This window comes from Chelonia mydas, chromosome 5 (assembly GCF_015237465.2).
Source record: "Chelonia mydas isolate rCheMyd1 chromosome 5, rCheMyd1.pri.v2, whole genome shotgun sequence".
NCBI classification, from domain to species: Eukaryota; Metazoa; Chordata; order Testudines; family Cheloniidae; genus Chelonia; species Chelonia mydas.
The window spans coordinates 33,613,508-33,757,686 of NC_051245.2; the positions used below are offsets into that span (position 1 = coordinate 33,613,508).

Genomic DNA, 144,179 nt, shown 5'->3' on the forward strand with positions numbered 1-144,179 from the left:
GAGATGTGGAGGGACTGCCAGACCTGCCAGGCACCGGGAACACTGAGGAGCTTTTGGGGCTGCCACTAGCCGTTTACCCCAGCGAGATGAACAACAACCCTGGAACCCAGATACCCCCTGACTGGGAGTGTAGGAAGCTGAATAGGGTTTGGCTGTGTTATTGACTGCAAGCCAGCCAGCGTGTTGCAGCCAGATTTCCCTGCTGATCCAGTGGCAGACCACTCCCCCACTGTTAGGGCCCTGGGCTGGGATACAGTGGAATCAGTGGGCCTGCGTCCCCCTGCCACAACATCCCTGGGAGTGGCAGCCTCCCCACCTTTAGGCTAAGAGGCCTGCATTGGTCTGTCACCCGCCCGAGCTAGGACCCAGATGGTTTTGCTGTCCTTCCCGCCAGAGAGCTGGTCCCCCTGGACTGCTGTTTTGCTCTGCCTGACTGCAGGCCAGAGCCATTAATTGTTCACTGCCCCATGCTGATTGAGGGCCCTGGGCATATAGATGTGCTGCTGCTCTGCCTGACTACAGGCCAGAGCCATTAACCATCAGCTAATTTCCCGCTGAACTGAGTGGCTCCAGAAGCATTGTAGCGGGGGGGCGTGGTCTCCCTCCCTGACGGACGGGGAGAGATCTACGACCACCTTACAGAAATATGTTGATAATATTTTCAGTAATATTTTTGACAATTTAATTGTCAAACATACACCCACTTTTGGCAAAGAATGGGACATTTTGACAGCATTGACAATCTTTTGTGAAATTTTTCATTTTTGAAACAATGAAGCCATTTTTCAATTTAAGAAAATGTGTTATAAAAATTTCAGCTGGCTCTCATCTCTAATGACTCTACGTGGGGAGGCTATCTGATATGAAAGCTTCTTTCATTTAACAGACAAAAGCATAACAAAATCTGATGACTGGAAGTTGAAGGCTGACAAATTTAAAACTGGAAATAAGGTGCAAATTTTTAACTGCGAGGGTAATTAACTACTGGAACAATTTACCTGGGGATGTGGTGAATTTTACATCCGTTGACCTCTTTAAATCAAGGTGAGATATGACGTTGCTTGGCTCCAATTATTGGTGCAGAAATCACTGGGTAAAATGCAGAAGTCACTAGGTTTGGCATGCATCCGATGAAGTGAGCTGTAGCTCACGAAAGCTTATGCTCAAATAAATTTGTCAGTCTCTAAGGTGCCACAAGTACTCCTTTTCTTTTTGCAGATACAGACTAACACGGCTGCTACTCTGAAATATGTTAATGCAGTTGGTCAGAGTAGATGATCATAATGATCCTTCTAGCCTTAAAATATACCTCACATTACTCCAGACAAGCTCCAGGAGGCACTGTACCTTAGGTGCATGTGTATAGACTATGAGAAGAGGAAGAATGTGAACACCTAAAGAAGTGTAGAAGCTTACAGAGGGGAAAAATGTTGCCCAGGGTCTTGTTCTCAAAATAGGTGGTGCAAAAAGTCCTCAGCGCACATGAAACCTTACAGTCTACATATAGAGCTTCAGTAAAATCAGAGAAATGAAATGACATGTCAAATTAAATTCTCTCCATCAGTTTCCTCACTATGAAGTGGAAATAAAAATTATAATTTCCCAGCTCATAAGGTATTGCATTAATTAGTCCCAATCCTGCAACTGATTTCACATGGGCAGACCTGTTGCAGGACAGGGCCTTAATGTTTGCAAAGTGTTTAGAAGAGGAGCAGTGCCAACTACAAACAGTTGGATTTCCTAACCTAACTGCCTAATACTTTAAGTAGCAATAATTGTTTACCATATGTCTTCTCCACAAGAAAAATTTAACAGATGCTAAGCTCATAAAGATGTAACAATGATCATAGATAGGAAAGACCTGTGGGTTAATGTGCAATATGTCAGCCAGATTTGCTTCCGGAATACTGTCTTCTTTATATGGCCTGGCCTTTTACGGTTACCTACATCTGGTTAGTTGGGTAATTCAATTAGAAGACCCACTTTGACAGCAGACCTCATTTATCTATATGAGATGGGGCAATAAATCACTGTTTTCTAAGCAACAGTACAAGACAAGTGCCCAATCCTCCTTGCTGATTGATCAATCCTACACTGGGCTGCTTGTGTATGGTCTAAGTGCTGTGTTGTTCCTTGTATCTGCGGCAGTCTGACGCCAGAAGTGCACAGCACAGCCAAACAGATGAAGAACTGGAAACCACCCTGAGCTTAAAAGAAAATTGCCATCATTTTGCTTAACATAGCAATTGGAAAAATACTTGTGGAGAGAAGCATTTCTCGCCACGTGTAGTCTGCAATAATATTTTACAGTAATTACAATTCTTTTATCTGAGTCTTACTTCTGGCTGCAGTTTTCCTGCTAATATTAGAGCTCAGTTTTAAAGGATTATGGAACAAGTTTCCATCACTATTAATACTAGCTTAACAATTCAGAACTTAGTAATGTAAGTGTATAGATTCATAGATCTTAAGGCCAGAAAGGACTGTTGTGATCATCTAGTCCGACTTCCTGTATAACACAGGCCAGACAACTTCCCAGAATAATTCCCAGAGCAGATCATTTAGAAAAACATCCAATCTTGATTTAAAAATTGTCAGCAATGGAGAATCCAACACAACCCTTGGTAAGTTGTTTCAATGGTTAATTACTCTCACCATTAAAAATGTACACCTTATTTCCAATCTGAATTTGTCTAGCTTCCCTTCAACTTTAAGCCATTGGCTTGTGTTATACTTTTCTCTGGTAGCCTGAATCCTTTGGGTCTAGATTTACACACAAAGCAGCACAGCTAGGTATGGTTTGTAAACCCCCACACCTTTGGGGCAGCTGCACTTGAGGGGGTTCCACAAGAGGAGGGCAGCTTTAATTTATGGTGTAGACCAGGGGTTCGCAATCTTCAGCACATGGCCCATCAGGGTAATCCATTGGTGGGCCTTGAGACATTTTGTTTACGTTGACCGTCCCAGGCATGCCCCCCCCCCGCAGCTCCCAGTGGCTGCGGTTTGCTGTTCCTGGCCAATGGGCACTGTGGGAAGCGGCACAGGCCACAGGAATGTGCTGGCCGCCACTTCCTGCAGCTCCTATTGGCCGAATGGCGAACCGCCGCCACTGGGAGCTGTGGGGGGCAGTACCTGCGGATGGTCAACATAAACAAAATGTCTCACGGCCCACCAGTGGATTACCCGGGTGGGCCGTGTGCCAAAGGTTGCCAATCCCTGGTGTAGACTAACTGGGGAACTTTTTGAGTAACTGTATGGCCAAACTCTCACCATGGATAGTGTTACCTGCTTCTGGGTTTCAGGATAGTGCACAACTTGGCCCAATGTGTCTTACAAAGCAGAGCTGACACAGACTCATTTATTGCTATGCCTCTGCTTTTCTGGAATTACCTCTTCTTTGGATGTGTACATCAAAGTGCCCCTTGTATATCTCAAAATGACTCCTAATGGCTCAGATTTATCATGGGCCAAAATCAATTTTTGTAAAACATAGCCTCAAACAAATCATATTGGCATGGCTCTAAGGTTCCCTTATGATTGTATTTGCTTAGAAAAACATTTCTAGAAGATGAAGTCCTCATGAATTTTAGATACAAATGTGTCTGCAACACATATTTATGTCTAAATGGTACTTCCTGCCTTGACAGTTTGTCTAATGCTTAGAAATTGGTATGTCACTCAATCTTGATAAAGGCTGAGTGCAGATAATGGGTTAATCAGCCTATCAGAACATAATGAAAATGGTCTGTCCCAGGAGAGCACAGATGCACAAAGAGAGAATGATCTGTGGGTTGGAATAGCCCATCAATAATTGAAAATACCTTGTTCTTTGATATGCACCTATTAATGCCAATGATGCAGTGTATGATTTACAGTTTGGTCCCACTTATACTCATTTGTATGGGTAAGTTATTATTTGAGGCACAAGGTAATTAAACAACCTTCCCCAGTGTTATGTAGTAGATGATTGGCTTAGCGGGCCTGAATTTAAACCACAGGTATGCTGTTGTAACCAAGGGTACGTCTACAGTACAGAATTATTTCAAAATTATTGTATTCGAATTTTTGGAAGCAATTTTATACATTCGGTCTTGTGTGTTCCCACTAAAGCACATGAATTCAGCGGAGTCCATCCACAGTACTAAGGCTAACATCTAACGTTGGAGCGGTGCACTGTGGGTAGCTATCCCACAGTTCCCGCAGTCCCCGCCGCCCATTGGAATTCTGGGTTAAGCTCCCAGTGCATGATGGGGCAAAAACATTCTCATGGGTGTTTCTCAGTGTGTGTCGTCAGTCGCTCCTCCCTCCGTGAAAGCGACAGCAGACAATCGTTTCTCGCCTTTTTGGCATGCAGACGCCATACTGCTCTCAGCAGACGGTGCAGTACGGTGCACCGCTTCGCTCCTGGTACTATGAATCCACCTCGCATTTCCTCTCATCTTTCTATGTAATCGCTATAAGTATCTACTCTTTCTCTTCCTCATCGACCGCTTCTGCTGCCAACTCTGCTCAGCCATCGTGAACCGAGCAGCACAGCTTCCACCGCCAACTCTGCTCTCCTGCTCTTGCTGTGCTACCGAACTTCTCCATGTTGTCTGTCCTGGGCTCCCGCCTCTGTGAAAGCTACAGAAGACAACCATTTCCCACCTTTTTTCAGCTATTGTGATCCAAACAGCACCTCTTCTGCTACCACTCTGCTCTCCTACATTTCGCGCCCTTTTTCCAGGATTACCCATGTAAGCGCCATAGCGCAGCAAGCATGGAGCCCGCTCAGATCTCCGCTGCAGTTTTGACCATTGTAAATACTTCACGCATTATCCAACAGTATGTGCGGTACCTGCAAAAACCGGGCGATGAAGCGACGACAGTGCGATTACTATACTGATGAGGACATGGATACAGCCATTCCTAGAAGCATGGCATATGACGATTGGGAGATCATGGTGGCATTGGTTCATGCCATGGAACGCTGATTCTGGGCCCAGGAAACAACCACAGACTGGTGGGACCGCATAGTGTTGCAGTCCCACCAGGGAGGAATAGCTCAGTGGTTTGAGCATTGGCCTGCTAAACCTAGGGTTGTGAGTTCAATCTTTGAGGGGGCCATTTATGGATCTGGGGCAAAAATTGGGGATTGGTCCTGCTTTGAGCAGGGTGTTGGACTAGATGACCTTCTGAGGTCCCTTCCAACCCTGATATTCTATGATTCTATGACACCAAAATGAGAGCAGCCCTCACAGTTGAGAAGTGAGTGGCCATAGCCCTGTGGAAGCTTGCAACGCCTGACATCTACCGGTTAGTCGGGAATCAGTTTGGAGTGGGCAAATCTACTGTGGGGGCTGCTGTGCTGCAAGTAGCCAACGCAATCATTGACCAGCTGCTATCAAGGGTAGTGACTTTGGGAAATGTGCAGACCATTGTGGATAGCTTTAATGCGCTGGGGTTCCCTAACTGTGGCGGGGCGATAGACGGAACGCATATCCCTATCTTGGCCCCGGAACACTGGGGTGACCAGCACATAAACCGCAAGAGGTACTTTTCCATGGTGCTGCAAGCACTGGTGGATCACAAGGGATGTTTCACCAACATCAACGTGGCATGGCCAGGAAAGGGGCATGACGCGCGCATCTTCAGGAACTCTGGTCTGTTTCAAAAGCTGCAGGAAGGGACTTTATTCCCAGACCAGAAAATAACCGTTGGGGATGTTGAAATGCCTATAGTTATCCTTGGAGACCCAGCCTACCCCTTAATGCCATGGCTCATGAAGCCATACACAGGCAGCCTGGACAGTAGTCAGGAGCTGTTCAACTATAGGCTGAGCAAGTGCAGAATGGTGGTACAATGTGCCTTTGGATGTTTAAAAGCATGGTGGCGCAGTTTACTGACTCAGCGAAACCAATATTCCTATTGTTATTACTGCTTGCTGTGTGCTCCACAATATCTGTGAGAGTAAGTGGGAGACTCTTATGGTGGGGTGGGAGGTTGAGGCAACTTGCCTAGGGCCAATTTCGCACAGCCAGACAACAGAGCGATTAGAAGAGTGCAGCAGGGCGCGCTGTGCATCAGAGAAGCTTTGAAAGCCAGTTTCATGACTGACAAGGGTACGGTGTGATAGTTGTGTTTGTTTCTCTTGAAGTTACCCGCCCCCTATATATATGAAAGGAAATAAAGTCATAATTGTTTAAAAACCATTCTTTATTTGTTGCACAACACATTGAGAGAAATCAGAAGGTAGACCAGGGTGGGGGGGTATTAGGTTAGGGGCGTGGAGGAGGAGGGAAGGACAAGTCCAGAAACCAAATCAAAATTTCGGATATACCAGCTTTCTGCTGCTTGTGCAATCTTCTGGGGTTGAGTGTGTGGGTCCCCATAGCCTCTTCCCCCTCACCCCCCATGTTCTTGGGCATCTGGGTGAGGAGGCTATGGACCTTGGGGAGGAGGGAGGGCGGTTATACAGGGGCTGCAGCAGCAGTCTGTGGTCTTGCTGCCTTTCCCGCGTTAGATCCACCATACAGTGGAGCATGTCAGTTTGCTCCCCCATGAGCTTGACCATAGCATCCTGCCTGCTCTCATCGCATGCGTCCTTCCTCTCTTCGTGTTCATTTAATGCTTTACGGGACTCCGCAATTGTTTGCCTCCACACATTCATCTGGGCCCTATCAGTGCAAGGGGACTGCATGAGCTCGGTGAACATGTTGTTCCAACTTCGTTTTTTCCGCCTTCTAATCTGGACCAGCCTCTGGGATGGAGTAAATAGGGGCTGCGCTGAAACATTTGCACCTGCAGGAGGAGAAAAAGGGAGGGTAGTATTTTAAAAGATACATTTTAGAGAACAAAGAGGACACTCTTTCTCAGTGAAACAGGCAATGCATAGTACACAGCACATGTTCTTTCTGTACAAGGTCGCATTTTGCCTCTTATACTGAAGTGCCTGCCACTTTGGTATGAGTAAGCCATCACGTGCGGCCGGGCAACAGAATTCAGCTTGCAGGCATCCATGGTAAGCCCTAGGGGCATGCAGGGTTCTGCTTCTTCCGCATTCATTTCAATGCTTTCAAACTGCTGGGCCCCCTTTCCCATAGCAAGCAATGCCTGGTGGGTTTGCCATATAAAAGGAGGGCCTGCAGGCTCTCTGGGATGATCACTTCATACAACAGCCCTCCTGCCCCCGCACCCACCACGTGGCTCCAATGAGGCTCTGAGCAGGGATGAGCCCTTTAAACTAAACGTGAATAGGCAGCACAGCTGGGTTTCCCCCCACCCCCAACCGTGTGGCTCCGATCAGGCGCTCACTCACCAGAAGTGCCTTCTCCAGGGTCATGGTCCGGGAGCCCACCTTGGGAGTGGGGGGAGGCTGTTGGGTCCAGCATTAAGACTAGTTTCTGAGTAGGGGAGAAAACGGATTCCCCACTTGCCGCCTGTGCACTGTCCGCCTCCTCCTCCTCTTCCTCTTCCTCCAATAACTCCTCCTCCTCACTCCATGCAACTCCCCCCTTGCAGGTGTCCATGGACAGTGGTGAGGTAGTGGTGGAGTCACCCTCCATAATTGCATGCAGCTCATAGTAGAAGTGGCAAATATGGGGCTGTGACCCAGAGCACCCATTCGCCTCCCTGGCTTTTTGGTACGCTTGCCTGAGCTCCTTGATTTTTGACGACACTGCTCTGTGTCCCTGGAGTAGCCTCTTTCCGTCATGGCCCTGTAGATTTTAGCGTACATATTTGCATTTCTTTTTTTGGAACATAGTTCTGCCATAACAGATTCGTCTCTCCAACATACGATGAGATCCAGTACCTCCCATTCGGACCATGCTGGACCTCGTCTGCGAATCCGGGACTGCACGGTCTCTTGTGATGGTGGACGGTGCATGGTTGCCTGTGATGGTGGACTGTGCTGATGGTCGCCTGTGCTGATAGTGACCAAACAGAAAATGAAATTCAAAAGTTCCCGGGGCTTTTACTGGCTACCTGGCTAGTGCATCGGAGTTGAGAGTGTTGTCCAGAGCGGTCACAAGGGAGCATTCTGGGATAGCTCCCAGAGGCCAATAATGTCGAATTGCGTCCACAGTACCTGTAACCTGGAACTGCGATCTTGATTTTAGTGCGACTCCACTTGCTGAGGTGGAGTACAGAAATCGGATTAAAGAGCCCTTTAAATCGAAAAACTGGTTTCGTCGCGTGGACGGAATCAGTTTTATTTCGAATTAACTCGGCTAATTCCAAAATAACCACGTACTGTAGACCAGGCCCAAGTCTCACACCTTCTTCCCCATCTGCCCAAATTAGACACAGCCCCCTGTATGTGAAATAGATATAATTGGCAGCAGTCACCACTTAAAAAAAAACACATTAACCAATACTAAAAAAATCAGTATATTTATTTTCTACTTTAAGTAGTGACAAGACTTGTGATATTTCAGTATCACTGTGGTAGCGTAGTAAATGCTGGTTCCTCCCCACCCCCCGCCTTAAGGGCAATCACTGTGCTTCATGAAATGACCAGAGACTGAGGAATTGAGTTGAATATATATACAGTACTAAAGTGCATGAAGAGAAATAGGAGGAGAAACTGTGGTTTCGTTAAACATCACTCAGCATAAGCAACTGCATAGGGATGAAGTGAGCTGTAGCTCACGAAAGCTTATGCTCAGATAAATTTGTTAGTCTCTAAGGTGCCACAAGTCCTCCTTTTCTTTTTGCATAGGGAAATTGAGTTTTCCCTGTTTTAGCTGTTTATGCATGAAGCAGCATGAACATTCATGACCTAAAGCCTGGAAAGGGAAAACTCATGCTTTTGCACTTCTTTCTTTCTTTCTGTTTAGGCGTCTTCGTTATTTTTGTCCACACCCTCTCATAAATCATAACAAACTGAACAAGGAAGGAAAATAAGTTCAGGCACCAGAAATAAAAGAAGAGAATGCTTTTGTACTCCTTTTGACAGGCAAAATATATGCAGAGCCAAATTCTGAGCCTTGTTCAAGTTTGGAGGTGGCTGAATAATAATAAAAAAAGAATTATGAATAATTTATTTGCCAAAAAAATTCCCACATTGGTCAGATGAATTATTCACATTGAATAATAATAATAATAATAATAATAATAATAATAATAATAATAAGCCAGCTCCATTAAAGTCTTTAAATAATTTCCAATTTATTGAATCCCCTGTGCGAGCCCACCCAGCCCACTTCTGAAATCCAGCAGTAAAAATAAAAGGACCATTTGCACTTGTAGTCATGATCTTTCAGTGGTACCTCTAAATCCTTACTCCTGTTTGAGGAGCAGAACAGTGATTTTATTATGGGAATGGGAGCTGGAACTCCTGAGTTTAGTGCTGAGATGGTTCTCTATTGGCTCGCCAAGTGATCTTACACATGTTATTTAAGCTCTCTGGGACAAATTCATCCCTGATGTAACTCCATTGGATCCCAAGATGTTATATCAGGGCAAATTTGGCCCTCTGTGTCTCAGTTTGCCCTTTTGTAAAATGAGGCTGATATATTTCAGTCACAGTGGTGCCTTCAAACACACCTGCAGTTACTAGTATGAATCTGGACTAGATGGGTAGCACGCAAACTTGATTACCATTTGACAGCTACTTAGTAGATTTAGTGAAATGTGTGGGCAGTCTCAAGCCATCTCCTAGTAGACTGTAGTGCCTGGCACATTGGACACTAACAGTCACCTTGCTGCCGTACTCAGGAGGGATGCCAAAGATGAACATGCATGGAAAATGGACGACCCACTCACCTCCATGTGTGGTGCATCCAAGCCAAATAAAAAGGTGAAACACATTCTCAAGGCACCATATGGAAGTTTCCACTGTCATTGCTCATGCTGCCCTGCTCTGTGGCTAGAGTGTCAAGCTGCAGGGTTGTCAATCTCTTGTACCTTTCACCAGAAAGGTCACTTTAAAAACTGAATGAACATATTTTTGATGATCTATTTTTTAACATTATCTAAGATTTATTTTAAAGTACAGAATCTCTCTCTTGGAACAATCTCCAGCTTCCTGTGTACCGCTCTTTGGCTATTCCATCAAATCTCTTCTTAAAATATTCTGGCCCTGAGTCTTCATTGCCCTGCACCTTGTGAAGTCATGTACACCAGTGCAAAGTGGGTGTAAAATGTATTATTCTGGTGAGGTATAATTTTACACCCACTTTTCACTCACTTTATACTTGTGTAGGGGAGTGTATATAGTGCAGGGCAACAAAGAATTGGGTTTGCTTTCTCCACAAAGCCTTGCAGCAATGACCTCTGCAAGATTGCTACACTGCCTTCAGCTGGTAACATGATTATACCACTCAGAATTGTGGCTGAGCTGTTTTGTTTGTATTTGACCAATACGGCAACTTCCTTCCTTATACCTCATGATAACAGACCGCCCATTACCTTCCCAGTGAGCCTCTGTTTCCTTTTCCTTTCCTGAATATTGAAGCTGCAGACCGTGACTGGCTAATTCTGATGCCGTTTTGCATAGCACTGCTGATCTAAACAAATGTCAACGAGTCCCCTATGTTAAATTTAACAGCAGTAGCTGCTTTCCTGAGATTTTGGTGGCGTGAGCCAGGGACCTCTTGATGCCAACTGACAGAGGGCACAGAGGAGATGCATGAGGTTTTACCCCTGGGTCTGGTACACGCATACTAATTCACCAAAGGGTGGCATCTAAGATGTGTACTGAGAACCACTAGCTTACTGGTCATCATAGTCACTGCAAAAGATATGTATGGATAATAGTTAAGAAGTTATGTATCTATACTGGAAATTATGTTCTTAAAACCTTGAAGTTAGAAGCAGGTCACCAGCAGGTGACAGGCCTTGGACAGATTCTGTTCTGGCAGGGAGTAGGAGGTACTTACCACTCTCTCTCTTGTCAGGTGTGTATTGTGCAGTGTATGTATCAAAATGAAGGCCTATTTGCATTACTGAGCCTGAGGCTAATAGAGAGATTGTGAATTCACATGAGAGAAGATCTGCAGGAAAAAACAGAAACAGCCGGTGCAGGTTTGGAGATGGGGGTACATCATCCTGTTTATGAGGAAAGACAATGGATTCGGGGGCAATAACTGGAGGTATTAAAATATACCCAAGACCCTTCACTGAGAAGACAAGCTGAGAATGTGGCTTGTTTCATGAGGAATGGATCACAGCTTGCCTGGCTGAAAAAAGAGGATGAGTAATACTGTAAGACATGACAGTAACTAGTTCAGTAAGACCAGCTTCTAGAATGCACGTTATGATTTTATTTTACATGTAATCGTTTGTTTCCAATATTGCTACTTGCTCTCATTTAATCTCTACTCTTTGTTAAATAAACTTTACTTGTTTTCACTATACCCGTATCTAAGTGCTGTGTGTTAAATGGAGAGGTGATCCTGAGGTGAAAATGGTAAGCTGGTGTGTACTGCTTCTTTGGGAGCAGTATATCTGTGAATTCTGTGAGTGGGCCTGGGGCTGAACACTCCAGGGGACACTCGAAGGGCTTGAGGGTTGGAGTATGCTTATCTCTAGCCTATAGAGAGACAGAAAGCTAGGTGCAGGCCTTGAGTGCTTGTGTTGCCCATGGCTGATGGGGTTGGAGAGCTCCCTCCAGGCAGCACAGGGGCTGAATTTTGGTTTTGCCGGTGGGTACCCAACACTGGCTTCACCCCCTCCCATGGGGGCCTCACCTCCACTCCATCTCTTCCTGTCCCCACTCTACCCCCTCCTCCAAACGCCTCCCGCCCTCCACTGGCTCCTTTCTGCCCCCTCCTGCCTTAAGGGCAGTGAGGGGGAGGGGGCAGAGAGGAGTGAGTGAGCGGGGGGCAGCCCTGCTCAACAGCTGATGGGTGGGGCAGCCACTGAACAGCTGATTGGTGGCCAGACCCAGGGATGCCAGAACAGCAACATTGGCCAGCCTATTTTTTCTCCATGGGTGCTTGAGCCCCTGAGGACCCACGGAGTCCGCGCCTGTGCCAGGCAAGCACAGATAACGTTTCCTCATGGCAAGGGCAAGAGGTAGCAAGGTGCCTCGCAACCCTAGGAAGCCTCACAGCTGGAGTCATTTTTTTCTCTTTCTGCAAACAGTGAAGCAGCTGAACTATTCTGCACTCATTGACATTCAGCAATCTTGGTGCCCAATTTAGAGACTACACGGTATTACATGGCAGAGATTCCAGCTGTTTAGCTACTTTTCTTAGCAAGTCCAGTCTGCAGTAGTTTGCAAAGTGTGTTTAACCCATTCAGAACACACATTTTATTAAAAAAAAGCTACAAGTTAGCTTTCCAAGCTGGTACCTTTGTCACATCTCTTGTAGCTAGTTTGAGATATTACAGAACAATGCAACATGCAAACGCAGTGGGGTGAGGCTAGCAGATTAAAAATCCCCTTCATTCAAGGTCTGAACATGCTCCATTTCCGTTATTTTAAACCTGAGCAAAACTGGGCCATTCCTAAGAGAAGAGCTGCGTCCTAGAGCAGACTGAAGCCCTTTTAGGAGATGCTGAGGAACCCTGAGTTCAATGGGCATCGAGGGCCCTCAGTACTTTCCACAATGTGTTTGGCAGGCTCAGGCCCTTATTTGTCAGTGTGCTAACTAGCTCTTCTGCAACACTCCAGGTGGAAAACAAACATTAAGAAATTTTATTTAGAGGATAAATCCAAGAAATGACATTAGATTAGTTGGAGTTCCTATTTGCTGGCACAGAAATACTTTAAAGCTTACTCAGCACTTTAAATCAGATGCTGATTGTCTGTGGTCACAATCTCAGCTTCCTGTTTATGTACTCCTAATATTCCTAGTGAGTCAGCATCTTTGCTGTAAAAATGTGTAGTTGTACAGGACACACTTTTCTTAGACATTGCACTTTTCATGAATGGCAGGGCATGAGTCATCTTTGTTCTTCAATTCATGGCTCTGTCTGATCATGTGTTTTTTCTCATGTTTCCTTCAGACTGGTTGCCTTTTAAAGCTTTCTCCCTTACCCAGGAGATCAGCATTGCTTCAGAAATATAGTGAGTGAAAACAAAACTGATCAGTTGTGAGATGCAAGAGCTTAATTTTTAGGACATTTTTGCCTTCAGAAACCTGTAGTTTAGCACCTTGTAAGGGGAGTTAGATGGTATAGTGGTGTTAGGGGGCTTATTCCTTCACCCACTTACTTCCTTGGTCCTTCTCGCATGAACAGGGAGCAACAATACCTGAAGTCCAAAGGTGCAAACAATTCAATGTTTTTTGGGGTGAACTTCCAGCAAGCATGATTCCAGTTTCCTTCCTTAGTGTCCCCCTTCCCAGCTCTGACACCACAGAGCCTTACACCTGTGTCCCTGTTCCCATTCCCCGCCCCTTAGCAAAACATGATTCCAATTTCCCTATCCCCATTCCCTGTTCCCATTCCCCCCCATTATTTCCCGATTAACTGCAGACTATACAGTAAAACTTGAGTTCTGCTTAGCTATACCTTAACCAATCATTTTCCTGAAATTTAACTAACCAATCCTAACATATTGTAACATGATTATTTAACCAATTCTATCCCAGCACCTTAATTAGTTTACACCCAGCAAACTTAATTATACAGCAGACAGAAACAATCACAGAACCAGACAGAGATTATACAGTCAAATATAGGGAAATGGGGACTACCGTGATAGAACAACACAGAAATGAGAATTTCACATCCCAGCTATTGATAAGTGAGTTCTTGCCAGACAGGATGCTAACAAACTAAGTTTCCTTTTACATCTTCTAGGCACTTCCCTTTCTCTGGAGGCGATAGGCATTATCAGGACAGGATTGTATTCCTAACAGCCCAATAGCAGCTTCTTTCAATGTGACTAGTTTGGAATGTGAGGAGGTGACCGGTCGCTTCCCAGCTTATGGCTGCCTCTGCTGCTTAGCCAAAAGCCTTAGCCTAAGCACAGGGCCTCAGATTGTCACAGTGAGAGAAGGACCTTACACTGGCAGACAGTGATTTTGATTCTTTCTTTTATACCTCTAAAACTAGCCAAGTGATAAGAATACACCTAAATTCTTAGCGTATAGGCCTTTACAGACAGGCCTGAATATCTATAGCCTAACAAATGGCATTACAGATTTTGGTAAAATGGTAGCTTGTATAACAAATTAAAGAAGTTACTTGTGGGTGGGAAGCCCAGGATACAATATATTTTTCTCTACCTCATGCAGATCAGCTCAAGACCTTTGTTGGTGTATATTTCAAACATGAATAAAGCTTTTTCCCTTTTTGGCCATAAACAGAATTCCAGCCTGACTTTGTATAAAGAAATATGGCTCAGGTTCTCAGACACCATCAAAAAGTGGGTGTATTGTTTATTAGGGCAGTAAAATAGCTTGTAGCCACACTGGCGTTCTAATGATGTAGTGCCTAAGTCCCATTTTCAAAAGGAATTTAGGGACTTGGAGTGAGCCACACTTTCCAGGGGACTTGAGTTCCTACGTGTCTAGTCACTTTTGAAAAGGGGAGTTAGGCTCCTCCGTCACTTAGGTACTTTTGAAAATATTACCTATAGGGTTTAATCTATGTTTCATCAGTTGAATGTGTTGAAGTCAGAATCCCCTTAAAGGTGGAGTTATTGTGAAAGCTTAGAAAAGAGCTCAAACCCAGAGTTCTGCATGACACTCTTCATATTCGTGATCTCTAGACTTTATTGTTACCACACCTTGTACCTTAAAATTGTTTCAACTGGTTCACAACCCAACAGGTTATCTGTTGAACAGTGCACGCTGCCTAGAACATATTACCTTGATGCTTTGCTGTCTTCACTGGCTGGCTCCCCATTGAATACTGAGGGTATGTCTATACTGAACCCATCCCACCTCAGCCCCCCCGAGGCAGTGAGTCTCATAGCCCAGGTCAGCTGACTTGGGATCACACTATGGTGCTAAAAATAGCAGTGCAGATGTTCCCACGGCACTCAGGCCGGAACCCAGGTTCTGAGACCCAACCTCCTTGCCTGGTTTCAGAATCAGATTTTAGCTCCATAGTGCTAGCCTGAGTCAGTTGAGCTATGCTCTGAGACTCACTGCTATGGGGTCTTGTTTTGCAAAGTAGATGTCATATTCAAGGTTTCAGTCCTCGATCGGCAAAGTTCTCCATAAAAGTGACTCAGGTTACTTGAGGAACCACCTCATTCCCTCTGATCATAACCTCTCATAGTAACTACTTTCCCCTGGAACAATGGAATTGTTAACTTTCCAGGAAACATCTTTCTTGGCAACTGACCCATGATTATGGAACTCAGTTCTGGAATAGATCGGAGTGACAACATGCTTTGGTGTCCTTGGAACAAACGTAAAATTCATTTCTGAGACTGCAGGATGGAGAGAGAACAAAGGATAAAATAGTCTACAAAGGCTTGATCCTGCTTTCATTGAAGGCAATCGGAGTTTTGTTTACTGATAGAAGCAGGAGCAGCATTTGATTGTATATAGCTGAATTTCATCACTTTTAATAAAAGTTGTTTTTTTACATTTTGCTACTCAGCTGTTTAAAAAGGGAGTGGAATTTAGGCATTATTTCTTTAGCAATTGCATCATTCATCTAAATTAACAGGTTTAGAAATAGAAATAGTTTAAAAAATCATTAAATAAGGATGAGTTGTCTGGTTCCTAATGTACTTGGGAAAGGCCTCATTATTATATATCTTAACCTCTTGTGCAAACTTCTGCTCATTTTCTATTCTTTTTCTTTGTTTTTCTAATTTGCTACTCCCTTCCCTTCATTCCCTTTTCACATGTATTTTCATCATACCATACAAAACAACAGTTAGAAGCCTCTGGAATAAAAGAAAGAAATTTTTAAAAATGGAGCATCGCCTCTGTAATTTATAGCAAGCTGTAATAGTTCCATACACACTGGAAGAGGTCAAATTGCACAATTGTGCATGTCTGACTGAAAGAGACATCCAGGACTATTGCAAACAGGAAATGTTTACACAGTTGAGTAGCTAATGAAGGACGCGTGAACATTAGTCACTCTGCATATAGCATGTATTACAGGACAGATTCTACGGACTTTACTCACTCCAACAATCTTCACTATGGGGTGTGTGTGTGTGTGTGTGTGTACAGAGTCTATAAGATCAGCCCGATATTTTTTTTCTAATGCACGACTTGATACAGTACTATGTATGCCATGACTTCAGTGAAAAGGGGCTTTTCAATTGTTAGTTCACTGTTAGCTTGTGAATCAGGATTGGGTTTATTGTAAGGAACAATGTATTATAGTAAATTGCCATGGGCAAGGATTCAATTACCTAACAGGTATTTTCTGTCTCTAATTTCTATAGTTATTACAATTCTAATAGAATGTAAAAAGATCATGAAGCAAGACTAAGGCGGAGGGGCTGGGGAAGGATGAGGAAATGGTTCACTACAAGAATTCTGTGTTCCAGGATTTTTTTTTACTTTTATTTTTATTTTTAAAAAATCCAAACAACAAATTTAACGTGTCGGAGGGGAGCTCTTGTGTTAATGGACCTTGTGGAAAGACATCACTTGAAGAAGGAGTTGCGGGGGCACAGCAGATTGGATCAGGGGATTGGGATTAGGGTATATGGAAAGGCTCAGAGGCAAGAACAGAGAATAGGAATGGGGCAGTTAGTTGTATTACTTGAGTACAACAATGAAGAGAATGAAAGGCGATAAGAGCAGAGAGGTAGATTTTGTAGAGATTCGGTGGTAGAAAATGAAGGGAAGCCATGACTTTGGGGAATAGTCCTCTTGATGCCAACTGAGTTATCTACATATTTAAAGTTAAGCAGGTACTTATGTGCTTCTCTGAATCAGAGCCAGAGTACTCGGCACGTACGAGGATCAAGCCCATGATGAGGGCTGGGTGTGGTCAGAGTGACCCTTAACCTAAGATATGCTGAAGTACAGATGTTTGTAGCCTATGCATCTACTTCCACTACTGTTGCCAGACCTCCCTTAGGGAGCTTTTTTTTTTTCAGGTTTCAGAGTAACAGCCGTGTTAGTCTGTATTCGTAAAAAGAAAAGGAGTACTTGTGGCACCTTAGAGACTAACCAGTTTATTTGAGCATGAGCTTTCGTGAGCTACAGCTCACTTCATCGGATGCATAGCATATCGTGAGCTGTAGCTCACGAAAGCTCATGCTCAAATAAACTGGTTAGTCTCTAAGGTGCCACAAGTACTCCTTTTTTTTTTTTTTCAGACAGTAGTTTTTATTTCCATCCATATGTCCCTCTGTTAATGGCAATTTATTTCCTATGGTCTCTCTCCTTCCCACCAAAATACATAATACTGTGTAAATTCCACTGCACTTTTCATCTAAAGATCTCAAAGGTCCTTTAAAAACATGAATAAATAAAACTTGGTTACAACAGAGGGAAAATATTATCTGTAGATGGGGAAGATGAGGCCAGAAAAGTAAAGTTTTCAAGTAACCACTGCTTTTTGGTGACTTAGTTTTTGTGACCCAACTTTGGCCTGATTTCAAGAAGTGCTGAGCCTCAAAACTCCAATTGAAGGCAAGGGAGTTGTAGGTCCAGCAAACCTGTGAAAAGTGGGCCCACCATATCTCAGTTTGGGCCACCTTTCATAAATCTAGCCTAAATAATTTACTCCAAGTTACAAAGTAAATCAGTTGCATCTGTGATTAGAACCTAGGACTGCTAACTTCCTGAGCCCTCTCTAATGTAACAGCTTCTTTCTAGGTGCCCCTTGGTTGTAGGCTCAGGGTCATACTGCTTAGTAGATTTGGGGTCAAGAAGGAATTTCCATTCCCCCTGTCAGATTGGCAAGGACCTTGTGGGGGCGGGAAGGGGGATTGCCTTCCTCAGCAGCTTGGGGCATGGATCACCTGTGTATATCTCACCTGATCAATTTTCTACTATTACAGGCACCTCCAGTACTGGTGGCTTGGCTGCTCCTGTTCTCTGCCTGTGGCATGCTGTCTAGTCTCCTGAGAACTGAAATTCATTGGTCTAACTAAAGTCTTTGGGCTCAGTATAGGGGTAACTGGGTGAAATGTAGTGGCTTCTGATATACAGGAGGTCAGGCTCGGTGAGCTAATGGCCTTAAACTCAATGAAAGGAACTACTTCACAGCATGCATTCATCCCTTATTAGAGTGAGTGTTTGCAGAAAAACTGTAGGTGTTAACTTTTTACATATGAACACTGTTGTTAAAAGAACACAATTTATGGATTTCATTTTGTATTGGCATGTTACAAAGATATGTGTACGCTACACCTGTGCCTTTCACCTTCAAAGCCTTCACACAGTTAAGCTGCTCTGAAAGAGCTGATGGCTTGAATCACAAACTCACGCTAGTGAACCTAGTAAATGATACATGCTTCCGTTCTCTTGTGACAGAGATAAATAACACTACCATCACAACAGTATATTCTGCTGAAGGAAATATTGAACTAGAGCTGATGTTTTCCTGTAAAAGCCACTGACCATCTGCTATGTCAGATTTCTGGTAATGACTGGTGTCAGTTTCACAACTGAGAGCCCTCACTGTCTTACAGAAAGAACCACAAGACCACCTTTATTTCTCTAGAAATTGCGGGGAAGAGCTCATCTGTCTTTGACATTTGTAAGTAAAGGTCAGATCAGAAGTGTTTTCCAGTTCACTAGTAAACTTAAACATTTTATATCTGCTAGAAAATCCAAGTATAGAATGTATACTGCTAAAAATATGTACATTAAAATACATAGTGCTTACATTAGTGATGTACATAAAATGTTTCCTTCAGGAGAAGTACTCAATATAGAATTGATTTTCTCTCTAAACTACAGACAGGTTTCTGGAGGGACTAGTGTGCCAACTAAAGTATCGAAGACGTGTAAAAATGCTGAATCTGCTTTAAATAACACTCAGACAGATGGAAAAACACTATAAATCTATTCTTGCTAAAATTAAGAGCTCACTGTTAATTTGGGGATTTATGATGCTGAAAAGATTTTTAAATAATGACTATTTATTTTTACTAATATTTTTGCTAAATTAGCATATATTTTTATTCTTAGTGAAGGATCAACCTCCTCAGCTTCATAAGCTTCATTTCTTTGTAACATATATCTTCATCATCAACATCACCGCTCCAACCTTTTAAGAAATTATCTGATTAAAAGTAGAAGGGTTGAAGGACAATTGGGGATAGTCTGTATATCTAATTTTTTTTTAAAAATGAGCTATTAAGACACAGTCTTAGTCATTACCTTGACTTCACTTGTATTTTGTCCTATTTTCCTTATGCTTTGCCATTTGGTTGACTTTCCACATTCTAATCTCTTCAGGGCAGGAATTGAGCCTTCATTCATGTTTTTACAGCAATTGACATTATGGACACAATCAGATATAAAATAAAATAAATAATATAATAAAGTAATAAATATAACAACATGATTTTCGGGACTCTTCTCAAGGTATTTTCTTGCCACTCTCCTCCATAATTAACCAGTCTTTAAAGACAATAAATGAGTCTGCCATCCCTGAACTCTGGTGGTTGTGGGAGGATATTTTAGTCTTCCTGATCCATTCAGGACCTGGCCTCTTTGCCAATTATTTTGATAATTTTTCATGATATGGACACATGTCCACCTGTCAGTTAGACCACCAAACTTACTTCATTTATGCCCCTACAGTGTAGTCAGATTGTAAATTTTCATCATTAATAGCCTGAGTGGAATTGAACCTGAAACTGAAAGGTAAAAGGATTGTCAATTCCTTGAGCCATCCAGTTTCCCCACTTTATTTCTTTTCTGGATTTTTTTCAACAGCATACATTGTATTTAAAGCCCCTTTGTTTTCAGATTTTACCAATTTTTACCTAAAATTTCCCAAGTTTTACAAAAACTATTTTTAAATGAATTTTCACCCAAATTTTGGACCACTCACATACATGAAAGTACTGATCAAGTTAAGAAAATGCAATACTTTACAATAGGGAGATGGGCTTATGTTAATCATAAATTAGTCTACGTGTAAATGCAAGGGTATCTGTTAAAGAAAGGCAGTGTAGTGGAAGATTCACAGGGTATGTCTACATTCAAACCAAAACCAAAAAACCCTGCCGCATCAAGTCTCTGAGCCCGGGTCAACTGACTCAGAGTCATGGGGCTTGCACTATGGGGCCAAGAATAGCAGCATAGACATTCCAGTTTGGGCTGGAGCCTGGAGTCTGAAACATGGCGAGGGGAGAGAGTTTGAGAGCCTGGTCTTCTGCCCAGCGGGGAATGTCTTCACTGCTATTTTTGACCCTGTAACAAAAGCTCGAGTCAGTTGAGCCAGGCTCTGAGACTTGCTGCTGTGGATTGGGTTTTTTTGCAGTGTGAATACATGCATCCATGCATTCATGAACATACTGTTAGTGATGAAACCACAGAATTAAACTGCTTTTAATTTCAATATGCTTAGTTGTCTCAATTTGTTGCTTTTTATCTGTTCTCCCATCCCCCAACATTAACCCCAAAAAACTGTTACGTTAATTTTTTTGCACCAATTTTTAATTTTTGTAAGGAACACTGATAAATTTCCAGGAATTTTTAAACAAAATAAAATCCAAAATTGAAGGGCATTGACTATATTACAGTATTAAAATGTAATACAAAATGTCTATCATATTTTTCTTTTTAAAGAAGATGTAATCATTTCACCCAATTAAAAAAAACAACAGTATCTGTTCCTTTTTAAAATGTAAACTAATCTCTTCTGTTTAGAATGGTAAATGTGACGAAATGGGACTGTTCTTAATGTTTCCTCTGAATACTGTAGGAGTGCCTCAGTTTCCCCTATGCATTTCTTTAGTCTCTAGGTGGTGGGATAAGGGGGTATAATTGTTGCAGAGCAAAGGGCTAGTGCACATAAATGGCCGACACTCTGTCTCCTGGCAACTGATGGCCTGGGCCCTCCCCCCCCGCAAGGTGATAGCTAAAGGTGTTGGAGAACAAAGGAATCAGGTGACCTCCTGTCCCGGGAAAGGGACAAAGCCCAGAGGAGGAGGGGGTGGAGAGTGAGTCCGTTTGGGCTAGCTCGGGACGTGGAGTGAAGTGCAGACGTGGTTGTCTGGCTCACTGCCCCCCAAAATGGACCCGGCTGAGGAGTCCTGTTCTCTGTACCTACAAGTTCTGTTTTAGACTGTGTTCCTGTCATTTAATAAACCTCTGTTTTACCGGCTGGCTAAGAGTCACATCTGACTGCGAAGTTGGGGTGCAGGACCCTCTGGCTTCCCCAGGAGCCTCGCCTGGGCAGACTCGCTGTGGGAAGCACATGGAGGGGCAGAGGATGCTGAATGCTCCAAGGTCAGACCCAGGAAGGTGGAAGCTGTGTGAGCTTCTTGCCCTGAAACAGTCTGCTCACAGAGAGGAGACTTCACCCGAGTCCTGACTGGCTTCATAGGGAGCAGTTCCAGAGCATCGCCCGGGGACTCTGTGACAGTAAATCCCCCTGAAGGTTCCATGTAGGGGTTTGAGAGAATGTCAGTTCTTTCAAAGCATTGCACTCTAATTGACTAGAATCCACCTGACTTAGGCAACAAAAGCCAACCAGAGATTTTATTTGGCTGTTTTAGATTAAAAGTTTCAGCTAACAAAGTCAAAACTAGTGTCAGACAAGGAGAGCGCTTCCAGAATCTGCTCATATCCCTGGCATAATTCCTTAGTGAACACCTTTTACCCGTATTAATCCCAGGTCAGAACCTTACGAAACTCTGAGGGAGAAACTCTGGGTTGCATGGGAACAAAGGAGCCTCTTCTAGGGCAAGATTTATAAATCTGGATTGCCTACATTTAGGCTACTATATCCATATTTAAACACATTAAGAGTGGCCTGATTTTTAAAGCTACTGAGCATACAGCAGCTCTATTGACATTTTCAGAGCGTAACTTTAGTGAACCTCACTCTCAATAAGGTAGAATCTGCCTCATTTTTTTAGGTCACAGATTCATAGATTTTAAGGCTTGAAGGAACTATTATGAACATCTAGGCCAGTGGTTTTCAAACTTTTTTCCTGGGGACCCAGTTGAAGGAAATTGTTGATGCCCGCGACGAAGTGGACCTGGGGATGAGGGGTTTGGGGTGTGGGAGGGGTTCAGGACTAGGGCAGAGGGTTGGGGTGTAGGGTGAGGGCTGTGGGGTGGGACCAGGAATGAGGGGTTCAGGGTGTGGGAGGGGGCTCTGGGCTGGGGCAGGGGGTTGGGATGTGGGAGGGGGTCAGGGTTCTGGGCTTGGGGTGCAGGCTCTGGGGTGGGCCAGGGGTGAGGAACTTGGGGTGCAGGAAGGGGTTCTGCATTGGGGGAAGGGCTCAGGGCTGGGGCTGAGGGGTTTGGGGTGCAGGAAGGGCTCTGGGTTTGGGGGAAGGGGCTCAGGGCTGGGGCAGAGGGTTGGGGTGCAGGAGGGGGCAGGGCTCTGGGCTGGGGGATTGGGGTGCAGAAGGAGCTCCAGGTTTGGAGAGAGCTCAGCGCTGGGGCAGGGGATTGGGTCATGGGCATAGACTTACCTCCAGCAGCTCAGCGGCACAGCTGGGGTGCACCGCGGACCGCACTGCACCCCAGAATTGGCCAGCAGCAGGTCTGGCTCCTAGGCGGAGGCGTGCAAGCTGCTCCACACAATTCTCGCCCACTGGTACCACCCCCACCAGTTCAGAGTGCGGAGCTGGTTCTCGGGCAGCGCATGGAGCCCCATGGCCCCCCTGCCTAGGAGCCGGACCGCTGCTGGCTGCTTCCAAGGCACAGTTGGAAAAGTTAGGCACTAGCCTGTCTTAGCTGGGCAGCACTGGTGACGGTACTTTTAATGGTGCTGACCAGAGCAAGGCGACCCAGCGCCTTACATGCCGCGACCCGATCCACGGATTGAAAAACACTGATCTAGACCAACCTCCTGCATAATAGGCCATAGACTCTGACTGAGTCAAGACCATAACTGCTGCTTGAGCTATAGCATACTTTTAGAAAGACATCCAGTCTTGAGTTAAAGATTTCAAGTGATAGAGAATCTATCATGTTCCAAGGTAAGTTGTCCCAATGGTTAAGTACCTTCACTCCTAAAAATGTGAACTCCTTTATTTTTAGTCTGAATTTGTCTAGCTTCAGCTTCCAGCTATTTGATCTTGTTATACCTTTGCCTGCTAGATTAAATCTATTCCCCCTGTAGGTACTTGTAGACAAGAGGTTCTCAAACTGGGGGTTGGGACCCCTCAGGGGGTCGCAAGGTTATTACATGGGGAATTGTGAGCTGTCAGCCTCCACCCCAAACCTGCTTTGCCTCCAGCATTTATAATGGTGTTAAATATCTAAACAAGTGTTTTTAATTTATAAGGGGGGTCGCACTCAGAGGCTTGCTATGTGAAAGGGGTCACCAGTACAATAGTTTGAGAACCACTGTTGTAGACCATGATCTTACCTTCTCTTCCATAAACTAAATATAACGAGTTTCTTACCTCTCAATATAACACATTTTCCTCCAATGTCTTACCATAAGGCAAGTCTCAGTCCCAATGTCTCACTAGAAGGCACGTTCTCCTCAATTATTTCCTTGAACATTTCACCTCTAATCATTCTTATAGCTCTTTTCAGAACCCTTTCCAGTCTTCCAACTTCCTTTTATAAGTGTTGACACCAGAACTGAACACAGTATTCTAGTAATGGTCTCATTTATGCCATATACAGAGCTACTGCCACTTCCTTAGTCCTACTTGATATTTATACATCTGTAGACTGTGTACACCTCCTACTACAGGATTACACTGGGAGCTCATGTTCCAGTGGTTATCTGCTGTTGCTCCGAGTCCTTTTCAGTTTGTCTGCATTCCAGGGTAAATTTCCCCATCTTGCACGTGTGACATACATTATTTTCTACTAGGTGTACCTGTGTCTAGTTGTGACCTTAACCAAAGGTTTTCCCAGCATTGTCTTTCACCTCCCTTAGTATGAGACAATGTTTTGTGTCATGAGGCCCTCTTCCAATAGTTAAATCAGCCGTAGTGATAGCATAACCTTACTTTAATACCTCTGCAGCAATTAGTTCTCAGCCATAGGCGCCTTCACTCTTATGAACACTTCCAAACCATAGGCTCAAAATGCCACAAAATGACAGCAAAGGAAAAGGGGACAAAAAAGAGAGATTTCAGAGAAAAGAGAATGATGAGAAAAAGTATGTGTTGGGTCAACAGGAAATGCCTTCAGTCCATCCTCTTAACTATGGCTGGCTCAGATGCATGGTAACAAAGTTTATCTGTGGCTTTCACCCAACATAACTTTAAAAATCTCCCTTTCTACTGGTGTATCTACAAAACATACTGTGCCTATTCAGCGCAATGTAGTTGTTATTTGAGTGGTATGTTCCATTGAAAACTCCTTTTGAAACATCGTTTTAATTTCTCTATTTTACTATTAACATTCTTTTTCAAATATGTTCGTCTACCTTTTCATGAAGCAGTGTCTACCAGGCTTTCAAAAAACAAGAAAAGAACCAAAGGTGACTATGGGTACATTGTCAGAGATTTTATCAAACCACCAATGGTTTTTAGTGAGATGTTATATAATCAGGAAAAACAGCACTGTGAGGAAATGAAGAAACCTGGAAAGCATCTCATTAAACTCAAACCAATGAAGAGGTGACAGCATCATATTAATATTCTTATTTGTACCATCTTTTTCCAATACACATTTTCTTCACTACCAGACAATGGTGCTAATGTAATGTGATGTAAGAGATGTGCTTAATGTATATGAAATGCTTGCCCTGACTGTAAAGATTCTTAGCTGTTCCTATTAAATGGCAAACTCGTTACGTAGTTGTACTTATTTGATCTGGGCTGTTATTTACTCTGCACTTAGTTAGACTGATCCTAATATTCGTCTCGTTCATATGCATACAGCGCTTGCATGTGCCATCTCAAGATTAGTATAGCATTTGCTTATAGAATTCTCGGACTTAAGGATAATAATGTCAAATCTGTAGTTGTTTTAAATGTTTCTAGTTTTAGGTTCGTAAAACCAGCATTTCTGATTATCTTGATAGGAAACTAACTGAAACACTGTTATGTAAAAGCTCAGTTCTGGATTTTTAAGCAGGAGCCCCCAGTACTTATAAGGTAGATTGGACTGGTAAAAAGTGCAAGGAGGGCGGTCTTGAATTCAGCCTACCCAATTCCAAAATGCTGAGGAATGAAGACTCTATGCACCAGTAAATTTGATTTTGTATTTTATATTGTACACCTCTGCATGAAAGCACAGTAGCTTCAACTCTGCAGCCAACCTAGCGGTATAAGAAAAACCCTTAAGTGAATCAGGAAAACAACTTGTTCAAGATCTGAGCAGATACAGCAGAGTGCAACTCATTAATGCTTGAAGTCAAAGCAAACACTGTCGCAGAAGCAATGGGATAACACCACTGTCCAGCAACTACAGGATTAGTGAAATATTTGACAATAATGTGTAGGCAACATTGCTTTGATCAATGTCGTAAAGGTGTGAGATTCCAGTGCTGATTATTGGCAAGAAGAGTATGTAAACAGCTATGATAAAGAATCCAGGCTATCCTTCTCTAAGTGTAGGATGCTTGAGGAAGGACATTCAGAAGGCTTTGGTCATTGAGAATCTGAGTTCTTACAACACATCAGACTGGGAGAAATGACTACAGGAAAAAACATTTATCTTTACAGCTTATTTCTCTTTACAAAAGTAATGCAACCTCATGCTCTAGATTTTATACTTCATGTTAAATCTTATTGCAAAGATGCATTCTCTCATCACTACACATCCTATGTGTACACAAAGCTCTTTGGTCTAAGTAGTAAAAACTGCCACAGGCAAGTCGGATCCAATCAAAGGATATAGCTGCCCTAACGAGTCATTTGAAGTTCTTCGTTATCTGTTCCCTCCCCCCAAAAGAGGGTGAAATGAAACCAGGCAATTTCCCGTGTGTCTAGTTTTTTTAGGGGACCTTCAAAAATAGCTTGTGGACACTGAGTCAGGCTCCTCTTTGTTCTTAATCATCTGTTCCTGTGGAAGATATTAGTCGCTTGCATCTCTCTCTTTCTGTAATGGCTTAGCAGTTAAGGTCAGTGACGTACTGTAAAGAATCTTTGTGAGATACTTTACCCATCTTTGGCACTTTGAAACATATGCTTTAACTTTATCTGACAATATGACTCTTACACTGTACCCAAAGCATGTTTTCAGACATAGCTGCCTGGCATTGTTAAGGAAAAGGACTCTTTCATGTTAGATAACAGAAGGCTGCCCTGCAGACAATACATGCAAAGGGCTTAATTCTTTTTCACACCCACTGACACAGGAGAGAAAAGATCATTAGGAAACTGATTTACGTATCATACAGTCAGAAGACTGTGAAGCAATATCACAGAAAAACAGAAATATATCTTGCTTATTATCTTTAACACATTAATTTGAATGGCTTTTACTAGAAACCAGACTACATGATGCAGGTTCAGCATAGTCAATAGTGAAGATCTTGCCAAAAAAGTAGATATCCTGTCTCATGTGATTTGTATAAGATCATTGGAACAATGATTACAGAAGTCTTCCCACAGTTCTAAATATTAAGATTTGTCCTGTTCAAAAAATCCGTGTAGTGGATTGCTAGGTAAATTAAATCTTCCAGTTAACACCATGAAATGGGTACTCATGATTTTGTTAATAATAAAACATGTAATAATCAGATAACAGAACTCTAACACAACTCCAGTAGATTCCAAATGGTTGAAATAATATCAAAGCCTTAATGGAGAAAATTTAACTTTACATGGGTGACAAAATGGGGAAAAATACACTATTGAGGTCATGATGTAATATGTCTTTCATGTACGATGGCATTACAAATATCAACATTTTATAGATGATGAACCAGATCCCCAAATGGTATAGATCAGTATGGTCCACTGACTTCAACAGAGGTACGCCAGTTTAAACCAGCTAAAGATCTAACCCAAATATGTAGTTTTTAATATATTGATGTCAGGATTTTGTGATCCTGTGATTAAAAAAAAAAAATTACAATAAAACCAGAAGTTAAAGTGGTTGCTGTGTATGTTTGCATATCTCCCCAAGGAGCTGGGATCTGGCCACAGCTGTCAATCTGAGAATTTCCCCACCATTTCTCAGATGGTGTGAACCTAGCAGAATCTCCGGCTCTGAGCAGATCAAAACACAGGTGAAAGTATGCCCCCCATTGTCTGACGCTGTACAGTGCTTCCTAATGCACTGAGGACCTGGCCCTTAATCTATAAAAGGGGCCTACCTGTATTAGGAAAAGACTAGCTGATAAATGATCAACTTCACCCAGACTACAGCAAGTTTAAAACTATGACCTGGCTTAAACTTGCAGCTGCGCTGTGCATCTAAAGGGAACAAACAGATTAGTTCCCGTACAGTAGCAACAACAAATTGTGTGTAATGAACCTTCTGATTAAAGAGTTTATAGAAGGTTTGGATATCTTGGGCTTTAGTAGTGAGCCAGAGATTTTCTATTTTCTATTGGATCTTTTGCATTCAGAGCAGTAGGTGGCTGCTTTGAATCCAGGTCAGTATTGACAAAATTATTACCATCTGTAAGATAAATTGGTGTTTAGTCCAGTTCCCGGGCACAAAATCCCACCACCACAATGGGTACCAATTGGCAAACTCAGCAGAGCCTCTGAGGAAGGAATAGGCACAGACACTAGTCTAAGCCTTACAGCTGATTTCCCTCTGGCCAGGAATGTAATGTTGTAGTAGGACAGTATTTGTCATATTGATGTTTGTATATGAATCAATAGGACCACCAACTCCAGGGCCATCAATCCAATGCATAGATAAGTATTAAATTGGTGCTATTTTAACAAATGAGATGTTTGACTTTACAGGTGACTTATGTGTTTCCAGGGAGTTAGGCCAGACCATAAATAAACTATTAAAAATTGCATGATTTTTATCTCTCTCCCCATCAGAGTATATATAATCAATTGGCATCCAGATTTGATCTTGGGATCTAGGCCCGAGCCCTGTAAAAGTCCATCTCCTAGAGACTCTTATAGAGGTGATACAGATAGCCCCTCAGTAAGTTTAAAAAGTATAGAGAATTTCATTTTTCTTATTTTTCATGGATTGTAGTCGTTGACAGGTGTGTGATGGGATGGAAGTTATTCACACAACTTACTCTCATGATTTCGTGTGTACACCTAAACTTTGTAGCACCACCACCTCTTCATTTACTTTTGTGAAGTGCTGCACAACTCACACAGACTGGCACCCTTTTTATCTTATGTACCAATTTCTAGTCGGACACCTTAAATATCCATACAGACACCAGTTTTTAGATACAGGAATAGAGCATGGCATTTTAGGGCAGATTCTGGTCCCTGCTCTGCTTTGGGTTGATTCAAAGGGGGAGTCACCTGGTCACGTCTGCACTCTGGCTCTCCTTAGTCTCTGGAACAGCCCTTTGGGGTTGTTGTGGGAAGCAAGGGGTAAATTAAAGCAGTCTTCAGGGATTGTACTACTCCCCATCCTATGCCACATTGAGTGAATGCAACTTAGAATTAGGGCCTCTGGAGCCAAATTATAAATGGCTTTTAATGTTTGCAGATAAACATGTATTTTAAAATATGAAAACCTTTCAAATTCTGTTTAGCAGAGGGAGTTAAAACTCCATGTGAATTTACATTAAACCTTTCCTTACTATACTACTGGAGACATTTACAAGATTTATTTTTAAAGCAATAATCTAACAATTTTTCATTTTTCATTCATCAGAGAATGTTGTTGCAACATCTGGATCACACTATATGATACTCAGCTGAGTCAGACTGGACACGTGTTAGTCTGAAAACGAATCATAATTCCTACCTATAAGTTAAGATTTCAGTGACTCACTCATCAAAGAGTTCCCTGAAATGGGGTTTGTGACAATGCTAGCTACTCATGTAAATGGAAAAAACATTAGAAATATTTGTGTTATAGCCAAATGAATCTTCCTTTTCAATCTCCTGCAACAGACATAGAGTTACATAGAGACATGCACCTTTTAACTACAGCATCTCACCAGCCACTCAATCAAGAAAAACTCCTTCCTTTCACCTTGATTCTTTTCTGCAACTCCATTTTCTGTGGCACATGGTCAATTCTCAAGGTCCAGTATATGTGGAATACTACTGCCTGCTTCTTGCACTGCACTGCTGCTTCACCTCTGCTATCCAAACTCTACCAGCTTGTCATGATTTCAGGATCCAGTTCAAAATTGCTCTCCTTGTTCTTAAAACCCTCTATGCACTTGGATCCAGCCAAGTCCAGCCTATCTCACAGAACTTGCCTCTCTCTTGCCCTCTGTATTCCCTCTGCTTGTCTACAACTGGCCTCTCTCTCTTCTACAGGACTTACTTGTTGATGTGAAACCTCTTCTGCATCTTTTGTTAGCTGGAAAAGTCTCTCTGCCCTCCTGACTCTCCATCTCATTCCAGTTATTAGCTGAAATATATCTCATCTTAATTTCTCTCTCCCCCTAGTTATTTTTAATGATCGCTGCTATTGTGTTATTTCACTCAGTGGAGTATTTTGTGGCACCATACATGAAAGATGCTATGCAAAATAAAGTACATTAAATGCAGTACATGGTCTTTATCCTCAATTGTATGCTATGCATTTAATGAAGATCTAGTCTTTTGTTTCCTGTCCAAACAGTTCTGAGATATTCAATACAGCACGATTTCAATATTTAATGTGCTCAGTCTCTACTTTTCCAGCCAGTCTATGAGATCTAATGCCTCTCTCACTGTGAGGTCAAGAAAATGTTACTCAGCTAAAACCACAGCCTGCAAACAAACAACTTAATCAGTGGGTAGTGGTGTCAGCAGCTGCATAGCAGTATCAAGAAACACAGAAGCAATTCTAGAAATGGGGGAAATGAGCATGTTGAAGAAAAGGCTTTGCAACAGAGCCTTTCTATGAACAGCTTTCAAGCCAGGGATTTCACAAATCACACTTTGTGCTGGGACTGAATTTCAGATATGCAGCTCTGGAAGGAATTGAACATTTAATTTTACTTTGAATCAATTTAAGATAAATTAATAGAGTTTCCATTGTATTTGCCAGAACAATTATTTTCAGCATGTTTAAACATATTCACTGACTACACTTCAAATAATAACAGGACAGATTTGAAAAGATGCTGGGTGTGGGGAGGCAGCTTCCATTTTAGGGCATTGCACCAGTCTCACCGTTGGGTTTGGCTGTAGCAAAAGAAGCTATACTGGCTTTAACTTGCTGCAGAAATGAGTGACTAGTTTCATGTTGCTTCTATTAATTTTACCAAGATGGAAGAAGCAAAAGCTTTATAAATACAGGGAGCAAAAGACATGAAGAAACACATTTTTAGCACAACATCCTTACATTCTAAGATGCTGAATGAAGAACAAGAGTATGTGCATGTGAAAATGCTGTTACTGATATTGATGTCCTGATTTGGGGCCCAGTACTGCAAGGTGCTGAGTAGAGCTGGGCAGGAAATAGTTTTCTTTCCCATTCAAATTTTTGAGACTTCAAAATTTTTCCCCCCCTGTACGGAACGAGGACAAAAAGTGGAAAACAACATATAGGGAGTTCTCGGACTTACGACGACCGACTTACGTCGGACGCCACTTATGACGCTTTTCAATTGACTGCCCGTTTCGCCCCTACACAGGACCGGCTCTAGGCACCAGCAAGGCAAGCATGTGCTTGGGGCGGCACAATTCCAGGGGGCAAATTTTTTGCTTGGGGCAGCAAAAACCTAGAGCCGGCACTGCCCCTACAACGCTTGTTTCGCCCTTATGACACTCGATTTGCATAAAGTTTGCTTGAAATCACTTCCTGGTTGCATTATAATGGTATGGAGCTGGAAGGGGTTGCTTCTGATCAGCTTCGAGGCAACGGGGTAGCTTGTTGCAGGTAGGGTTGCCGCTGATTTTTGATTGGCTCCCGGCCCCAGCCAATCAGAAAGCTTGAACAGTGATTGGTTGAGGCTCTGCATGTGAGCCATTCTCCCTGGCTTTCTGAGCCTGTGTTGCCCGCATTCTGAGCAGCATGTCAGTCTATATGTTTATTTGAATGTGGTTTACAAAATACAGTGTAAATACATTGATTTTGCAACATTAGTCATCTATAATTCATTTAGTACAAAAATCTGGGTTATTGTGGTGAAAACAGTGTATCAAGCCTGGGTTCAGGAACCAACCCTCCCTTCATACCATTGATTCCTATGAGAAAAGCGGTTTTGACTTACAATGCAATTCTGAGGAATGAATTGTGTCATAAGTCCGAGGACTCCCTGTATTGAAAAGTGAAAATCACGACCTGAAAATCTGGAAAAAAAAATCAGATCGGGTCAATCGAAACCTTTCATTTCAATAATTCTGGAACCTTTCTTGTCAAATTTGACCTTTTCATTTATTTATTCCCCACACACACACACACACATTTTTACTGGAAATTAACTTCCCAACAAAAAAACATTTTGTCTACAAATTCTTTGACCAGTTCTAGGGCTGGACACTTTCTACCCCTTGTGATTCCAGGGAGAACTGAAGGCACTCAGCACATCATATTTTTCCCAAATAAGCAGTTAGCCTCTAAGTTCTCCAAAGCAGGGACTGCAGACTACTTTGTGTTTATACAGTACCTAGCACAATGGGGCCCCAATTCTTGTTTTGTCTCTGGACACTGTCATAATACAAATATAAAAATACAGCTCAACAATGCAGCTCCGCAGTTTCAAATGGCTGAATGGTAGCTGGACAGAGGTTTATTGTACTTGCATTTCACAAAATAGCCTTTTCACTGTGGTGCTAGAATTGCCTCCTATTGCTTAATGTAACACATAGCTTGTCAGCATGTTGTCAAGTCACTAGTGTAAGACATCCCTAGCAAACTAAATGAAGTAACTTTTAGATATGTCTTCCAGGCTACTAAACACAAAATGATTTACACTTTAAAAGATCAGACATGATAGATCAAAGGATGTGGGACATATTTTCTAAACAACAAAATACATATAGAAAAAAATGCATTAAGAGTCAAGATCAAGAATTCCAAATATCTTCTTCCCAGTTTATGGAGCAACTGGATGTGGAAAAACTTGTTGAAATAAATCAAATGCAGTACTTTGTGAACTTGTGCAAACTACTATATTTAGCTCGATATTACATTGTTCTGAACGGCTAGGTACATGGCAGAATAAATTCCCATTTGTCTTGGTAGCATCAAGTTCCGACCACTTTTAGAAGCAGAATACCAGATATGATGCACCAGTGATCTGATTTTGTGTGGGAAAGCCTATTTATATTCCAATGAAATATATATAATTAATAACAAGAACACTAGGAAACTGGGAGACAAGATTTTATTTGTAGCAGGATAAAGTGATGTATTTCTGCTCTCTTAACTCAACTTTTTATAGCTTTTTAAAAAACAACACCACATGTTGCAATGTATAAAACTGAATTCTTTGTTGTTCTTACAAATCCTTTCATCACAGTCTTATGTTGCAATTTTGAAATCTATTTGGTAATGAAAGGTGTGACGGGTTCAGTCTCCACTGTTATGGGTTCGGTCACAGAACCCATAATATGCTTTATGCTTTTTTTGCATAAAGCATATTCTAGTTACATCGTATTCACACTCATAAGCATATTTCCATAACACATATGAAGTGCAACATCACACCCTCCTGAATTTACTGCCATGACACTGTCCATGGCGGAGGCAGTATATCTAAAATTCCTCTTTTCTGGACAGGGCATCTGCTCCCCAGTTCTCTTTTCTTCTCCTCCTGAGCATGCTGCTTCTCTCTTTCCTTCTCCTCCTGGGCAGCTTTCTGTGCTTCAATCTCTGTGTCTTTTAAGGCCAGTGCTTGCTGGTGTGCAGCCCCTTGTCTGGCTCCTTCTGCCTTCATGGCAGCCTTTTCCCGGGCAAATTGTGCATCAATTTCCATTTGTCTTCCCTTGAGACCATCACTTAATGAGCTGGGATACCACTGAGAACAACCCTCCTGCCAGAACAGGCGCCCCTCCACTCCTGTCTTGCTGAGTTAGACACTTCAGTCAGCTTCAGCACAGACCCAGAGGTTGGGCAACATCTCTCTGCAGTTCACTGAAACTGGGATGCACTCAGCTCAGGGTCTTCTTAGTTAACACAGACTTTCCTGGCGCCCAGTGTTCAGCCTTTTTGGGCAATCTGCAACATGTGCAGTTCTAGCTTCTTCTGAGCTTCACTCTTACTTAATTTGCTTACTTTTCTGTCCCTATTTCCCTTACCCAAAATAAGCAAACAGAAAATAACAAACCAGTAACCACTTTGTCTGTTGTTCAGCCACTACACTTAAAACTCACTTAAAATTACTACGAGTGTCTCAAAGCAATCAGCTGTGCACATATCCTGTTTGACTACGCCACTGTGATGGGTTCGGTCACAAAGATCTTTTGCATAAAGCATATTCCAATTACAATGTATTCACACTCATAAGCATATTTTCATAAAACATATGGAATGCAATGTCACAAAAGGATCCTTTAAAAAAATCCCACTTTTTACAAAACAAAAATACACTTATAGGATGAAGTAAAAACAATACATTGGACATTGACTGTAAAATGTTAGTTTCTGAAATCACAACAATAGTCCACCGGTGACCAGTATTTAATTCTGTAATTCTTATTCAGGATACACTCATATTATCCTTATGGACTCAGTGGAAGTTGTGCCTGTACAAGGACTGCAGGGTTGGGCCCTAAGTCCTCAAACACATTTTAATTTGGGAATACTTGACCTATGGATCAGATCATTAGCTGGTCTGAACTGACGTAGCTCCATTGACTTCACTAACTGAGGATCTGGCCCTGAGTGTTTATATACCCTTTCCAGTAGAAATGGACCCTCTGGAATCCCTGTACCATATGACATATCATAAAGCATCTTAATTACAGTTGTCCATGGCTGGGAGAGGAGAGGGATTAGGAAAGCTCCCTGTGCCTTTCCAATCCCCAGCACTCCTGTGCTTAAGCATCCATAATTTGGCCCTCAGGGCATAGTGGTAACCAAGGCCTTGGCTAGGCCCTCTGCTCTGGGATGAATTTCACCTAAATGGAATAAATAAATGGGGGAATACAGCTTATGGCTAAACAGTTCATTATGCTGTGAAGGAAATGGCAATGAGAACATTTATACAACTACAGTCCTGGATGTTAAAGTAAGAATGGTAGTATTTGGATGTCAAATTACAATGACATTTTAGTATGAACTCTGTAAAGCATTGTGGTGAATCCACACCAAGTACATGGATCATCACATAAAAGCTGGTTTAGAAGCTGGAAAATGGTCTTTCCAAATAAAATTTTTTAAATAGATCAGGCGATAAATAATGGGACCAGTTAAGATCTCAGCAATCTTTATATATATATATATATATATATATATAATAATTGTTTAGCAAGGACTTTCATACAAATAAAAATATTCCCTTTAAAGAGAAATTATTACACATTTTATCAACGGAGCTAAATTGGAGTAAGTAATTTTTTTCATAGTGTTTAAGGCACGAACGATCAAAGTTCCTTGTTAACAATAAGTTATGAAACTCTTCCACAGTATATTCATTTTCTCAACTTCACACAGATTTATTTTTCTCAGTAGTTTAGCAACAAATTCTATTTGTACAGCAGAGGACTAAATTCTGCTGTCACTTACATTGGCCTCACTGACTTCAAACACAGCAGAACTTGTGTTACTGAGGACAGAATTCAGCCCCTAGACAGCAGTACGACATTTGATATGTTTCTGCAGACAAAACCCAGAGCTTAAAGATAATGCCGTAGACAGGCTGGCTGACAGTTTTTTTGCCATGTGGATTAGAGGTCAGACATGCATTATGACATTCAGCAGACCTTTGAGGCTAGAGTTTAAAAATGAATGACAAAAAGAACAAACAAAAGCTCCAGAATCACGTATGTATTATCACTGCTGTAGTATCCTTGTGGAGAAGAATCCTAGGCTTCCAGCCCAGGGACCTTGATGAATACTTGTCAAAATAATCACAGCTTTGTAGCTTTAGCACTGGTCTTTGAACAGCATTCAGGTTTAACTGACGTTCCTGAGATTAGCACCTTGGCAATAATTTATGAAAACAGCTGCATTTTCTTTAAAGTAAGCTGGTTTAGACAAGATACAAATTATTTGTATCAAATTTGGTTCTTTAAAAAGTGATATTGTATAAAAATATACAGTAAATGACACAATGTTTATGCTGCCTTATCCCTTTCAAGGGAAATAAAATATATTGCAAATACTGAGTTAATTTAAAATACAGAAGGACAGAGAAGGCACTGAAGTCAGTGGGTATTTTGTCTACGTAACAACTAAGGGTCTGATCGAAAGCCCACTGAAGTCAATAGGAATCAGCGCATTGCCTTCACTGAGGTTTGGATCATGCTCAAAGTGAAGAGAGCAGAATTTGACCCATAATAAATAAGCATAATAAAGAATGATCAAATGTCAACATTATATATATTTTCTTAAAAATCTACATTAATCCACATGACCCAAAATGGCCACACTCTACACCCAATACTGATTGTGTTTCAAAGCTGGGTTTGTTTTTCGACAGTGCTGGAGCATTTCAGGATCAAGGTTTAACCAGCTGTTTTGCAGAGAATTTTTTTCAGCTGAAGCAACTGGTGTGGGAGGGAGCTGTTTACATCTGACGGCCACGAATGGAGTGGCTGTGCAGTTTGCAGCCCCTTTTGGAAGAGGCGTCACTGTGACCATGGGTATGGTCAGACTCCGTTCTGGACTGAGACCTGGAGTGCTGGGAACTGTTTGTGTTTGATTTTTGATGAGAGATTTTGCCTTTTCTGTCTTATGACACATTAGAAAAAAACACACAGAAATAACAGCGGCAATGAGTAAAAGAGCCACTGATGTAAGTGGGATAATGATGGACAAAGGGTTACTGTTTTCACGTGGCTTCACTTTGGGACTTTTGGCATTTGCTTTAACTGTGACCTCGGTTCTTGCAGATCTGTTCTCGACTGGTTCCCCATTAAGCAATGAATCTTCCTCATTTTGATTTCCCCAGCGATTTCGGTTTTGCCACCTGATCTGTACAGTCTTTCCCGGTGCTTCCATATGTCCCTCATCCTGTTGGGAAACCGGTGGCTCATCCTTGGAAGTAGTATGAATTTTTAAAGTATCCGTGTAGGTTAAGAAAGGCCCTTGACTTGTAAAACCCTGCACAAGTAAAGGATCATATGGCACTATGACATATTGAAAATAGCCTACAGCAGGCTGCACGTCATCAGCCCTGAGTATGAATGTGAACGAGTCATTTAACATATCAGTACCTGTCATATTAGCATCTATATCAACCAGCACAACACCTCTGTCAATGTCATTTTGTGTGAACAAATTAATTCCTACAAACGTAGCATCATTTATCGACCTTCTTCTTACAATTCTTCCATGAGCTGGGGGAACTATCACTTCAAATTTGGGATTGCTATTTGTCAAATTAGCTAATTCTGTAGCATCCAGGTCCTTGATCCTTAATTTATAAACCATCCTGCTTGGAATTTTCAGGTCAGATGCAGCTTTCACCAAAGGCCCTGCTGTGATATTGAGTACCTGTCCTGTAAGATTACTTTCTGAGGTGAACAACATAAACTCCAATATATCCCGGGATGCACTGAGATTTGTCATAAGATAAGATAGTCTTCCTGAGTGTAAGTCTGCCTGCTCAAACTTAGTAACCTGCTCACTTCCAATCAGTAAATGGCCATATTTGAAGGGCACTGTTATTTCATAACTAATGTCAGTACTTTTTCCATTTGTTGTAGCTGATAGCTGTACATTAGTAATAGTGACAGAGGTCTGACCCTGTGGAAGTACCACATCAGTAAGGTTCACTAGGGTGAGAGAGACTGGTGTGACTTCAAGGTTGAAAAGTTTGTATAATGGGCGATGTTTGCCATCAGTCACACTAAAGTAAAAAACCCCAGAGGATGAACTTCCATCTTGTACAAACCAAACTCTGCCACTATCAACATCAGCTTGTGTGAAATCTTGTATGGATGTACTGAGATTGTTCATCATTGATAAATAGCCATTGGTGGGATTGCTAATGACGGTGTATTTGATCTCCCCTGGACTGTTGTCTAAGTCTTCGACTTTCAAATTTTCTGGTCCTAACACAGACGTATCTCCTTGCAGAACTTTCAAACGCAGCCCTTTAGTCTTCAACTCTGGAACTTGGTCATTCACTGGAACAATGGTGATATTAAACATCTCTTCCAAAACATCGGTATCAGGCTTTGTTGCAGACTTACTCTTCAGGTTTAACCAAACAGCAAAAGTGAAATGATCAGCAAGTGATTCAGAGTTATCATGCATGTAAACGATTCCAAATTTGTTAAGTATGTACTGGGAGAAGTTAGGTTTTTCTTTGGTAATATTTCTTTCTCCAACCACAATTATGCCATGCTGAGGTAAAGATATAACTTGATACCAGACTTCATATATAGAACGTTGCATGTCGGGTAACTTAGCCAATAGATTTGAAGCATCTAAATTTGTTTTGTTGATTAGGACTTTACCTCCTTCCTGGACAATAGCACCTTGCAGAAAGAAAAAGAGCCATTTAAAAACTATTACTTGGTCATAGCAACATTTCAGAAATAAGATGCACATGTGCAGAAGCGATACTAACGGAGCTCAGGGAAGACCGATGTGGAGTCAATGTTTCAAATGCTCTCCTGGTGTATTGATATCACATGACCCTCTGTCCCAGCTGGAAATATATTACCACGTTTTTTTTAAAATGTAGAGATTTAAAAGTCAGAGGATAAATTCCTATATTGATGGATGGGTGCTAGATTAAAGATGTAGCAATACGTTACAGCTACAGAAGACACTATATTATTATCCCTAGAAATTACTACCACATCGTTATAGCAAAAAAGGAGAATTGCAACCACAACATTAAAGAGGAAAAAATAAATATACTGAATTTCTAAACTGCTTTAATATTTTAAGGTCTCTTTTAAAAAAAAAAAAAAGGTTTAGTGAACTTTAGTTTCCCAGGCTAGTCTTCTGGCCAGGCATCAGAAAGAGGCATATAAAAGAAATAATTCACAAAAACTCTTCTATTAATAATAAACTCAAAACCCTTTCTGTTTTTGCAAAACTTACATTTTGGACTTAAACTACATTTTGACCAGTGTCTCTTTAAATGTTTACTAAAACAATTGGAAATCATTTGCAAAATATTATCTACACTGCAATCTATGCTATAAATATTTTGAGGAAATTAATTATAAATTGTTATTGAGGAAAGGTTTGCCCTGCAGTTTTTCTAATTTGCTCATTGGATCCCACATGTGGTAATAAACATTAGGTGTCTCAAAGAGCACAGTAACCTCACCTGTATTTGCAAGCAAGCGACTACTCTGATCATGTCTGTTAATTTCATATGAAATGGCAACGTGAAACACCTGGAGATCCAGAGCTGCTGGTGGGGAGGAGACTGTAAATGTAAAAGAATCTTCTGCACTCCAGCCCACAGCCTCATTATGTGTGTGCTCATAGATGATCAAGCCTTCATCCACCTTTCCAAAATAGAGGGAGTCAGTCACTTGAATATACAGGTACAACTGGAGAATAATCATAGGCACAACAGTCTGAAGCAGAACAAAGTGTCCATGACAATGCTTAATGATTGTATACATAATGTATGTGGGGAAATTACCTTGTAGTTCTACTGCCTTGAATATATAATCTGTGCGACCTTCAAGTCACTAGTGCCAGACTGGCAGAACTCCCCAAGCTCTTAAATTTGCTTCCCTTTGAGGGTAGTAGAAGTGACATAGAAATAAGTGAGTAGGCCCTCAAAAGGGTAAGACAGTACAAAATAGCTAATAAGGCACTGCTGGGAGCTGGAGGAGCTGGTTCAATGACTGTTAAGTCATGCTTTCTTTAGGGCAGCTCCTTCATAGTCCATAAGGAGCTGACTGGAGTCCATGGTGGGCAGCTTGTATACTCAGCAGGGAATGGCACACAACAGCCAGAAAGGAACCTACCTCACACTCTATCCTGTTGTTGCTGCCTTTGAGAATCAACAAACTTAAGAGTTAATAGAGTTCTGCCAGTCTGATGAGAAGGAGTTAAGTCTCAGGAGTGAGAGTCCAGTAGGATATCTTCAGAGAAATAAACATATCTACATACAACACTTTGCCCACCACTTTTCACATCAACACCTTTTTTGTACAACTGATACAAAGTATACATATATACACAAACACACACACACCACTTGTCCCACCACTGAAGTGTATCTGTCCCTGGGAATGCATATCTATTCCCAGCAGCACACAGCAAGACCACTAAGCATCAGTCAGGGCAAGAAATGAAGAATATATTTTCAACTGAATTTCTGGTCTACAAAAAGCAATTACCTGCACTGGAATTTGGTCAGAATCTCAGGGTTAATACCCATAATCTTGTGAAAGTGCCCTGGTATCTCTAGTAAGCACAAGAGGTCAGGACTTTGTTTTCAAGTCTCATCCAACAGATTTATCCTCATGCTGAAACTGGTTCACTGACTCAGAGAGAAGAGTGTTACATACTGAATCCTTGGAGAACTCTCATTCAGCTAACTGATCTGGCTTAGCCTGTGTTAGTTTGTGATTACCAATGAGATCGCTGTTGTACCCATAAGTACTTCTTTACACAGCTTGCAGTCATCTCATGGACTTCTCTAGCACAGGTTTACATGACATATCTTTGAATGGACTGAATAATTCTATTTGATCATTTCTAGTGTTTCTAAAGCATGGAACTATGGAATCTAAGCTCCAGCTATGAATGGGACCAATCTGCTCCCACTGAAATCAATGGAAAAGTTTCCACTGACATTAATAGGAGAACTGAGCCCTGTGGGCTGAACTTCCAAAACAACGTCCAAAGTAACATGATGTGTGTTGCCCCAAAAATATAGTTATTGCTAAACTTTGCCCTTTGTGACTGGTGTTTGCCAGAATCCCCAAAATGATGCAAAAAGGTCATATATCCATGTAGATAGGGGGGCAGGATCACTCTCCTAAGCATAGCTCCAAGCTGGACAAAGTAAATTTACTATTTTTACTATTTCTTTAAAATCTATCTAGGGTATTTTTACTGCACACACATAGGAGTGTCTGGGCTAAGGAAAGGATCCCACTGGCATGGGTTTTTTTGGTCCATTTATGCAACTGTTTCAAATAGGATTAAAAATTAGAAGATAATTGAACGAGTTGTATTCAGTTTAATTAAATAAACATATTTGGATTTAGTCTGGGGAGGAAGCAAGCAGCTAGCTGACTGATAAAAAAGATTGTTGAGATATCATGAAAAGATTGCCAAGAAAACAATCAACTGATTCAAAATTAATCTAACAGGCTTGGAAAATAAGATGCACAAACTAGTTTTTTATGCTGTCTGCAAAACAGCTGGCCTTGGACAAGTTTAGTGGAAAGTGGGTGATAATTATGGCTTTATTGAGGCAGTGAAACACAGACATAAGGAAGGAGATTAGCTAACTTCTTCTTTAGTCAAGATAAATGAGTTTCACTTGAGGTGAGAAGTATATATTTCTGAACACTGACTATAAGGCCAAAGAAACGGAAAAAACTAAATTGAACCAAAATGCTTTCCAGTTCAAACCTGATTCACAAGACTTATTAACAAACAGAACCTGAATGTCTTATTCTTCATGGACTTCACTATTTTTTATCTCAAATTCCTATTCAGTAGTTGCACAATTCTACGCTCCAAATATACATCATCAACCATATTTGCTACCTTTCATTTCTGTTTAGCTTGCTCCTGTATGGCTAAAACACACTGAGCTAAGCCAGGTGAGAATTTTTCCCAACATTAAAATTTTCCTTCTCTTTCCCCATTTCCTTCATAAGGTTAGAGGAGAATGGTTAAAACACCTGAGCCTTATCTACAATACAGCTACCACTAATGGAGCTGCACTTGTTGGAGACTATGGGTCCCAAAACTCCCAAAGACAGGCAAGGCCTAAAATGGAGACAGACACACAACATTTGGCTGAGTGCTTTTTTAATTTGTAAAAAGGCGTTAGAATTTGTAAGATCTACGGTTATAGGAAGAAGCTGCATGACATTTTGAAGTATTATTTGATAAATAACATTTAAAGGCTGTATTATATCTAAAAGAGAACAGAGTAAAAGTTACATGTACAACCTAAGCTATGGCATTTCCTGATGTGAGCATATAACTGTGTAAACCTAATGTTCATAAATTCATAGATTTTAATACCAGAAGGGACCATTACGGCCACCTGAGCTGACTTCCTGCGTAACACAAACCATAGAATTTCACAGAATAATTCCTGCATCAAGCCAATAACTGTGGTTGAACTACAGCATATGTTTTAGAGAAACATCCAGTCTTGATCTAAAGATTTCAAGTGATGGAGAATCCACCACATTCCTTGGTAAGTTGTTGGTAAGTACTGTTAAAAATTTGCTCCTTATGTTGGATCATATTAAAGAAGTTCTGTATTAAAATCACAAATGAGTTTGATTCCCCATAGTTTAAATTCCAGGGTATTACTAATTAAGAGGTCTCTTGGTTTTTGGTACTGTTTCTCTCCCTCTCTGTGTGAAACTTGCAAGCTGCTAATTGTGTTAGTACATTCTAAGACAGAGTTTGTTCTCAAAGCAATTCTTTGTAACAACAACTACTCACACAGAGAGAGACTCAAAGCAATACTCTGTAACAACAGAAACAGCACCCAGAGACTCACCGCCCTTTTGTTGTATTCATCTCGCTTTGTTAACAATTGTGATTAAAATAGAGATAAAGGATGTATGTGGATGGATGCTTGGTGTGGATAATAACTGAATGATCAGGGAGGTGCCAGCCTAAGAATCCAGTGTCCATCTGCTGAAGAAGGTGTCAAGTGGAAATAACCAGCGGACCCCCGGAGGGCAGACTGGAATCCACCCAACAGCCTCAAGGATGGGAGAACCAAAGAACAAGATAACATCTGGCAGCACGGAGCCGTCAGGAATGTGCCATCTGCTGACTGATTCAGCAACAGCATGATGAAGCAATTCCCATAGACTGGCATAGGAAGAAATTCCTATAAAAATGGACTCTAGAAAGTGAGAACTTTGGGGTCTGATTCTGCAAACCAACTTCCAGGAGCATCAGATGTGCATCTGACAAGGCCCTGCTCCCTCCTCATGTCCAGGCCACCTGGCCAGTGGCTTGTTATGAGCAACTCTAAGGCTGGTAACTATGATAACAACCTTGCAGAACGTGTGTGTGTGTGTGTGTGTGTGTGTGTGTGTGTGTGTGTGTGTGTGTGTGTGTGAATAAATATGAAATTGAATGGAATGTTATAGCTATAACTAACTGCTTACTATGATTCTTTCTGTATTCACAATAAATGTGGCATTTTGCCTTTTCCCCTTTAATAAGATCCTGCTGGTTTTTATTTTATTGGTATAACACTTATTTCCAGTTTTATGTTGGTCAAGCTTCAACTTCCAGCCACAGGACCTTGTTATGATCTTGTTTGCAGATTAAGTAGCTGTCAACTATCAGATATCTCTTTTCTATGTAAGTACTTCTAGATCATGACCAAGTTACTTCTTAACTTTCTGTTCTATAAGCTACATAGATTGAGCTCCTTAAGTCTCACTGTGAGGCATGTTCTCTGAGACTAATTTGTTTTGTGGAACACACAGTTATATCCAGCTGCTTTACACAAAGGCTCAGCAATTCTCTTTTAGTAGCAGCCACACCTATAAGGTTCTTCATGGAAGGTAAATGAAGTTCCCTCTTTTTAACCCTTCAAATTCAAGGTCCTGCATCATGGTTAAGAGTCTTCTATCCAAGCATTTCCTTTGGAGGGATGCTCTTTAAGAGCCTAATCTAATGTTCACTGAAGTCAACAGAAAGACTCCTACTGACTTCAAGGGGACTGGGTCCAGCCTAAGTGATCATGAAATTTGCTGCTAAACACCCAAGGGACTTCTTGGATGACTTCTTCACCCAGGACCAATGACTTCGAACCTGTGCACTAGTGAGGAGTGAGAAATCAGGAAGGGAAACGGGATCAGCCGACTAGCACTGGACATTGGAAAAGTCCACCTTAGTTAAATAAATACCATTATAACCAAAACAAGAGAGTGCAAATTATTCAGACTTCACCAATTTCCAATAGGGAGAGCAGGGGCTTCTCATCTAGTGGTCATTGCAAATTGCCAGATATTGAATGACACAGCTAAATTGGGCAATGATTGTGATGGGACACATAGCTGGCACAAAAACCAGTGTAAAAGGACTGGGCAGAGATTGAATAACTAGGATGCACTTTACAATAACAGTCTGCCACTGGACCTTCTGTAATGTGAATGCTTACCATGGATTGGGTAAAAGTGGAAATATCCTGTGTGGTCTTGTCAGAGTCTGTTCTGATCAGTCTTCCAAGTTTTGGGGCTCTGACAATAGTAAATGTGATAGTTCTGTTTCCTATGTTGGCCACATCGTTGGTTACAGCTTTCAGATCATGAGCTGAAATAAGTTTTCTAGACCCTAAATAATAATTAAAAATAATACAAGTTTACAACAATGTAAATATTTTGCCACAGGAAAACTTTCATATATACTGCACAGCCCATAATCTAAGTATATTATCATTTATATAGTACTTTATAAAATTAGTTGTTTGACTAGCTTCCTAATTGTCATCTCTCAATACTCAAAGAATAAGGATGTCCCCCCACCAATGCAGATCTTTCTCATGAGGCAAGTTCACATACAGTAGCTTTTATTTATACTGTAGTGAGGTGGTGTGGCCTCCCTCCAAGCCAAAGGGGGAGGAACCACTCTCTCTGCCCAGGTGAGCGGAGTCAGGCTGGGCTCGGCCCTCCCACCAGAAGTTGAGGGGCGGGGCAGGAAGTACAAAAGATGGAGCCCTTAGCTCAGCTGGAACAGAGCCAGGGAAGGAGACAGATGTGTCCTTCTTGTTGCTGCCTGCTGACCCATCTGTGAAGCCAGGCAGCACCCTGGACCTGGAGAGGACCAAGTCCGGGGAGGAGCTGGTGGGACTGCCGGCGGCTGAGTACCTGACGAAACAGAGGAGCCTGAGACTACGGAGCCTGATCTGGAACTCTGGTAGGAAGTAGCCCAGGGAAACCAGACTTTAGTTTGGTGGTGTTGCAGCTTAACAGCTGGTCAGCGTGTTGCAGGAGCATCCACGCTGACTCAGTGGCAGGACACCCTCCACCTGGGATGCAGTGGAGTTGGGTGGGCCTGCATCTCCCTAGCCCTGCAATCCCACCTCTGGGGTGGCAGCCTCCCCACCATAAGCCACGAAGCCTGTGTTTGTCTGTTGCCTGCCAGAGCCAGCGCTCAAGACTGTTGGCCAGCGCTCCCCTGCCTGAGGGCTAGCACTCTAGACTGTTGGCCAGCACTCCCCTGCCTGAGGGCTAGCACTCTAGACTGTTGGCCAGCGCTCCCCTGCCAAGAATAAACAAAAATTCAGGGAAGCTGTGACCTGTCTGTGACTTTTGCTGCTGCGGCTCCATGGTTTCCCCCACCACCAGGGTTGCTGGGAGCTGTGGGGTTTCCCGTCCACCCACGGCAGCTGGGAGCTGCAGGGTGACCATATTTCCCAAAGAGAAAATGGGACACCCCAGCTGCTTGCCTAAGGCATTCTACTCCCCCCGCACAAGGCTGTCGCCTGTTGCTGGAACCCTGAGGAGGGGTCCCTCAGGACTCTGTCACCTGTTGCTGGAACCCTGCCAGGGCCCCACTGGCTGTCAGCTCCAGAGTCCTGCAGCCCCTGGGATGAAGGACAATGTCACAGAGATCTCTGGAAGTCATGGATTCCATGACTTCCGTGACATAAACATAGCCTTAGTCATAAAGCATGGGCAGAGTAGCTTATGCCCAACTTCGAAGACCAGACATATGCTCTACAATGTGTCCAGGCTTCACCTGCCCATAAAGCAAAATTCCTGAGGTTGCTTCAACACTGAGGCTTCCTTCAATCCCATACAATGTAACCAGACAGTGACTATTACATATTTGTGGGTGGGAGGCCAGTGAAAAAGAAGAAAAAACAGTACCAGTACCGTAGGCACAACCCCTTCAGGATAGTCAAAGTGCCGCAGTTCAGAAAAGCTGAATGAAACAAGTTTAATGTACATCGCTACACAGACAATCTCAATGTTTAGGAGCAAGCTTTTTCATTTTTATAGAGCAAGTGGCAAAAAAGAGAGAGAGGGAGAATGGAAAAACCCTGAAGAGTTAAGGTTAACCAAAGTGTGAAAAAACTTAGCACAATTTCTCTCTCTCCATATATATATTTACTAAGTCAAAGTAAAATAACAGCTCAGCAAAGACTGTAGACCAAGCTGAGCAGCGGTGAAGGAAATATATTTTCCTTGCTGGAAAGCTGTCAGAAAGTCTAGAGGCTCTTCCTACAAAAATGTGTCAGGAATATTTTTCTTATAATTATATTTGGCTTACAGTAGAAATTCCTGTAAACCCTGTGCCTGAGGCAACCTTACAAACCAAAAAACACCAGACAGGCATGGTACAGATTAATAAGGCTTGTAAGTAGATTTATTTTAATCACATTTATACTGACTGAATTACAAGACCATGCTGCAATAACCTGATTTTTTGTTTCCTTTAAGTGGTTTGTATTATGAGGCTTTACTTATGAGAATTCTGTTTGAAAAGGTAAACAAACTTAAATATTTCTCTCATGATAGCTTAACACAACATATATAGATGAAGAGCTGCAGTGCAAACTTCCCCAACACTTTTAATGACAGGTTTCAGAGTAGCAGCCATGTTAGTCTGTATCCGCAAAAAGAAAAGGAGTACTTGTGGCACCTTAGAGACGAACAAATTTATCTGAGCATAAGCTTTCGTGAGCTACAGCTCACTTCCGATGAAGTGAGCTGTAGCTCACGAAAGCTTATGCTCAGATAAATTTGTTCGTCTCTAAGGTGCCACAAGTACTCCTTTTCTTTTTCCCCAACACTGAATCCCTCCCTGTGTTGATGGACAACCTTCTCTGAAAGACAAAGGTAGTTCAGGCAACATACTATCCGTATGAAAGGTATAACGCAGAAGTGCTGGTAAGAGACAAATCTTTATTTCTTAGGCCCCAATAACAAGATGTGAGTTACAAGAGTTAAACCTGGGACCTTTCCAGAAGTTAGTGTCTCGTGTTATGCTACTGTCTCATCCAGGAATCACTTCTGGGCAGAACTGTGCTATAGCAGAGCTTGAAACTTGTCTACTTGCCAATGATGAGTACAAAACATCTCTGATGAGTGTGGCTCCTAATCCATCAGCTCCCTCAGGACTTAGGCTTTCATTTAAAAAGTTAAGATGTTGGCTCTTATGGTTGCAAGCATAAACTTTCACATGTGAACCAAAGCAATTCTGTCTTCCCCAGTCAACAAAAAGACAACTGTAGGTCTCTGCTGCTTTTCATAACATTCTCAAGGAGCAATTAAGTGAATCAGCCCACTGGTTAGTACCAATGTTGCGATTCAGAATCCTGAGGGCATTAAACTTTACTCTGTTCCTATAACTTATGAGCAATTGAGACAGGCTCAATATTCTAACACGTACTTTATGCCACTAGCTTCTATGAACCTAAAGAAGAATTTTGGAATTAATTTAGTTTAGTAATCTCCTGTGTTTAGAAGTAACAACACTACAGGTCATACTAATGTGCATATATATCAATACCCATATCAATAAGTTAAACACTTGACAAATTAATTCAACTGTGGTTTTAAAAATTACGAATTTGGATATGTGAGAAACAAATTGGGTGAGAGCAACAAGCTTTTGTGCTACACAGAGCTCTTTTTCGGGTCTCAGTGTAAGCTCAAAAGCTTGTCTCTCTCACCAACAGAAGTTGGTCCAATAAAAGATATTACTTTACCCACCATTTCTTTCTAATATCCTAGGACCAACATGACTACAACACTGCATACAACAAATTTAGATGTGTGTCTATCTACAGCTGTTTTATAGCCAGGCAGATATCTATCATATAATTGTACACATTATTTCCTATGCAATTATTTCAAATAAATTGATAATAATAATTTAATAGCCAAAGTCATACCTGGAAACACTCCCAGTCCTTTGTTAATTTCTAGGCTGATAACTAGTGTGCGAGCTGTGATACTAAAAATTTGCCGAGGTGCAAAGTTCAAACCATCTGTAACCTGAAAGTTGAAGCCTCCAGACATTGCTCCTAAAGAAAACAAAAATAATCACTTTCTTGTAAATTCAAATATTATTTTTAAAATCCCTTGTTATTTATTCAGAATATGGTGGGAATACACATTGGGACAAATTCTGTTCTCACTTACACCACAGTAAAACAAAAGTAATACCACTGAGGTCACTTCCAATTTGTACTTTTGCAACTGAACATCCAAGAGTTAAATTAAAGCATAATGCAGAGGCAATTAGAAACAATAAAAACTACTGAGTTCAATTTGCATTTTTAAGGCCAAATCCTCCACTGGGGTAAATCGTCAAAGTCCATTTGACTTCAATGGAGCTACGCCAATTTACATTAAAGGAATATCTGGAGCTTAACCTCTTTATTCTTCCCTTCTTTTTGTTTTAGCAGTGGCACCATCATTGAAGTAGCAATCTGGCCCAGATGCAGTTTTTGCAGGAAAACAACTATAATGGCATTACTTTGGAATACGTTTGTAGAGATAAATCGTCTCTGAGTTTAAGCTGTAGCAATTAAAAATATTCTGCAGCAATTAAAAATATTTCACTTCAAGATAGCTTCACTGAAGAGGACAAGCAGTCGCAGACTAAACTATTACACAGCCGGTGTGTGCTAGAAAGAAATACATTTCTTCTTAGAAGCTCCGAGCCTGGATTTACTCTGGCTTGACTGTCAAGCAAAACATGTCCCAATGACTGCTTGTGGACTGGAATATTGTAAAATTATACTGCCGTGCTCTACTAGTCCAAAGCTCACTGCACTGCCAGTAAACTGCTGAACAAGTGATGAGTAGGGGACGCTAAAATTATTTTTTAAGAAAAGGATCAATGAAAAATTTAAAATGTTAACTGTTGTCAATAGCTGTTAACATTTATAAGTAGCTGCCTGTTGTACTTAATTTAGCTCCTTTATATTGCTATATGAATGTATTTCCTGTAAGCAGAAGAGAGCATTACACCCTTTCATGTAACGATCAGCACTTTTTGACAAGTTATAAATTAACATATCAGAAGAATTAATGTTGGTTCTGAGACCACAGTTAATGACTTCCCCAAGGAGTACCCTCAAAACCAGCTAAACAGAATATAAGCTCTAGAAGCTCAAGCTGCATCATTTTTGTTTTTAAAGCTTTAACTTTTCCAATGTTTTTTCTTGATAAAAATGCACAGCCGGTTGCTGATTTAAAGGGCTGACAGGATGTGCCTCAGGTGAGGAGAAAAAGGCTTATTTAGGTTCACTTGCTTTCTGATTAATGTGGATCAAGTGCCTGATAGAAGTAAACAGAAGTTTACTATGGAAGCGGAAGTAGGCCATAAAGAGCTGACTGGATAGCCAGCTCCTATTCACTGACTAACATTATTATAGTATTGTGTTATTTCTATCATATATGATTTTAAAGGGGCCATTGAATAGTTTGATCAGAATGAAGAAAAGGTGAAGTGAAAAGAAAGGAGGCCAGAGAGAAGAAGGTTGTAATTGTTGCAGTAAGAGATGATGAGGCCCTGGGAAAGGGTAGGGCTGGGAGACAAGAAAGGAACAACCTGATTTCAGTGATACTACAGAGGAAAAAATGTGTCGATTTAGTGGCAGATTCTGTGGAGGGAAAGGAGGAAAGAAATGACACAGATTGCAAGCCTGGGTAGGCTGAATGGTGGAATGCTGATCATGACAGAGAAGAGGGGGCTAGGATGGATATGGAAAGAAGGAGAATTTCAGTTTTTACTATACTGAGTTTGAGCTGGTGACAGGACAATCAGGATGAGATGTGGAAGAGACAGATAATGATGCAACACTGAAGGGAGAGGGAAAAGGTGAGGATGAAGACGACCACTTATGACTCACAATGTAAGAGTTATTAATCAAAGTTGTGTGATACCAAAGTGAAAAAGCACAGAGTGCCGAGGGCATAGCCCTGGAGGACATCAAGAGAGCCAGAGGGAGGATAAACCACTGAAAGAGTGGTCAGAGAGACTAACCAAGAGCCAGAAAAACAAAGTCACTGGTGCCTAGGGATGCAAGAACTTCCAGGAGGATGGAATGATCAACAGTATAAAAAAATGGCATAATGGATGGAAGAGAGTAAGAAGGGGATTGTTGGCCAGGATAAGGTCATTGGTCACATTTGGTAAAAGAGGCTCCAGGGAATGGAGGGAGCAGAAGACAGATTGCAGGGGCTGGTTAGTGGAGAGGACGTCAAAGAAGCAGAGGTAGATGACTGGAGATGAGAAGTTGAGCAACACCTGGCAAGGCAAGCATGGCCAAAAAAGGGGCTCCGAAGACCGGGACAAGAATAGCATATCTCAAGGCAGAGGGAAGGAAACCAGATGAGGAAGATGAAAGTGGTGAGAGAGATATTGAGGGGAGGTCAAGATATTGAGGACAGGCTCCAGACTGTGAGGTTAGAGTTTGAAATAGAAGAAACACCTCTAAGTCATAGGCCAGGGTGAAGGAGAGAAGAATGCAGGTAGAAGGAGAACCAAAGTGGGAGAAAGCAGGAAGGGTGAAATATTTGCCAGATAGGTCTCCTTTTTCTCTTTGAGGTAATTGGTGTGATTCTAGGCTAAGAGGAAGACTCAAGAGGAGAGTTGTGCAGCATTATAGTTCAGACACAGAGTAGGTTCCACACTTCTGATCACTGGAAAATAAACTGTTACAGACTGAGTTTCACAGCCTAAATGAGTGCAAATATCTTTATCTATGTTAATTTCCTATGGCTGCAGATGTGCATTTGTCATTTCTCAGACCCAACTGATGAAGGATTCAGTGCCTCAAACCTAGGACATCACCCTTCTACCTCAATTGCAAGGATTTAACAAAAGGTCAAAATCTTCCCAGAGTCACTATCGTTAAAATCACTAACTCATTTTTGCTGCATCCTGGATAATCTCTAAGACAAAGTTTTTTATTCTGTATTCTTCCTAGTACCCCCTCCTTTCTGCTGCTGAGGTAATAAGGGAATGGAAGAGCATGAGAAGAGAGGTAGTAATAGCTTTATTAAAGCCCACCCTACTTTTATGGGTGAATTGGCTATGGGACATGTTCATTCCTGTAGCTTTCTCACCACTGCCACCTGGGGATCTGTGACTGACCCCTGCTCCTTTCTCACTGCACATGCATTCTCTTTGCAGTAGCAGGAATGAGCAAGCAGAGAAAATCACCCCGTCTCTGGCTTTATCCAGTATCAGGAACAAGCCGAGTGGTGAAGTGGTTGTCCTCCACTGCCTCATGGGAAGTCTGATATCACCCATGGGAAACATGGGGTAGAATATCATTGATCTGTTCTTCTCTAAGCTGCATTCCTGGAAATCTGCTTTTAAGATGGGGTTTGTGGTTAAGCAGCACACAAATTAGGAACTACGTATAGTGCCTTTCATCAGAGAAGAACCCACACACTTAACATACTGTGGTAACTAAGGCCCCAAAACTATGAGTTTTTTCTATTTAAGAATTGCCCAGGCATGAAGGACTGCTAGTAAAGTGAGAAGAGAGTGTTGAGAGAATAAAAAAGGCCTAACGGCTACATTTCTTCAATAGTTTGAGGAAACTCAGAGCTGTTGCAGCCTTTCACAGAAGTGTTCTGCGGTGTAGCTAAAGAGACTTCACCTTTTTCCCTGTCTATGAATGAATTAAAAATCATATTACATTAACATCAAACTGTGATGCAGACAGACTAGTTGCCAGCTCATGCCAAGGCCCCAGGGTCTCAACTGCCAACAAATGCATAGCTGGAACCAGTCTGGCTCACCTGTGTGTTGGTACTGTTAAAACAGGTATTAGATTTATAAGAATGTGTTTAGACTTTATGTCAGTTGCTGCATGTATTAATCTCACGTATAATATCTGTATCCCATGTTATAAGGTAATATTTAAGTGTTTGCTCTGTAACAGTAGATCACCAGACGGGAGAGAAGCATTAATGAGTGTGAAATGACTACTTTCCAAAAGGATGTGTTGTCTCCTGCCCAACAAAGAAGGCCCATCAACATCAGATGAACTATTGTGGAACATCAGGGGACAAAAGATTTTGTTGATTGCTACCCCAACTACCACCCCCACCCAATGAAAAAGAGACATGCAAGTGAATTCTTCCCAACAGTTGAACTGGCAATGTGAAGCAGAAGGGGAAGGAATAAAAAGCCCTTAAAAAGAGGAACTGTATCTTTTATGCAGCTTGGACTCTGGGGCACAAGGATTACTAAGCATAAGCAAAAGATCCACAGTGCCTGGACTGAGTTATTATAGAAGCTTCTATTACTTTTTGAAACTTAGGATTGGAACTCATTTGTGTGTGTGTGTGTGTGTGTGTGTATATATATATATATATATATATATATATATATATATATGTTTACCTGCTTTAACCTTCTAAATAATCCTCTTATTTCCTTTTCCTAGTTAATAAATCTTTAGATAGTTTATTACAGGATTGGCTACAAGTGTGGGTTTTGGTTTGTTAAGCTGCATTTGACCTGGGCTAAGTGACTGGTCCTTTGGGACTGGAAATACACTAAAAATCACAGCAATATTCAGGTTAAGAGATCATCTATCACAAAAGTAAGCTTACCTGGGTGGCAAGATAGATCTGAGTATCCAAGGGCACTGTCTATGACTCAATGGCAAGGCTGTTATAGTGTTTGAGGAGTTTACACTTGATAATTTGTTGGTGAAATCTAAGTATAGAACTCATAACCAATTTGGGGTTTGAGCCCTGGTTCTTAACAGTCTTCCCTGAAGTTGCTACTCCCACTTGAGCTTTACAGGACAGTTTGACACAAACATGGATATGATGTGATGTGCCAGATACACAAGCAAAATAGGAAACTTCCTGGAATCTATTATTATAAATAAAATGTGTACAAAAGAGAAGCCAACTATAAGTAATACAGCTTTGAGCAAAATATTATAAACTTTAGTGACAGAATTTATTTAATTGGCAATTCTGTTAGAAAAGAAAGCGGTTGCATTCATGTTGGTTTCTTTTAGTTTAAGTGATAAAGAGAAGTAAGGCTAATGTTTGCAATCAAACATGCTTATGCTATCCAGTTAGTGAAATACATCTGTGCTGAAAGAGGCAGTAAAAAAAAGGAACTGAAACCAAATACTGTGTTTATAAAGATACTTCACCACAGAGTAGAATAATCAGAAATGTAACTGTTTGAGTAATAATGCACAAATTCAGATTAGCCATACAGACTACCACTGTTGTTAAAAGAAGAACAGAAACGGAAGATTTATAAAGCTATTCTGATTGGCTGGAGAACAACAGTTCTTGAATTGACTTTGCATTGTATAATGGATTATTACATTTAAAGAGTATAAACAAATATGGAGAGACTTTGTACAAACTACATGAATTTTAAACTGGACATTTCAGCAGCTAGACAAGTGTTGATGGAGAAATTGCAACTTGACCAAGCATAACTGCAATGCTGACCCAGGGATGCACCAAAAAGGGCCCATGGAAAGCAACATGCTGAGGTAAGTTGCTGACTGGAACAAACTAGTCGGTGTTCAAGGAATGTCCCAAGATGATTGCAACAGTTATGGCCTAACTTTTCTTACACAAGCTGGTGCAATAAGGTGTGTTACACAAAGAGACTGCAAAATTCCAGTCCCAGTTACAAGAGCTCAAAAGCTAATGTCTTGTCCCTGACTGAGGAGATGATTCTCGTTTTGATTGGACAATTCAAATCTTTGGAAAGATATCTGTCACAATCTGATTGGTCAATGCCACCATTTCCAAGAAGAGAAATCAAGTTGGACCACACAGAAGATATAGAATAAAATGGCCTGTCTCCTTTAATGCATTGCTTCCCAAAAGGCAAAGACACCTGGAAAGGAGAAGACAGAGGTCCTGGACCAGCCACCTGGCAGTCTTCCTGGTGACAACAAGAACCTATCTCAGATAGGCATCTTTAACTGTCTTTTATTAATTTCGAGCAAGTTGGGTTGCCTGGTGGCGTATTAGGAAAAGACTACAGTCATGTGCATCCTTTGCTCCATCAGCGTTTGCAGTGTCAACTCCTGCTGTGAACAATAACTGAACTGAAAGCTGACAGCTGAGCATAGATTCGGTGAGAAGTACCATATAGAATTTCTCTTGGATAATGATTCAAATCAGTCAATTGACCACTTCCTGAAACTGAGTACCTAATTAATAAATAAGTGTACGTGCTTGTATGTGTTTTAAAGATTGTCAGTTATATTATCTCCGTTTGTTTTGGAACAGATTCCAATCAAAATTTTTGTAAAGTAGCTTTAAAACTGAGCAAGTTACAGTTAGCAACTAAGACTGTAGAACTGTACATGTGTCTATCATAGCTAATAGTTTCATACTGTCTTTCAAATTCTAGGTGTATACAGACATAAGATGAGACCAGGTGAGTAAGCTTTTTGTACAGCCCTCAGTCGAAATAATCTGTCATACATTTAGGAGTTTATTTTAGGTAGACAGGAGTGTTAGTCAGATCATTCATTGGGAAATAGGTTAAAAGGGTTGAGTACTATAGATCTATTGGGAAGGAGACCTTGGCGAATTGGCATGTATAATAATTGACCAAACAGTTTTGTGATTCAATTTTGGATTGTTTTCCCTCTGTCTTAGCAACACTGGAGTTGATAACCAATTGGCATAAGTCAGGCCCTATCTTGAAGGAATCAGTCAAAAATCTAAAAGTCTCCTTCACAATAGAGTAACTATGTGTAAGTATTATTTTGTGTTGGGGTTTTGTAATTTGATTTTGAAAACCTAAATATCAACCAATTTTCTAATTTATGTAGCCAAATCACAGTCCAATACCATTTTTGTCTTCTTATATCCTATACTATTAGCTACTGTTCTTAAGGATGTTTAGTAAACTCTTTAAAACTAATTGAATACTTTTTCTTTAGTGAAGCAGTCAAAATCAAAAGAACCCTAAGTCAGGTGATGCTGCAGGTAATCAGTTACTTAACACAGGTTTGTTTTATAATACACACTTATAATCTTTCTTATAATACACACTGAAATATGAACAATACAGAAAAATCATTTCACCCACTACAGAAATGCAGCCACCTCTGGGTGAAATGCAGCAACTGACAAACAGCACACAGCAACCATACACAAGAGTTTAGAAGAGGCATTAAGGAATACTATACACCTAAAGAATGCTATATCCAGTTGAAACTGCAGAAGAAATTAAGGTAGGTAAATATAGAAGTTGACATCTAGCTGAAACACTAGAGTTAAGAACACTTCCCTTATAAAAAGTCCCTTGAGATCCTTAACAACAAATGGTCAGAAACTCAGTTTTACATCTCATTTGAAAGATGGCATCTTCAGCATCACAGTGTTCCCTAACACAAAACGCAGGCATCAGTTCAGTACTGACACAGAAGGAAAAATACCGTATACTAAGATACAGCCTTTCCTATCCTCCACACAGCTAAAACTCTCATCAGGCGCCCATCTCACATCTCAATTACTGCAACATCCTTTTCTGTGGCCTTAACAAATGAAATCTTTTCCTGCTCATATCCATTCAGAATGCTGCTACTTAGATCATTTTCCTAGCCTGTCACTTTGACCGTATCACCCCTCTCCTTGCATTCCTTCACTGGCTCTTCTCTATCTCCATCAAACTAGACTTCACTTTCAAGGCCCTTCACAATCTATCTCCATCTGACATATCATCTCTCATTCAATACTGATATGTCGACTCCCACCTCCAATCAGCCCATGATGTCAGCCTCCATTGGTCACTTGTTAAATTTTCAAACAGGCATCTTCATGCTTTCACCCATGCCACCTTTCACATTTGGAAGAAGCTTCCCCTAACATCCTCAAAACTAGCTCATTATGTACCTTCAAACCTCTTCTTAAAACTCTCCCTTGCTGTGAGGCCTACAGAAAGCACAGCAGCAGCCAAGCTGCTCTCAAGCTGAGACCAATGCCTATCGTGCTGACCAATACTGTGTCACTGTTTCCTTGTATCCCTGACGGTCTGCCTGTATCCAGCTGTTGTCTCTTGTCTTATACTTAAATTTGTAAGCTCTTTGGAGACAGGACTGGGTTTTTTTCTGTGTTCGTACAGCATGTAGGACAATGGGGTCCTGATCCATGACTAAGGCTGCTAGGTGCTATTGTAATACAAATAAATCAATCAATAAATCTACTGAATTATCAATACTACTTCCTACAACACCTAGGTGTTTGCTGGAAGTTACCTACTCAGGTAACGACCTGAACCCTTCCCTGTTTGGCTTGTGAGATTGTACACCACTTAATTAGTGCTTCTAAAATTACATCATGTTACAAGAATATCTCCATGGGATTACATCTGTGAATATCCCCATAGGATTATATAACAGAATATTCCCACATGGTAGTTTTAGAACTACCTACCATTGTGTACAAACACCAGCTGTCCTTCCATTATATGAGCCTGGGTAAAATTAAGGATGCTTTTGTTTGGAGAAGACTTAAGAGCCAAGTGGCCATTGCTAGGTTGAGTAATAGAGTACACTAGCTCTGATGCTGAGGAGTCTTTATCTTCTGCACAGAGGTCATCAACTGTTATTTCCGTAACTGAGCCCACCCAAACCTTAAAAAACAAAAACAGAAGAAGAAAAAATTACATAGATTGGATTGATTCACTGTATCTCATGTTGCTAAAACAGGTAACCCTGTAATCCAGTATGGTTTCTTATCATTGACTGTAGTGTTTAACATTCTGAAATTATTTAAAACTTCAAGGTATCGAGCAACACCAGCAAACAACCTAACCAGTTTTAAAATGCAGCTTGATACGTTATATAATCTTGTTTATGAACAGGATTACATAACGTGGTTACCTGCGACAGCAGGGAACTGGACTTGATGACCCAGGAAGATCCCTCCAGACCTGTCCATCAACCAACTCCTGCATAAATCAGTATTTCAGAGGAAAGTGCAAATGTCTGACAGTGTCTGTATTCTGACAAATGCAGCAGTTTATTTCATGGAGTGTTAGAGCCATGTTCTTCCCCGTGGGCAAAACACTCAGCGCCCTCAACTTCCAGTGCAGTAAATGGCACTGGATATGTCACAAATTTGGGCCATAAGAAAGACAACAGATTAAAGTAAAATACAACTACTAATAAAAAGGCAACACTTTTTTTTAAACTAAATATTTTCTTTCAACTCCGACCTACTCACAGTATGCACCAAGGGCTCAGTCCTGTAAAGGACTGATAACTCTTGGAGGTACTGACTGCATGGGAGATGAAGGCACTCAACACTTCTGACAGTTGCTCAGCACTTTGAACCAAGGCCTAAACTGAGACAAAAAACTAGAGTTTATGAACACAGCATAAAACCCACTACTTTAATTCTAGCAATCCTAGTGCAAACATGACACGTGTCTCTGTGTCTTCAGGGCAATGATAAGGCCCTGGGTTTACTCAGGTTTGCAGGCAGACGAGCACTATAAGTACTGATGTCCCAGGAGGGGAGCATTGTGTGGGCTTCATTTAATTTGGGGCGGTTATTTTCTGGTTTGAAAGAAAAGAGCAACTGTTGGCTTTACTTTTGATCTGTTTGCATTTTTAATTATGGGTTAAGGTGCCTAGAGCCCAGGATAGGACATATCTATTATAAACTGAAATCAAGTCCATAGATATTCAACACATGCACACCAGCTCATCCCATGAAGAGTTGATTTATAGCAGGGATCGGCAACCTTTGGCCCGTGGCCCACCAGGGAAAGCCGCTGGCAGGCCGGGACGGTTTGTTTACCTGCTGCATCTGCAGGTTTGGCCGATTGCAGCTCCCACTGACTGCGGTTTGCCGCTCCAGGCCAATGGGGGCTGCAGGAAGCGGCATCCAACACATCCCTCAGCCCACGACGCTTCCCACAGCCCCCATTGGCCTGGAGCAGTGAACCGCGGCCAGTGGGAGCTGCGATCAGCCAAACCTGCGGACGCTGCAAGTAAACAAACCGGCCCAGCCTGCCAGCGGCTTTCCCTGGTGGCCACGGGCCAAAGGTTGCCAATCCCTGATTTATAATATAAAATCTTTGATAATCAACAGTTCTACTTAAGGTGCAGAACAGATACCATAATGTACCTCTCTGACTTTTAGTGTATTAATAATATCATATTGCATTTGATTCCATTGGCTTTTCTTGCCTCTGCCCAATTCCTGCTCTTTAATTCATTATCAATAGCTATTTGATGGCAAGGTTATGTTAGTAGTTTAATGAGGAAAAAAATATCCTTGACAAAAGTTATTTCACTTCTCCTAAAAACAAAGATAGGAGATTTCTTCCTGATCCCAACAACCAAGCATTTTTTCTTCAGAAAACGTGAGCTTTTGTAATTTTTTTTTTTGGGGGGGGGGGGGGGGGTAAATCTTTGAAAACAAAGATGTATCTTTAAAGACACATAACTGATGATAAATGCTAACTTTTTAATAATGCCCACTATGTAAAGGTTTTATTGCCACTTGTTTGATGATCTGTAACCACCCCAAACTCTTGCCAATAATACCTTCATATCACATCATCCTGTACATAGAAAAATATAATACATTGCATATAAATGGTAAAACACTAGGGAGAATATTTACAAAAGAGCAGGCAAATGTGTAGCCATGTGTAACTCCAATGCTAAACCTCCGCATGAATTTTCCTCATTCAAACTTAAGAAATAATAGGGCTTTTTAGCTATAAAGATATTGTTTATTCCATGCCTCCCCAGCACGCTTACACACAATGCCTTTTTGTGTGCACACTGTGTTAAGATTCTCCGTTTGCTGTATAATGTGATACATGAGGAATGAAAGGAGATCCATGAGCTGAAATGGAATGTAACGAGGCAAAACACTTGAAATACTGCAAATACTTTACAAGTGACTTATTTGCATCACATAGGGTGGAGATCAAGGTTTCCTTAAGAACAGAACAAAAAAAGTATGCAGAACTTCCGAAATGTCAGTTTTGCACTAATTCAGCATTTGCCTAACACATTCTACTACTACAGTAGCAGGAAGGTTCATGACCTTGCTTGCTGAGAAATGAAAAATACTCCATTGACCTAATCCAGCGTTCTGCTTACAGAGATACCCTGTTAAGCAGAATTAATTAACAAGAAGGATAATAACTGTTAGATTTTTTAAAGAAAAATTCCACATATATGAAAATATAGCCACCTTGTGGCTACATTGCAGTACAGCCACACCTTACTACTACTAAATCTTACTTAAATGCATAGATAAACGGGACCAGCAGAGTAAGGATTTTTATTTTCTCTAACCTGAATCCCCCTGATTTTTGCAAAAATGCTGCTTAAAACATGCTTAACTTTAAAAGTTTCTGTTTAAGACACAATGAAGTAAATGGGTTTCAAATGTGTGCTTAATGTTTACCATGTACTCAAGAGCTGTCATGAATAGGGACAAACTTAAGCCCATATTTGTGAGCTTTTCTGAATCAGAGCTCTCATCTGTTAGCTATTCTCTGACAGGGTTTCTCTTTCTGATTGTTCAACTGGACTAAAAGTCCTAGCAATTCCCTTGTAATTGTTTAGAATACTTATGGTTTTAAGTTACAGAGTGAAATTAAAGACTATCGTTTCTCGTATTAATAAAACTTTTCAAATCTGTTATGTTCATGCAAATATTGCAGAATGATACAGAAGTTCAAAAAAAGGAAAATCCAATAGCCCTCATCCCTTTAAAAACAAAACATCACCCACACACAAACACTAAGGGGGGGAAAAAAACCTGCTTTGTTCACCACCCTGATACCAATCATAAACACTGTGGTTTAAAGAGGGAATGTTGAGGAGGCCTCAGAAGTGAGGGAATTGGAGTAGAAGGAATCACTTTACATTTGAGTGAGTAAGTTTGACACTTTGTTGTGTTTGGCAAAAAGTCCCATTACAAGACTAAAATGTAACTTCAATATCCATCTGGAGACCACCAAGAGCATAATACTAACTTCCATAAGGGCCCTCTGTTGCTAATGGATGCCCATAAAGGGATCTGATACCTTTAACATTTTTGTTCTGCTTAGTTACTGATTTAGCTGTTCTTTTAAGAGCTTTGTTACACCCCAATCTTGCAAGCTTGCTCATGTGCTTAGCTTTATGCACTGTGAGGAATAAACAGTGTGTAAAGTTATAACATGAACTAGTGTTTGCAGGATCAGGACCTTATTCTGTAGTAGGCAACATGACCAAATCTATTGCTTGAAATGCAAAAGTTTCTTGCAAGAAAGGTTATCCTCTAAATAAGGTCTTGCAACAAGGTCAACAAAGTGGTTTTCAGGGAATTTTCATTCAAGTTTGTACATTTACTTCTTATCTCTAAAAAGGTATAAATTAAGCCAGGGCTATTGTATTTAAAAATACATAGATTACTACAAGCAGGTTAAAATTCAACAGCTAGCAATACAAGATTCCCAGATCAGCAAGCACAGCCTGGCTGGAACCTCGAATTTAGCAAGTTAAGCACTGCCTTGGAACTCCCAGCTGATGATAACAGTCAGCACTAAGCCAGGCTGTCAGTTCAAGAAAAATCTTTATAATCCACTTTTCCCCCATCTATTTTAGGCATTCATCTTGGTTTAAAGTGATTGGTTGGAATAAATCAGATTCTCCAACTTTGTATAGTGTGCACAGAACTATCAGAAATGCAGTAGTTTTATATTAAGAACAGGGTATGTAAGCACAGTAAAGGGTCAAGAGTGACGAGCGAAACCACAGTCATGAATACAAGAACCATGGGTTTGGTGTAGGCAGGCTGCCCAATTGAGTAGATAGCATCTTATCTATGTTCTGGATGACTGACCTATTTCAGGATTAGATTGAAAAGTTGTGTTATTTATTTATGTTTTAAAATAAAGGTACATTTTGGGTCTGCCAATCAACTTCATGTGTTCCTATGAAGCCTGGTCTTAACAATCATTTAAAAAAAAATCAGTGTGCTGTGCTGCTGGGTCTCAATTCTGTCAAAGGATAGTTCTTCAAAGCAATTATACACAAGGAAAGAGAAATCAAGAAGTAGTCTTGGTGGACACCTTTCCCCTGGGTGTATTACTAGATTACAGTTAATACCTGCTGTGTTGACGTCTGAAGAACCCCACCAGTGGGTAATTATCCTCCCCTGCGGGAGTTTACTGTGTAATACTTGATGCCTTCTTCGAGAAAATTGCCAAATTGTCAGGACTCAGCATGGTGTAAAAGCCTAATATCTATGGTGCACTGTAGTGTGGATGGATGCCCGCAGTGGGTAAATGCCATCACCGTGAAGCGCAACATTGCTAAAACTGATTAGTATAAATTATGATATTTTCTCTTTTTTTCTTCTGTGAAAAGGTTTATGGATGATGCTAAAATACGGTAATCTCTACAGTACTCAATCTGTCTACACAACACTCAAATACCATTCATACTCAGGATTAAATGCAAACATGTTTTAAATGTTATAATTTGTAAATTGCACTGTGCTATACTAGGGCTGATGCACTATGTAAATATCTAACATTATCCTCCTTCAAATCCCTCCTTTAAAAAACTCTTCTCTGGTGTGATGCCTACAATACACTTGCAGCTCATTTACTGTTAGATAGCTGATATGCCGTGACCACCATTTTTCAAGATGTTCAATATAATTTTATTATCTGTACTCCCACTCCCCACCCATGTATGTTTGTTTTAGTCACCAGTCATCTACTCTTCAGGGCAGGACTGTCTCCTATGTTTTTACAGTGTCTAGGACAAGGGGGCTCCGGCCTGCAGGCACAGTTGTAATATAGATAATAATCCTCTCACATTTATGTAAATCTGGAATTATACCACTGAAGCGAATCGAGCCACACCAATGTGAAATAGGGATGAGAAGAAACCATCCTTTATTCTTTACAAGATAGAATGGTTGGTTAAATGCTATCTATGGTTACTAGGAGAAAAAAATAGACCAATTCTACAATCTTCAATTCCACAAGTTCTTTGGGAACTATAGAAAGTAAGCAGGCTTTGGGTGTTTCAGAATATTATCTTTAATTCATAATTAACAGCCACACCCAACAAACCTACAGTAATAGACAGTAGTAGCTCCAGTCTCTCTAGTAATACTGTGAGGAGCTGGAAATAGCTCACCTTAAGTGATCACTCTCGTTACAGTGTGTATGGTAACATGCATTGTTTCATGTTCTCTATGTATATAAATCTCCCCACTGTATTTTCCACTGAATGCATCCAATGAAGTGAGCTGTAGCCCACAAAAGCTTATGCCCAAATAAATCTGTTAGTCTCTAAGGTGCCACAAGTACTCCTTTTCTTTTTGTGAATACAGACTAACATGGCTGCTACTCTGAAAACTGTGAGGAGTGGTTCTATTTTGGATCATTGTATAATACAATATTATTATTTTTATTAGGACTTTTAAAAAAATCTGCATACATTTTCTGAGGGAAATTCATATCTCCTATTAGAAATGTCAGATACTTAGTCAATTCCCTAAAGCATAGTAAGTGGGTGAAACTCTGTTCTCTTACACCTATGCTATCTCCACTTACTTCAGTGGGAGCTGCAGAGATACAACAAAGAGCAGAATTACTCTCAATGGGCCTGATCCTCAGGAATAGCTCAGAGGTGCTAGGCACAGAATCCGAGGGATGGTGCAAAAATAATCTGAAGCTGCTTTTATGGTCCCTCAATCCTGAAGCCTGCCAAAGGCCAGTGCCTCAAGACTGCTCTGACTTATGCTGCTTAGTAACTGCATCCAAGTTGCCATTACTCCTGCCAGGGAATGTTAAAACACAGCAGTGCTCCATCCATACACCCTTCACCACCATGTGTCCCATGTCAAGGCCAAGAGGAGGCAGTGGCACAGATCCAGCTATAAGGCCCTGCGCCACTCAGGGATTCCTCTTAGACAAAAGGAATCATCAGCCAGACTCTTAGGTGAGTTTAAGGTCTGCTTTGTACTACCAGGACAGCACAATGCAAACTTAGCAAGAGCCAGGATCTGATCCCATATGTATAAACAATTGTCACAGTATCCAATCTATCTTCAGAGCCTATCACCATGGTATCTAAGCATCACAACTGGCTTCTAGTACATAACATATATTTCCAGGTTTACACATATCTATCTCTAGTGTCTGTGTTATTATAGTCCTATAAAATAATGTCAAGTTAAAAATGAAGATTTTAAAATTATAAAGATGAAAGTATGCAGAACTTACCCTAAGTATTTTGTTTGTACTTATAACAGGAGCTTCATCATTTACCGACGTAACAGTCACAAATATAGTTTGGGGCAAACTTTGTTTCCACAGTTCTGTGTTATTTGCTATGACAGTAAAATTGTCAGTCAGCCCCTCACTATCATCATGAATATAGTAGATTAATTCTTGCTCTACCTGAAAAATAAATGGACTGAAAATTAAAGAAATTAAAACAAAAACTGTTTTGAAATTTTAAACAAAAAGCATTCAACCATTCCAGCTCTGCAATAATTCTCTTTCAGCCTTCACGATCCCATTCTTCTCCCTCTGATGCACACTCTTCTATCTCTAGTATATCAGATTGCATATGAGCATTTGGTTATTCTGAAACAACCTCAGATATAGAGAGGCACGTATGCAACTGTATCAGAAGGTCAGAGACAAACCAATAAATCCCAGAGAACTCATATAAAAATAGCTAAAGCACAGTTAAGAGGGTTCACTTTTGAAAATCAGTTAAGTGTTTCAGTTTTATATAGAAGAGGCAAAATGACTTAAGACATCACTATCTGCAGTTCAAAGTCAAATTTCTGTTTTTGAGCCATAAAAATTAAAAATCTCATATTCATTAACATTTGTCAAAGGTTAGCACATTTCAGTTTATGCATTTTGAAACAAGTTAAATATTGAAACCTTCAAATTAGAGAGTTTTCATTCAGATGTAAAGTAACCCTCAACTACGTTGGCAGTATAAGATACCTGTCAGGCTTCTACTCATTTTGAATTGTTGACTTATTACATCCTATGCCATTTAAGACAATTTCCCATATTCAGGAATCTGAAAAGTAGTATAAAATCATACATATTCATGTCTGGGCAGGAGTTATCCCACTGGAATATGACATATCAAAATAATACATAATGTAGATCTTTATTTTCAAATAAGCATATTAAGCAATATATATGTTTTTATGTGCATCAAACACCCATAACTCTGGTGTAGATTTTTGAAAGGGGAAAATACTTTGATGCAACATACTGAAGGTTTGCAAACAATTATTATTTGAAGCTGGTGAATCACAAAACATCTTGCCATAACCCCTGCTCCTGCCCCATGCCAAGGGACTGGGTGGATTCTCCATCACTTGAAGTCTTTAAATAAAAATTGGATGTCTTTCTTAAAAACATGCTCTAGCTCAACCACAAGTACGGGTTTGATGTAGGAATTACTTGATGAAATAATGTGCTCACTGTTATGCAGGAGACCAGACTAGAACATCATAATGGTCTGTTCTGGCCTTAAAAATAGATGATTTTGAGACCCTCACTGGCTTTCTCACCTTTTTCATAGCCCTTTAAGGCTACACGAAACTTATTAGCACTTGTATCTTATCATGGAGACTCCACTTTCTCTGCTCCACCAACAACGCTGATATTTGTCCACTTCCCCACTAAGCACATCCAAGGTTTCTTCCTTGCCACTAGTTTGACATTCACTCAGAACTCGACTGGAAAACAATGTCCTCCCCCTCAACCCTGCTACTTCTACCATGACTTTTGCAGGAAACTGCCAACTAGTAATGGCTAAATAGGGCCTATTAGGGAATTGTGACATATCTTATTTGTATCTTGTAGCTGCAGGCATATAAAAACATATGTGTACCTGTCATTGTTTCCCTCATTCTCCCGTCTCCATTTCATCTTGTCTTAGACAGTAATCTCCTCAGGTAAAGGACTGTCCTTTATTGAGTTTGTATAGTGCCTAGCACACCTGACATGCAGGTATGACTGCAATACATATAATAATCAGCATTTTAAAAATACTCAAACAAAAAAAAGGACTGACATTTAGATCAAGCTTACCACAGTCACATTACCTGTTTTTTGGTAAATTTGGTTAACTTCACTCCAGGAAAGCGAAAGTTTCCAACGTGCCCATTCTTTGGTGGCTCAACTAAAATAAATTCACAATTGAGTCCTGTGAAATGCTGATTAGAAATTTTTAGATAGTCTTCCACCAGAGCTTTAGAACCACCTTCTATTACTGTAAAGTTCTGCACTTCTAATGGAATCAGCTTTGGGATGACATCTACAGAGATTTCTATTCCACTGACCACTCGGATGCCATTGGTCACATCCAACGAAAAATGGTCTTGCAGCTGGTCAGAAACTGTCTGCACATACTGAATGTTGCCATCATCAATATCTTGCTGGGTAAAGGTCAAAACTGGCTTTTGTTCTGCACCAAGGTAACCTTCTTCTGATGCAAACTTCCGAATGTATCCATGCACTGGAGGAGCCCTTAATGTGAATACTATCTCTGATGGAGAACTGTTTTCATGCACAACCTTAAAATTATACACACACAAAAAGTCATCCAAGTAAAAACAAGACAATTTCTTCTTTAATTCTATTCTGAATTTCTCACTTCTAATCCTGGGACAGTAAATCATGGATTATTTATCCACCGGTTTGGCTGGAATTCTCTATTTATAAACATTATATCTGCAAATGCCTACCACAATGCATTTCCAGTATTATATTAAGTAGATGCATGTTAGGTAATACTGCATGAGAAAGTGTTTCAAAACCCAAAACATATCCCATAAGATCTCTCAACTGAAAAAACAAAAACAAAAAACATCATGAGTTAATTACCTAAGAACTGTGGAATGCTGCTTGGAATGATGATTTCACAATCAGCACAATAATGTACAACATGAGCCTCCTTGTGGTAGTTACTTTAATGGTGAAAATGATCCCAACAGGTGCAGAGAAAAATGTTAACCAGAATAGGCCAAAGCTAATGCTTCTGAACTGATGCTTTTAAAACTCCAAGCCATATCCTCAGCTTGTGTAAACTGACAGACCCTTTGTAAATAAGCAAATATTTTGGATACAATTTAAGTTTTTTTCCCCAATATTTGTTATTGGTTCACCTGCCATGAAACTGCAAATACACTGATAAATTATTTAAAACTACCTGGTTTTCTTGTAGTGTTGATAATCACAGTGTCTCTGCAGCTTAATTTTCTCAAGTATCAGTACTCAGGGAATCAAAGCCTATGGTCTCTGTCTTATTTTAACAGATAGATTTTTTCTCCTTTCTAGTGATGGGAGGCATGCTAGTGTCAGAGTGCTGGGCTACCTGAAGTCTATAGCCCTTTCTGCACTGATGCCAGCAGATTCTCAAGTGCGGACACCATAATTGGAGTTACTCTCCAAAATTAATATCTAGCAATAATTTAAATTAGTTAGGTTAAAGGTGACAGTTTTGTGGAACTGAGGCATTAAAAGGGCTTGCTATGCCTGGGAAACAGGAATAAAGAAGAAAATCCATTACAGATAGAAGATTAAAGCTAAATTTTAACTCACCTGCAATTTCCCCTTACTGATTTTAACTGGTTTTCCTTCTTCAACTAAGAGGTTGTTATTATGTACAATATTTGGTGGACGCTGATGACTTTCCAAGTACATACGAACATGCATTCGAGCATCCTGGTGGATATCCTTAGCATAAACTGTAAAGTTAAATGTGTCAAAAAGGTTGTTACTGTCATCATGCCTATAAATCACATGTCCCCTTTTTAGGTCAAGTTGAGTAAAGGAATCTGTTGCTAGATTTTTTACATAGATTCTTCCATGTTTTGGAGATAAGAATATCTCATAAATAATCTCATGATCCCTTCTAATGTCTTGGTTTGTGATGGCACTAAGGTTAGTTGTTGTAATAGTTTTCTCTTTTCCTTTTTGGACCAATAAGCCTGTGTTGTTTGCTAGTCTAACATAGGGATCTGAAGCACTCACTTCTAGAAGGGAAGATGTGTAGTGTTTGCCATCAGTTACAAATAACACAAAGCGCCCATAATCTGCACCACTATGTATAAATAGGACTCGCTTTTGCTCCAGGTCTTCTTGCTTGAATTGATAGAGTCTGTGAGTGGTATCATTCACTAGAGTCAAGTCTCCATTTGGAATGCCACGCCTAGTGTACAGCAACTGCCCGTCATCAAAATCAGAATCAGGATCGTGGTAGCATAGGTCTGCCAAGGTCAATAAGTGCTGCCCATTCTTAACTACATGAAATACCTTATCAACCACACGTACTGGTTTCTCATCATTCTTCAGCTCAACAGAAATATTAAATCTTATCTCTGCTGATAAAGGTTCTGTTCCAGCAGCAGAGCTCACCCATTCTCCTGATTCTTTGGTGGATGCTATGAGGAGAAATTCATCGTACCTAGTTTCAGTGTCATCATGGACATACATAAGGCGTTCACCCATTATATCTTGGTTACTGAAAGTGATGAGGTTATCATTACTTTCTGGTGAATCTGAAAAGTTAATGAGTTTTAATTTCCCATGTTGAGGACTCTTTGTAACTGTATATTGAAAGGCCTTATTATCCAGGGTTTCTGCAAACAATCTGCTTTTTGTTATTAGCATTCCTTCACCTTCAGTTATGGTCAAGCCGTTGTTTGTCAAAATAATGCTTGTGAGATCTGCTTTAATGTTGATTTTGAAATCACAGACATTTGACTCCAAATATTTCGTAAAAATTAGGAATCTAAATGAATCCTGAGTGTTCTCATGGGGTCTGTCGATTAATTCATATTCTACTTCATGATCTATAATGCTTTTTTGGCTAAAAGTTGAATTTTTTTTCAAGGCTTGGTTGTTAAGGAGCATTTGCCCTTTCTTGGGTAAGGACAACAACTTATAATTAAGTTCATTTTCAGGTATTTCTATATCCACCATCACAGCAAAAAGATTATCTGAAGTTAGACATTTCTTTTTTGTTTTTCCGATTTCTAGAGGAACACGTTTCAATAAATTATACCTCAACCATTTCACTGTGACTGGAAACATAAGCTCATCACTGATTTTGTTTCCAATACGAACCTTAAATTTAAAGTGTTCTGTAACATTTTCCAGCTGCAATGCTTTGAAAATACTGTAGTACCTCACACGGCTGCGCTCAATGGAGCGCTGAGAAAAAGTGTTTACTTGCTTCCACTCTCCACTAGAATGTTGCCTTTGAATTTCACCAAATTGGGGTGATTCTGTGATCTCATATCGTATCTCCATCTCTTGCTGAATGGCATTTGTTTCAACTGCCAAGTGGCTGAGTGTGATCAAAGCGGCATTGCCTTGTAGCACTTTTATTCCTGTGTTATTGACCACTTTATAATCCAAAGGAACAGCCATGACACGCAACACAACTGTGTTGCTCACTTTCTCTCCATCACTTGCTCGCAGCACAATCCTTGAGTTCTTGACCCCAGTATGGACAAAGAAAATGTTGCCTTCTTTTAAGTCCTCATTAGAAAAAGTAGTAATGGCTCTCTCGGGATTCTTGGAATTTTCTAAAAATCCTGCTTCTGTATTCAGATTTCCAAGTACTGAAAGACTGAGATCAGCAGACTCTGTGTCTTGATCTGAAACCTTTATTAGGTCAGCAGTCAAGAGTTTCTTTGAGTTCTCTAACAAAAAAAATAAGTTTCCCTCAGGGAGCATAAGTTCAGGAGCATCATTTGTCGGAGTGATGGCAATCCTAAACACATACTGCTCATTTCCTTGCAGATATGAAGGCATGTCCTTTTTACTACTGGCAGAAATGGAAAAAGTAAAATTATCGTAAGTGTCCTCAGAACCATCATGGACATATACAACTCTTCCTTGCCACAGGTCTAACATAGTAAATGTGCCCTTGTCCTGCTCTGGTTCAACCCCTAATTTCAAGTAACCATGAGAGGGCTGCTCCTTTATTTTAAAAAATATCTGTGACTGACGAACCCCTAATTTCTTAAACTCTAAATTTACTTTAATATGTTTAGATTCAAGTGGAGCTTGTCCACCCTCTGGGACAATCAAGTTATTTAGAACCAAGAAATGGCCACTATCCTCTTTGCCTTGGGGTTTGGAGATTTCAGGAAAATTGACAGAAGTGGTGGCTGCTGTTACAAGAGGAGTCTTTTCTGTTGTCACTACAGAAGAATGTGTCTTAAAAGAATTCTCTGTTTTGCATCCAGCTGAAACATCCTTTGTAACCAGAACATTCTTTAACGATCTCTTTTCTGAATTGGCTTTCAGGTCTCTTAAGCAACCTTTGAAGGATCCTCCTCTGGCATATTTTCCAGAAACTGAAGTTAACTCTAACTTTATCACTTCTGCCCGTGTGCTGTCATCTACACCACCTACAAAGAGTGGCCCTTTAAGAAGGGGTATCTTGATGTGGGAAGGCAGTGATGTTTTCACCATTTCTCCATCTATCATCAGCTGCAAATATTGTGTGGTAAATTTTAACTCAATGGAGTGCCACTTATTATCACTGACTGACTTAAGAGAGGAAAGCTGCATTCTACTTTTACTCTTTCCAATATGGGCCTTAATTTGTCCATCCTCAATTTCCATTGCAATGAAATCTCCTGCTCGTCCAGAATGATAAAGCAGCAAACCTCGCTGAGCTGAGGTCCGTATTGCACACTCCAAGTGTCCTTCACCCTGGACATTCCACAGCTGGAAAGAAACATAGGATTTGGAACTAAACAAACTGATAGGCTCATCTTCACTGGCAAAGAATTCATCACTGCATCCCAGTGACACTTCATGAACATTTCTGAACCCAGGATAAGGTCTCAGGGACATTAGGATCTCATGCTGATTAAATAACACGTCATCGATACATCCTCGGAAATTGGTTAGTGCTCTGTCAAGGTAAGGAACATCAAGGGTACCGCTCCCACCAATGTAGAGTCCATGTTCAATGTTTAATTGATATAGAATCCCAGGCATTTTTGTACTAGTTCTATAATGTTTATCAATTACCAGTGTGACATTATCATTTTCATGATATAATTCAACCAGGTGCCAGGCTAAATCATTTAGCCGGGAGCTCCGCTGAGAACGCAGCACTCGTTCCCCTGCTCCAAAGTTCATTCTCAACTGTAAGAGACAAAATTTTAATGATGTAAATCAGTGAGCGTATGGATGACAATTAAATGAATTGTGTGTGTCTCAAAGAAACAAGTAATACTTAATGTTTTGACAGCTGCTCAACTTAAGTTTCAATCATTGCATTTTCAAACTATGAGCACAAATGTATTTATTATTGTTATGGATTTGCTAACACCACAACATCAAGTCCAAACCCATTGTACATTTTGGGAAGGTTTACCTGCCAATACCATTTTAGTCTGGGTCAGATGCAAAACCAGAAAGCAACTATTTCCAGTTCTGCTATGACCAAAATTTACAAGACCCCAAGGTAAACATAAAGTGCAAGGTCATGCATGAATTCCTGCTATAAGTTGGGAGCTCAACAGTTGGACGTGAAAGAGGAGGAGAGACACACAAGTGTATATGTCGATCAGAGGATGAAGCTACTAATTATGAGCTACTAATGTGATGTGTCTGTGGAAAAGACAAATGCAGTCCTAGCACGTGTTAGGTGAGGTATTTCCAGTAGAGATAGGAAAAGGCACTGCTAAGATCTCATTTTGAAAATTATGTACAATTGTGTTCACCCAAATTGAAGAAAGATGAATTCAGACTAGAACAGGTGCAGAGAAAGGCTACTAGGATGATCAAAGGAATGACAGCCTATCTTATAACAGGAGACTAAAAGAGCCTGGCTTGTTTAGCCTAGCAAAAAGAAGGCTCAAAGAGGATTTAATTGCTCTCTATACATTTATCAGGGAGATAAATACCAGGGACAGAGAAGAGATATTTAAGCTAAAGAACAATGTTGGCATGGCACAAGAACAAATGGGTAATAACTGGCCATGAATAAATTTAGGCTGGAACTTAGACGAAGGTTGCTAACCATCAGAGGGGTGAGATTCTGGGAGCAGTGGGGGCAAACAACTCAATCAGTTTTAAGATAGTTCTTGATAAAAGTATGAGTGGGACTGTATACCATGGTTACCTGCAGTGGTGTGGGGGCTGCATTTGACAGTCCTGGGGGGGCGGGGATCCCTTTATGTCTTATATTCCTACAATCTCATGCTTCATCTAGACACCTGTGGGGGCCATGAAGGGAATTTTCACCTCAGTATAATCTGGGAGGGGGGAAGGGATTGTCTCCTTCCTCTGAAGCATCAGAGATGGCCGTAGCTGGAGACAGGACACTAGATAGGCAGGGTCAGGGCTCTGAGGTGGCACCAAGCATTCTCTCTCATAGACACTTGGCTTACTGGTTCTTGCTCACATGGTTAGGGTCTAAATGATTGCCATATTCAGGGTTGGGAAGGAATTTTCCCCCTGTTCAGACCTTTTGGGGGTTTTGCCTTCCTCTGCAGCATGAGATGTGGTTCACTTGCCAGGATTATCTGGGTACAGCAGAACCTCAGAGTTACGAACACCTCAGGAACGGAGGCTGTTTGCAACTCTGAAATGTTCGTAACTCTGAACAAAACGTTATGGTGGTTCTCTCAAAAGTTTACAGCTGAACATTGACTTAATACAGCTTTGAAACTTTACAACGCAGAAGACAAATGTTGCTTTTAATCATCTTAATTTAAACAAAACAAGCACAGAAACAATTTCCTTACCTTGTCAAATCTTTTTTTAAACTTTCCCTTTATATTTTTAGTAGTTCACATTTAACACAGTACTGTACTGTACAGTATTTGGTTTTTGGTTTTGTTTTTTCTCTCTGCTGCCTGACAGTGTATTTCTGGTACCAAATGAGGTGTGTGATTAACCAGTAGGTTGGTAACTCTGGTGTTCGTAACTCTGAGGTTTTACTGTATATCTTACTTTACCAATTCCCTGCCATTGCAGGGGCCTCAGGCGTTGGTACACCTTGGTCCCTCCTCTTCTCTGCTTGCAGCACACAACAGTTTAGTCTCCTGAGAGCTGTAGTGCTTTAGTCTAATTCTGGTTGTTGGGCAAGGTGCAGAGGTGGCTGCGTGGAGTTCAGTGGCCTGGGAGGTATAGGTCAGACTAGATGACTTGGTGGTCCCTCTATGACTCCAAAGACAAACACTAGGCAAACCAGTACCTGTGCTCTCTATTTTTTATAATTAAAAATCACACCTTTAAATATCCCGAGTGCAATTCCACCAAACAATGATCCTCTTTTCCAGCTGCAAGAAAAAGTAATCCATGTGGCTTGCTGGTTCGAAATCGTAACTGCAGTGATGTTCGAGTGGATGATTCTGCAATGTTCAATTCCACGTAGCTATCACCATAAAATGATACTAAAAGAAAAAAAGAGAGACTTAAAATATATGTACTTTTGCAAAATGCCTCCTCATCCTTACCATACACAAACACGCACACACACACACTGGGTATCTACTATATACCTAAATTAATAGTAAGAATTAAATTTCCTTATTCGCATGCTAGAATACACCAATCCAGACAGCTGGTGCAGTGCACAATAGGATGCTAGGTAGATACATACTATACCAAGGAAATAATGCTACTGAGAACCCTGTGGCCAACAGTTAAACACACTGATGGCCCTACGTCTCATGTTTAGAGAAGCAGTGGAAAGACTTTAATATCATCACCGTGCTTAGTTCTACAGCAAAAGCAGACGACACCGAAGAGGGCATAAACGTAGGGCTGTGGTTCTCAATCTGTGGTCCAAAAATCTCCAAAAAAGAGAGAAGATTCTAGTAGTAAGGAGGGAGGTCAGGAAGTTATGTGGTCCACTAAAGCAGGGGTTCTCCACCTTTTTCTTTCGGAGGCCTCCCGCAACATGCTATAAAAACTCCACGGCCCACCTGTGCCGCAATAACTGGTTTTCCGCATATCAAAGCCAGAGCCGGTGTTAGGGGGTAGCAAGCAGGGCAATTGCCCTGGGGCCCCATGCCACAGGGGCCCCCAAAAAGCTACATTGCTCAGGCTCCAGCTTCAGCCTCAGGTGGCAGGGCTCAGGAACCTGGGCTTCAGCCCCATGCAGTGGGGCTTCAGCTTTCTGCCGTGGCCCCCAGTGAGTCTAATGCTGGCCCTGCTTGGACGCCCCCCTGAAACCTGCTTGAGGCCCCCTAGGGGGCCCCGGCTCCCTGGTTGAGAACTACTGCACTAAAGGATCTTTCTCTAATGAAATAATCTGCAGAATAAAAGTGCTGGAAAACAACTGATCTAGTCAAATAAGTTTTGGAGTTGAATGGACAGGAGTTCCTCTTCCCATAAACACACTGTAGACAGGAGGCAAGTAAATGGACAATAGACCTCAGATGCCTTAGACTAGAACCTCTCATTCAACATGTGCCTGAAAAATCAAAAGCCGTTTTCCTGACCTTTTTATTGTTGTTGTTCTCTATAGATAAAATATTATTGCTCTGATAACAGAGGAATGTAAACATCTCCCTTTTTCAAAGACAAGAGAGATGGAGAGAAGAGGTACTATCACCCCCACCCCCACCCCATACAGATGGCAATCTGAGGCACAGAGAAATTAAGTGTTTTGCCCCAGACTCATGGGAAGTCTATGCCACAGATGGAAAATGAACCTAGATTTTTTCGAGTCCCCATCCCATGCCTTAATCTCAAGATCACCACTTCCACTATGGCCACACTACATTTTAAGAAAGCAGTATAATATCATGGGCCGTGAGAAGTTCAACTGGAAGAACGCAGAGGCTTTCAATCCCCGTTTTAAGATTCTGAGGAGTTATATTTCTATTGTTACATTAGATCCTACAACCCCTAATGAATAGGAACAATGGTATGTGATTTGACTAGAGTCCTACCAATGAACTCCCTTAGGAAATCTATAGTTGAAATTTGAACCTTTCACAGATTTTAAGGTCAGAAGAGAGCTATTACTATAAGTATAGTTGTAAGTATATAACTATACTTATAGTTGTAACTATGACAGATGTAGATGTAACTATGTAGATAGATGTAACTATGATCATCTAGTCTGACCTGATGCATAACACAGGTGATAGAATTTCACCCAGTGATTCCTGCACCAAGCCTGATACCCTGTGGCAGAACAACAACATTATATTTTAGAGAGACATCCAATCTTGATTAAAGATTCCAAGTCTTGAAGAACCCACCACATCCCTTGGGGTAAGCTTTATTGTGCACAGAGCTATGCCTTTCTCTAGATCTTCCCGGATGAACCAGAGAAAAACTAGGATAGCGGTAGTAGAGGATCAAAAATGCCTCACAGTGAAGCACTGGGGGAAAAATATCTCAGTGTTATACAGTGGAAATGACAGAACAATTGACAAAAGAATCCTTGGGATTATAAATTTTGCCTTTTACGAGCCAACCCTTCAACTCCATAGTTGTGGATGGGGCAGCTAACTCGGCAAACGGATCTATCAACCTAAGCATTTTTCCATGGCTAAAACACTACTCGGGCCAGGACCACCTACAGTGTCCTGGCATTGTCTGTGTTTGGGTTCTTCACCAGTGAAAGAAGCATGTTATTATAGTGTAGCAGTCAGGTTCCCCTAGGGGAATTTCTTCAGTATGGTTTTTGGCTAAAACCACATTAGAGGTGACCTTCTGAATGTCTCTGGGACCATATCTTTTGAAGAGAAATTGTTTTTGCTCTGGTTACAACAAGCTGCCAATCATATCATCAAGAAATATGAACAGAGTCAAGCCAGTAACATCAGAATGTCTCTTGCTGTTAGAACATGTGAATTTAGCACATCATTTAAGGAATTTGTTTTTTATATTCTCTTTGGGACTGTGCAGTACATTCCATAATACTAAACTGAGCCCCAAGAAAGAGGGGAAAGGTCCTGAGACAAAGTCAGAGCACCTTTCTTGAAAATGACTATAACAAACCAGTGTAGTTGTAGCCATGTCAGTCCCAGGATATTAGAGATACAAGGTGGGTGAAGTAACGTCTTTATTGGACCAACTTCTGTTGGAGAGAGGCAAACTTTTGAGACACACAGAGCTTTTCTTGAGATCTGAAGAAGAGCTCTGTGTGACTCAAAAATTTGTCTCTCACACCAACAGAAGTTGGTCCAATAAAAGATATTACCTCACCCACATTGTCTCTGTAACAAATAAGAGCAGATATGGAGAAAGAGCTCTGATTTATAGAAGAGGGCTTTTTTCAGTCAATCATTTAGATACAGTAGGGGGTGGGTATTTTTTCCCATTAACTCAGACACCACCTATAACTTAGTCTGTAAAAGCTCAATCCACTTAAGCAATGAGAATTTTCTATTTTCTTAAATATGTCTTGGGAAGTTTGTAAATGAATATGTAAGTACGTGACATTAAAATTCACTCACTCTATAGTTACTGCCACTAGTTGTCTCTATATTTCTATAGCTGCAAAAAAACTGAATGAGTTCTCATTTTAAATCTTCTGCATATCATGTAATTAGCAGATTGCTTTAGTTCTAGGGCAGCCTGGCATCTCTTGCTCTTTTGGGGGACTTTGTATGCAGAACATAATCATACTGGCTTTCACTGTCACCATATAACAAAGATCACATTTAAATTGTTGTCCACTTTAAGCCCTAGTTCACTGCTATTTAAGCATCTCCAGTCCCACCAAAGACTGCTTTTCAAATGATTTTTCCTTGTCCTTTTCTACCTGAAATACAGAACAATAAATAACTTTTTTCTTCCCTAATTTTAAAAAGCAACACCCAAAACATGTAACTACCAAACACAAGAAGACTAATTCTGCACCCAAATCCACTTGTGCAATTACCAGGAGCTGTGCATGCATATCTGAGAACAAAATTGCGATCAAAGACTTTACCTAAAATTAGCAACACAATTTGTTCTACCAAAATGTTCACTCTGGGCTAGAGTAAGCCCTGCAAAAGAGGTGGCATCGAGCTTCACTGCCGCAGAAGGAACCCTGGGAAGGAATGGTGAACTCACGGTCACAACTCCTTCCTTGCTCCTCCTTTGCTCTTGGGGGGAAATAACTTAATGCAAGCCTTTACAGGGTGCATCTTACATCACCCTTCACGTCTTCTCAGTTCCAATGCCCTGGGGAGGGAGAAGCCAAGGCTCTTTCCATTCCCTACTTTGTGCGTCCCCAACTGCTCCCAAGGGGGAATAGCAGCAGGGGTGAAAGTAAGTTAGAGGACTTACCAGTACACCGGAGTCCTGAGCAGGGGGCGTGGCCTCAACTGGAAGATGCATGGCCTTAATGGGAAGAGGCGGGGCCTTTAAATCTTGATTTAAAGGGCCAGGGCTCCAGCTGCGATAGTGGCGGCTGGGAGCCCGGGGCCCTTTAAGTCACCCCCAAGCTACCAGCTGCAGAGGCGGCTGGGAACCCTGGGGCTTGGGGGCGATTTAAAGGGTCCAGGGCTCCAGCTGCTGCTACCGCAGCAGAGCCCCGGGCCATTTAAATCACTGAGGAGCCCTGGGGGGGTAGTGGCGGCTGGAGCTCCGGGGCCCTTTAAATCCCCACCTGAGCCCTGATGCCCGAGCCCTGGGGTAGCAGCGGCGGGGATGGAAAAGGCCGGGGCGGTAGCGGGGGCTGGAGTTCCGGGGCCCTTTAAATCCCCGCCAGAGCTCCGCCACCGCTATCCCAGGGCTTTAAATTGCCATCTGGGAAAGCCGGTCCCGGTACGGTGCACCGGCTCTTACCGGTACACCGTACCAGGGCGTACCAGCTTACTTTCATCTCTGAATAGCAGCCACATGGAGCCTGTTCTCCCTACTATGCCTGGATTTGTAATCCAGGAGAGTCCCTCACAGCCATTCAAGGTACAAGAGAATGAGACTTTACTAAATTCCCTCACCCCCCAAGTTTAAAATTGGTAGTTTTTTTTATATGAAAGTCTTCAGCTACACCATTCCATCTCTTAAAGCAATAAACATGCACCCCACTCCTCCACACAATGCAAGACCCAGCTCCCACATGGCAGAACAGCTGCAAAACATTTCTGGTCTTCAAAGTGTTTAACAGATATTGGCATCAGTGCTTCTCTTTAAAGATAAAATAATGTTTTGGCTGTTTGCCCACAGTGCAAGCAAAAACAATGTAACTAACACTGAAAGTACTTCCAGAAACGCTGAATCCTTCTGATGTGGAAACAAAAATATGCTAACTAAGCTATTGATTTTCATTTTTGGCACTAAAAAAGAAATATCAGAATTAGGCCACAGGACAACTGCTGCTTAGGTTAATTGCACTAATGTAGCCCGGTAACATTCCACCGAGTTAGAGAACACAACCAGATATAACCTTTGTGTTATTATATTGTGAAATGTCATGCAATCTAGTAAATTATCTAGTTATTAAAGGTCAAAATGTAAAAAGCAGAGGATTTGTCAAACAGTTTCTAATTTTTTTTAATTGCTATAGTATCCAAATTTCATGATCGCTACTTCAGGAGGTGATACAATTGCTGTTCTTAGCAGGGATAGGAAGGAGTCACTTCTTGAAAGTTAGAAACATAAGAATTGCCATATTGGATTAGCCGGCGGTTCTCAAACTGTGGGTCAGGACCCCAAAGCGGTTCGTGACTCTGTTTTAATCATAGAATATCAGGGTTGGAAGGGACCTCAGGAGGTCATCTAGTCCAACCCCCTGCTCAAAGCAGGACCAATCCCCAACTAAATCATCCCAGCCAGGGCTTTCTCAAGCCTGACCTTAAAAACATCTAAAGGAGGAAATTCCACCACCTCCCTAGGTAACCCATTCCAGTGTTCACCACCCTCCTAGTGAAAAAGTTTTTCCTAATATCCAACCTAAACCTCCCCCACTGCAACTTGCGACCATTAGTCCTTGTTCTGTCATCTACTACCACTGAGAACAGTCTAGATCCATCCTCTCTGGAACCACCTTTCAGGTAGCTGAAAGCAGCTATCAAATCCCCCCCTCATTCTTCTCTTCTGCAGACTAAATAATTCCAGTTCCCTCAGCCTCTCCTCATAAATCATGTGCTCCAGCCCCCTAATCATTTTTGTTGCCCTCCGCTGCACTCTTTCCAATTTTTCCACACCCTTCTTGTAGTGTGGGGCCCAAAACTGGACACAGTACTCCAGATGAGGCCTCACCAATGCCAAATAGAGGGGAATGATCATTGCCCTCGATCCGCTGGCAATGCCCCTACTTATACAGCCCAAAATGCCATTAGCCTTCTTGGCAACAAGGGCACACTGTTGACTCGTATCCAGCTTCTCGTCCACTGTAACCCCTGGGTCCTTTTCTGCAGAACTGCTGCCTAGCCACTCAGTCCCTAGTCTGTAGCAGTGCATGGGATTCTTCCATCCTAAGTGCAGGACTCTGCACTTGTCCTTGCTGAACTTCATCAGATTTCTTTTGTCCCAATCCTCTAATTTGTCTAGGTCCCTCTGTAACCTATCCCTACCCTCCAGCGTATCTACCACTCCTCCCAGTTTAGTGTCATCTGCAAACTTGCTGAGGGTGCAATCCACTCCATCCTTCAGATCATTAATGAAGATATTGAACAAAACCTGCCCCAGGACCGATTCTTGGGGCACGCCGCTTGGTACCAGTTGCCAACTAGAAATGGAGCCATTGATCACTACCCAATTTGAGCCCAATGATCTAGCCTGCTTTCTATCCACCTTGTAGCCCAGGGGTAGGCAACCTATGGCACACGTGCCAAAGGCAGCACACGAGCTGATTTTCAGTGGTACTCACACTGCCCGGGTCCTGGCCACTGGTCCGGGGGGGCTCTGCATTTTAATTTAATTTTAAATGAACCTCCTGAAACATTTTAAAAACCTTATTTACTTTACATACAACAATAGTTTAGTTATATATTATAGATTTGTAGAAAGAGACCTTCTAAAAATGTTAAAATGTATTACTGGCATGTGAAACCTTAAATTAGAGTGAATAAATGAAGACTCGGCACACCACTTCTGAAAGGTTGCCGACCTCTGTTGTAGTCCATTTATCCAGCTCATACTTCTTTAACTTGTTGGCAAGAATACTGTGAGAGACTGTATCAAAAGGCATCACCAGGGCTGAAGTTAGACTTGTTGGGGCCCGGGGCTGAAACCCGACCCCACCACCGGTGCCGAAGCCTGAGACCAAGGGCTTCAGCCCTGGATGGCAGAGCTCAGGTTGGAGGCCCCCCACCCAGGGCTGAAGCCCTTAGGCTTTGGCTCCCCCCATCCCCACCCGGTGCGGCGGGACTTGGGCAGGCTCAGGCTTCGGTCCCCATCCTGGGGTCCTGTAGTAATTTTTTTTGTCAGAACAGGGTCGCAGTGCAGTGAAGGTTGAGAACCTCTGGATCAGACCCATGGTCTATATAGCCATGAGAAGGGGGTGCAAAAACCCCACAGCAGTCAGTTATGGAATAATCTGCCCTCATAAAGGTTTGATCCTAATCCCTCAGAGTTAGAGACTGCCTTAAACCCTGAATTATTATCCCATCCAAAATTCTGTGTTTGTATTAATTATTGTAACTCTGGATATTCTTGTTCTCTATATGTCCAACCCCTCTTGAATGTTACTAAATTCTTGGCCTCAATGATATCATGTGGCAGTGAGTTACAGTCTAATTATGTTCTGAATATTTCCCTTCAGTTCTGAAGTTGCTATCTCTCAATGTTAATTATTGTTATTACGGTAGCACCCAGGACCCCATTGTGCTAGGTGCTGTACAAATGCAGAACAAAAACACAATCCCTGTCCCAAAAAGCTTACAATCTTGCATATATGCTCAAGAAAGAAAGTTCTGTTTCTCTGTGTCCGAGAGATTTCTGGGGACAGTAGTGGGTGATTGCATAAGAGCGTTCTTCTGTCCTGATGGCCAAGTTCCCCGAAGACTAGCTGAGTGATTTATCCAGTGTCTGGCTAAAACTGGGGCTTTGAGGAAGGCTACTCACCAGAGGCTTACCACCAAAGGCTCATTCCAGGAAAAAAAAAAATCTAATGGGAACAGATTGGGGAATCAATCACAATAAATAATGGAGATTACTACTTAGCCCACTGAATGAGAGTGTGTGCCTACCACTTATTACTCATGTTGGCAATTTGGAGTTCGTTTTAGATTCTCTGCTGCTCATGGATGCTGAGCTCGCAGCTATGCCCAGGAGCAGTTTTCTCCCCATCTGCACTTGATAAGAAGGGTGCAAGCTCTGCTTTTGGATGCAGAGGTCACTGCAATTTATCCCTGCCTTCTCCATGTTGGGATTAGATTACTGCAACATGCTCTGTGTGGGACTACAGTTTGAAACCACCCAGAAATTGAAGTGAAATAATTCATCCAGCATGCCAACAAACTTTTTTTTCTTTCAGCGGTGTAACAGTCAAGTGCTTTTTATTTTGGCACTGCTAGCACTGGCTTTTGTCCTATAATGTCTTTTTACAGGTGGACTGGTGGTAGATAAAGATGTTGTGGGGTCTGTATGGCACAAAGGTAGGTGCCCACCTTTTGAAAGTACTTCTAGAACAGTATTTAGTGAATAAAAGCCCCATCAGGGCCGTATTGTGACAGGACTGTGCAAACACAGTAAAAGACAGCTCCAACCCCAAAGAGCTTACACTCTAACTAAGACAAGGTATAACTAGTGGGTGGAAAATCATCAAAAGGAAGTGAGGCAGAAGAATGAAGGAAAAGGTACTAAGAACATGCATTTACATAGGCCAGATGCATGCATGACTAGATGGTTTTAAGATGTTTATTTTTGATCTTGTAGCTCATAAAAAAATTAATCAAGTATGAGAAATATCAGAAGTTTCTAACAGCAAACTACATAGATACAAGCTACACAGCTGTGTGCTCTCAATCTTCAGAATATAAGACCCTTCAATAAAAAGTAGTGTAAATCTTCCTTAATCTAGGATTTTAGTAAGGGAAATAAGTGTTCATTTTCTAATCATAAAGATGGTTTTCCTTTTTCATGCAACTAGTTCTTCAGGTTGTTGATTGTTTGTTTTGATACATAAAAACTTTTAAAAGACTGGTTCATTTTCACTCATTTCATGACTGTCCAACATTTGTGGTGCCAGCTGAGGAAGAGAGAACAAATAGGAGACAAATGGTTCCACTTCTATTTGTCAAGCTCAAGATGCTCTTAACAGCACTACATCAAAAAAAGTGTAAGAGTTCAATTATAAATTCATAAGCATCCCAGACTCTCACTCCATGTCCTATAAGCACTCACTGAAAGGCAGCCCATAAAGCACATGTCCTATAAGTAGTTGTTGAAAGGCAGCCCATAAAGCCCCCTTTCCTACAAACCCCAATAACAGTGTATTCCTATAACCTAGAGTAACTCAGTTCACTGCTAATAAACACATTCTCACAGTAAACTCCCAGGACCTCTTTTATATCCCCATCCCTATCAGGGATGGACCCTGGGCCACCCACAGGTGTATTCCATATAAGAGGGCAGCAAACAGCCTCTCTGTTCTTGGGAAATGATCAAATAATTATCTGCAGGTGAAGTGCTTTTCTTTAGAAAAAAATGTGTTTTCAGATTGAATGCTCTGTTAGAAAACTCCCAGAACTATTCATCAAAACTTAATCACAGTGATTCTGTTAGATTAATTTATACCAAAATTTTATGGCCTACAGATTTATTTACAAATGTTTTATTTCTTTCCTTTACCTTGTGGCTGCAGGTTTGTTCTCTGAAACAGTCATTCAGACTGTAACAAAGGGAGTGTCTCTAAATCTAACCCTAGCAACTCCAGAGTATATACAAAATGCTTGAGGTAATTTGCAAAGATAAATATTAGTCCTAAGTCTATTATACAAGTGTCAGTCTGTTGATAGTGACTAACTTGTAGTAAAACCTCTAAAAGAAAATTCTCCAGTTTTGCATAAGAGGCTATCGCAGTACCATTATTAATATAGAAAACCTATTTGTTAGAAGCTGTCATCTATGGAAATAAACTTGAGTTTTTATGCAACATTCATGTGCAGCTGTTAACTTTTTTTGCTGATGCTTTTGTAAAGGTTTGTATACACTGAACAGTGCTAGATATTAAGATTACCACTCACATAAACCAAGAATTTAAGTAACCCGAATACACTTAATATATGCCCACTGGAGGGAAAAACAAATTTGGAAATTAAAGAGATTGCCTTTTAAACATTAAAAGAGGTCATAGTAAACTGTGAGAACATAGGGGGGAAACCTTGATGAGGTTGTTTTACAATGCTGATTAATACTAATTTGAGATATGCTTCCACTTTTATATGGAAAGCAACAAATGGGTCAGAGCTCTTTTGGAGAACGTGATGCAATCTTTTTAACATGAGATACTGTGGAATTCAGCTTTACTGCTCATTCTACTACAGGTAAACCCCAGATTTTATGAAGGTCTCCAAAACCCTTCTAATATAGTTTTGAACAAACTAATGTTGATGTTGTAAGACTTTAGAAGTGAGGGAATACATTTCAGATAACTTGAGTTTTGAATCAGCGTTTGGAAAAATTGGGATTTATTTGTAATTACTTTCTAAAGGTAACCTTTTATTTGTCTCTTGCTTAAAATGGAGATCACGATATTGACCTCCTTTGTAAAGTGCTTTGAGACCTAGTGTGAGGTCTGAGGCCTTTTTTCTGCAGTCACATTAGGACAGCAGCAGCCATGAACTAAAAAGCAGAAAGTCAGCCTCACGTTCCATCTAAATTACATTAAAACAATGAAATATCAGTCTGTTAAGAAGGCGCTCCTGTTCTAATAATACTCACCAGCACCAGATTAAAGAACAGATATTAAGATGTTTAAAGAAAACTTTCTTTGATAGCATTCTGTCTGGCAAGGAATCACTTACCAACAGTTCTGATTGTGAAATCTATACTACTTTATTGTTTTGACTTTATGGTCCCTACTTCTCCATTGTTTATCTCTATGGTCTCTATCTGGTTCTTTGATTGTTTCCGTCTCTTGCATAACTAATTATGCAAGATTTAAATCAACTAAGGTGGCAGGGTATGATTGGTTAAGGAATTGTTTTGCAATATATTAGGACTGGTCAAAGAATTATTTTGTAATACTTTAGTAAAATGATTGGTCAAGATATAGGTAAGTGTAAGGCCAACAGACCCCAGTCACTGGCGGGCGGGATCGAACCAGGGACCTCTGGAGCTTAGTAAATAAGCCTCTACTCCATGATTTAAGCGCCAATTGGCTGTTAGCTAAGGCTGTAGAGCAGACTCATTTTATCTCTCTCACTCTCATTCTAAGTGGTCTCAGTGCCACTAGATGGGACAGAACACCACACCCAGGTCTTTCCTTCTTTTTCTTTTTTCCTTTCCTTTACTATATAAACTGGGAGGTCCAAGAAGGCGACCAGGTGGGAAAGAAAGGAAAAGAAAAAAAGAAGGAAAGACCTGGAAGAAGAAGAACTCACCTCCAAGACACAGCCCAAGATCAGAGCTGCTAAATCGTATGCATGACTGTGACATGCAGCAACCAGAACCCAAACAAGACTGACTTTGCATGGCCAACAAGGAAAGTCCGCCCATGTAATCAGGATTGGTGAGCACAGCATTGTATGCTTAGCATGTGTATTCTGCTTGGTGATTGTTAATAGAGGTTGAGGATATTACTGTGTAAGGCTCTTTAACCGGGAGAAGGCCCTGAAAATCCGTAGAAGATTAAGCCCTGAGCCCTAGGAATTGGGTAAGGGTGGCCCTGAGCCCTAGGAACTCGGTAAGGGTAGGTGCCTTTTGCCCCGAGCCCTAGAACCTGGGTAAGGTGGGGGTGGCCTAAATTAACTGGGTTATGCCTTGGAATCTGCAGGCAGCTGTGCCTGCAGACGGTAAGTGTAAAACTGTCTCACAGCCTGCCAGCAGATTATCCTGGTGGGCTGCAGGTTGCCCACCACTGCCCTAGAGTGTGCGGGTAACATTATGATTGAGAAATGCTATACAAGAGTTGGGTAATAGTATTATACTGATCAGTAACCCCTGTGAGGATCAGATTAGAAATAACCTAGTTTTTTAAAGTTTGTGAAGTAGGAAAGATTTTTGGATTGCAACTTATTTGTAGATTAGTAAAAATTACAGTCTGGAAATTATAACTAGATTGCCATGACTTGGCTTTAAAGTGCTGAGTAGAACTTCAACATCCTTACAAAACTGAGACTTTGCTATTATGCATGTGTCAGATTGCTAAAACAAAGCAATTAATTTTCCATTAGAAGATGGGAATACCTAGATATTTGAGGACACCAACTACTGTATGGTTAAACTTAATATCATATTTTTTTATAGAGGAAAATCCTGACGTTCCTTTGATCCAGATGCAGTAGTGTGAGACATGAAAGTGTTTTACACTAAGAAACAGATACTGGAATTAAAGAAAGTCTTTGCTATGTCTTCAATATTGTGGTTATCTACATATACATTAATCAGATAACTGCCATTATAAAGTCAACATATGCTAAATTATCACAGTGGTATCTGAAACATAACTGTTTCCTTCAAGTTTAGGGAAATACATGTACAAGCTGACAAATGTATAATAATGTTGAACATCTACAGTAGACCTAGTGCCAGAAGCTTAAAAGATGAGGCACAGCATATACCTACAAATAAAAATATACACAAGGCCTTTAAAGCTTGTTTTCCAGATGCTTGGAATCACATTAAAAATATCCCAAATGTAACACAGTTCTCGATGCATTATAGATCTGATCTAATTCACATCTCCCAAAAGCCAAGTTAGAAAAAGACAAGAAGGATAAAGGAGTTTGAGGCGCAAATGGTGTTCTCGTCCATCCTCCCCATGGAAGGAAAAGGCTGGGGTAGGGACTGTCGAATCGTGGAAGTCAACGAATGGCTACGCAGGTGGTTTCGGAGAGAAGTCTTTGGATTCTTTGACCATGGGATGGTGTTCCATGAAGGAGGAGTGCTGGGCAGAGACGGGCTCCACCTAACGAAGAGAGGGAAGAGCATCTTTGCGAGCAGGCTGGCTAACCTAGTGAGGAGGGCTTTAAACTAGGTTCACCGGGGGAAGGAGACCAAAGCCCTGAGGTAAGTGGGCAAGCAGGATACCGGGAGGAAGCACAGGCAGGAACGTCTGGGAGGGGAGGGCTCCTACCTCATACTGAGAATGAGGGGCGATCAGCAGGTTATCTCAGGTGCCTATATACAAATGCACAAAGCCTTGGAAACAAGTAGGGAGAACTGGAGGTCCTGGTGAAGGCAAGGAATTATGACGTGATTGGAATAACAGAGACTTGGTGGGATAACTCACATGACTGGAGTACTGTCATGGATGGTTATAAACTGTTCAGGAAGGACAGGCAGGGCAGAAAAGGTGGGGGAGTAGCACTGTATGTAAGGGAGCAGTATGACTGCTCAGAGCTCCAGTATGAAACTGCAGACAAACCTGAGTGTCTCTGGATTAAGTTTAGAAGTGTGAGCAACAAGAGTGATGTAGTGGTGGGAGTCTGCTATAGGCCACCGGACCAGGGGGATGAGGTGGATGAGGCTTTCTTCCGGCAACTCGTAGAAGCTACTAGATCGCACGCCCTGGTTCTCATGGGCAACTTTAATCATCCTGATATCTGCTGGGAGAGCACTACAGCGGTGCACAGACAATCCAGGAGGTTTTTGGAAAATGTAGGGGACAATTTCCTGGTGCAAGTGCTGGAGGAGCCAACTAGGGGGAGAGCTTTTCTTGACCTGCTGCTCACAAACCGGGAAGAATTAGTAGGGGAAGCAAAAGTGGATGGGAATCTGGGAGGCAGTGACCATGAGTTGGTTGAGTTCAGGATCCTGACACAGGGAAGAAAGGTAAGCAGCAGAATACAGACCCTGGACTTCAGGAAAGCAGACTTCGACTCCCTCAGGGAACTGATGGGTAGGATCCCCTGGGGGAATAACATGAGGGGGAAAGGAGTCCAGGAGAGCTGGCTGTATTTCAAAGAATCCCTGTTGAGGTTACAGGGACAAACCATCCCGATGTGTTGAAAGAATAGTAAATATGGCAGGCGACCAGCTTGGCTTAACAGTGAAATCCTTGCGGATCTTAAACATAAAAAAGAAGCTTACAAGAAGTGGAAGGTTGGACAAATGACCAGGGAAGAGTATGAAAATGTTGCTCGGGCATGTAGGAATGAAATCAGGAGGGCCAAATCGCGCCTGGAGCTGCAGCTAGCAAGAGATGTTAAGAGTAACAAGAAGGGTTTTTTCAGGTATGTTGGCAACAAGAAGAAAGCCAAAGAAAGTGTGGGCCCCTTACTGAATGAGGGAGGCAACCTAGTGACAGAGGATGTGGAAAAAGCTAATGTACTCAATGCTTTTTTTGCCTCTGTCTTCACGAACAAGGTCAGCTCCCAGACTGCTGCGCTGGGCAACACAGCATGGGGAGAAGGTGGCTAGCCCTCTGTGGAGAAAGAAGTGGTTAGGGACTATTTAGAAAAGCTGGACGTGCACAAGTCCATGGGGCCGGATGCGTTGCATCCGAGAGTGCTAAAGTAGTTGGCGGATGTGATTGCAGAGCCATTGGCCGTTATCTTTGAAAACTCATGGCGATCGGGGGAAGTCCCGGACGACTGGAAAAAGGCTAATGTAGTGCCCATCTTTAAAAAAGGGAAGAAGGAGGATCCTGGGAACTACAGGCCAGTCAGCCTCACCTCAGTCCCCGGAAAAATCATGGAGCAGGTCCTCAAGGAATCTATCCTGAAGCACTTACACGAGAGGAAAGTGATCAGGAACAGTCAGCATGGATTCACCAAGGGAAGGTCATGCCTGACTAATCTAATCGCCTTCTATGATTACTGGTTCTGTGGATGAAGGGAAAGCAGTGGACGTATTGTTTCTTGACTTTAGCAAAGCTTTTGACACGGTCTCCCACAGTATTCTTGTCAGCAAGTTATGGGCTGGATGTATGCACTATAAGGTGGGTAGAAAGTTGGCTAGATTGTCGGGCTCAACGGGTAGTGATCAATGGCTCCATGTCTAGATGGCAGCCGGTATCAAGTGGAGTGCCCCAAGGGTCGGTCCTGGGGCCAGTTTTGTTCAATATCTTCATAAATGATCTGAAAGATGGTGTGGATTGCACTCTCAGCAAATTTGCGATTGATACTAAACTAGGAGGAGTGGTAGATATGGTGGCAGGCAGGGATAGGATACAGAGGGACCTAGACAAATTGGAGGATTGGGCCAAAAGAAATCTGATGAGGTTCAACAAGGATAAGTGCAGGGACCTGCACTTAGGACGGAAAAATGCAATGCACCGCTACAGACTAGGGACCGAATGGCTAGGCAGCAGTTCTGTGGAAAAGGACCTAGGGGTGACAGTAGACGAGAAGCTGGATATGAGTCAACAGTGTGCCCTTGTTGCCAAGAAGGCCAATGGCATTTTGGGATGTATAAGTAGAGGCATAGCGAGCAGATCGAGGGACGTGATCGTTCCCCTCTATTCGACATTGGTGAGGCCTCATCTGGAGTACTGTGTCCAGTTTTGGGCCCCACACTACAAGAAGGATGTGGAAAAATTGGAGACAGTCCAGCGAAGGGCAACAAAAATGATTCGGGGTCTGGAACACATGAGCTATGAGGAGAGGCTGAGGGAACTGGGATTGTTTAGTCTGCAGAAGAGAAGAATGAGGGGGGATTTGATAGCTGCTTTCAACTACCTGAGAGGTGGTTCCAAAGAGGATGGTTCTAGACTGTTCTCAGTGGTAGAAGATGACAGGACAAGGAGTAATGGTCTCAAGTTGCAGTGGGGGAGGTTTAGGTTGGATATTAGGAAAAACTTTTTCACTAGGAGGGTGGTGAAACATTGGAATGCGTTACCTAGGGAGGTGGTAGAATCTCCTTCCTTAGAAGTTTTTAAGGTCAGGCTTGACAAAGCCCTGGCTGGGATGATTTAATTGGGGATTGGTCCTGCTTTGAGCAGGGGGTTGGACTAGATGACCTCCTGAGGTCCCTTCCAACCCTGATATTCTATGATTCTATGATTCTATGAATTCAGCCAAATAAAGGTATGCCACCATATACGTAAAAATAATCCATAATAGAAGAATTATATTTCAGGACCTCTGAGTGTCTTATTCTATATTTCCTAGCCAGAAAGATTAACCTACCAGCCAAAGACCAATATGAAAGACTGCAAAGGGAAAGAGGGCCCACAATTGGGGTGAATAAGTAGGTGGGCTCTTGGGAAAGTGGAGAATGCTTGAATTTCAGGCAGTGTTGTCCCTGTACCTTGCTGAGAAACGCCAACTTTCAGATCAATTACTGGCAAGCTCAGACCTAATAAACTTTAATCCCCACACCCATTCTTTGGGGGTTGGAAAGGATGAACATTGTTCCTTAGTGTCCCCCAGAGATTCTTGGCTGCTGAGAAGAAGATGTCTACCCCTTACACTACCAAAGTTTTTGAGTTCTTCTTCAACTATATTGCTACAGTAGGTGCCTCTGTGGCTGCTACCAGCTTTTCCAAGCCACAGTAGAAGTGAAATTGACTTAATTCTTGTTAGTTTCATTGCTGTCCAATGCTTTTTAACACTAGTAAGGACAATCTATGAGCAGCTGCAAAGGCACTAGAGCTGTGTGCAGTCTTAGGAAGTTAATAAGGCATCTGTTTAGACATGGTTCATATCTGTAAGATTATCTTCCCAGACAGAAGAGCTACAAACTTAGGTGAGTGGGGGACTGTTTTTAATTTAATTTAATTTTGCAGAAGTTGATAGCCCTTGTTCCCTCGCCTCTCACAAAGAGCTCCCATGTATGGGTTTATATTGTGTTTACTTGGCTACTTAAATGTCTAACCCATTTTTACAGTGGCTATTCATCATATACAATAATACTCAGACTACAGCTCACAAGCCGCAAGTGGCTCTTTAATGTGTCTCCTGCAGCTCTTTCCAGCTCGTGTGTGATTTAATTATTAACCAACCAGAATGCTTTTGCTATGTTATTAACCAATTCAGTTATCAGCTTGCCCTAATTTATTAACTTATTTGCTGTGAGAATATATAAATATCTCCCCTATCCCTCTTTTTAAATATCAATAGTACTATAGGTAAATGAAACAAAGTCACACGACTGTGGCTCTCTTAGGTAACGTTAATTGCTAATTTGGCTCCTGAACCACTGAGGTTGCCACAGCCTGACAGAATTGTAGGGCTTATGCTGACCAGATGTCCCAATTGTATAGGGACAGTCCCAATATTTGGGACTTCTTCGTATATAGAGGCCTATTACCCACCACCCCATCCCAATTTTTCACACTTGCTATCTGGTCACCCTAATAGGGCTGGAAGGAATCTCCAGAGGCAGGTAATCCAGTGCCTTGTGCTGAGGCAGGACGTGGTATACCTAGACCAACCCTACCAGGTGTTCATCTAAACGATGGGGATTCTACAATCTCCCTTTGTAACCTATTCCATTGCTTAACTATTCCTATAGTTGGAACATTTCCCCTAACATTTAACCTAATCTCTCTTGCTGCAAAAATTAAGCCAATTAACTTCTTGGCCCACCTTTAGTGGACATGGAGAACAACTGATCATCATCCTCTTTATAACAGCCCTTAAAATATTTGAAGACTTATCAGGTCTCCCCAAGAGTAAACATGCCCAGTTCTTTCAGTCCTTCCTCATAGATCAGGTTTTCTAAACCTTTTATCATTTTTGTTGCTCTTTTCTGGACTTACTCTAATTTGTTCACATCTTTCTTAAAGTGTGCCATCCTAAACTGGATACAGTGTTCCAGCTGAGGCCCCACCAGTGCAGAAGAGAACAGAACAAGTATCTCCCTTGTCTTAAATACAACACTCCTGTTAATGCACCCCAGAATGAGATTAGCCCTTTTCATAACTGCACTCACTCAAATTCAATTTGTGATCCACTATAAGCCCAGATCCTTTTCAGCAGTACTACTGCCCAGCCAAGTTATTCCCCATTTTGTAATTGTGCATTTGATTTTTTAATTCCTAAGTGTAGTACTTTGCACTTGTCTTTATTGAATTTCACCTTGTTGATTTCAAATCCATTATCCAACTTATCTTTGAATTCTATTCCTGTCCTCGAAAGGGCTTGGAACCCACCTCAGCCTGGTGTCATCCACAAACATAAGTATCCGCTCCATTATCAAAGTCATTAATGAAAATAGTTAATAGTACTGGACTCAGAATGGACTCCTGTAGGATCCACCAGTTATGTCCTCCCTGTCTCACAGTGAGCCACAGATAACTACTCTTTTAGCACAGTCTTTCACTCAGTTTTACACCACTTTATAGCAATGTCATCTAGACAATAGTTCCCTAATTTGCCTATGAAAATGTCATGTGGGACTGTGTCAAAAGCTTTCCTAAAATCAAACTGTATCCGGTCCCCACATCCACAAGGCCAGTAACCCTGTCAAAGAAGAAAATGAGGTTGGTTTAGCATGATTTGTTCTTGACAAATCCCTGTTGGCTCTTACTATTTATCCTATTATCCTCTAGGTGCTTATAAATTGATTCATAATTTGTCCAGTATCTTTCCAGGTATTGAAGTTGGGTTCCGTGGCTCCTCTTTGTTCTCCTTTTTAAAGACCGGTACTATGTTTGTCCTTCTCCAGTCTTCTGGGACCTCACCCATCCTCCATTACCTGAAAGATAATCAGATAGCCTAGATTCCTTCAGCTATGTCTTTAAGTATCCTAGGGTAAATTTCATCAGGCCTGGCCAACTTGAATACATCCAACTTATCTAAATATTCTTTAATCTGTTATTTCCCTTTTCTGGCTTCTACCCTGTTCCCCTGTGGGATAAATACTTAAACAGTCATTGGGTTGGGGAGTGGAGATAGACGGAATAACTCTGTAGTCCAATGGTTAGGGCACTCACATGGGGAGGCAGGAAACTCCAGGATCCAGTCCCTCTGCTCCAATCACTCATTATTTATCCACAGTGAAACAGCTTCAACAGGAAAGACTGAGGGAGCCTAGGACCAAACTATCCCATAGGCCAGTGGTAATGTTGGATCATATTAAAGAAGTTCTGTATTAAAATCACAAATGAGTTTGATTCCCCATAGTTTAAATTCCAGGGTATTACTAATTAAGAGGTCTCTTGGTTTTTGGTACTGTTTCTCTCCCTCTGTGTGTGAAACTTGCAAGCTGCTAATTGTGTTAGTACGTTCTAAGACAGAGTCTGTTCTCAAAGCAATTCACACAGAGAGAGACTCAAAGCAATACTCTAACAACAGAAACAGCACCCAGAGACTCCCCGCCCTTTTGTTGTATTAACAATTGTGATTAAAATAGAGATAGAGGATGTATGTGGATGGATGCTTGGTGTGGATAATAACTGAATGATCAGGGAGGTGCCAGCCTAAGAATCCAGTGTCCATCAGCTGAAGAAGGCGTCAAGTGGAAATAACCAGAGGACCCCCGGAGGGCAGACTGGAATCCACCCAACAGCCTCAAGGATGGGAGAACCAAAGAACAAGATAACATCTAGGAGCCGTCAGGAATGTGCTATCTGCTGATTGATTCAGCAACAGCATGATGAAGCAATTCCCATAGACTGGCATAGGAAGAAATTCCTATAAAAATAGACTCTAAAAAGTGAGAACTTTGGGGTCTGATTCTGCAAAGCAACTTCCAGGAGCATCAGATGTACATCTGACAAGGCCCTGCTCCCTCCTCATGTCCAGGCCACCTGGCCAGTGGCTTGGCATGAGCAACTCTAAGGCTGGTAACTATGATAACAACCTTGCAGAACCTGTGTGTGTGTGTGTGTGTGTGAATAAATATGAGATTGAATGGGATGTTATAGCTGTAACTAACTACTTACTATGATTCTTTCTGTATTCACAATAAATGTGGCATTTTGCCTTTTCCCCTTTAATAAGATCCTGCTGGTTTTTAATTTATTGGTATAACAGTAAGAGCGCTCTCCCAAGAGGAGTCCCCTGTTCAAATCCTTTCTCTGTCTCTGGCAGAGAAGAGGGAATTGAACCTTGGCTGCCCACATCCCAGGCAAGTGCTCTACCCAACGGGCTAAATGTTACAAGGTGGGTGGTGGCTCCACCTCCTCCAGCCATTGTGTGGAGTAAGGCAGGTGCCTAACTCATTCCCTCAAGAGATGGCTTAGGTTCTAAACTGCCTGACTCCTAGACAGGGGTTCCTGTTTGTGGATTGCTTAGTAGAAATAGGTGCCTCCCTGAAGCCTGGACTTGGGCATCTATCTCCGAGAGAAGGGTGGGGCTTAGCATACATCACTGTCATCGGAATCCATAGGCAGCTCCCTGCCTAGCATACTAGCTTTTGTGCTAGTTTTTTTTAATTTAATTTTTAAGCTTTGATCTCTTCCCATTAATTATATAAGGAGCCTAGGCACCTAACTCAGGCTTTGTGGATCACAGTGTTCTCCCAATCATTAGCTTTTCTGGTAGTGTTCCCACATGCCTGTGCTATTCTTTTATACTCATATATATATATATATATACACACATGCACACCGAATACCACCCATTTATATTACTGAACTGTTTATTTTCTAACCTGACTTCACTTTTTTTACATGGGAAATGTTTTGGTAGCTCTCACATTTCTGTAAAACAAATATAATTAGCGGTGATACCAACTGAAATAAAGGCCCAGATGGCTTCCACTCCCTGCCTCCCATAAGATTCATGGACAGTCCTCCTGTGTCCTGAGCAGAAATAGGGGTGAGGGAGTTAGTTGGATAATAACATTGTCCTCCACTTCCTGGAATCCTATAGAACGCTCTGCAAGAGGGGTGAAAGCTAGACAGGCCATGGGAGCGAAATCATCATCCCTTCATAGAGATTCCTCAGAAAAAGGTAGCACAACCTAGGGGTGCATTATCTTGTCCTGAGCCCTCCTCTGTGCAGGGGTATCCCACATGAAGAGGTTCCTGGGACAGCTGCACCCAGGGAAGGCACCGACAGCATGACTACAACAGAGCCATACTGCCAGGGAGCAGCACATGCCCCTGCATGCTTTGGTGCTCATGAGAATAATTTATGGGTAATTTCACAAGGGCTTTTCATAGAGTTTTCCTCCTTCGCCCCCTTCTTTTCTAGTTCTTTTCTAGCAGGTTCTTTTCTAGGAGAGTGCTCTCAAAGGCCAAACATTTTAACAAACTGCAAGGAAAAGATTCTGTTTTTGCTTGTCATAGTCACTGAATAAGCTACAAGGGCTATATTTCCTGAAAATAACAAATGCCTCAAGGCGAAAAGTCATTAACAATATTTTATGTACCATTATGTAAACAAAATAAGCTTCCATTTAAATCCAGATCTACATCCAGACAAACAACTTCTTGTTCTTCTTTATTAAAAAAGAGAAAACAGCAAAAAAACAAGATTTCTCCCATATTTTAAATGATTTTAATGTGGTATGAGCAGGTCTAACACTGAATTCAAAGCTAGATTTATGTATGGTGAGCAGGATTTGGCCCCAAGTATGCTCCTGTAGAGATCCCCATGCTTCCTTTTATTTAATAAACAAAAAAACAAAAACTTGGCTTCTGGGGCTCATTAGTAGGATCCAGGGTCACCATCTACGGCACAGATAATGGACCTAATTTTGTTCTCACACTGGCATAAATCAACAGTCAATGGAGTTGCTGAGAGAAGACTCAGATATGATATATTTACAATGAGATAATATGATATTTACAACGAGAAGTAAGACTACTCCAAATTAATGTTAAAAAAATCACAGGGAAAGTAAATTTGGGGGAAGTTCTGTGGCCTATGTTATACAGGAGGTCAGACTAGATTATCACACTGGTACCTTCTGACCTTGGTATCTATGGAATGATTGACACACTTCATATAAAACTTTAATAGCGGAGTTCACATTAATGCAACAAAAATACAGAGGACACCTATTGAATTTCTTTTGCATTGACACATATCTGGTTGCTATAGTAGACATACTAAAAATAATACAGTATAATAACAGTGATATTTCCAGTTTTCATAAACAGTGTCCAGGCCTTCCTTTCAGTTTTATAGTTTTTTCTGGGAGGAATTCTCGCTTTTTGGTTTAGGCACGAGATGAGGACTCAAAATTGAGACTAAATTCCCAGCTGTCATAGAAATCTCTCTGAGTCCAAGTCATAGAATCAAAGGACTAGAAGGGATCTCAAGAGGTCATCTAGTCCAGTCCCCTGCACTCATGGCAGGACTAAGTATTATCTAGCTCAGGGGTCTCAAACTCGAATCACCAGGAGGGCCACATGAGGACTCGTACGTTGTCCCGAGGGCTGCTGCCCCTGCCCCCCACTCCACCCCTGCCCGCAGGGTGCAGCAGGGGGCTCAGGGCAGGGAGTTGAGGTGCGGGGTGCAGGAGGGGTTCGGGTTCCAGCCCAGCACCACTTACCTTGAGCGGCTCCAGGGTAGCAGGGGCGCACACTGGGGCCAGGGTAGGCTCCCTGCTGCCCCAGCCCCGGCCCCATGCCGCTCCGCTCTGGGAAGCGGTGGGCACCCTGTCCCTGCAGGCCTGGGGGGGGAGGGGGGAGCAAAGAACTCCGTGAGCTGTTCTTGCCTGTGGGTACCTCCCCCCGAAGCTCCCATTGGCCGCGTTTCGCCATTCCCGGCCAATGGGAGCTTCAGGGGAGGTAACCACAGGCAAAAACAGCTCACGGAGTTCTCTGCTCCCCCTCCCCCTGGGGCCGCAGGGAAGCGGTGCGGGGCCCTCAGCACCATGGGGTTGGCAAATCCGCTGGCGGGATCCAAAGCCCTGAGGGGCCGGATCCGGCCCGGGGCTGTAGTTTGCCCACCCCTGGCCTGGAGGTAGGCTGGGGACGCAGCGCGCTGGGGAGGGAACGGGGTGGGGGCCCGCGGGGAGCTTGGAGAGCCGCAAGGAAGAACACCGTGGGCCGCGTGTTTGAGACCCCTGATCTAGATCATCCCTGACAGGTGTTTGTCTAACCTGCTCTTAAAAATCTCCACTGATGGAGATTCTACTGTTCTCGATCTCTAAACCAAGGATAATGCTTCCCTACACCACAAGGGTGTTGTGAGGATAAATTCATTAATGTTTGTGCGATGCTCCAAAACTACACTAAAAAAAAAAAAAAAAAAAGCTAATAGAATGTTAGGAACCATTAGGAAAGGGACAGATATATAAAACAGAAAATATCACAATGTCATTACATAAATCCATGGTATGCCCACACCTTAAATACTGTGTGCAGTTCTGGTTGCCTCATCTAAAAAAAAAAAAAAAAAGATGTATTAGAAGTGGAAAAGGTGCAGAGAAGGGGAACAAAAATAATAAGCAGTACGGAACAGCTTCCATCTGAGGGGAGATTAAAAAGACTGGGACTGTTAAGTTTAAAAAAGAGACATGGACATGATAGAGAGGGATAAAATCATGAATGGTATGGGGAAAATGAATAGGGAAAATTCTAACCCTTTATATAACACAAGAAGCAGGGGTCACTTGATGAAATTAATAGGCAGCGGCTTTAAAACAAAGAAAAAAAAAAGAAGTACTTCTCCACACTATGCACTATCAACCTGTGGAACTCATTGCCAGAGGATGTTGGGAACATCAAAAGTATAACTGTTCAAAAAAAATTAGATAAGTTCCTGGAGGATAGGTCCATCAGTGGCTATTAGCCAAGATGGCCAGGGATGCAATTCCAGGCTCCAAGTGTCCCTAAACAGCCACAAGCTGTGCTTGGATGACACGGGATGGATCACTTGAAATTGCCCTACTCTGTTTATTCACTCAGAAGCATCTGGCATTGGCCACTGTCAGAGACAGGAAACTGGGCGAGATGGACCATTTGTCTGACCTCGTATGGCTGTTCTTATGTTCTTACAATGATGGGAGCCTTAAGTACCTAGATATTTCTTTATTCATCTTCAGCAGCTGCTTTTCCTAAATGCAATTTTATATAAAAAATGTTTTTAAAAGAGTGCAAGAAGTTTCAAAAAGCACTGGCAAGGTTGAAAATCTTATATGGTGGGATGTTGAGTTAACAGATCTCTGTTTTAGAGGGTCAGGTCCTTTGTGGCACTTTACAGTTCCAAATTCCTCCTTGCACTGCTTTCTCCATCAACACTACTGTGCTTCGACTATGTGCACACAAGTCAAGAGTAAGGGTCTAAACTACGGTTCTTTGAAGCACAGTGTGGGCTTTTCACAACGGAATTTTAGTAAATTATTCTTGACTGCTAGTACAAAGAGCAGAAGCAGAGCAGGACAATGCTAAATTAGGAGCAGAGCCCCAAAATGAAGGAGCACATGAGTCTAGGGGAGAAGATAAGCTTTTGGAGGCAGAAACTAGGGGAGAAGGAGGAGAAAAAGAGATGGCAGAAACAATATTACATGCCAAACTGTTGCTAAATGACACTGACAGCGCAAAAAGAGTGTGGGAAGGAGTCTTGCTACATTAGCCTTTGACATTATAAAGCACATCTAACCTTTAATCCAAAGTAAATCTTCTGTTTATCCAATCTTTCCCCACTATCACACTTAGTTCTTTTGTGTACAATGAAAAGCAAATACTATATGAGTTTGCAAGCAAATAACCCTCACCAGCAGAGTGTGCAGCATACCTGAAATACACTTTATCTGTAAATCCTTCACCTATCACAATTCAAGAAGAAAGGTGGTCTTGTGATTAAGATACTTGACTGCAATTTAGTAGGGCCCAGTTCAAATCCTGGATCTATTACATACTCTTTGTGAGAATGGTTTCAGAGTAACAGCCGTGTTAGTCTGTATTCGCAAAAAGAAAAGGAGTACTTGTGGCACCTTAGAGACTAACCAATTTATTTGAGCATAAGCTTGAAGTGAGCTGTAGCTCACGAAAGCTTATGCTCAAATAAATTGGTTAGTCTCTAAGGTGCCACAAGTACTCCTTTTCTTTTTGCGAGAATGTGGGCAAGTCATTTAACCTCTCTGAGGGCTTGGCTACACTTGCAAGTTAGACCACATTAAAGCAGCCCCAGGTCCCTAACTCCCAACCCGTCCACACTGGCAAGGCACTTAGAGGACCTGGACTCTGCAGCTGGAGCGCTCCTGATCATCCAACTCCATGAGAAGCGTAACACTTGCTGCGCCTCAGCTGAAACGCCCGGGCATCAGTGTGAACGAGGTGTTCCATTACTGCATTATGATCAGCCTCCGGAAACGTCCCATAATCCCCTTAAGTGAAGTGGCCACTCTTGTCATTGTTTTGAACTCGGCTGTAGGAATGCGGATATCCCCTTTCAAAGCTCTGTTTTTGACAGCCGGCATGCTTATCTGCTCTGGGACAATGCAACCATTACTGTGGAATGCTGCTTGCTGTGTGTGTGTGAGAGAGAGGAATGGGGGAGGGGGGCCTTCTGCTGTCTGAATTTACAAAACAGCATGCTGACACACTCTCAGCACTCCAAAAACCAACTCTCTCTCCCCCCACATACACACAACACACTCCACCTTCCCCCCCCACCCCCACATTTGAAAAGCACGTTGCAGCCACTTGAATACTAGGATAGCTACCACAATGCACTGCTCTCTGTGGCGTTGCAAGAGCTGCTAATGTGGCCACACCAGTGTGCTTGAATCTGACAGTATGAACACACTACAGCGCTTTCCCTACTGCGCTCTCTGAGAGCTGGTTTAACTCACAGTGCTCTACATCTGCAAGTGTAGCCATGCCCTGAATCTCAGTTAGCTTTTGGAGGCAGGAACTGTCTCTCAGGCCTAGATGACACTAGAAATATAGCTATAATGGCAAACTGTACAAGTGTAGACTCAGCTGATATCAGAACAAGAGTGCTTTAGGTATAGCTTATACCAGCTTCTCAAGTGAATAAGCTATACCAGCAAAAGCACTTTTTTGCTTGTATAACTGTGTCTATACTATGGCTTTTGCCAATATAGAAATGTTATAAAATAAACAAATAAGTCACACCCCTAAGTGACATTGCTACACTGGCAAGTTTCTAGGGCTGACCTGGCCTTGTCTCTTATTGTGTTGTTTGTAAACTGCCTAGCATAATGGAACTGTAGGGAGTAGACCTGAATATTGATGTAAAAATAGTTACTAAAATATTTATTAAAATTTTATCTTGTTATAATCATAAGCAACTCTTTATCAGACTCAGAAAGACAAAAGTCGCCTCTCCAAGGATTGGTAAAAGGAAAGACAATGCCATCTTTAATAACCATTTAAGTTTAGAGACTCTCTAAGAGTCATTAAAATTAAACAGGTTATTGAAAAGCAAAAGCATTTTATACAGGAAATAGGAGTGCTGGACTAATTTGAAACAGAATTTCAACTTCTATTCAATCCTGAAGGGATTTGGGGACAGTGACTATGCATTTTAATCATACAGAAGGTTATTTATTCAAACTATTGAGCCAAGATTAAAATTAATGGATCTAGTATCATCTTGGTGAATGGAAAGTGTCACGTGTAATTCTTGAACACTGAGAAGAGAACAAATGATCCATTGAAGACTAAATACTCTTAACATCAACATGCCAAGCACACTCACCCTAAAGTTAGAGGGTGCAGAAAGGAGATCTGGTATTTTATCAGTAGTAATTGCGATACCAAAAAGGTCAAAACTCCTTAATGGTGTTTACAGTGATGTGGGAACATATGGATCTACATTAAAGATGTATATTTCAGATATATAAGTCAATAGACAAAAATCTAACTAATTAAAAATGCAACTTACTTCCAGGAAGTAAAACAATTAAAACACTCATCTATTATGACAATTCAGAAGAAAGACCATGATCTGTACATATATATATCTTTACTCACATAAAGTGGTCCATGGAAGTCATTGAAACTACTTCGCAAAAAGAAAAGGAGTACTTGTGGCACCTTAGAGACTAACAAATTTATTTGAGCATAAGTTTCGTGAGCTACAGCTCACTTCATCGGAGAGGGAAGCCTTTTAAAAAAAAACTACTTGTGAGTGTAAACTACTATGTGTGCATCTTTAGATTGGATCCAAAATCACATTAAAACCTATACACATACACTACACATTAATTAACAAGAAATGTTATTCAGAAAGAAAAAACGGTGACAAACTTGAGTCCCAATCCTGCAACTTCAAAATGTGTCAGAGGTTTGCAGGACCTGGCTCATAAAGACAGTCCCATAGAAAAAATATCTTTTGAGGACAAGTCCATTCATTCTGTGTACTTCATTTTTAGCCATTAATATGATGATGAAAATACAATATAAATCAATTTCTGCTAGGATCTTACTAATATAAGATCTAATCCTTTGCAGCTAATACTTATTTTTTAAAAAACTATCAAAGAATTTCCTAACACAGAAGTCTGAAAACTTCTTAACTTTTAAATATAGTTTCAATGCTGTTTATAGACTTCTTACATCTATACTGTGTCTTAGTATAAAATATATATTTCACACCAGTGCTTTCTCTAAAGAACTCACTTTCAGAGAGAGGCTTCAAGACTCAAGGGATTTTCAAGTGTGCTCAGCATGGGCCTAACTACCACTATTGCAGTAAAAGGCAAAACTCTCATCAACTTCCACAGGAATTGGGCACAAAGTGAGTACTTCTGAAAATCACATCATAGAACTATACATAAAAGCAACAACCACTCCCAACTGTAACTGGGATTTCTTGTCACAAAAACCCGTGAGAACACCATCTGGGACTGGTTTCAGAGTAACAGCCGTGTTAGTCTGTATTCGCAAAAAGAAAAGGAGTACTTGTGGCACCTTAGAGACTAACCAATTTATTTGAGCATGAGCTTTCGTGAGCTACAGCTCACTTCATTGGATGCATACTGTGGAAGCAGTTTCCACAGTATGCATCCGATGAAGTGAGCTGTAGCTCACGAAAGCTCATGCTCAAATAAATTCCACAGTATGCATCCGGTGAAGTGAGCTGTAGCTCACGAAAGCTCATGCTCAAATAAATTGGTTAGTCTCTAAGGTGCCACAAGTACTCCTTTCCATCTGGGACTGCATATCACAGGTCAAGATACCATGTTGCAATACGAGCCCCATATATTTAATGCAGAATGCATGAAAATAGTTCTCGAGGGAACACTACCAAATATCTGAAGTACTGCACATTATTTTAAAAGAAAATTATATTGTCTTTACAAAGACCCACTATCTCTTAACACTTAATCCCAGATAATTAAGACATCTATATTACACTTATGGGGCCTCTGAAATGATGAGCACCCTCAACTTCCAAGGAGAATTCCATTGCAATTTACTCATGGGCTATGGGGTTCCAGAGAGTTGTGTCTCTGCTACAATGCACACTTCTACAGCTACTTAATGTATCACTCTGTAAGTGGCTATTTCAAACTGCAAAATTACACCCACTGTTAGAATATAGGTAGTAAGAAAAACTACAGCAGCTGATATTATTTATTATAAGGAGAAGTAAAAGATTTGAGATTTTAGTTACACTGTTACTTTTAATGATAGCATAAGAGACTTTAAAGTTCTTTGTCTAGAAGAGTTGCAGGTGCTCAGGCATGAGGTGTCTCAAATTTAATGGCTAGTTCTGAAAATTTGGAACACTACTTTACAAGCGAACTAAAAAAAGGGGGGGGGGGAACCTCCTGCTTGTGTCTTTGATTTAACTTCTGTCATGTAGGATGACCACCTGCAGTTTTTAAAAGGAGAGGGAAGCCTTTTAAAAAAAAATTATTACAGAGATGGGACATATCAAGTTTTCAGGAGGGTCCTCCTGAGGACTGCAGACCTCCGTGGAATAGAGACATCACAATAGACTAAAACCTGAGCTGACGTTTCTTTCCCCTCAGTTGAAAGGGAAGAGATGTTGACTCCTTGACAAAAAGCTTTTATCCTGTTTGTCAGGAGCTTAAGTTAAACCAGTCTTAACAAAAAGTAGTTTAAAAAATTGACTGAACACCAACTCCCCTTCTACTGAGGGACAGGGCAGCTGCAGCTGGTACTTTCAGCTTTGCTCCTGCAAGCCCTTAGGTATGTACCTAATTCCTCCTTTTTGGCACTACTCTTATGAATGAAGTTATGTGAATATGTAAAGTGTCTCTCTTGTGGTATCACTGTCCCACTAGCTCTCCAGACAGCCCTCCAACCAACAAAACAAAAACAAAACCAGAAATCAATGCCTAATATTTCAGGAGACCAAAAAAAAAAAAAACACCCCAAGCCCGAAAAAAAATCTTTAAACTAAAAAGCTTTTAAGGTTTTTGTTATGCACCATAAAGAAATAGAACAAACAATGTCCTCTGGCCTACAACTTTAATGTGCTGATAAATCTACAATCCACTGTAAGCAAATAATATACAAAGAAAAGGTCTAAAAGTTATGTTAAGGCCTGACCTTTCTTAAATCCCAATTCAGACCCCTGATCCTGCATTTCTGCTTCCACAGAACGAACAAGACCATCAAACCCTTCCTGATGGGTTAGCTCTGCCTGAAAATTGATACGAAGTGAGGGAAGTGCCTGTCAAATGAGTCTGACTTGGGATTGCAGGTCTGTTCACATATACCCCAGGCCAGTAGGCAGTACAGCGCGCCCAGGGAATTGAGCCCCCGCAATCACTGTAGCTGGGTAGCAGCGGAAAGCGCTCGCCCCGCCAGGGCGTTGTGGTCTGAAGTGCCCGGGGCCTTTCCCCTTCTGCTGCAGTGCAGCGACCGCCGGACCCCAAACCCGCCACGCATGTGTCGGCTCCAGCTGTCGGGCTGCGAGTGGCACCGTCCCCGCGCGGCGGCCGGAGCCGGAGGGCCAGGCCGGGCAGGGGCTCTCAGCCGCGCAGAGTGCGGCAGGCCCAGCCGAGCGCACCCGGAGCGGGGCAGCATTTCTCCGGCGTCGGGCAGAAGCCCAGCCCAACCTGGCGAGAAGTTTCCGGGAGGCCCGGCCAGGGGTCTCTCCAGCCCTACCTGCGAGAGCCCGTAGGCTAAGGGCAAGCAGCAGGAGCAGGGCGCCGGGGAGACCGCCGCCGGGACTCCTGCACCCCGGGGCCATGCCGCCTGCGCTCCCAGCTTCACCGGCTCCGCGGGCCGCCTGCTCCAGGTCCGGCGAAGGAGGCAGCAGCGGCCCCGGGCTCAGGGCCACAGCGCAGCCCCGCCCGTGCAGCAGCTGTCGCGCTGGCTCCGGTCGAGTTACACTTGGGGGGGGCGCAGGCTGCTCCCGGGGCGGGGCTCCGGGGTGCCTGGCCCTGGGGAGAAGAGGCTACAAGGCAGCTCCCAGCCCCCATTCTCTACTACCTGCGCCCCCTTGCCGGCCCCCCTTGCCGCTGAACCGCCCCTCTGCCCCACTCTCACCCACTAGCCCCCTCTGCCCTGTCTCACTCATTCCCCCTTGCCTTCGCAGCTTCTCCCCATTATCACCCAAACCCGTTTAAAAACAGTTGTTTGGATCATTTTAAATGGGATTTTAAAAAGTGCTTACGTCTGTTAGACATTTAAGCCCAGATCCACTTAGGTAACTACGTGCCAGTTTTGGGTGCCTAAAACTGCAATCCACAAAACGCCCATCTGGCTCATGTCTAACCCTGTAGACTTTTCCAGCCTTCCAATGGCCTGGCAAAAGAAAAAAAAAAAACCCTAACTGGCTTCAAGATTGAGCTTGATAAATTTATGGAGAGGATGGTATGATGAGAGACTCTTTACAATGCCATGTAACTGATTTTGGATCTAGCTGCAAATAGATCCAATGGCTGGTGATGGGACACTAGATGGGAAGGGCTCTTGATTTAATCATTTTATTAAGATAATGTTGAAATAAGCAACGGTACAGAGTTCAAGCATAGAAGTTTCTGGTTGTCAGGGGATAAGGTACAGATTATCAAGGGGTACAAAATGCGATTTAGGAGCTGGTGGAACAAGGATCACATAATAATCTGCAATCTCCCCGACTGGGGGGAAAGTTTAACCGGTCAGAGTACAGACATCGAGATATGGGGTAAGTTATCCACACAACGGCTATGTTCAGTATGCTGGGTACAGTGAGTGAATATGGGGGTGGGGATGGGTCTACCCTCATTGGAGGGGTTTAATGTTCAGTGGGATTATGTTTCCAGTTCATATGGTCCGGTGGGGAAGGCCTCTCAGTCTCTTTCCCACAGTGTGTGCACAGTGTTCCGATAGGGAAGGCCTCTCAGTCTCTTTCCCACAGTGTTCCGATGGGGAAGGCCTCTCAGTCTCTTTCCCACAGTGTGTGCACAAGGTCGTACCGGCTCACTCCTCCTGGTGCTGTCGGTGGCCGGTGATGTGCTCTATGTAGATGTCCCTGGACCATCGGAGGGTGTCCGAGACCATGAGGCGCCGCATGAGCCGTGCGTAGCGTTTACCGATCCCACAGGTCCGCAGCACACGCTTCTTTCCCAGGTGTCTGGCTGGTGGGTCTTGCCCACATGCTCAGGGTCTAACTGATTGCCATTTGGGGTCGGGAAGGAATTTTCCCCCAGACATTCCTAACATTTCATACATTCCTAACATTTCATACATTCCTAATATTTCATAGACAAATATTTGTTTATACTGCTCTGTATACTATACACTGAAATGTAAGTACAATATTTATATTCCAATAGATTTATAATTATATGGTAAAAATGAGAAAGTCTGCAATTTTTCAGTAACAGTGTGCTGTGAAACTTTTGTATTTTTATGTCTGATTTTGTAAGTTTTTAAATGAGGTGAAACTTGGGGGTACACAAGACAAATCAGACTGTTGAAAGGGGTACAGTTAGTCTGGAAAGGTTGAGAGCCACTGGTCTATATCATAAACAGTAATGGGCAAAAACTGTTTTTCTTTTACTTTGCAATTATACTGTGGCCAATACTATTTAATAGTTTATAGCTGCAATTCTACACGTATATGAAAAGTCAAAAATAGTCTAAAATATGTCAATGATTTCTATATCAAGTCTATCTAATGTACTTATATGGCCCCATCTGAGCAATGCACAGTGTTTATGACAGGTTTCAGAGTAGCAGCCGTGTTAGTCTGTATTTGCTCTACTTGCGCTATATTGATGACATCTTCATCATCTGGACCCATAGAAAAGAAGCCCTTGAGGAATTCCACCAGGATTTCAACAATTTCCATCCCACCATCAACCTCAGCCTGGACCAGTCCACACAAGAGATCCACTTCCTGGACACTATGGTGCTAATAAGCAATGGTCATAAACACCACCCTATACCGGAAAACTACTGACCACTATTCCTACCTACGTGCCTCCAGCTTTCATCCAGACCACACCACACGATCCATTGTCTACAGCCAAGCTCTACGATACAACCGCATTTGCTCCAACCCCTCAGACAGAGACAAACACCTACAAGATCTCTATCAAGCATTCTTACAACTACAATACCCACCTGCTGAAGTGAAGAAACAGATTGACAGAGCCAGAAGAGTATCCAGAAGTCACCTACTAGAGGACAGGCCTAACAAAGAAAATAACAGAACGCCACTAGCCATCACCTTCAGCCTCCAACTAAAACCTCTCCAACGCATCATCAAGGATCTACAACCTATCCTGAAGGATGACCCATCACTCTCACAGATCTTGGGAGACAGGCCAGTCCTTGCTTACAGACAGCCCCCCAACCTGAAGCAAATACTCACCAGCAACCACACACCATACAATAGAACCACTAACCCAGGAACCTATCCTTGCAACAAAGCCCATTGCCAGCTGTGTTCACATATCTATTCAGGGGACACCATCATAAGGTCTAATCACATCAGCCACACTATCAGAGGCTCGTTCACCTGCACATCCACCAATGTGATATATGCCATCATGTGCCACCAATGCCCCTCTGTCATGTACATTCGTCAAACTGGACAGTCTCTACGTAAAAGAATAAATGGACACAAATCAGATGTCAAGAATTATAACATTCATAAACCAGTCAGAGAACACTTCAATCTCCCCGGTCACTCGATTACAGACCTAAAAGTCACAATATTACAATAAAAAGACTTCAAAAACAGACTCCAACGAGAGACTGCTGAATTGGAATTAATTCGCAAACTGGATACAATTAACTTAGGCTTGAATAGAGACTGGGAGTGGATGGGTCATTACACAAAGTAAAACTATTTCCCCATGTTTATGTCCACCTCCCCCCGCACCACTGTTCCTCAGATGTTCTCGTCAACTGCTGGAAATGGTCCACCTTGATTATCAATACAAAAGGTTTTCTTCCCCCGCCCCTGCCCCGCTCTCCTGCTGGTATTAGCTCATCTTAAGTGTATGATAACACCCATTGTTTCATGTTCTCTGTGTATATAAATCTCCCCACTGTATTTTCCACTGAATACATCCGATGAAGTGAGCTGTAGCTCACGAAAGCTTATGCTCAAATAAATTTGTTAGTCTCTAAGGTGCCACAAGTACTCCTTTTCTTAGTGTTTATTATATTTATCCTCACAATACCCCTGTGAGGTAGGGAAGTAATTATACCCATTTTACAGATGGAGAACTGAGACAGAGAATAAGTGTAACATTTTCAAAAATGCCTATGTGATTTAGAAGCCTAAATCCCATTTTCAAAAGCAAACTTTTCAAACACACCTAAGTGACTTGCCCAGGGTCACAGAGGATGTCTGGGATGGAACAGGAATTGAACCCAGCTACGTTGGCTAGTACTTTAGCCATTGGAACATCTTTTGTTTCAGCCCATGCTTTACAAGTGTTTTCTGACTGCCATCCCTGCCAAGTCAGCCTGGGATCTGATCATCAAGTTTGGTATTTTTCTAGTTAGGCATCTTCACAAGTAAAAAAGGTCCTGCAGGTTATACCAGGCCCTCGGTTAAGCTGTACCACTTCGTTGCCTTCATATCATGCTCTCAGTGATACCTGTGCCAATCCTAGGCCAATTAATAAGTAATTTGTGGTCATTACCAAACTGGGCTGAATTCACACAGGCTATCCAGGCTGGATGAACCTTGAGCTCTCTAATCTCACTTCAAAAACCCCTTAGGCTCTGATACTGTAACTGCAACCACGTGAACTGACTCCTGTGGCCCATGTGAACTACCATTGAATTCAAAGAGGCTCTGAAGGGATGCAGGGGTCCATTTAGCTGAATGTTGTTAAAAGGGTCTGGGTTGAAACAGTGAATTACAGATCAGGAAGCCTCACTTCTGCCATGAAGCAAATTATGAGAAAATAAAGAGAAGCGTAGGAAATGGTCAAGTTTCATCATGGCAAAAGTTTAACAGCAGGGTGCCTCAAGGTTCTGTACTGGGTCCAGTGGTGTCTAATATATCTATTAATGGTCTGAAAAGAGGATGACCAATGAGGTGGCAAAATTTGCAGATGGCACCACATTATTTAGGTTAGTCAGTACCAGAGAAGGCTGTGAGATGCTTCAGCAGGGCCTGACCAAGCTAGGTGGAAGGGATACATGATGGCAGACGATGGTCAATGCTGATAAATGCAAAGTAATGTACTTTAGAGAGGAAAATTTAAATTACTTTCACACTACCCAGGGTTCTGAATTAACTATATCAGTTGAGGAAAGGGATCTGGGTGTCACTGTGGACAGCTCAATGAGGACCTCTGCTCAATGTGCTGTTGTTTTGCAATCTCGTTTGCTTTTTTGACTACAGTATTGTCATAAAGAGGACAGTGATCAACTGTTTTCCATGTCCATCTCAGGGTGGACAAGAATTAATTGGCTTAGTTTGCAGCAAGGGAGATTTAGGTTAGATATTGGCGGGGTAAGGGGTTGGGGGGGGGGACTTTTTAAGGAGAATTAAGCACTGGAATAGGTTACCTAGGGACATTGTGGAATCTCCACCATTAGAGGTTTCCAAGAACAGGTTAAACAAACACCTGCCTCAGTATGCAGGGATGGACCAGAGGACCTCTTGAGTTTCATTTCAGCCCTACATTTATATGATTCTATAAGATTTTAGGATGCATAAGGAATGGGTTGGAGAATAATACAGAAAATATTATAATGCCGTTATATAAAACAATGGTGCAGCCTCATCTGGCATGTCACTCCATCTCAAAAAGGATATTGCAGAATTAAAGAGGGTTCAGAGAAGAGTGATGAGAATGATTGGAAGCACGAAAAGAAAGAGAGATTGAGAAGATCGGGACTGTTTATCTTAGAAAGAAAACAAATAAGAAAAGGCATGATAACAATATATAAAATAATAAGTGGTACAGAGAAAGTATATCAGTTAATTCAGTTTTCCCTGTCTCATAACTCAAGAATAAGGGGACAGTCAGTGCAATTAAAAGGTGGCAAATTCAAAGTTGATACAGGGAAACACTTTTTCACACAATGCAAAATATGGAATTTATAGTCTCAGGTTGTTGTTGGAGCCAATAATTTAGCAAGATTCAAAAAAGGTTTGGACATTGCAACTATAAGGTGAGTGCACAACTGGTTGAAAGACACCACTCAAAAAGTAGTGGTTATTTATGGTACGCTGTCAAACTGGAAGGATTATCCAGTGGGGACCCACATGCGTCAGTCCTCTATTCTGATACTAGTCAATAGTTTCATTGACTTTGATAACGGAGCAGAGAGTATGCTTATAAAATTTGCAGATGACACCAACCTGGGCAAGGTTGTAAGTACTTTGGACAACAGAATTAGAATTCAAAATAACCTTGACAAATTGGAAAATTGGTCTGAAATCAACAAGATGAAATTCAATAAACACAAGACAAAGTGCTTCACTTAGGAAGGAAAAATCAGATAAACAACTATAAAATGGGGAATACCTGGCTAGATGGTGGTACCGCTGGAAAGGTTCTGGGGGTTATAGTGGATCACATATTGAATATGAGTCAACAGTGTGATGTAGCTGAAAAAAAGGCTAATTTCACTGTTGGGTGTATTAATAGGAGTGACATATGTAATTGTCCCTCTCTGCTTGGCACTGGGGAGACCTCAGTTGGAGTACTGTGTTCAGCTTTGGGCACCACACTTTAGGAAAGATATGGAAAAATTGGAGAGAGAGTCTAGAAGAGAGCAAGAAAAATTATAAAAGGTTTAGAAAACCTGAGGTATGAGGAAAGGTTAAAATAACATGGGCATCTTTAGTCTTGAGAAAAGAAGACTGAGAGGGGACCTGATACATTAAGGGCTGTTATAGAGAGAACTGTGATCAGTTGTTCTCCATGTCTACTAGAGGTAGGCCAATAGGTAATGGGCTTAATCTGCAACAAGGGAGATTTACATTAGCTATTAGGAAAAACTTTCTAACTATAAAGGCATTTAAGCTCTGGAATAGACTTACGTGGAAGGTTGTGGAATCCCCATCATTGGAGGTTTTTAAGAACTGGTTGAACAAACCAGTCAGGGATGGTTTTAGGTTTATTTGGTCCTGCCTCAACACAGGGGTCTGGATTTGATGACCTCTTAAGGTCCCTTCCAGCCCTACATTTCCATGATTTATATGAATAACAAGACTATCCAGAGTTAGTGCAGTTAATACTAATAAAAAAGTTTAAGGAAGGGATGTAAAACCTCATATTTTGGGGGTTGAACTAATCTCTAACTTTTAGGGGTTAGGAGGAGACCTAATGTGAGGGGCGGATTATCCCACACCTGACTTCTATGAGGTTTTACACCTTACTCTGAAGTATCTGGTGACTGGTATGTGACTGATAACCATGATATCTGATAACATGGGTATATCTTATCTGCAATCAGGAAGTGTGACTGCAGCTCCTGCAGACATATCCAAGCTAGCTTTGATCTAGTAGATCAAAACAAGCTCAAGTAACAAAATAGGAGGAAAACTGCGGCAACATGGGCAGTGGCAACCAGAGCACATTCCTAGGGTCCCCAGGGGTCTGCTGGACTAGCCATGCAGCCACCTGTACTGCTGCTCCTTCACTGCTATTGTTCCTCAAGCTGGCTTTGATCTAGCTAGATCAGGTATGTGTACATGTGCTGCAGTCATACCCCTCCTTGCAGGGTAGACGTAACCTAAGGGTCTGATATTTGGAGCAGTTTTGAGGGCAGTGTGTGCTAAACAGGGATTTATCAAGTATTGCTGTGGATCATCTTAGTAATGGTCATGTGTTCTTGCATTTTACAAAAGTAAGTTTATTTTATTTCATCCAAAAATATTTCTTAAGTAAGTCTAACCAAAAAGAACCAAAAAGACAACATTGTAGATACATACTAAAGTAAAATGTGGCAATAATACACAGTATGAAATTCTGGCTAAAGTTCAAACAATTCCTTCCATTTTAATAATTACATTTGATTTCATTTTTTTAAAATCAATGTTTAGATTCAGTCTGTGTGCCATAAAAGACAACTACCAGTAAAACATATTAGACAAATTGATACTATAATTTTTTGGCATGACTGTACAGGGACTTCAGCAGTATTTACAGATACATATAGTGGTAATTTATTAAACTCTCTTTAATCCAAAAAGGCCCTTTTGTCTCTTAGCCTTATTTAGTAGGCTATTGTGCAGGACACAGCATAGCTCTCTGATTTTTTTTTAAAGTTGTGGGTGTTCCCTGAGACTTTTGTAAACTCTAGCTTTACCTGTATTCAGTTAAGGAGAACATAGCAAAAAAAGGCATTTTAAACTTCGTGCCTGTGTTTTCTCTAGGGCGGGAAACATCAGTCTGACACTAAAATAAAGGCTTAAATTTGTCTGGATTGGTGGGAAAGAGGTCTATAAAAACTAGGGGAAATAACAGTAACCTATGGAATAGTCATAGACAGGTGAAAATAAGAAAAATTGGATCCAGATGCTTTATCATATTATTATTGCTATTACTGGTAAACTATATGCTAGATACTCTACATACATAATGCAAAGATAATGAAGTTTATTTCCTAAATATATGATGACAGGTGAATAAAACAGACAGGGTGCACAAGATAACAGTGAGATGATTATGATTGGGACAGGCTCCAAGCCAGGTCCGGAGGAAGTTCCATACTTGTGATTGTTCATCCCTTGTGGCCATTGTTTTAAAGCACTAAACAAGATTTAAATATTAAACAGAGCCCATTGGAACAAGTTGGCCACAGGGCCCAACATAGTCTTTTCAAAGGTGCAAACATATGCTACTGTTATCTGGAAAATCTAGGGCACCCCACCTACACCCTACCAATGGCTCAAGGCATGACCTGGTCAATTTAGGGCACCCCCACCCTTTCCCTTCTCAGGGCTCAGGGTGTAAGGCACCTATCCTTACCCACACAGCTCAGGAAGAAACCTAGTCAATTTAAGTACCTGCCCTTTCCCTCGGGGCTGAGGGCTCTACGGGTCTGCGGAACCTTTTCCCAGTGAAAGAGCCTTACACCGTTGTGCTCTAAACATCTATTTATTAGTAACACACACAGAATACATATACCAAGCAAATCTCTTATGCTCACCACTCCCCTATACAGACAAATTTTACCCAATGGCCAGTCAGGATCTTCTAGTCTGGGGGTTCCTGGCGATGCCTCTGCACATCACGGTCATGCAGAGTGGTCAGAGTTCCTGCAGCCTGATGTTGAACTGCAGTCCGGAAATGGTTCCCAAAGAACATTGTTTTTCATTTACATTCTATAGGTAAAACTAGCTCCTCCTTCAAATTTATTAAACCTATCACATTATCCCACTCCTAAATAACAAAAAATTTAACCAATTACTCACTGGCACCTATGTGTCCTCCTTCCTGCCCAAGTTTTTACATATTATCTTTCATGACTAAATTGTTGTGACCTTCTCTGTTTATGCAGATGGTCAGCATAAAAACGCTGGTCAGAGCTTATTTTACCATTTATTGAGTCTCTTTCTGTATCCTCCCTAATTTGCCAGCGTCTTTACAACTTTGGTGGATGTAACTCTCATTAGGGGTGCTTTATGAGCAGCAGAACTCCCCCCCCGCCCCAATTTTAGTGGTGAACTCCCTGAGTTTCACCCAAGGCAGGTTTAATATGGGGGTGCGGGGTTCATCAGATCTCAGGCCTACACTACAAAGTTGCATATGACAATTGTGCTAAGAGTAGATTTGAAGTTATACAACATTAACAGATGATATCATCTGGCAAGATGTATTTTAACATGTCCCAAGCAGCTTTGTTGCTTGTTATTTTTCATACAGGCGGAACTGGAGCTTGGGTACTGAAATCAGACACTGACTAAGCAGAGCAAGTAGCATCAATAAGGATCCAAAGCTGCAGAAATAAAGAAAGTTACAATACAGTATATCTGTGTTCTAGGTCATTTGTCTGGTTTCTTTTCTTCCTATGAGATTTCAAATCATCATTCAGTCTGGATTTTCTTCAGCAACTTTTTAGTTTTTATATGTTTTTAATAGCATGTATTGACTTGAGCAGAGAGTATCCAGTGGGAAACCACTGGGAATGATGTTCACCCTGATATTACTTAACATCTTAATTAAAGATCTGGAAGGTGGGGACCAGGTAAACAACATGTTAATTATATTTGCTGGTGACACTAAAGTGGGAGGTTTTGTGAAAGACAGCATGGATGGAGAAATGATACAAAGGGATCTCAAATATGGACAAGAAATGGCACAATGAGATTTAACCTGGAGTAATGCAGGTTAACGCATCTGAGGCTAGTGCATGGTGGAAAGGCACAGAAAGTGGCAATGCAGATCTGCACAGTTCAGGAGAAGCGTGGGGAAAACTGAGCCTTGGGGAAGTGCATCTCTCTCTGAACATTCCATCGCAAAGTGGGCATTGTACAAGTTCATCTTCCACCTCCATACTTGTTCTCATTTTCAAAAATGGCTTAGGCACTTCAGACCCTAAATCCTATTAACTTTCAGTGCGACTTAGGCTCCTAAGTAACTTTTGAAAATGGACTCCTAGGGTCACATTTACAAAAGGTATTTAGGTGCCTAGAGACGCAGATAGGCAGTTCGTGGGCTTTTCAAAGTGCCTAAGGTAGATGCCTAACTCCCATTTACTTTAGGCACATAAATATCTCTGAATGTCTGTTCCTGGAGCCAGATCTACATGTACAGCGCTGCAATGGTGCAGCAGTGCATCTGCTGAAGGCGCTCTGTGCCAGCTGGAGAGATCTCTCCCATTGACATAAAAAACTCACCTCTGTGAGCACTTATGCCACTGTCACTTATGTCACTCAGGGGGTGATTTATTCATACCCCTGAACAACATAAGTTATGCCGACATAGGCTGTAGTGTAGACATAGCCTTAAACACTTAAAAATATGTTACCTGTAGGCTTCTAAGTTCTTGAGGGCCAGTATTGTAAAGGTATTTAGGCACGCTAAAGAGGCAGACAGGCATGTAGTAGAATTTTCATAAGCACCTAGGTACCTAACTCCTATTGAAATCATGATGCATCAAGGAGGGGGGACACAGCAGTGCATTGTGGGAATGTAGACCAACCAGGGAGCCCAGCCCATAAAGGAGAATGGGAGCATGTCAGGGAATAACACAACCTAGCAGGTGGTTTACATCTTTAATTTCTGCTATTGTGTCCTAGAACAAATATTAATCATCTGCGGAATTTAAAACTTTCTGGAATATAATATGATTGCTAGTGTGGCTTTCTCCTGGAATGTCTGCTACTCTGGCTGTCTCCTCTTACCTGTGTAATATAGGGTTAATGAGTGGGGGTAACTTTAAAACCGCAAGAGGCTCCAAGAATTCTGAACATCCAATAATCTAGAAATGGGGGGTGCCTATTTTATCAGATTCACCACAGAGATTCAATAGTATTTTTAAGTCTTTCTTATCCATGTAGGGACAGGCCTTAGAACTCAAAATAAGCTCATCCGTTAAAGAAATTCTCATTGACCTTTCTCTCCCTGGTGGCATTCCAGAATCACATAAATATTTTTGGGAATGCATCCAATTTTCCAGGCATCTCTGCCTGTGTTTCTGTGGCAATAAGGTTTGTGGCCACCACTTTGTGATTTTTGAGAAGCTGATGACTGCACTGTGTAGTTAAAGTCACACAATGATCCAAATTCAGTAACTGACCTGCCACGCTCTTCAGCCTGGTCTCTGCAGCTCTGAAGGTTTATAATTAGGGCTCTCAAGCGATTAAAAAAATTAACCACAATTAATCAGGCTGTTAAACAATAATATAATATCATTTATTTAACTATTTTTGGATGTTTCCCACATTTTCAAATAAGTGATTTCAATTACAACACAGAATACAAAGTGTACAGTGGTCACTTTATATTTATTTTTGATTACAAATATTTGCACTGTAAAAAAGAAACAAAAGAAATGGAATTTTTCAATTCACCTCATAGAAGTACTGTAGTACAATCTCTTTATCATGAAAGTTGAATTTACAAATGTATAATTATGTACAAAAAATAACTGCATTCAAAAATAAAACAGTGTAAAACTTTAGCGCCTACAAGTCCATTCAGTCCTACTTCTTGTTCAGCCAATTGCTCAGACAAACAAGTTTGTTTACACTTATGAGCAATCATGCTTCCTGCTTTGTGTTTACAATGTCACCTGAAAGTGAGAACAGGTGTTCACATGGCACTGTTGTAGCCGGCGTCACAAGATGTTTATGTAAATGTGGTAATGATTCACCCACCATTCCAGAGGACATGCGTCCATGCTGATGATGGGTTCTGCTCAATAAGGATCCAAAGCAGTGAGGACTAATGCACGTTTCATCATCTGAATCAGATGCCATCAGCAGAAGGTTTATTTTCTTTTTTTGTGGTTCGGGTTCTGTAGTTTCCACATCAGAGTATTGCTCTTTTAAGACTTTTAAGACTTCTGAAAGCATGCTCCACACCGACCAACATGTGCATGGTAGTGATCCGAGACTGCCATAACATGAAATATATGGCAGAATGCGGGTAAATCAGAGCCGGAGACATATAATTCTCTCCCAAGGAGTTCAGTCACATATTTAATTAACACATTTTTTTAACAAACATTATCAGCATGGAATCATGTCCTTTAGAATGGTGGCCGAAGCATGAAGGGGCATACAAATGTTTAGCATATCTGGCACATCAACACCTTGCAATGCCAACAACAACATTGCCATGCAAATGCCTGTTCTCACTTTCAGGTGACATTGTAAATAAGAAGTGCGCAGCATTATCTCCTGTAAATGTAAACAAACTGAGTTTGTTTCTCTGAGTGATTGGCTGAACATGAAGTAGGACTGAGTGAACTTGTAGGCTCTAAAGTTTTACATTGTTTTGTTTTTGAGTGCAGTTATGTAACAAAAAAAAATCTACATTTGTAAGTTGCACTTTCATGATTAAGAGATTGTGCTACAATATTTGCATGAGGTGGACTGAAAAATATTATTTCTTTTGTTTGTTATTTTTACAGTGCAAATATTTGTAATAAAAATAATAATATAAAGTGATCACTGTACATTTTGTATTCTGTGTTGTAATTGAAATCAATATATTTGAAAATGTAGAAAAACATCCAAAATATTTAATATATTTCAATTGATATTCTATTATTTAACAGTGCAATTAAACTGTGATTAATCACAATTAAAATTTTTAATCGAGATTAATTTTTTTGAGTTAATCGCTTGAGTTAACTGCAATTAATTGACAGGCCTGTGTATGATTGGTCTCTTTTCATGTTTGCTGCCCAAGTATCCCTCATGGTTTGAACTCGTGGCAGGACTTGTTTCTTCAAAGATTCCTGTTGTGTGGTCTGTGAGGCAGAAATCCAGAGTATAAAAAATTCTGTTTTTTGTTCTTGCTCACCCTTTTAGGCATATTTCCATATGATTGGCTCAGAGACCAGCTTTTGCTCAGCAGTCTACTCTCAACACACTACCTCTGTGAGCACTAATAAATTACCCATCTAATAAATGACAAACATGAGTTACAAGTGAGGTCAGATGCTACATTGCCCTGAGTCCCTCTGACAGCTTAGTGCAGGGGTGGGCAAACTTTTTGGCCAGAGGGCCACATCTGGGTGTGTACCAGGGGGCTCAGGGCAGGGGGTTGGGGTGCAGGAGGGGGTGTGGAGTGCGGGAGGGGGCTCAGGGCAAGGGGTTGGGATGCGTGAGGGGTGAAGGGTGCAGCAGAGGGCTCAGGGCAGGGGGTTGGGGACTCAGGGCAGAGGGTTGAGGTGCAGGAGGGGTTCAGCAGGGGGCAGGGCAGGGCAGGGGGTTGGGATGCAGGAGGGGTGTGGCAGGGGGCTCAGGGCAGGGGATTGGGGTGCAGGAGGGGTGAGGCGGGGGCTCAGGGCAGGGGGTTAGGGGACTCAGGGCAGGGAGTTGGGGTGCAGGGTGCAGGAGGAGTTCGGGGTGCAGGCTCCATCCCGGCATTGCTTACCTGGAGTGGATCCGGGGTTGTAGCGGTGTGCAGCAGGGCTAAGACAGGCTCCCTGCCTGCCCTGGCCCTGCGCTGCTCCTGGAAGCGGCCGGCACCACATCCTTGCAGCCCCTGGGGGATGAGGGGACAGAGGGCTCCGCGTGCTGCCCTAGCCTGCAGGTACCACCCCTGAAGCTCCCACTGGCCGCGATTCCCCATTCCCGGTCAATGAGAGCTGCAGGGGGCGGAGCCCTCTGCCCCCCTCCCCTCCGCTCCCACAGGGGCTGCAGGGACGTGGTGCTGGCCGCTTCCAGGAGTAGTGCGGGGCCCCTGGCTCCACGAGGGTGGCAATCCCACGGGCCAGATCCAAAGCCTGACGGGCCGGATCCGGCCCACGGGCCATAGTTTGTCCTCCCCTTGGTTAGTGGGTTTACAACACCATATTACTATTAATTCAAACTTTTTCTGTCCCTTTGGTTGTGTGAAAGATCCATACAAACTTAAGAGGAAATAGACTGAGAGTGCAGGGGAACCAGTGAAAATGACTGCTCGCTAAGTGCTATTAAATGTATAATATAAACAAACACAGAGAGAAATACTTTAGACCTAAGATACTATGTATCATTACTGCAACTACAACATATAGCTTATCAGCTAATTAGCTTATACTAATACGTTTAAAAACACAGAGTCTTTTAGTGCACTGATAATCTTAAAAGAAATATAGCAATGCAGATAGAAAGAGACTGATACAAATATGAAGAAAACATATGAAATAGACTGTTTCTGAGTCCTGTTACATCTATGCATTCTGGAATAGAATCTGGAAATTAATATCTGATTTCTTCTTGCAGTATTCAGAATGCTGCAGGTTCCAAAGGTAGCATCGACTTGCTTAATGAAATAAGGAAGGATCTAATGATCAAGCCCATAACACATTTATCATAATCTTGCCATGCTGCCATGTTTATTCAGCAGACACTCAAAATTACGAGGAACATAATTCCTAGTCTTTATTTTAAAGGGGAAAAAACATGCAAATATTATATAAAAGATATGCTTCCTGCTTCGGGTTTACAATGTCACCTGAAAGTGAGAACAGGCACTCTGTTGTAGCCAGCGTCACAGTCCAAATTAGATATATGCTTTAACCCTACCTCTTAGTGTGCAAGGGTGTGCAAAGACAAGTGATAAAAAGGGAATTTAAAAAGGAATATAGTGTACCCATATTTCCAACACGTGTTCAAATACAGGCTTCGAACAGTGACACAATATCTGTGTCACTTTGTCTCCTGTGCTACTGCAGGGAAGCTGTTTAGATGATGATAAAGGCTGTTTTTCATTTACTTTGGAACAAATCCCTGCAGGAAACTAGGGCAGAAAGAAATGCAAAAATAAATCTTGAATTTTTCATTTATTTTTATTAGTATTATTCGATTATAATATAGTTCACTAAAGAGGCTGGAGCAGAGGGAAGCAGTCCTGTAAGGTGGCGAAGACTCTAGGAGGTACTGAGTCCCAGATCCTCAAATTCCCACTGAAATTAATGGGAGTTAGGCTCCTAGATACCTTTGAAGATCGGGGCCTGAGTGCCTTCAACTCTCATTGGTACTCGGTAACTTTCAGGATAGAGCCGATAAGAGAGGCATGGGAAGCAGAAGAGAAGAATAGCAGAGGAATATCAGAGACAGCTAGAAGAGCATCAAAGTAGGAAGGGTCTGATTTTAATAGCAATTAGGCACCTAAATACCTTTACAAAGCTGGCCCAAAGTCCTGAGAGTCCTGAGTGGGGGGATAATACTGAGTTGTGAGGTAAGTAATATTAAGAATTATAATTTTGATTTCACCTTGACAGACACAGGAGCTATGGGGATCATGCTAGAACAGTCCGTGTAATACTCTGTGTTTTCTGATCAAGGATTTAACTCACTCCAATACATGGCTAGCTACCAAAAGTCTTATCACTGCAATTAGTCACACATTTTGTGCAGTTGTACATATAACTGACATTTCATTGCCTTAGTCCACTACCATAGATGAGTAGTTTATGCAAAAACTGTCTTAAACATAGTGAAAACTCCTGGGGTTCCTACTCCTGCTTATTTGGCAAATCAAAGCTTAATTAATGTTGTTACTGCTACTGTGGCTCTCTCTGTGAGTGTTTTTTGCTACCTCAAGAGTTACTATAGCACTGCCTAACAAAACATCACCTATTTAAGAATTGCAGTGTGTTACATAGGGTGATCAGTGATGATACTTTTAAAAAATTCAGTTCCCTCTCCAGTGCACTAAACAAACTTATGCAAAGATATAAAGGTTTAAAGAATTTACAGCAGCTCTCATGTGAATAAAGTCACTGACTGATACGGTGCTGGTACCCATTCAGTTACATATCTCCCATTCACTAGCAGCCCACGTTCGAGAATCTTATATTGGTATAGAGTGTGGGGAAAGTGATAATGCTGGAACAAGCATTGATCCCATGGGAGAGGAATTAGTGGACTCTTTTCCATAACTGTAGGAGAACTGTAGCTACCAAATATAACATCAGACACTTAAAGACTATTTAGAGTTGAATGTGTGCTATGACTGTGCGGTATCGTATACTATATGCCAATTTTGCCATCGGCTCAGACCATGAACTGTGGAGTATTTCCCGTTGATCCAGTGAGCTGCTTCAGTGGTGTCACTCTCTATCTGTCTCCAAGCAGTGAGACTTCCTGGCAATTGCTGCTTGGACCAGGATTGTAGCTTATAGATCACCCCAAAACCCAAAAACCTCTCTGCAACTTGGTCATCTGCTTCATGTCAGATTTTTATTTGGTTCAGATTAAACTGTGATTAAATCTGCAGGCAACACCAGCACTGGAAATGTAGCAAACATACAGGGGGACAGACCCAACTACTACCAACTGACCAGGAAAGATTAAGGTAGTGATGGCTGCAAGCAACCAGGAAATATTCTATGCTAATAAATGCAAAGTCCTACACTGGCAAGAGGAAATTAACAGCACTGCTTAAAAAATAGGGGATGTAAGAGCAACTGCACCTATTACATTAAAATGAGGTTTTCATCTTTACTACTTACTACTACATGGAATTAATTTCTTACTGCCCTTTTTTAATCTTCCTCCTTTCACGTGGCTTCGGTTTTTCTTGTCCTTTGACAGCATCGATACCATGTTACCCGTTTCTGCTATCAGATGGCAAGTGGTCCTATTCATGTTTTAGAGACCAGGTGGGTGAGGTAATATCTTTTATTGGACCAACTTCTGTTGGTGAGAGAGACAAGCTTTTGAGCTACACAGAGCTTTTCTTCAGGTCTGGGAAAGGTACTCATATTTTGCGAATGAAGTGACAGGTAAAGTAACTCTCCTATGACTGAGTCAATAATTCTGGAAACCTCTGGTACCAGCAACAGGCAGTTCTTCATATACAATTTATATTCTCCCCAAAACAAATGTAAAAACTGTATTGGCCCAAACCAATCCTTAAAAAAAAAAAAAAAAAAAAAAAATTGGGCCCCAAGACCACTAGATGGAGCCATTAGGTTGCCAAATAGAAACAATCATGTAACATTTTCTTAGGTAAACAATTTTTTATCAAATAAAATCATGCTTAGGTCCAGCTTCTGAGAAAATTGAAGGAAACAGTAAAGTAGTATTGTTCAGTTCACGTGGGATCAACCAATATCCTATTCACAAGTTCTAAAGTCCCAGTTTAACAAAGATTCCATTAACAAGCCAAAGAAAATAAAAAAGGATACTGTGTTAATGGAAGCCTTGTCTATTTTTGTAGTAAAGACAGTTGTTTAAAGCCAGCATTCAGGAATGAAGTAGAGAAAATCTCTTGTTGAGTTAAACTGGAATACTATTAAGGGCCTGATCCTGAAAATTCTGTGCATCTCCTGCAAGGATTTAGCATCCTCAACTCCCATTAAAAAAAGTTAAAAGCTAACGCATTCCATCTAAAATTTTCAGACTTGGACAACTAAATTCATGTTGAAGTCAGAGGTGGCTGTAGAAGCTCAGCACTTCTAACAATTAGGCTACTTATTGACTTGGGATTTTAGAAGTATCTAAGTGACTTAGGAACACAAGTTCCATGGAAAGTCCATGGAATTTATGCTCCTAAATCAGTTAGGCACTTTTGAAAATCCCACCCGAGGTGCCTAAATATAGATTTAGGCGCCTGACATTAGGCATCCAAGTTTGACAATTGATCTAAATATCTTGGGATTCTACTGTGCCTTTTAAACACAGCATTGCCTTGGGGTGACCGTGGGTGCACTGCCTCAGTGGGAGCGCCAAGCCACATTGTACCTTAGGACATACAATATCTCCAAGAGGTTTGTGGAGCACAGGGCCTGTTTTTAATTAACGAAGAACACACTTGACTTTGCTGCCAGGTGTAGAGCAAGGAGTAAGTGTATTGCCATGTCTCCCTCTCACTTTCCCTGCACATTTTAAAGTAGCTAGTAGTATTAACCGTACTAACTTCACAATGTCTTTGTGATCAGCTGAGCAATTGGTCCTATATGGGCATAAGAAAGGGGAAAGGCATCTTGCCCCCACCTTTTTGTCCACAGATGTAGGGGCCTGACACAATCTAGCTTTTCACATTTTTGACAAACTCTTCAACACATTTTGTGTTTAAAGCATGATAGAAGCAAAACACCAATGGACTCCCTAGCACCACAGGGACAGGTTCCACCCAGCATGCATTATCCTGTTGAGGTAGATAATTGAGTTCCATGCAGTCTACTGTGTGACGTCTTTCAAATGAACTACACTGGCTCCCTAGAGAGTACTGAGTCAAGTTCAAGGTCTCAGCCTTATCTTCAAGGTGCTCAATGGCCTGAGTTCAGCACACGTAAAAGATAATCTACAGCTCTGGGACGAAGACTGTGGTTGACAAATCCAGTCCTCTAGTACAATGGATCATTCTACCATTAGGGTAAATCTCGTCTACACAGGAGACCGTGGTTTCTCAGAGGCTGGTCCAAGACTGTGGAATGTATGCACACAGGAAGTAAAGACCACAACAAACCTCTCCCCCTTCCACTCCATGTGCAAGTGCAACAATGGGCAACTGTGAGTGGGAGGAGGAAGAAAGGAAAGGGAAAGTATTAGGTTAATCCATTAGTGGCCCATTTAGGAACAACACTTTTGGTGGCGAAGCAGATAGAATAAAAGTGCTCTGGACTAACATTTTAGAGTTAGGTGTCAATATTAAAATGGCTGAGTTTCAATGGTGTTAAGCAACCATAACCCCCATGAAGTCAGCACCTTTGAAAATCAGTCCTCTTGCTGAGGTGACTAAATTGGCAGCCTAGTTTTAGACAGCTAGATTTGAAAATGTGGGCCAAAAATCTATAGTTCACATGTTCAAATCATTACTTTCAAGAAGCTTTTCATTGTACTGTTAGGAGAATTTTACTATAATTTACTTTAAAAGAGTGAATATTATACCATGCTTTCTCTGAGCTAATATTCCCAAATCATGTGGTAACCAAAGTCAGTCTAAGATCATCAAATTTTCTACATCTGTTGCTGTTTTCTACTTTGTGGGCTCTTTAATGTAAACTATAGTGGATATTTTTGTTTCATTTATGTCTTACAGGGGGAAAAAGCCAAAGCCAGTAGCTGCTGTTTCCTGCCTCTAATTCAGATTATTCTATAACATTATAACAGACATATTTTATTTGATCCTATTACACGTACCTGCTGCCAGAATTAATCACATTTTTCACAGAAGTGCACGTAAATGCAGTTCAGCTGCCTAAGAAATTATGTGGTGTGGATTCTGCAAGTTTTCATAACATTGATTTCGATGTATAACTTCATGTCCAATTTTTATCAGGAATAACAAAGCTGCTGGTCCCTGAAAAGGTGAAAAAGGATGTTTCAGTCCTAGTTAATTAATCTTTTCATTAGAGAAAAATACACAGTGTGTAGATAATTATAAGGGATGTGCTGGCCGCCACTTCCCGCAGCTCCCATTGGCCTAGAAGGGCAAACCACAGCCAGTGGGAGCTGTGATCAGCCGAACCGGCAGATGCTGCAGGTAAACAAACCATCCCGGCCCGTCAGCAAATTTCCCTGACGGGCCGCGTGCCAAAGATTGCCGATTCCTGGCTTAGAGTCTTCCATTCAAACTAATTAATGTACATTTGTCCACATTGAAACATAGGTGCTAGAACTAGGGATGTTTGGGGTGCTACCATACCCCCTGGCTTGAAGTGGTTTCCACCATATACAGAGTTTACAGTTTGGTTTAATGGCTCTCAGCACCCCTTCTATACAAATTGTTCCAGCATCCCTGCATTGAACTGCATTTCTCATCTGCTGACCAAGCATCAGACAATCCAAATCCTTTTGAGTCTGGTTATAGATCCTTTTCCTGTCATTAAATGCCCCGTTGGACTATAAGAATTGCCTTTATTATTATTGCTTCTGTTCTGGTTGAATCTATGCTGCTTTTCACATCCTGCTTCTAAAATTATTCCAGAAGTGAAGGAAGCTTCTGAAACTGTTCTGCTGCAAGTCATGTGGCTCCTGCCATTAGCATTAAATCGGCAGCTGCTTTCTGCTCTGCAATTGAGGTTGCTTATCAAGTTGCAGCTGCAATAATTTCTCACCATTGCTGTGTAGAAACTGTCTCCTATTGTAAATTCAGCCTTGCTATCACTAGCAACTGTTATTGAGTGCTTCGATGCCTGCTTTGCACTCTTATCCTGTGCTGATCTTGGGCAGATGTTCCTAGACATGTGTCTGTGGCACTTTCTGAGTGTCTTCGTGGGTCGTTATATGCCTTCCTGACATTAACTGCTTTGGATTTATTAAAATGGTTAGATTAACACCAATGAGTAATCACCCTCTATTTTTTTCCCCTCTTAGCCCTTTGCAGAACAGATTCTGTCATCCTTTCTCATGTTAACCTCAGAGGAAGTATTTGTATGTGTGTTACTCAGGAGCCCAAATTCTCAAGTGTAGGTGAGCTCTGCTCACCACAGCAGGACCTGGTGATGAAGGGGTGAGAAAAAGCAGCTGTGCCCCAGTGCTGAGGCTCTCTCTAGCTTGTGCTGGCATGTTGGGGGCTCCTGAAGGCAGTTTACATTTTTGGTGATTGCTGGAGTACAGTACGCTGTGGCCACACTCCCCACTGCCCTGCATGTCTCCTGTGGCAGAGTGGATAGCAGGGTAGGTAGTATGTTGGCCTTGCACCATCAGGGATCCACCGGACTGGGGAAAGGCACAACTGTTCTTGTTAGGACTGTGGTGTGTATTGCAGTTAAGATTTGGATGTCTTCATCTATCTTGTGCTAATTTAAGGTCTGTTTCTTCACCTTTTCTCATAGACACCTTTTGCTATACTTTTCGTGATGACTCTCTGCTGGTTCTCCAGCTGTACCAAGGATATGCTGGGCACCTCACTGAATAAATCATTAGACAAGGCCTCTACCCAAAGCACCAATCATCTAGAATCTAGACATGATGACATTACCAAGGAGGGGAGCACAATCAAGAGAGAAGGTAGGATGGTCTGGATTACAGAACTGAGTCCACAGAGAGACGTTAACATATTTTTAATTAACTTTTTCTAGAAAAGGATCTTGAGGAGGAATTTGAATGAGGCTGGCATGGTGGCTTAGCACATAGGTTCTGAAGCATCATTGCAAGCACATAGAGTGGCAGGAAAAATGCACTGAGACATTTTGTGTGAGAAGTCAAAGGGATTATTAAAACTGTTAAAACTAGGGTCATTAGTCAAATAGAGGGGACGACACTCCATTGGAGCTGAGTGACGTATAGTCTTGAATGCAAAGCCAAGGGTAGAACCCCGGCCCCACTGAAGTCAATGGGAGTTTTGCTATTGGCTCGAGTGGGGCCAGGTTTTCATACAAGAAGTCTGAATTTAATACACAGAAAAATGGGAAGGCTGTGGAGGTCTTTGGGGTGACATGGACATAGCAGTGGGCAGGAAATGATTTTAGCAGCCATATGGTTGCCAGACTGCAGGGGCTAGTGAGAATCAATTTTCCTGACTTTACTTTCTTATTCTTTATTGGCCATGGCTAATTTACCATCTCCTGTAGTTCAAAATTTTCCTGCCAGCATATTTATTTATGGAAGAGCAATGTAATTTTTAATCTTTTAATTCCTTTAATTTTCTTGAGAGGCCTGGCATCAATTTTAAGAGTTTCCTCTTGACATTTCAGGCACGAACTTGACTCATACAATCTGGCAGAGCTTTCACTGTCCTACACCTCTGTGTGAACACTCCGTTCTGGGCTGTTGCATTTTGACACTGTGAGTACATTTTTGTAGCAGCATGGTTGTTTCATCCCAAACCACACTCCAGACTTACTGAGTTTCAGACAGTTCAGTTTCAGTTGCCCCCATGAAGTGGGACAGTGATCCAGTGAGCTGAGCACTGCAGTGGGCGTAAGGAGATTCGGGTTCTATTCCAAGCTCTACTACTGACCTGTTATGTGACCTTGGGCAAGGCTTTGCCTCAGTTTTCCCATCTATAAAATGGGTGTAATGATACAGTAGAACCTCAGAGTTATGAACGTCTCAAGAATGGAGGTTGTTCGTAACTCTGAAGAAAACATTAGGGTTGTTCCTTCAAAAGTTTACAGCTGAACATTGACTTAATACAGATTTGAAAGTTTATGCAGAAGAAAAATGCTGCTTTCCCTTCATTTTTTTAGTAGTTTATGTGTAACACAGTAATGTACTGTATTTTCTTTTTTTCCCCTTTTGTCTCTTCTGCTGCCTGATTGCATACTTCTGGTTCCAAATGAGGTGTGTGGTTGATTGTTCAGTTCATAACTCTGAGGTTCGACAGTACTTACTTTCCAGTTGTAGAAATTTTTGAGTTCTGTGGCTGAAAAAAATATTATATAAGAGCTAAGCAGAAATATATTTGTTAACTGGCTTGATAAAATTCTTATAAGTGCTATAAAAAGTCAGCTTAGGAAAAAAATATGGCTGTCTGAGGATATGTTTACACTGCAGTCAGAAGGGTGACTGCAGCGCGTACAGGTTTTAATCTCGCTAGCCTGCATAAAAATAGCCGTGCAGCTAGTGGCACATGCTTCAGTGTGGACTGTCCAAGTCCCTCCCCAGAGCCCTGGGCTCATACTCACATTTCTTGCCCACAGTGGGGTCCATGCCACCCCTCTTCACTGCTATTTATAGCCACACTAGCTAGATTAATGCTAGTGGGAGGATGCCTACACCAGCTGCAATCACACCTCTAGTTGCAGTATAGACATAGCCTATGTGTGGACTTGCATCAGAAGCTGATCAATGTGTGCATGTATCTTTTGTTGCCTTCTTTTTCAGCAGGGTTTTGTGTAGTGTTTGTATGTTGACATTACTGGCGAAAGATTACTGGATCTCCGCAATTTAGTTCACATTCACTAGAGGATTGCTCTACTCACATTCACTAGAGGATTGCTATTGACAAGAGGAATAAGAGTCCAGATAATGACCAATCGCAGAAGATAGTTGCTTTAGAGCAACCGTCTCTCACGCTTACGATACAACATGTAGCTAAATGTTATTGGAGACATCTTTCCCTTTCTTCTTTGTGTGGTGGTCTCAAAATCACTGTAACGCTCCTGTTCTTCAGCTGGCCAAATTCTGCCTTTCTCTCCCTCCACCATGCGCTATTGGAAGAACCCATCCCAGATATAGGCAGATTTTAGTCTTGCTGATAACAGGGATATTTTCTAACACTTTTCCAGATTCAGCTCTACCAATGCTCGCACCATTGATACTCCACATGTTGACAGCTGTCTGGCGATCACTAGCATTCAGAACACGATGTTCTGTACCCTGCCCAGAGCAATTCTCATACTGTGTTAAAAATAATGGTTCCAGTTAAAGACCCACCTCCACTGTGAATCCTAGCAGAACACCCGTGTAGCTGATCTAGTATTAATAGCAAGCGGAGACAAGGCCAAACGTGCTGTGTTCCAAGACTGCTTGCTGAACTGTATCCAGGCTGCTCTGTGTCCTTTGAAGATCGGCCCACTCTGTGAAGCAGTTTCAAAATGAAAAGCTCTTCACTGCAGCAGCACTGGAGCCAAACTCAAGAAGATTAATTGAGGCAGAGAGAACCTGGATACTAAGCAATGGTTAGGTCTGACTTTTACAAGGGACCAGAAAGGAAAAACGGGGATTATGGGAAGAGGAGACATACAGAGCAAGGAGAAAGAGAAGGTGGGGAGGCAAGGAAAACAGATTAGGGGAGACAAGTCCAAGGGAAACACAAAGACTGAATAGAGAAAAGAGAAAGAGTTTGTTCATTGCATTTACCTGTAGTGTCATGCTTGCATTTCAGGTAGGCATTGATTTACATATGACTTTGATATATATCAGAAAAGGGGTAACTAGCCAATAGACCCCTGATGGTTCCCTAATCATTTATTTTACCACCTTGTCACAGAGCATGGTTCCCTAACCCTGAATTCCTTGTTGCAAACGGCCCTCACACACTTGTGGCAAGCTCAACACCAAGTGCTTTATTTGCCAGGTGCTTTCTATATGTTTGGTCCCAATAGCATAAGGTTTTTCCCCAAGTCTTTACCTACTACCAAGGCATAGGCAGCAGGAGGCTCTGAGACCTTAGGTATCTCTGACCCTTCTTTCCAGCCTTTCCCCTCTCTGCTGGCTCTTCCTCCCTGTCTTTTAACTCTTTCCAGCTGACAAACTGAGTCACCCAACTAACTAGTTAATCCCATAGTACTGAAACTATTACCTTGTCAGTTTACCCCACGTGGGGACAGTTCCGAAGTGCACAGAGTGGAGAGTCAGCCCTAGGCTTTTCACACTGTCACACACCTACAAGCATTTTCACTAAGGCCTGGGTGAGCTAGAGGGATTATATTTATTTTACAGGCAGAACTTTAAAATGCCAATCACAGCTCTGATTAAAATAATTTTTTTGAGGTAAAAAAAAAGAAAAGAAAAAGAAAAGGAAATTATTTAACCCGATTGAAAAGCCAGTGAACTTTTTATTGGCCATAGTGCAAGTTATAATAATACAATTATTACCTGCACTTCTTCCTAGATAGCCGACTCTTATGTAGCTGTCCCTTGGGACCCAATGACTGCATCCATTAAAAATTGATTCTTTTTTCTTTTTTTGTATTGCAATAAGATTGCGTGGGAAAGAGTTTTTCCTGAGACGAGTTTTGTTTTCTAGTGATTGAAGAACTGTAGATTTCTTTTATCATATTCTACCCACATTTCTACTGCAAACACTAACTTTTAAGCAACAGGATATCTCGGTATTTTTGGCCTTGTCACTCTCTTTAGCTCTAACCGAATAGAAAGAAAAATAGGTTTGCATTTAAATGAGCATCGCTAAATTCTATATTCACAGGACATAGAACTGAATGGCAATTGAATCTTGTATATACCTTCAACTGGCAATATTCTTGGGTTCTTTTCTCTTTGCTGTTGATTTGTTTGCTGCCTGAGGAATCTATTGTAGTGGATATTATCCAAACATCTTCAAACTAGAAATAGTTTCTGCAGTTCTGTTTTCTTCATGATTGGTGGTAGAAGCTAGTGCCAGTTCTGAGTCTGCTCCTTAGAAATGACCTCCTGCCTAACTGCTTGCGTATGTTTTCCCTGAAGGAGAAGAAAGATAGATTGCTCTTGGAGAGCCTGATTCTCCTCTCAGTCACACTTATGTAAAGCCACTGAAGTCAATAGAGGTATGCTGCTGGAAAACGGATGACACAGAGGGGAGAACTGACCCCATTGTGTTTGCAGTTCTAGGCTGCATAGTGTGTTTTGCAAGCATATGTCATTCTTTCCAACTCGTTCCTGACTGTGCTTGTGAACGGAAAACCAGACGCTCGTGATGTTTGACATTTGATACACCAAGCAAGATATTTTTGCAATTCTTAAAGAGGACAGTGTTTGTAAAAAGCATTAGTTTCCCCTTTGTGGGGATGAGGTTTTGTGGAAAAATTAATCATTTGATAGCTGACATTTGAATCGTGTTATGTTGCAGATAGCCATGTCCCCATTAAAATGTGTCAGTTTAAAAAAAAATAGACTGCAGCTTTCAGCCACACAGTCCAATGATAATAATTAAAACTAGAAAAGGACGGCCTGGTGGGTCCTAGTAATGCAAGGCTACTTGACTTCACAGATACACACCGTTATGCACATCTCTCAGCTATCATACCCCATCCATTATAAGGGAGTTCTTAAAATGTTTGGGGTGATAAATTATGGCTTTTAGGGCCCGATCCTTCACCTGTTGTAGTCAATGGGAGTTTTGCCAATGCGAGCAGGATCAGGCCTTTCTTTGGACCCATTCATAACTGTTGAATTCCACCATGATTTCAGGGACACACTTATTTAGGCTACTCCTTTGCTTTATATATAATCCCTTTCCCAGTGCTGTAACAGTGCTCAAAGGGAAATGAAACAAAAGGGAAAGTGACTTACCCTGTAATTTTATTCCTTTGAAGGTATTATTTCACAGGATACCCACTCCTGAGGATCTCAGGTTTCCAGTGTAAGACAGAACTTCCCTACTGCTTAAATTTTTCTCAGGAGTGTTGAACACCCAGCAGCTCCCACTAACTTCAATGGAGGCTACCTGTTACATTCTACTTTTGAAAATCAGATCAGTTAATCAGGAGTTTTCACTGGGTGGACCGGACCTATAGCACCCCCACGGGCCAATTGTGGCATTGTAGGTGCTCCCTTCCTCAGTTCCCCTAATGTTATCAATAAGTTAATTGAGGCGTCACATACAGAACAATGCCCCTTCAGAGAAACCTACTTTATTAACCAAAGGCCCAATGAAAATACAAGAAAACCTCCACCCCAGCAAAGGCTATGTCTACACTAGCAAGCTTATAGTGGCACAGCTGTACCGATGCAGTTGCGCCAGTGTAAGATCGCTTGTGTAGCCGCTCTATGCCAAAGGGCGAGAGGTCTCCCATCGACATAATAAAACCACCTCCACGAACGGCAGTAGCTATGTCCACCACCCCTTAAGCTAGCAAAACTTATGGTACTATGTTTTTCCACACCCGAGTGACACAAGTTTTGCCAGCTATAAGTGGTAGTGTAGACATGGCCTAATAGATGGGAGACAGAGCCAGGTTTAGTTTATCAGTTCCCACCCAGGTCCACCACTCCCCTCCAGCAGGGTTCTTTCACCTCAGGTCCCTTCCCTAGAGTCAGGCCTCTTGCCATAACCTGGAAAGAATCCTTCTCCAGAGCCAGGGGTCTGCCGAGATCTGTCAGCTGCAGCTTTCTGTGAGGCAGCATGTAGTTCCTGATAGGCTGGGCTTCCAGACATTATTTGGGAGTTCCTAGTCCCTAGGAACACACCTTCTAGGCATCTTGCTCTGGCGAGCTCTCTTTACACCTGAGCGCCACTCCTCCGCAGCTTCCTATGTCTAGAAACCACCTCAGCTGACCCCTAGTAACACTTTATCAGGCTCATTAGCTGCCAACCAGCCACCTCAGTTGGCTCATTCTGCCTTACAAGAGCCTGTCACAGGTAGGCTGATCCTTGACTCCCCTGAAAGGGCCAGCTCCCATGACAAGAGCCTAAGTATGGAGTTAGGAGCCAGCTTTAGGCTCCTATTTTTGAAATCTTGGTGTGATGTTATCTGATTAAAATATGACCATGTAGATCATTGTTGCTACCACTGTTATATAATTGCAACAAATCTTGTACTAAGGTTGTCAGTAAGGTGTCTATGGAAAGGTTATGATTTGCTGAATATAATTATGCTATTTGTATGCATGTATCATTTTTGTATTTGAAGTTATAAGCATTGGCTGTATACCTATATTTTAAATATGTTAGCTCCTGTGGTAACGCCCACAAGGTATTTAGTCTGCACATCTAGAAGGACTATTCAAGTTAAGTGGCCCATCAAAAGAACCCTTAGCTCACAATGGAATATGCCCATCTACACTGAATGGACTTTCCTGTTCCATCTGAAGTATAGGTAATGGCCTCTGCTATGACTAAGCAAAATTGTGCATGGTCATGTGACTTGCCCATGTGACTCCAAACACCCTCTTGTTCCCTGTGATTTTCCATTGGCCGTGCTGAGGGCTTTGTTTGAAATGGATTTCCCTCCACATGGCAGAAACTATAAAAGGCCCTGGAAACACCTCCATTTTGCCTCTTTCTTGCTCAGACCTCTGGACTTATACTAATGGGAGTATTCTAACCAAGCGACTGAGGACCTTCCAATGATTTGGAAGCAACCAGAGACTTAACAAGCCAGCAGTTTATTCCATCACTGCTACAAGCCTGAACCAAAGAACTTTGCAATTACTGTATGTATTTGATTCCTTTAACCAATTTTAACTCTCACCTTTCTTTCTTTTTTATAAATAAACCTTTATATTTTAGATACTAAAGGATTGGCAAAAGCGTGATTATTGGGTAAGATCTGAGTTATATATTGACCTGGGTATGTGGCTGGTCCTTTGGGATCAGAAGAACCCTTTTGTTAATGAAATTGGTTTTAAAATAACCACTCATCTTTAAGTCTATTGTCTGGGTGTTGAATTCAGGACTGGAATGCCTAGGGAGACTGCTTTTCTGAATTCTTGATAGCCAGTGTGGTAAAACAGAAGTTTCCTTTTGTTGCTGGTTTGGTATATCTTATGGGAGAATAACCACCAGTTTCGGGGTGTGTCTGCTCTATTTCTCAGCAGTTTGTCCTGAATTGGGTATTCTCAGTTATGATCCACGAAGGCATGGTTACACTTGGCCGGTGTGTTTATCATCCCATAAGCATTTCATATGTTAGTACACCCTTGTGTGTGTTTATTGGATGGCCAGATTAAGCAGATTCAGTAATTGGACTACTAAATTCTTCCTTCCCACATTAATCCTTCAATACAGTGATTATCAGTCTACATTCGCCAAGTGAAACTAAACAGTCACCGTTGGCAAATGTTGGCTTTGTAATGGCAACCATTATAACTATGACTGGTTAAGAGAACTTTTGCACTGTTAAGAATGATGTTTGAGAAAACTTTCTTGAGACTTGAGAGTAATTTTCCACTAGTTAAAACACTGAACACAAAGACTAATGTCTAAACTTGTGACTCCAGCTGAGGATCTAGCCTGATCTTTTAATGTTACTACAGTGTAATTGGAGAAAGGCATCAGTGAATTATATGTTTTCTAGATGACACAACATGCTGTAATACTATGTTTTTTTCTGGTAGTTCCAAATCACTACCCACAGTGGACATTTTCCATGAAGAAAAGACATAATCCCTGTCCAGAGAAGTTCAACACTTTTCATTAATGTTAATATTCTAAGTGATAGCTCACTGAACACTAAGCAACTCAATTATGTGTCTAACCTTTACAAATTTTCATTTGGTTGCGATGAGGAAATATGAATTTTGCAACTTGATAAGCAGAATCTTGTTCATTTGCATATAACACGTTCAACAAGTTAAAGATAGCAGGGAATGTTACCTAGTTGTCATGGCAAGCGACTGGGAACCTTAGGGGTTTATACTGCTGTTCATGACTGCAGTATCTGAGCCCATATTGGAGCATATGTGATTTATTCCCGTTTCTTCTAATAACTTGTTGTCATCTCTCTTTGTCTTGGTTTCTCCATATGTAAAATAGGAATTGTATATAATTCTGGTCTAACTCACAGAGTTGTTCTCAGACTTAGTTAAAGTTCACAAGGGATTTGGAAGACATTCTAATGAAAGGTGCCATCAAAGTGTTGTTGTTTTTATAGCTTGGCATAAACTCTGCAGCTGAGAGTAGTATTTGGCCCAGTATTTTTTAAATTATTTTGTTGTGCATGTTTTACTGGAAGCACTGAAATCCATGTAAGAACTGGTCAGTCCTAGAATATTTGTAAATTAGATGTGTGTGCTGCATCTGATCCAGGATGTCGTTCACAGTTTACAAACCATTGACCTACATCTTGATAAACCCTATGCGTTCCATTTAACTGGAATTGGGTTTTGTTCTTGGCAAAATCCCCAAAGATTAAAAAAACAACTCCTATTGTGTATTGTTCCCACCAGTAGCTTTGGGAAACCTGTATGTTCTCATTTCTGGCAACCTTCTCTTTGAGGAATGTGATGCAGAGCACAGATAAAAGCACTAGCATCTGTTAAGATGCTTGGCATTGCACTGACTACAGTTTGAAGATGGATTGATTCATGCGGTGGTAAGCAGACACAATCCAAAATTAATCCCAGACAGAATGAATGTTTGCTTTAATTGGATGGAGGTGTGATTTAGAAGAAGCACAAACTGCAGCCCGTAATTCAAGGAGAGGTATTAAAAGTGTCTGAAGTGCAGTTGCTTGCTGTGTATTTCCTATGCTTGACAATCGTATAGCAGAACTAGGTAAATGCAAACAATGTTTTATAAATATTCATTCATAGGAGTTTTAATGAAGGTTTGTTGGTCATCCAAAAGCTTGTACTTAATAGAATCAAGATGTTAATTCATTGGCTCACTATTGAGTGAGAGAGAAAAGTGCCACCTACTAAATTATTGGCTCTATTTCCAGACACACCTAGCAATTTCTTAAAAGTTCTCTCATCCAAGCACTGACCTGACCTTGCTTAGTTTTAAGATCTGAAAGGCTACAGGCCATAGTCTGGAATTATTTTGTGTATATAAGGACTGAAAGCATATTTAAAACATTAAGCCTTCTTCTATAAATGGTAGTCTTCACAAAGAATGCATTGTTCTGGGTGGCTTTTACTTAATTATCTTTTTCTTTTCTCTTTTTGGTAGTTCAATAAAATGTGGGTGTCACACTCAATAGAAACAATATATATTCTGTGGCTACAAAAGTGACATCCTTTTTCTGTTTCTTAAATATATTTAATAAACTATTAAGAGGTTTCACTACCCTTCGCTGAAATATACAATAAATGTACATCTTTGTGCATGGAGCACCAATTAATTTTTGCTTCTGATTTGATGGCTGGATTCAACAATATAATCTTCTGGAAAAGGTCCAGCTGTTGCTACTACTTGCTCCCCATTATCTTATTTTTAGTTGTGGAAAATGAAATGCACCAAGAAACACTCCCAGATGTTTTCCACAAATACAGGTGTCGGTTTCCCTAAACATTAGTGAGCACAAATAGCTATGGTGATTCTTCTAGGACAATTCTGTCTCCTACCCTTTTGTAAAATGATCAAATACAAACCATTAGCATTCAAAACGGAATGAATTATCTTCTTACTGATTTCTCTCTTTGGTCTGCGTGTAGATATCGAGTTGATACTCTGATACATTAAAATCTGTTTTCAGCAACTGACTCAGACATAACATCATCACTTCCTGATTAGATTGATATGTGTTTCTATTATTTTCTTATTTTGCTCCTTGAGAAACAATTCTTTTTTGTTGTTAAACTGTAAACAGCATTGCAAGGCCTCATATTAAATCATAATTATTTACCATGCTGTTCATGCACCTTTGTCCCTAGGGAATGTGGTGACGTGAATATACAGGAAGATCGGGGTATTTCTCACCAACAGTTTCCTGTTATTGATATGCTTTTGTTTAGTTTTGATCTTTTTTTTCCCTTTCAGGTTCTCAGGGGAAAAATAAACAGGCACATGACATTAATCACAGTCCGAGAGTATCATATTGGGAGTCTTACAAATACTTTAAATGTGGAGTGCTAGCCTAGGACTGGATGTTTCGCAAACTACCATGACAGGTTATTGTTTATTATTATTTACATTCTCACCTCCTAAAAATGTTTCAAATAATTTTAAAAATTCTTTTGTGATTGGGTTCCTTTCTGGAAGCAAGAAGAGTTCAAAAGTTTATCAAGACAACCTTGAACTTTTTTCATATGCATTGAACATTGTACAACTACTCTCAGCTTCCTTTAAAGACAAATAATTCCACAGTGCATGGATCAAATAGGGATACCGAGTCGGCTCAAATATCTCTTGGCAGTAAAAAGAATTATCTTTGAAGCCGTTCGTCAAATACCAGCAAAGAGGGCCACACAATGCATTTTGTGGAGTGAATTACCAAATCCTCTTCTTCCTCATAAAGGGGAAATACTGTGGTCTCACAGGGAGGAGACCATGCTGCATCTCTTTAAAAGGATTGGCATGAGCTGTGCTCCTTGGACGTCCTGGAGGTGTGGTGGGGAACACCTAACACAGAGTTGTACCTAGCAATTATTAAAGCTTCCAGTGCTTGATCCTGTGCCCATTGAAGTCATTGGCAAAACTCCCCTCAGGCCTCTAGGCATGACCTCAGTATAATGTTAGATGATAACAAATCTGTTGTGTTAGAAGCAGACATATGCATTTGGGTTTGTATGAGGCTCTTTCAGGGTATTAAATTCAGGACAGAAAATCTGTCTGTAATTATGGCACAGAAATTTTTAAACTATGTTTGGCTATCCATCTTTTGTCTCTGGCACTGCAGATTCAAGATACAGTCCTAGATAGCTGCCTTTTGATAACACCTCCTCTTTGCAAACAGCAGCTGCTCTGAGGCACCTGAGACTATAAATGTCAAACCTGTGTTTGAGGATGTGGCATTGTTGTTGTGAGTCACTGTAGAAATAATGTGGGAAAATAACTTCCAACCCTTACTCAAATACCACAGTGGTAAGCACCTAGACTGCTAGATTTCCTGGATAGAAAGTCCCTCACAAACACCATATAAACTAATGGAGTTGCACTAGTGTAAAAAAGAGGAATACAGTAGTGTTTCAGGCCCTTAACACTACAATTTCCATGATCAATGGTTTTGGTTCCTATACTGTAGATAGTATTTTACCGAAGGGCTGGTCTACACTACAAAGTTAGGTTGGCTTAACTACATCTCTCAGGGCCGTGAAAAATTTCACATCTCGGCCAATGTAATTAAGCCAACCTGTCCCTGCTGTAGACACCACAAGGTCAACTGAGAATTCTTCCATCGACCTAGCTACCATCTCTCAAAGAGGTAGATTTACTAGAGTAACAGAAGAGCCTCTTCCGTGTCTGTAGGAAGTGTCTATCCTTTAGCACTACAGTGGCACAGCTGCACCTGTGTGGCTGTAGTGTTTCTAGTACAGACTTACCCTAAGTAATCTTATCTAAGTAAAACACTTAGTTAAATTCTCCAAATGCTAAACATGAAAGCTACATGACCACATCCTGTTAATTTTTAGAGATCTGTGGGTATTCAGTCCTTATTGCTATGCTCTGGAAATGTAGCCCTTTTAATAATGTGTGAACATAGAGTTCGTATCAGTTATGAAAAAGGCACATCTGGTATCGTAAGGAAAATTCAGTGCAAAGTTGCTTAATGTATGTGGTTTTAATTATGTTCTTTCATCCATTAGAGGGATTTCATTTCTCGGTAAGTGATAATTTTTTTTTATTTAATAAAATATAAACTTCATAACACATTGTATAAAAATGTACACGTAAATGTACTTTTATAGTCATACATAAAGGGCCTGATGCTGTTCCCAGTGAATACGTGTTGATCATAATTTGTAAGCGTAGCTAGGTGAGGTCTGATTAATTGCTGGATGGGAAATCTTTAAGGAAAAAAGACTAAAAAATTCTGACTTTTTATCTTGCGGCCTTCCAGGAGTAGAAACAAGTGCTGGGGCTCATTGGTAAACTGGGAAGCTCCCTTTCCCAAGAGGATTGTTGTGATTTTTTTATAACCTAAATAAACACAAAATAAAAACAAACAAAAACGGCTTTGTTTTCCCTAGAAACCCCAGGGGAATGGGGGTGGGAGAACATGGCTATTTTATTAAATGAAACACACACAAAATTAACTGATTGTCTTAGTCACAGGGTGACCTGACCCTTTAAGAGAGAAGAGGCCAATGCACCTGTGGCTGGTCAGCTGACCCCCCAATTAGGCTTATAAGCAGTGGTGCACGTAGAAATAATTTCTTGCCGGTACTGCACTCATGGGAGAGACAAAAGAGAGGGCACGTGACCTCCCCACGTGACCCTCCATGTGACTCCTCCCTGCCCCCAGCCCAGGGCTCCCATGCTCTCCCCATCCCCTCTGACACCTCCCTTACCTGTCTAAAATTTTATAACTGCATCTATTAAACAGTTGCAGTTGTAAAATGATGCTTTGGGCCCCTGGTGCCACCTGTACTTCCAGGTGTCATTGAGGATGCAGTAGCACCCCAAATTGAAAACGTCTTAAATGAAAGGACAGAAAGGACAATCACCCCACTTTCCCTTAACGCTCTGTCAGTGCCTCTCTTATGTCCAAGTTAAGTTTCTACCAGCTTGCCTTTATCTAAGTATTGCTCTCTGCCAGGCACTAGGAAAGCAAAGATGCTGCGCCATCTGGGTTTGATGGGAAAGAGGCATAGAACATCTTGACAGAACTACAGCCCAGATTGTTTTATTATTTTCCTCAGCGTGACATACAGGCGGGGCAATCAAAATCAGCCCAGCAGAACATGCATGAGAACTGTCTCTGGACAGACAAGCAACTGATCAAAATCACATTCTCTGATCTCTTGGGTCCAAATCCTGTTCCCATTGAGATCAAAAGGAGTTTTGCGATGGAGTTCAATGGGAACAGGCTTTGACATTTGGAGAGGAAAGAACAAAACCACTCAAGCAAGGGCTATGTTGCTTATAGCACAGGTATCAAAGGCTGCTGATTCATGTGAGAAAGTCAGCAGACATCTGATCTTTGTCCATTGCAAGGGAGAAATCACAATCAATGAGGCTAGAACAGTCTCTGTACCATATCTAACTCATAAATCCATCTGCAAAGGATCAAAGAAATACGAAGGCTCCAGATTACCTTAAAGTCCTCCGTCCCTTGGTTAGAATGCTCCCATTAGTATATGTTCATAGTCCAGAGGCTGGAGCAGGAAAGAGGCCAGCGCAGGAAAGTGGCAAAATGGATATGTTTCCAGGCCAGGGCCTTTTAGCTTGTGCCAGGTAAAGCAAAATCTGTTCTTACTGTGAAAGGTGGTGTTTGGAGTCACATGGGCAAGTTACATGGCCATCACCCCCACCCATACTCTAGTTAGAACATTCACAAAGAGTCCATTAAGTGTAGACGGGCGTTTTCCAGGGTCCATTGTGAACTAAGTGTTCCTTAATGGGCCATTCAGCTTGACTTGTCCCTTCATGTGCTGGCTAAATACCTTGTGGGCGTTACCACAGGAGCAAATGTAGTAAACATAGCTGATATGCATAACTTCAGATACCAAGATGAATATACATGCATAGAAATAGCATAATCATAACTACCAGCTATTTCACCTACATGACTATACCAAAAAGAGATTCTGAAAAATCACACCACGTACCTGAGACCTTATGTGCCAGCACCATGCCCCACTGGAGTTTTGTTATCTGTTATGTAACAACAGAGATGGGGCCAGTGATATGACTCCGTTTAGCTTAAAAGGGCAAGGTTAATTTTTAGCTGTTCAGGTGTGACTGCACCTTTAGTCAGTGAGGGCACACTGGCTGGCACACATTCAGGTTAATGGGCTTCAGTGTTCCTTTGCAGTTCACTTTTTAATGTTCATAAACCTGGTATGTGCTGAGGTGGTTTAAAGCATAACACAGGTTTTTAGGTTTGCAAATCTGTGAACCTCTGCCTCTTTGATATTATTAAGTATTATTATTATTATTTTATTTTGCTGGTCATAATGTGGAAGGGTATCCGCTCCACCCTCTGCTCATGAGGTTATGTATGTGTCTTGTAGCATTCTTCTGAACACCAGTTGGAAGGAAATTTTTTTTCAGTAAGTGTGGACTGATTCTTTTCTCTTAGAAGGCATGTAATTTTTTCAGGTTCACACTGATTAACACAGAAAACAATTGGGGCTGTTAAACTTTCTTCAAATTCCATAGAAAATTGATTTCAGCTATATTTTCCAGTACAGTGATGAAATGGGTGTTTGTATATATAAACATCAACATGCTTAACTACTCACTTTCCCCTAAAATATGTCATATTTCAGTCTGTTTATATGGAATATGGGAGTTGGGTGAGGAGCCGTTTCAGTATATGTATGACTTATTAAAAGACACATTTTAAATAGAACTATATTCTAAACTGCATTATGATATTGTACCCAAACATTGCATTTCAATGGGAGATTCAACTTCCTTCATAGAAACAGAACAGACTCCTGAAACTCTGATCACAAAAGTGGTCCATAGACATGCAAATAGTCCCATTGTCTTCAATGGGATTAATCAAATGATTAAGGGTTTACAGGATTAGGTTCCAAGTTTGTAAATTGTTCTAGATGAAACTGACAATGCCTGAGCTGTTAGATAAGAAAAAGCGTAATTCAAATAAAGGTGGGCAGATGTGTGATAAGTCTTAGCTCCATTGCTAAGATGAGGAACACATTTTCAGCAAAGTTCTTAGCAGATTCCTGAGGAAGCTGGTTTAAAGTCATCCGTGTCCAGCATTATAATTTTCACTTATAGTTCTCTCGCCCACAAAGCTGGAAAATGAGGCATTTGTTTTCTTCGTTTTGCTGCTCCAGTTCCAGTTAGCAAAATGTATGTTAGACCAGTTTGGCTGCAAAGAAGAATTCTATGTACACTGGGGACAACACCTGATACCTGTCAGGCTGCAGAACTGGGCTGACATCAGAATCCAAACATCTTCTGGTCAGTGCAAGCAGAGGCATTCCACTAATGATTTGGTCTTGATTTAATGCACTATGAATGTCATGGATAATTCAGACCAATGGGAAGAAAAAGAATCAAAAACACTGTTTAAACACCTTTTGCCCACCCCCCCACCCCGAGGACTCCTGACCAATTTAACAGCACAATACTTATGCTAACAAACTTAAAAACTTAAACAAAGCCTTTGTTTAAGTTTGTTAGCATATGCATTGTACTGTTAAAGCCATATAAAGAATGAATGCCCTCCCTAGCCATGCTCTGCTTCTTTAAGGAGTAGAGTGCAGCCCCATCCCACCCCCCTGGAGGGACAAGTCTTTCCTGTACACATTAACCCCTAAAAATCTCTTGCCAGTACTGCATGCTGGAGAGTACCACCCTACTTGCATTACTGCTTATAAGAAAACACCTGGACCCTAGAGAGAGGTGGGGCAAGTGAGAGTTGCCTGACAGGAGATCAGTGAGGAAAAGGGCCAGGAGATTGTAGGAGGTCCCTGAGGGAAAGCTGAAGGCAGTTGCCAGCTCACCTCTTCAAGCCAGACATCCAGGGCTGAAGACCAGAGAGCAGCAGCAGGAGTTACCTGCAACTTCTAAGCCACAGGGTCAAAGCCCAGGGCCAAAGAGGGCCAAAGGCAGCAGAGCAATGGGTTGGCTGACCTGCTGATATCTCCATGCTGGAGAGCTGGATCCAGGGGAGTGAGGGATGCTCCCCTGGTGAGGATGAGCTCCCAAGAGAGTGGCTGTGGGGGTCATGTTGGGAAGAGTGGGGTTGCACTCCAGCTGGAAGGGCCGGGGTGGCAGTCCTGGCAGAGGGACAAGTGAGGACCAATAAAAAGCCCACGTAAGGTGGAAGATGCTGGAGTGTGGTATATGGGGTGTTGAGGCACTAAGTGTCATGTGATTTTTAAGAACTACATGCACTGGGATAATAAATGGTGTACATTTTTGTACTTTTGGTATGGACCTCTTGCATAATCATTTTGTAATCATCTGGCCCCAAAGAGGGGTATTATTGAGGCAAGAAAGTTTGCATAGAGTTACCAGGGACTCTTAAGGAGGGAAAGTGAGGCAGGCACACCTGTTCTGCTGCCGTCTGCTGCTGGACGGTGCTCCAGCTGCGGTCAGCCCATGACACTCTTCCTAAACATTTACTTCTGCAATAGTAAAAGGCATGTGTTGCCCAGAATGGAAAGCTTGCCATTCTGTAAGCAAACACAATAATGCAAAATAGTCTACTAACTATATAAGCCTAGTACTCTTCTGTATCTTCCTGTACATGCCAATACACTTTGACCCACTTGTTTATTTTTTCAACATCTGCCCTGTTATGAAAGTTGGACCAACCCAACCCCAATGTGCTGAAAATGCTTGACTGATGCAGAGCTGGCTGAACATAAGTTCAGGTCTTCTTAAACATTGATGAAATTCTAAATTCAGTTGCCCTATGTTCCATTTTTTCACAATTTTCATGTGAAGAACTGACATAACTTCCCTCATAAACATAGATTTATGGTTGAAATCTGGATCTTCCATTTAAATGCTAGAAGTGCAGGAAGGGATTCAGAATTGCTCTCCATCCAACATGGTTCAGGCTTTTCTTTCAATTCTGGGATCCATCTATAATTTTGGATTTGTTTGCTAGTGAACAGGAGCAGCAAACAGGGGAGTTGTGCAAGGGTGAAGGAGACACAACCACGTGATCCTTGGGGTGAATTTGTTGTGTGCTTGCTTGTTTGAAGTTTCTGGTGTGATCTGTTCTGGGAGCTGTGTGCTTACTAACAAGGCTCTAGCTTGCTACCCTTTGATCCCTAATTCCTTTAGGATCCCTTGACAAGGGGACTGGGCTAACTAAAGGGGAACAGAGATTTAAAAAGCCAGCTCCTAAGTGACCAGAGGAGCTAGCAAACAGGGGAGTTTTGCAAGGGAGTTTAGAGAGGGAGTGCGAGAGGCAGATACAACTAACAAATATACTCTAAATTTGGGCCAATAACAAAGGATAAACAAACAAAAAGAGAGTTAACAAACAAGCAACCCCCCTGCAACAGTAAAGAATAACACAGGCAGAAGTCCAGCAGCGGAGTGGGGGCAATCCAATTTATTGCACTGGATGCAGGATGGTAGATGCCTTGTGAGCAGGTGGCATATGTGTGCAAGCAACTCATGGCCCTCAGAGACTCAGTGCAGGGTATTAAGACTATTGTGGCTGAACTGGAGGAGCTAAGGGAGACAGAGAGGTACACAGATGAGACTTTCAGGGACACAGTAGAGCAGTCCCACACACAGTTTAACAGTCTCTATGCTATTGAGGAGGATGAAAGTCTTGGGGAAGGAGAACATCAGGCTGGAACAGAGGGAAACGAACCCATAGCTGGGACCTTCCTTCCATATGATGTCACGGTATCCTCTCACTCTCAGGATACCCCATCCAGGGGAGGGAATCCCAGTTATTAGGAAGAGACAGGTTATAGTAATGCGGGGTTTGATTATTAGAAATTTAGATAGTTGGGTTTGTGGTGATGGGGAGAACCACAAAGTGAAATCCTGCTGTGTGCAAAGGTTGCAGGCCTCTGAAAACATCTAGATAGATTTATGTTCAATGCTGGGGAGGAGCCAGTGGCTGTGATACATGTAGGTACCATTGACATAGGGATAGGTAAGATGGAGGTCCTGGAGGCCAAATTTAGGATGCTAGGTAAGAAATTAAAGTCCAGGATCTCCATGGTAGAATTCTCTGAAATGCTTCCAATTCCATGCCCAGGGCCAGTTGGACAGGTAGAACTGCAGGAGTCTCAATATATGGATGAGACAATGGTATAGGGAGGAGGAGTTTAGGTTTATTAGGAACTGGGAAACCCTTTGGAAAAGGAGGAGCCTATACAGGAAGGATGGGCTCCACCTAAACCAAAACAGAGCCACATTGCTGGCATGACTAGGTGACCTCCTGAGGTCTCTTCCAACCCTAATCTTCTACGATTCCATGCCTTGGTCTACACTAGGAGTTGAGGTCAAATTTAGCAGCATTAAATCGATTTAACCGTGCACCCGTCCACACGACGAAGCCCTTTTTTTCGACTTAAAGGGCTCTTAAAATCGATTTCCTTACTCCACCCCTGACAAGGGGGTTAGTGCTGAAATCGGCCTTGCTGGGTCAAATGTGGGGTACTGTGGACACAATTAGATGGTATTGGCCTCCATGAGCTATCCCAGAGTGCTCCATTGTGACCACTCTGGACAGCACTCTCAACTCAGATGAACTGGCCAGGTAGACAGGAAAAGGCCCAAGAACTTTTGAATTTCAATTTCCTGTTTGGCCAGCGTGGCAAGCTGCAGGTGACCATGCAGAGCTCATCAGCAGAGGTGACCATGATGGAGTCCCAGAATCACAAAAGAGCTCCAGCATGGACCGAATGGGAGGTACGGGATCTGATCGCTGTATGGGGAGAGGAATCCATGCTCTCAGAACTCTGTTCCAGTTTTCAAAATGCCAAAACATTTGTCAAAATCTCCCAGGGCATGAAGGACAGAGGCCATAACAGGGACCCGAAGCAGTGCCGCGTGAAACTTAAGGAGCTGAGGTAAGCCTACCAGAAAACCAGAGAGGCGAACGGCCGCTCCGGGTCAGAGCCCAAAACATGCCACTTCTCTGATGAGCTGCATGCCATTTTAGGGGGTTCCGCCACCGCTACCCAAGCCATGTTGTTTGACTCCTTCAATGAAGATGGAGGCAACACGGAAGCAGGTTTTGGGGACGAGGAAGATGATGATGATGATGAGGTTGTAGATAGCTCACAGCAACCAAGCGGAGAAACCGGTTTTCCTGACAGCCAGGAACCGTTTCTCACCCTGGACCTGGAGCCAGTACCCCCCGAACCCACCCAAGGCTGCCTCCCGGACCTGCCAGGCGGAGAAGGGAACTCTGGTGAGTGTACCTTTTAAAATACTATACGTGGTTTAAAAGCAAGCGTGTTTAATGATTCATTTGCCCTGGCATTTGCAGCTCTCCTGGATGTACTCCCAAAGCCTTTGCAAAAGGTTTCTGGGGAGGGCAGCCTTATTCCATCCACCATGGTAGGACACTTTACCACTCCAGGCCACTAGCACGTACTCAGGAATCATTGTAGAACAAAGCATTGCAGTGTATGTTTGCTGGGGTTCAAACAACATCCGTTCTTTATCTCTCTGTGTTATCCTCAGGAGAGTGATATCATTCAAGGTCACCTGGTTGAAATAGGGTGCTTTTCTTAAGGGGACATTCAGAGGTGCCCATTCCTGCTGGGCTGTTTGCCTGTGGCTGAACAGAAATGTTCCCCACTGTTAGCCACGGGGAGGGGGGAGAGGCTAGCTACACACTGGGGGGAGGCAAAATGCGACCTTGGAATGAAAGCACATGTGCTATGTATGTAATGTTAACAGCAAGGTTAACCGTGAAAGAGTATACCCATTGGTCTAGAAAATGTGCCTTTTTAAATACCACTGTCCCTTTTTTTTTTCCCCACCAGCTGCATGTGTTTCAAGGATCCCAGGATCTTCTCCTTCCCAGAGGCTAGCAAAGATTAGAAGGCCAAAAAAAACGCACTCGCAATTAAATGTTCTCTGAGCTTATGCTGTCCTCTCACACTGACAGAGCACAAATGAATGCATGGAGGCAGATAATGTAAGAGTGCAGGAAAGCACAAAATGACCGGGAGGAGAGGTGGCAGGCTGAAGAGAGTAAGTGGCAGGCTGAAGAGAGTGCTGAAGCTGAAAGGTGGCGGCAGCATGATGAGAGGAGGCAGGATTCAATGCTGAGGCTGCTGGAGGATCAAAGTAATATGCTCCAGCATATGGCTGAGCTGCAGGAAAGGCAGCAGGAGCACAGACCGCCGCTACAGCCCCTGTGTAACCAACCACCCTCCTCCCCAAGTTCCATAGCCTTCTCACCCAGACGCCCAAGAATGTGGGGGGGGGGGGGTCGTCCTCCGGCCACCGAGCCACTCCACCCCAGAGGATTGCCCAAACACAGAAGGCTGGCGTTCAATAAGTTTTAAACTTTTAAAGTGCTGTGTGGCCTTGTCCTTCCCCCCTCCACCACCCCTCCTGGTGCTTCTCTCCTCCACCATCCCTCCTGGGCTACCTTGGTAGTTATCCCCCTATTTGTGTGATGAATTAATAAAGAATGTATGAATGTGAAGCAACAATGACTTTATTGCCTCTGCAAGCGGTGATTGAAGGGAGGAGGGGAGGGTGGTTAGCTTACAGGGAAGTAGAGTGAACCAAGGGGCGGGGGGTTTCATCAAGGAGAAACAAACAACTTTCACACCGTAGCCTGGCCAGTCACGAAACTGGTTTTCAAAGCTTCTCTGATGCGCACCGTGCCCTCCTGTGCTCTTCTAACCGCCCTGGTGTCTGGCTGTGTGTAACCAGCAGCCAGATGATTTGCCTCAACCTCCCACCCCACCATAAACATCTCCCCCTTACTCTCACAGATATTGTGGAGCACACAGCAAGCAGTAATAACAGTGGGAATATTGGTTTCGCTGAGGTCTAACCGAGTCCGTAAACTGCGCCAGCGTGCTTTTAAACATCCAAATGCACATTCTACCACCATTCTGCATTTGTTCAGCCAGTAGTTGAACAGCTCCTGACTACTGTCCAGGCTGCCTGTGTATGGCTTCATGAGCCATGGCATTAAGGGGTAGGCTGGGTCCCCAAGGATAACTATAGGCATTTCAACATCCCCAACGGTTATTTTCTGGTCTGGGAATAAAGTCCCTTCCTGCAGCTTTTGAAACAGACCAGAGTTCCTGAAGATGCGAGCGTCATGTACCTTTCCCGGCCATCCCACGTTGATGTTGGTGAAACGTCCCTTGTGATCCACCAGTGCTTGCAGCACTATCGAAAAGTACCCCTTGCGGTTTATGTACTCGCCGGCTTGGTGCTCCGGTGCCAAGATAGGGATATGGATTCCGTCTATGGCCCCACCACAGTTAGGGAATCCCATTGCAGCAAAGACATCCACTATGACCTGCACATTTCCCAGGGTCATACCCTTGATATCAGCTGATCTTTGATTGCGTTGGCTACTTGCATCACAGCAGCCTCAACAGTAGATTTGTCCACTCCAAATTGATTCCTGACTGACCAGTAGCTGTCTGGCATTGCAAGCTTCCGCAGGGCTATTGCCACTCGCTTCTCAACTGTGAGGGCTGCTCTCATCTTGGTATTCTTGCGCCTCAGGCAGGGGAAAGCAAGTCACAAAGTTCCATGAAAGTGCCCTTACACATGCGAAAGTTTCACAGCCACTGGGAATCGTCCCAGACCTGCAACATTATGCGGTCCCACCAGTCTGTGCTTGTTTCCTGAGCTCAGAATCGGCGTTCCACCACATGAACCTGCCCCATTAGCACCATGATGCCCACATTGCCAGGGCCCGTGCTTTGAGAGAAGTCTGTGTCCATGTCCTCTTGTTACCACGCTGATGTCGCCTACTCGCCCGGTTTTGCTTTGCCAGGTTCTGGTGCTGCATATCCTGTTGGATAATGCGTGTGGTGTTTAATGTGCTCCTAATTGCTAAAGTGATCTGAGCGGGCTCCATGCTTGCCGTGGTATGGCATCTGCACAGAAAAAAGGCGCAGAACGATTGTCTGCCGTCACCCTGACGGAGGGAGGGGCAACTGACGACATGGCTTACAGGGTTGGCTTACAGGGAATTAAAATCAACAAAGGGGGTGGCTTTGCGAGAAACTGAATGGCCCCCTCAAGGATAGAACTCAAAACTGGGTTTAGCAGGCCGTTGATTTCACAGAGGGAGGGAGGAGAAAATGAATACAAAACAAATCTGGTCTATTTCTTGTTTTGAGCCACTTCATCTATCTTTATACATCTTGCTGGCAGCAGACTGTGCAGTACGACCGCTAGCCATCGTCATCTCCTGGGTGCTCGGCAGAAGACGGTGCAGTATGACCTTCTTCA

At 41.9% G+C, this 144,179-nt stretch overlaps 1 protein-coding gene and 3 long non-coding RNA genes across 5 annotated transcripts; 3 read left to right on the plus strand and 1 right to left on the minus strand.

Moving 5' to 3' along the window:
- Nucleotides 1-14,892: 14,892 nt before the first annotated feature.
- Nucleotides 14,893-101,422, minus strand: LOC102936860 (chondroitin sulfate proteoglycan 4). 2 transcript variants are annotated; one of them, XM_043547245.1, is made up of 11 exons: nt 101,203-101,404; nt 71,532-71,695; nt 65,868-69,437; nt 64,370-64,840; nt 62,511-62,687; nt 55,685-55,883; nt 47,173-47,304; nt 43,432-43,604; nt 38,416-38,599; nt 31,231-31,309; nt 14,893-15,781 (listed from the first exon to the last, which is right to left on the minus strand). In XM_043547245.1, exons 1-10 carry the CDS (start codon nt 101,285-101,287, stop codon nt 31,257-31,259), a joined length of 5,208 nt encoding a protein of 1,735 aa, XP_043403180.1. In that variant the 5' UTR covers nt 101,288-101,404; the 3' UTR covers nt 14,893-15,781; nt 31,231-31,256. The 2 variants fall into 2 exon arrangements, with proteins under 2 accessions (XP_043403180.1, XP_037758724.1); XM_037902796.2 differs by lacking the exons at nt 14,893-15,781; nt 31,231-31,309 and adding an exon at nt 32,333-37,609 and having other exon boundaries at nt 101,203-101,422.
- Nucleotides 53,227-68,665, plus strand: LOC122465940. Its single transcript, XR_006291093.1, has 3 exons — nt 53,227-53,372; nt 53,652-53,678; nt 68,586-68,665. It is a non-coding gene; the product is annotated as an uncharacterized LOC122465940 (long non-coding RNA).
- Nucleotides 80,805-81,646, plus strand: LOC122465939. Its single transcript, XR_006291092.1, has 3 exons — nt 80,805-80,821; nt 81,004-81,096; nt 81,592-81,646. It is a non-coding gene; the product is annotated as an uncharacterized LOC122465939 (long non-coding RNA).
- Nucleotides 101,423-121,461: 20,039 nt separating the features above from the next.
- On the plus strand, nt 121,462-125,539 carry LOC122465926. Its single transcript, XR_006291070.1, has 3 exons — nt 121,462-121,741; nt 121,900-122,074; nt 122,761-125,539. It is a non-coding gene; the product is annotated as an uncharacterized LOC122465926 (long non-coding RNA).
- Nucleotides 125,540-144,179: the final 18,640 nt, after the last annotated feature.

Coding starts and splice junctions, on each gene's coding strand:
- LOC102936860 (XM_037902796.2), bottom strand. CDS start 101,287: ATGGCCCCGGGGTGCAGGAGTCCCGGCGGCGGTCTCCCCGGCGCCCTG. Junction 43,605..47,172: donor AGGACTGGGAGTGTTTCCAG/GTATGACTTTGG, acceptor ATTATTATTTAG/GGTCTAGAAAACTTATTTCA. Junction 37,610..38,415: donor TCGCTTGCTTGCAAATACAG/GTGAGGTTACTG, acceptor TCTTTCTGCAAG/GTGCTATTGTCCAGGAAGGA.